General features: G+C 33.3%; 3 protein-coding genes across 3 annotated transcripts; 2 read left to right on the top strand and 1 right to left on the bottom strand.

Moving 5' to 3' along the window:
- Positions 1-2,961: 2,961 nt before the first annotated feature.
- On the bottom strand, positions 2,962-88,854 carry Vps13B (vacuolar protein sorting 13B). The gene is made up of 44 exons (XM_072536729.1): positions 88,701-88,854; positions 88,542-88,647; positions 88,224-88,401; positions 86,593-86,677; positions 84,205-84,386; positions 83,729-83,939; positions 82,284-82,423; positions 82,060-82,226; positions 78,501-78,735; positions 76,913-77,147; positions 74,810-74,910; positions 70,994-71,208; positions 67,726-68,209; positions 67,330-67,558; positions 66,035-66,225; positions 64,407-64,697; positions 63,529-63,960; positions 60,514-60,931; positions 60,061-60,329; positions 56,853-57,191; positions 54,006-55,162; positions 52,050-52,220; positions 49,473-49,793; positions 47,048-47,203; positions 43,242-43,511; positions 42,344-43,066; positions 33,988-34,375; positions 32,672-32,933; positions 32,409-32,616; positions 27,354-27,518; positions 20,531-20,746; positions 19,245-19,390; positions 17,893-18,164; positions 17,525-17,719; positions 17,215-17,357; positions 17,029-17,103; positions 13,665-14,051; positions 13,370-13,607; positions 8,415-8,575; positions 7,002-7,195; positions 6,574-6,725; positions 5,079-5,296; positions 4,832-5,018; positions 2,962-3,648 (listed from the first exon to the last, which is right to left on the bottom strand). The coding sequence occupies exons 2-44, from the start codon at positions 88,626-88,628 to the stop codon at positions 3,020-3,022; spliced, it is 11,523 nt and encodes a 3,840-aa protein (XP_072392830.1). The 5' UTR covers positions 88,629-88,647; positions 88,701-88,854; the 3' UTR covers positions 2,962-3,019.
- LOC140444972 (ankyrin repeat, SAM and basic leucine zipper domain-containing protein 1-like) lies at positions 9,100-10,997 on the top strand. The gene has a single exon (XM_072536730.1). It carries the CDS (start codon positions 9,227-9,229, stop codon positions 10,613-10,615), a length of 1,389 nt encoding a protein of 462 aa, XP_072392831.1. The 5' UTR covers positions 9,100-9,226; the 3' UTR covers positions 10,616-10,997.
- A 362-nt stretch (positions 88,855-89,216) lies between the features above and the next one.
- LOC140446179 (negative elongation factor A-like) lies at positions 89,217-99,563 on the top strand. The gene is made up of 7 exons (XM_072538715.1): positions 89,217-89,431; positions 89,724-89,978; positions 93,001-93,181; positions 94,859-95,041; positions 95,140-95,298; positions 96,042-96,445; positions 98,924-99,563. Exons 1-7 carry the CDS (start codon positions 89,222-89,224, stop codon positions 99,242-99,244), a joined length of 1,713 nt encoding a protein of 570 aa, XP_072394816.1. The 5' UTR covers positions 89,217-89,221; the 3' UTR covers positions 99,245-99,563.
- Positions 99,564-108,805: the final 9,242 nt, after the last annotated feature.

Below are 108,805 nucleotides of genomic sequence, written 5' to 3' on the forward strand. Positions count from 1 at the left end.
AATTTTTTAGTTTCTTTTCTAATTTCTTTCACTCCCATGGTCTTTATTACTTTTTGTACCCATTCTGTATTCGATGTGAAACATTTATTGGAAGTAGGGTCGTCATGTTCCTTCGCCATGTACATGTGTATACTGCGTGTGCCACTCTATAATATATTCATCTATAATACAGTATACTTAAGCGTTCAATGCTTATAGATACAGTTTATTCGTTGTAATGTTCATATTTTACTAACTTTTAGAAAAAGAATTTCCGACATTGTGTTAAATCATCAGCTTAGTTCGAGTTGAAAAACTCTTTTATTCGTAATTAGAGATTTAATATGTATTATGTATAGACTCATTATCGGCTGGGTGAGACCAACTCCTCTGGATAAATTCTATCAAGCTTCAGGGCTCTCGAATCCTGACTCTCGTAGGACGGTCCACGAATTCAGTTAGAGATCCAAAAAATCCTTCGACAACTGCCAGACCCTTTTGGCCACGAACCGTATCCTGGCAGATTAAAATTGACAAGCGCTTCCTTAGCATCTTGCTAAACGAACCACCAGCCCACTAACACAAACTCCACTAAGCGGGATTTAAAGCGACTGATCACATTGCTCATGCTGAACCGCTTAAAAAATGGCGTAGCACCGACCAAGTTAAACAATATCAAATGAGGTCTGCTGAACAGAAATAAATGACGAAAAGTGTGCCTTCGGACCAATAGAGAAAATGGAAAATTTACTAGCCTGCAAAACCATTCGCTTAGATGTATACTCGACAACTTATAGACGGCAACCAACTAGCATTACAGGGCTCAGAAACTATAGTTTTTCAAACGCGAAAAAGTAAGTCTGCGTTAATGTGTCTGCTCATTTGCGCGAAGCAAAGAGTCGTCATGTAGTTATTTAAATGAATGAAAACCTATGAAAACCAGATGGTATTTTTAAATATAAAGAAATATGTTAACTTAAGATACTAATGTATCGTGTATCAACCCGATCGTAATGGAGAACGAGAACATGGTAAAGCAGACGAACAAGTGCCGCCTAACTTAATAAAAAAGAGGGTATTGCACTCGGGGGAGTGTCGACAGAAGTGAAAACTTCTTAAATTACGTTGAAATTATAAGTATTAATTTTATTTGTTTTTTCTATCTCAGTATACTCGTTATTATTTGGGATTCTTCCCATTAATTTGCTATGTCACATTGGATCAGTTGTTTATTTTGTACTCAGCCAGGTTCCATCTTTAACTCAATAAATCAAAATTTGTCTTATAGTAATTCTTTTTTCATCCATAGTGCTCTATGATATCTCGTATGTAACTATACATTCATTAATAACGAAGATACTGTCTAATGCCCTTTTGATAGGTGCCTTGTTTATTTTTAATCTTAACATATTGGTTATATCCCTCCCTTTTATTTGCTATGTCGCATGTTAGGATTAGATCAATAGTCAATTTTGTACTCAGCCAGAGGCCTTCTTTAAAATAAATCAAAATTTGTCTTATAGTAAATTTATTTTCATCAATAGTGACCTATGATACCTTGTATGTAACTATACGTTCACTTATAACGAAGATGATGTGTAGTGCCCTCTTGGTAGTCGCCTTGTTTGTTGTTTAATCTTAATATCATAATTGACCTTTTGGAAGTGCGCCTTTTTTGTTTTTTTCTGCCATTGTACTAGTTACTTTCTCCCCTTTCCAACGAGACCTCATACGTCACGATACGTCTAGCCGTTTTCGAGCTGTGGGACTTTGCGACAAATTTGCGGAGCGATGACGGTCGCAACAATCCGTCGCGTATTCAATGCTTTTTCCCCATCCAAAAAATTGCACAATTTAAAAGAAAGAAGTTTTCACTTAAAAAATCAAACAGAAATAACCTTTAATTAGATATAAATCGCATAGAGTAACAGAAAGATACTAGGAAAAATAAAATGGAAAGGGAAACAGATAGTAACATATCAAGGGAAACAGATAGTAATGTATGTGTAATGAGATAATGGAAATCTGAAAAACAACAAGATTTATTGATGTCATCAGCTGAACTAAAAAGAGGCGATGTATAATAACGAACATACACACAGAGCATTACCCAAAAAGCACATATTTATATAAGCAATTACATTATGACGAGGAGTGTATAACTGTGTAATTTTGCCTCGAGTTACCTCCTCCGGTCCGGGCTCCTCCGGCCTGACGCACTCATTTAGTAGCGTATCTGCGAAACGCTAGTGACTGCCCAATGTTATGTCAGTTTATATCTACTATTCAGAAAAATTAGCGCTTGCCACTGCTTCATTACACGATTTACTTCAGAAAAGTCATACATATTTTAACAGATCGTGCTACCCGTATATGTAATCAGTTTATTTGAACATTTGGGGAAGAGTTGAAACATCTAGAAAAGCCTTAAGACAAAACAGTTGCTTTAAGAAATATGTTATATGCCACTATAAACCGTTGCAGGCTTGTAGTGACCAATACGAACACACTCTCATAAAACAACCACCAAATTGTATTCGAATAAAAACACGTACCAAGTCAAAAATCAAAATACGGTCCATGGATGTTCAGTGAAGCAATGGAAATTAAAAACACCCGATTAGCTTTAATGGTTAAGAACAGGGTCTACATATGTACATGATGTGGCTACCAACACCACGGAATACAAAATCTCTCCCCAAACGCACCAAAAATTCCAATATCGGTTCGGACCAAACGACCACTCCAGGGGGCCACACGAAGGCATACTTAAGGAAAATTATTGTCTCAGCCCGCTTCCACATCATCTTTGATGTCTACCGCAGTTGCACACTAAACATCAGTAGTAACAAACAATACAATGTACCATTGCATTTACTGTTTCACTATAATTGGCTTTTGCTGTGTACGTGCCAAGTATTACCACCACTGCGGTTGCTAACATTGTATCATACAGAATCCTTTATAAATAAAACAAATAAAGAAAACAATAAACATTTATTCCATAAACACTTTCAGTTCATTTAGTTAATTAAAAAAATTATAAAATTGTAAAATTATAGTTTTGCCGTTGTTGTTTGGCAAGATTTAACAAACAGAGAAAATAGTTTCTACTTTGTAGGTTTACATAATATGTCAATACTGTTGATTCCACAGAAACGTCAACTTCGCTACTAGGACCTGGTGAAGAAAGAGGTGACACATCGAAATTCGATTGGTCTGGTAAATCACTAACTTCCGGTAGGTGAAGCACGCCCACTGTATTTTTTACATATTCAGCAACTCTTGCTCGGCTAACCGGATCCATTTCTACACTTTCTTCCTCCATAGTTGGCGTTTTAAGAGGAGGATTTAACTTAAATATTAACAACGTTGGATCATTGCTGGGACAAACAGTCAAATCTGAAAGATTTATAACACGTTGGGTTGAGTCTGTCTCCAAATTAACCACGATTAGGCTTTCCAGGGTAAGAATCAGAGCTATAGCTTCATACTGGGCGTTAGAAATGCTCGTGGCCTCTGTGACATACAATAAATGTGATGGAGTCAACGCTTGGATATTCTTCCAACTGTATTTTAAAAGAGAATTGGCATTTTGATTAATTTTATCTATTGACGGACTATTCCTTGGTTCGGGAAGTGATGTCCAGCCAGCACCTTGCAGCAGACCTTAAAATAATATTAATTATTATCACGTTTAATTATCATTAAAATATTAAATTTATAATCTACTAAAGTACTTTGGACAATTTATTTAGGACAACATTATTTAGGACAGACTTTTCCCATCTCTAGTGTAAGGAATATACGTGTGTAAATTCTGCTCCATAATAATTTCAATTTTTGGTTATTGTGAGTTGATAATTTTGCGTTGCGTAGTACAATATGTACTACGAAATATAAATAAAGGAATTCTCAGAAGAGGTGGTCAAATAATTGCATATGCAGACGATATTGTTATTATTGCAAAGAACAGGAAAATAATGAAAGAAATGCTAGAAGAAATAAGAGAGAAAGTGGAAGTAATGGCATAAGATTAAATCAAGAAAAGACAAAAATATTAAGATTAGGGAAAAAGCCAATTTTTATATAGCTTAATAAAGCTTGTAATAAGCCAAATAAATTATTATTTTTATATTTTTGCAAACATTATTTTATTTTGCAAACAAAAGATTACTTAAAAGCAAAACACTGACTAAGAAAACTAAGATGAATATTTATAACACCATAATAAGGCCAATATTATTATATGCAGGAGAAACAATGACGATGGTTAAAAAAGATGAAGAAGACTTAAGAATAGCGGAGAGAAAGATTATGAGAACCATACTGGGACCAATCGTGACTAAAATAAAGCAATACAGAGTTAGATGGTTACGTCACATTTGGCGAGCAGGAGATGAGTCAGTCACATACGCATTGATAGAATGGAATCCAGGAGGGAGAAAGAGAATGGGAAGACCAAGATCTAAGTGGCTAATTTGAAGAAGATCTCCAAAGGGCAGGAGTCAGAGAATGGAGAGGAAAATCTAGAGACAGGAAAAAATGGATGGATATTGTCAAGAAGATAACAGATAACAAAGGGACTGATCCATTCAAGTAATAGGATCTAGAAAGCATTCGCGGTTTAACCCCACGCCGGGGTGTATAGCCATTATATATATATATATATATATATATATATATATATATATATATATATAAATATATAAATATATATATATATATATATATATATATATATATAAATATATAAATATATATATATATATATATATTCACAATTTTTCGTAACAATAAGTACTTTTCTAATTACCTACTGCTATTATTGAAACGGCAAGATTATAAATACCTTGTCCTGTTAGTGCTACAAGCTCTGCAGCTCCACTTAAAGGCTTCGTAACCATCCCAACAAGACCCAAACCTACGCCTGTAACCAAAGATCTCGGAGAAGCTCCATCTGACATCATTGATTGAAGGGGATGGTGCGATACACCTCCTATTGCTCCTAGCAAGCTGATACCTAACCCAGTTAAACCCTAAAAAGATATCAATAATTATTAAATTACCAGGATAAGTTTTTTTTTAACAAAACGTACCTGTAAAAATCCTTGAGCTAGACCTTGAGGTCTCATTCGCCTCTCTTCTTCTTTTCTTCGCACATGTTCTTCGTCTAGCGTTAACCGATCTAGATTTCTAGCTACGCTAGAAGCCATTTTCGTAACTGATTGTAATGTACCAGCAGTTATATGTCTCATCAACGAAGCAGAACCCTGCGTAATACCTCTTAGAAAAGCCATTGGTCCGACAACCAAACCTGAAAGATAAAAATTTCTATTTTAAATAACTGAATCACCTATTTTTAATTTTCAACCCTTTTTTGGTCCTAGCCTTTTGATATACACTACAATTCTATACTTATATACTACAATCAGCGGTCGTAAGGGTGGAAGATAGTGAGACAAACTAAGTAGAAATTTAAAGAGGAGTCAAACAGGGATGTGTGCTGTCATCACAATTATTTAATGTGTACTCCCAACTAATATTTCAGGAGGCTCTAAGGGAAAAAAACTGAAGGTGTAAGGATTGGAGGGAGCATCATTATTAACATAAGATTTGCAGACGATACCGCAATCATGGCAGAAAATACAGACGATTTACAAAAGCTTGTAGAAATTATTAATATAGAAAGCAAAAAGATATGACTAACGATGAATATAGATAAAACCAAATACGTGGTGATCTCGAAAACTCCAGTTGACAACATACATCTGACATTGAAAGGTAAATCGTTAGAGAGTGTCGACAAAATGACTCGGAGCAATTATAAACTCACAGTTAGATCAAGATGAAGAGATAAAGCTCAGAATTGAAATAGCTCGAAAAGGATTTATAAAATACAAGGTAATGTGTACAAATAAGAAATTGAGTATGGCTATCAGATTGAAATTCGTCGAATGTTATGTATGGTCGCAACTATTAGAACAAACAACAACTTAGGCAAATATATTAAAAACAACAAGAGCCAAAATAAAAAGCACTTACACATTGGTGTATACAAACTTGAATGTCGCGACTACCCAAAAACTTACATCGGTCAAACTGGTAGAAATTTTAATAAACGAATAGCAGAACATAAAAGGGCTTTCAATAATAGAAAAACATATTCTACATACGCACTTCACCTTCTAGATCATAATCATTCTTTTAATGACAAATTCTTCACTCAAAATAAAGGCCTTAAGCTGTCCTTGTTAGAATCTATGGAATTTAACAAATTAAAAAACACAGATTTAATTCTGAATGACCAACTTGAGACAAACAGTTCTCGCCTCCTCAACCTATTTCCTTAAAGACTATAAATTGTAAACACATCCAAAAATAGATCACTTGAGAAAGGCACTCTGCCGAAACAGCTGCAGTGATAAAATATTATAATAAATTTTGCGGAAGTTTTGAAAACCAAGGTTTCAGTGTTTTATTGTTATATAAAATGAATTTCCATCAAGTAACGCTCGAATTTATCACTTATAATTCACTATATTTGCTCTTTTGTCATCTACGTTTAAAAATTTTAAACAAATATGAACTTACCTCTGTAAGGCAAACTGACAAAATCTCGTAAGCCCGTTCCCATTGCTCTAGCCAGACCACCAGGACTACCAATAAGTTCTAAAGAGCTCACTACCCATCCAGCACCGAATATTGCTCCAGAAAGATAGTGCATGGTCATCGCATGACCCAATCTACAAATGTAAGTAACCTATGAATAATAGTATAAAGTATGAAGGAAGAATAATACAGAAAATATGTTTTATGAAATAAATACAACAATATCCAAATTTGAGTCTGTAATCAAAGATCTAGGAGAAGTCACATTTGGCATCACTGATTGAACTAAATATACAAATAGCCAAGACGTATATAGTACGTATAGATAGAAATCTAAGAGTAATTAAAAAAACAACTCACAACAAAGAAATTATTAATATACTGTACTTAACATCAAAATAAATAAATACCTGTAGGGTGTGGTGAAAACCCTCTTTCTTTCGAATTTTCCAAACTGTAACGGCGATTGGTCTAATGCTATATACATTTTTATAGATGAATGTATAGACAATAGGAGAGATATTGGAGCTATGTTTAAATTTCTTACTGTTAAAGGCCTCGCTAGTATCGCACACTGCCAACTAACAATCTCTGGTACACTTACCTAAAATAAATATTAATTACCTAGTTAATTAACTTATTTTGAATCGTATTTTAAAATTAGTTAAATATTTTAGATTTTCTTGTAAAAGAGTAAAGATATTTTATAAAGCAATATTCCTTGCATGTACGTTTAGAGGGGGAACATCTAGCGATATATCTGAGGCAGCAGTGGATCACGATCTTATTGGAACCGGGATTCTTACAAAGCGAGTATTTGCATTTTTTGCAACTCATTGACTGGTTTGTTCTGCCAAACCAGTGCAGCATACGTAATTATGACGTAATAGCACGAGATCCCACTGCAAGATTACTACGTTCATAACGTAGTTATTCAAACTAATGGCGGTACCACACTTCGCTATTTGTTGTTCGTTATACGCCATATTCGGCTGCATAAGACGAAGTGTGGAGGGTACATTCGTCAATTATTTGCTTTATTCGAACGCATAAGCAAATATGCGAATAGCAAAGACGTCTATTCAACCTTTTGTCGGTTTTTTGACACACTTCAAAGAACGCGAATGAGCCGAATTTTTGCCGAATGTATGTGTCGACTGCCCACACTTCGCTCGCACCGGTGGTTGTCTCGCTGTTATCTTAACCTAACTTTATTGCAATTCTCGATATTATTGAACCATTAATTCGACAAATTTGTGTGTTTATATATAACGATTGTAGCTATTCCGCTTTGATTTGTGGTGTACCTACTGTGAAATGAAGTGGAGAAATGAAAATGAAAAGGGAATCAGATTTCTGGATCTAAGTAAAAATAAGTTGCAGCGACCGTCAATACGTCCACATCCATTTTGGTTCTACAAAACACGCATGGCGCATATATTTGCATGTTTGACCTACCGGCACAAGTATTTGTTATTCTCTGACTAATAACAAATATTTGGACGAATACAACGAAGCCGCATACCAAATAACACACAGCGAAGTGGGCTGCTGCCATTTTGAATTGTGAATGCGTGTGAAAATAATTAATATATAAGTCACCAATAAAAATTGGGGACTACTTTTTTCTTTGTGCTCTGGTGCATTTTTAAAAATAAATTTCCTTTTTCCTTTCCAATCTCTTACTTTTATCTTACAACTTACAATATTATTATGTATATAAAATAATTTGGTATCTAATATAATTTATTTCTAAGCCAAACTAAAATAATGTTTATAATACCATCTTATTTCTATTAATAGTTCTTAATAACATTACTTACCGACCCAGCAGTACCATTTAGTTTTAACGGTATTTTTTTATCGGGCCACATAATTAATTTTGTTGGTATGAAAACGTAAAAATACTCCATCAATCTCGTCAAATATCCATCTTCCACGAAACATGAGATTGGATTAATAACAATCTGTAACGACTTCACTCCTAAAACAACTTTTGATTAGTTATATCCTGCTATAAGTTGAATATAATATAAATAATTTATTGGATTTTTAGATATATCTATAAGAATTTGTATACTACATATTTATTTGCAAATGTACAAGTAGTTAACTTAAAATATCAGTGCTTTTTATGTGCTTAGTAGAGATGAACCTTCAGTTTAAAGACAGCTCAACATAAAAATTCTATAAAACAGATATTTGCCTTTTATTAAATTGTTGAATGATATATTCTATTTCACCTATAAAATGGTTGGAATTTTAAACGTTAGTCCATTCTCACACTGTAAAATGAACAGAAAGTTGCCTACATTTGGCGAAACTCATCAGCGTAAAATAAAAGTCATTTATTATAACAGAAAACATGTATGCAAAATGTAAAGTATATTCTATAACTAAAAATAAAAAAAAAACTTCACAATATAAAAATATTCACTGATTTCTGTATACGTTTTAATGACAGTAGACAGATTGTTTTTGTTCAGTAGGTCAGATGTATCCTACAGATTGACACGCAGACATTTTTGTTAATTAAACTAACCAAACTCTCCAGGAATAATAATAAAAGCCGTAGTAAACAAAGATACAAGTTGAATTATCAATCGATTGATTTTTTGATACAGTACATTTAAAAATGGCATATATTTTGCGCCCTGATGATTCAGAAAGCGATTTCTCAGACGATGATTACGTTACCTACGAAGATAAAAACCTTAAACAAAATTCTCACGAGCCAAAAATCCTTACAGAAAGGGAGAAAAAAGAGGAACAAAAACGACAGTTATACTATTTAATTTGCCGCGGTGAATGCGAGAGTGTTGTACAGATACTACAGGATGGATTGGATGTTAATATAGTTTTAGATAACAGTTGGACTCCGCTTTTGATAGCTGTCTCTAGTGGTAATGCAGAGTTAGCCGAAACCTTATTAAATCTAGGGGCTGATCCAAATTCATTTAGAGATGGCTGCACTGCTCTTATGTTAGCATGTAATTGTCCTAGAGAAACATCTCCATATACAGAATCTCTAAAAATTGTAAAACTTTTGGTAGAAAAAGGGGCCAATGTTAAAGCAACCAATAGAAAAAAGATGACTGCTTTAATGTTTGCAGCTGATGCAGGAAATCTACCAGTTGTGAAGTATATTTTACCTCTTTCTGATAAAGATGCCCAAGATAATCAAAAATGGAATGTGTTACTCTGGGCTGTGAATGGTAATAGTGTCGACTTGGTACAATTTTTGTTAGAAGAAGGTTTTGAGTATATGGTTTCTGATATAAGAAATAATAGTCCTTTAGATATAGCTAAAAATAATGGTTTTACAGATATTATTAATTTGTTTCCACAAGAAACTGATTATGAAATATTAAATATAATTGATAACAATATGTTGTCATTTGAAGAAATTTTTAAGAAATCAAGATTAAATAATGATAGGCAACCTGATTTCTTCATTGAAATTTGTAACATATTGTGTGGCCTTAAAAGTGAAAACCTGATAAAACATTTTGCTGATAAAAACATAAATTTAAAGCAATTCTTAAGTATGAATAATTCTGAACTTGAAGATATTGGAATTAAGATGCCCTATCAAAGATATAGAATTTTATCAGGACTACACAAGTTTCACAAACATCCATATCATCCAAAATCTATGCATATTGTACCCCTCAATGAAACTTACAGCAACTTAGATGTTGGAGTACAACTGTTATCCGCCATCAAACAGATTACTGTTATGGAAGCTGGATTGGAATATATAATAAAGAACTGTGATATTGAAGATATGTCAGAAAAGGAACTCGAGACTCTAGGAAGGAATTTAAATAGTATCAAAAAGAATATCAGACAGTATAGTAGGTTTACTAAGAAACTTAGCGATAAGACTAAAATGTGGGATAGACAGAGAGCACCTGCAGATTTAATAACTAAAAGTTCATATATGCGGAAATGGCCATGGAGAAAAATATTCTTTTCAGTATCTATTGTATCACTACTGGTTTTATATGGATTAAAGAAATGAAGTTTTGTGCAAATTACTGTGTAATAATATTGTAGACTTTAAATATATTTTTGTACTAGCTTTGTAATATAAAAATCTGGTTTTTTGTATTGATTTTGAAATTTGTTAACCATATTCTGAAACTATTGACATTTATTGTGTTGAAATTTTATATAGTTGATAGAGAGACCCAATTTTGTTGACAATGTATTGAAAATTACCAGTGAAATATATCAATTTAAGAATTATCTTTCAATACTCTTTAATGCAAGTAGATTTTAATACAGAAAAAATTTTAATTAGCAAATCAATAAAAAAACATTCAATATATTTTTAGTGGAGGAACCAAAAGTAAAACAATGAGAAATAAAAAAAGGGAAAATAACATACTACCAAAATAATAAACATATTAACTATCTGTTCGTGGTGAGCCCTCAATTCATTCACGAGCAGTTACTAGTACTTTACAGTACTTTAATGACACCACTTAACTGGTCCCCAAGACTGTGAGTGCAGAAAACTTGATTATGCGCAGTGAACTAGAACATTTGAATGAAAAAACAAACATGGCACTTAAGGAGTGCTGACAGAAGTGAATACTTCTTATAGCATGTTATTACTAGGTGCAGCCTAATGAAATTTTATGTCTGCTTATTACTGATTTGTTAATATTTTTTATAATAACACTACACATTTAATTTAAAATTTTAAAATCAGTTTTTTAATTTTAGTAGAATTTAATTATTTCATTTTGATTATCATTATATTCTAAAAAGCATGAATAATTGGAGGATATATTTGTAAATACTTATCTAGTGACTATAAACTTTAATTATAATTATATATAATTATAAATATTAAGCTTTTTAATAGTACGCAAAAAATTGAAAAAAATTGCATTTTTTACACTAAATTCTTAATAATTAAAAAAGCCGCTGAAATCTCTGTAGAAAACAGATGCCTACAATAAATAAAAAAAATCAGATTCCTGGATTTGTCACAGTTCCGACCAGGGTCCTTTTTTGCTTATTTCTCTGCACTATCATGTTATAAATACAATATAACATAACTGGTTCAAAACCCCGCATTTTTCCATGAATGCTTGAGGTTAAAATTATCGTAGTCAGAGACACCACTCTTTTGGTTATTCTCAGAGCTTTGCGATAATCGTCCCACTCACCCGAGATCTTTTGGCGAAATTAAATTTTCATCTGAATTCCATCCTTTGATTTTGCAATGCTGTTGTTCCACCAGAGACTTTCCTGATGGAATTCATTACTATCTCCAGACAATTTTCTTCGAACGCCAACATGACAAACTTGTGAAATTGTTCAGCAGCCATGTCTAGTTCTATTATATGCCTTATCGTCCCTTTAATCCTGCCTAATAGTCCAGGATATGACGGTACACATAGTAAAAAACCTCTGAATTTTTTTTATATCAACAGTTTTTCCGATAAAATCTAAATTTTTGGAGTTATTTGCTTTTTTGATATGTAATTTGTGAACTTTCAGTCACAAATAGCTCCAAAAATATTAACTTTTCGAAAACACTCTAAAAAATATTTTTGTCTTAAAATTCACTGTTCTAACAGCCATGGTTTTTTTTTGATAAATTTTTGGCGGCAACCACCCTCAGAGGACATATTGGCATTGGGTAGATTTTGATCGTTAAGCTATTTTCTACCTACTGTCAAGATTTCAAGCAAATTCATGTATATAAAATGGTTTGTTTATAAAACAGTCTGTTTTACGAGGGTTACGATAAGTTGATTTGATAGGCTCATTAGCTGTCATTTGAAAACATGTATCGATGGTGTTAACAAGACACTTTATCTAATACTGTCATTTTTAATGGATCTAGCCGCATGACTCGTGGCCATTCTTTTATCAATTACCTCCTTTCTTATCCTTACTGTCGTTAAATCGTAAATTTTACATCTCTTTTCGAGAGAGAACGATTTCCGAAGTGGAAATTGAAACGTCAATAAACGCAGTACTTTAACCTTTAATTGTGGCTTATTCCCATTTAAATAGTAATTACTTTAAAAATGTCATAAGAAAATAGCTTCAGAACAATACGTTTGTTATCATTCTACATCACAGTGTTTATATCGATTTCATAAATCAAGGTAATTTATTTTGCGGAAAATACTCTTATTTCTTCGGTTATTTCACTATCCCTCGGCAGTTCATGCCACTATTTGTAATATGTATTTATAGCAGCAGTTGGTGTGGATGGTTATTGTTTTTCGACTGTTTTGATAATTGCAACATCATCTAACAATAATGTTGAAGAAGCTACCAGCTGGTTGATCAATTTTGCTGATATCCAGTGACAAATTTATAGCCTGTATGAATATTATTTCAGCTTCATTCATTGCTTGAGTGCATTCATTGGTTTGAGTATTATACTTTAAGTACATATTGATCTTTCTATGAACAAAGGATAAAAACAAACATCAAGTAGGGAATGATATATGATGATAAAGCAAGACCGTCTGGAAATGGTCTGGCATTTTCATTTCTAAAATAAAATTCACATTATTTTTTCACTCCAAACATATTGCATTACTCAAATAAGATTTCAAGTGTGAGTTATCTAAGACTAAAAATCAAATAAGTACAGTCGTCTGATGGTCTAGCCTGTTAAAGGGTTCAACTCATCGTAAAATCACGAAATTTCAAATATTAGGATACACCAAAAAATTTAGAAGTCAATAAACCCAAATAATTCAAATCCATTAAAAAATCGATTAAGGGAGGTTTTACTTACCAGTAGTGTTGCTCATTACATATTTATCCCTCCATGTTTCTAATGCTAAATCAACTATTAACAAAGCATCCTCCTCCGAATTTTGCAATAAATTTTCTATAGGAATGTTTAGAGAAGGCATTTTGTTTGACTCTTTCACATCTTGTCCAACCAATAAAACGGGAAAGTCGTAGGACTCTCTAGAATATAACTGATTGTCAAACTGAACAGCAGAAACTGAGAATTTTACTTTCATTTTCTGGAAAAAGGTTTAAAGAATATCATTAAGAAACGGTTTTTGAATCAAATAGTTTACCTCAGTCTGAGTGGCACAAACTACAATATTATCACAGATGAGACTAGCCACTTCCCACCTTTCTGTCCCTTCTATCTTGAGGTCCGAAATAAATATCACAGAAAACGATTTAATAAAAGCATTCAATTTCATACAATTCCATGTTTCTTTCATAGGTAGTGTGTTAACTAAGAGGGATTTAGTTTTAGGCGATAATAGGCCAAGACTTGAACCCGATGATCGTCGTTTTGATTTTGTAGATTCATCTGAAGAACCATACTCACTGCAAGAAGAGTTTTGTCTTGTCTTTATAGATGATCGTCGTCGAGCACCTGATTGTATAGCAGTGTCGGATAAGAAACGAGGTACCTCTTCCCGAGAGTACAATTTTGGCAGTTGAAGAGTTTCCTGAAAAAACGTGAAAATATAAATAAAATAGAGTTTATGTGGTCACAGAAAGTAATCTTCTCATCGAAAATAACACCCAAAACCCGAATAGAAGAAACATAATTCAGTGGCTAATTATTAATAGTATAGCTTGTTCCAATTCTATTGACTTTACGAGAAAAACATAAAACAACATTTTTTTACATTTAAGTGGAGTTTGTTCTGATTGCACCAATTTTGTAGTCGGTCTAAGTCATCTTGTAGCAAAGCTTGATCTTTTAAGCTATCTATAACTTTCCAAAATTTCAAGTCATCTGCCAACATGAGACATTTGCTATTTAGGAAACAGGAAATGACGTCGTTAACGAAGATATTAAAAAGTAGTGGAGAAATGTGGCCTCCTTGAGGAACTCCAGATGTTACTGAGATACTGTCAGACAGATGACAACCTATCTTGACTCTTTGACTTCTCCCAGATATAGAGTTTTTAATCCATTCAACAAACCTGACATGAAAGTCTACATTAATTAATTTGCCCAAAAGTATTTGGTGATCAACACAATCAAATGCTTTGGAAAAAATCTGTGTATATTGCATCTACCTGTTTACGGTCTTCCGTATGAGATAATATATCAGATCGATCGCAAACCAAGTTTGTTGCAGTGGATTTTTTGCTATGAAAAACCATGTTGTGATTGAGATATTAAGCCTTTACATAAACAAGAAAGTTGCTTTGCTATAAGACAGTCGAAGAGCTTAGGGATTGCACATTGTATACAAATGCTACGATAATTTTCAATATTGTCTTTGTGACCATTTTTAAATATAGGAACAACATAACTTTCTTTCCTAGAAGAAGGAAACGGTTTCCAGAGATCTATTAAACAATATAACAAATGGTATTACAAGGGTACAGGCACACTTTTTTAATAAAAAAATTAGGCACTCCATCTAGATCAGCAGTAAGCTTATTGGGCAGCTCATTTATGCTATTAAAAATATCAGTCATGCTAATCTTAGACGGACAAATATTTGTACTAAAGTTGCTATTTAATGGATGGATAAGTACGTAAAGGTTGTTATTATTTGGTGAATGCAGATTTTGGAAGAAGTTCATAAATAAATTAGCTATGTCTTGACCATTTGTTGCAGATTGGACTTGATAAAATAAGGAGTTAGGTAGGTTATGATTTAGGTAGGTTAGATCGCTTATCATTGATGTACTTCCAAAATGATTTTGGATCATTTTTTAGACCAGTATCTATACCTTTAATATGGTTGCTGAAGCAAATTACAGACCGTTGTTTACATTCAGCTCTTATATTAACATAAATATAGTGAGCATTTTTTTCTCCAGAGTCAGTCTTCTAAGATCAGCAGAGAACCACTTGGAAAAAGTTGAAGTTCTATATTTCTTCAATGGCACAAAGTAAACAATTCCTATAGAGAGAACTTCATAGAATAATTTTGTAGCAACATCAATATCATTAACCATACATACCTGCCAGTCTATGGAAGCAAGGAAGTTGTTAAGCGCAATGCAATCGCCATTCCAAAAATCATAAAACAACTCATCATAAACCAATTTATTTCTATTTGTTTCTTTCACGTCGAGGTTTAAGCAACATTAATAACCCACATGATGGATTCTAGGATCTACAAGGGGATCACTTGCTTTTAAGATATTTAGCTCCCTAACATTAGAAAAAACTAAATCCAAAAATACATTAGGATTATTGGGAATATTATTATGTTGATACAATTTTAAAAAACCAAAGACTTGAGCAATATTCACAGCTGGATCACCTGCAGGACAATGCACCATTACAGCAAACTCATCATTCTCCCATGATGCATTGGGAAGATTGTAATCACCAAAAACATAGATATCCTGTGCTGAGTATTGCAGAACATTTTTCACAGTTTGACAATACCAGTTGTATACTTCGCGAGGTGATTGTGAAGGTGTGTAAACACCAGCGACCACAAACTTGGACTTTATTAACTATTACTATTAATTCAAGATCCCAGACTAGTTTTTACTTAGATTCCGCTGATATAGTACTTTTCTGGGCAGATTTTGGTACACACCAACACACCAAAGAACATTCATGATACCCACAAGAGTTGGGCATTTCTTTGATGATTTTATTGAAACCTTTCTGTAACTTTTACCTGCGAGATTTTTGTCATATCTTATTACAAAATAGGTTCTATCATCGTTTCTTATAGAGTGTACAACAGTACAACAGTCAAGCTTATCGCATCTGTTGACCAGAATCTTGATATTCATTATAAGAACAATAATTGCAGAGTCACATTTTTGCCACATATTATTTAAGACTTTGAACAAACAATTTTTAAAATTCGCAAGCTACATTGACAATGCTGCTAAAGCACCATATCACGAAGCAGATGCACGAGAAACTTGGGAAAGAGAAACGACGAACCCTGTTGTTCCAAAAAAGTTCTTTAAGAACGATTAAAAGAAGTCCTCATCGCCAATGGACACAGAAACATTTCTATTTCAGTCATCAGACGAGGCAATCATGGAAATGCTCCTATGGGTGCATCTATATTAAGCTACACAATACAAGACTAAAACTTTGTGTGCTACACGAGCTGGTCTTTACCACAATCAACAGAAAAATCATCCTTTACTTCAGCAAAGTCTTCTCGAAATCATAAACTATTGCGTTACCTTGAAATAACTTGGAATCTATTGGAACCAATAGAATTGCCTTACGTTGAGAGGCAATGGCGAGGCATCAGGTAGATTCTTTGGCATTACGAAGTCATTGTAAAACGTTTGAGAACGGTTCTATTGGGTGAACTGTACAACAAATGTAAAAATATATTGCCGAAAATGCCAATTCTGCGCAGCGTACAATGGTCTAGTTGGTAAAAAAGGCAACCATAAAACAGTATAAGTTGGTAGTCGCATTGAAATCTGATATTTGTTCAGCAGTGTATATACAATAATAAAATATTCACTTACCGAATGTTTTTCTCCTACACCTTCACTCTCGCGCAAGCTGAGTCGTACACGAATATCACTGGCACTAATTTCCATCTAAGAATAAAAAAATACAATTTTAATTACATTAAATACATATAATAAATAATATATCATATCTTATAATAAATTTATATCATAGTATTGTTAACTAAAAGACTTTATTACCTCACTAGCAGACTCCAGTATCAAAAATGTTGTACAAGCTGTATTTACAACTGTTATTTGAATATCTCCGTAGAAAGGTATTCTTAGGTACTGCTCGTATTCGTGTGTTAAGCTAAAGTTTGTGGACCACTGAAAATCATTATCTGAAAATAAAAACAATATTTACCAGGTACTAAAGACAATTAGGATCAACACTGAATAATAAAATATTGCTTATGTACATTTACGAATAATCTCAAAAAATATTAATAAACCATGTTTTAATGTATGAATTAACATTTAACGCATTGAAATTATATCGTTTACTTACTAATATCCGGCTCAATAGCGAGTGCTATCTTTTCCGAAAACTGATATTGTGGCAATTCGGGAAATTTCTCAGAAATATTAGGCATATTGTAATACTGGTCTTGATGTGGACCTATCTTAGAGAACCATCGGAAATTTTGAACTTCATCAACCACCTCCCCTTCTTTCAATGATTGGCCGCAATAGAAAGTAGTACCTGTAGAACAACATTGTATTAATATGATAATTATGTGTGAGTCGCTCTATATTACCAAAGGAATATTGTATTTATATGGGATTTAACCACAATTAATTGTAATGACAATTACAGTTTACATTTGTTTCGATTTCCAAGCCCGAAATCGTTGTCAATTGGTAAACATCACTTACCTGTTCTATTTGATATAAGTACTTGAGGCCTAGTATCATTATGTAACGACAAAAAAAGCTGTCCTTTGTGCTCTTGACAAGTCAAAACAAATGCCAGTGGATGTGATGCCGAGGTAACGCAAAATGCTTTTCTTAGAAATGGTTTATCGACTCTAATTGGGCATGACCAGCCCACATCTGCACTTAAACAAAATGAGAAATAAAGAGCATATTCATTGAAACCAGATAGATTGATGGGAGTATGCCATTTTATCACAGAAACTCCTGAGTTGCTAAAAAAAAAGAAAAATTAAAATATTTTACAAAATCTTACTATAACATTAATATTCGCAACTAAGTTGGCTGGTTCTAACCGTTGGACGAAATTGTGCTTTTTTCGACCAGAGGGAAAATGTATGCCCCTTTAAAGTGATATCCATAGCAGCAAGGTCTGTTTTTGTTGTAAGTGTTTTACACCCAACTGGGTTGGTTAAATATAAATATTGCCTGCATTAGTTAAATTATATAGTTCTTTTCACAGTGCACTATTAATCTGTGCATTTGTCTGAGGATTGGTCTGATATTTTAAGATTATCTTTTGAGGTTATGATGTCTGCTTCCAGTATTAAAAACTGTGGTGAATGTTCACTGGATTTGGGTCAAGATGAGAAACAAACAATTGCTTGTTATAGCCGTAAAACTAAATTTCATCTGATAAAAAGATCGAAGAGCTGCATATAGGAACGCATTTAAAATTGTTCTAACATTTATACAGAAAATAATTGTTAAGTTGGAAGAAGACATAAGAATACTAAAGAATAAGATTATGTCTCTGGAAGGCAATAACACTAAAAATACCATAGACAAAAGTATATTAACATAGACTGAGCAGTCTGTAGAGCTAAGTCTGTTTCTCTGCCTTATATCAAGTAAGTATAGCAGCGTCTCTTTTGGTGAGAGAGAGAAAGAGAGAGTGAAGAGTTATAAAGCGTTAGAAAGGTACAGATTGAACAACCGCAAGAGATCTTGTTGTCAGTATGCGCGCCCGGTATGCTCGGTCTATGTTACTATATACGTTCATGAAAAATATATCCAGTGCTGTTTACTGTGTAGTCTAGCAATGCATAGAAAGATCTCATAATCTTATAATTTACAATATTCCTGAATACAACTCAACCAATCTCTTTTTTTAAATAAATATTTATTTCGGTAATATGTAATGTTTGCCTCAAATATTTTTATTTTATCTTGTTCTACATTTAATTTCTCTTATGTTTATACCTCTTAACTTATATCTAAACAGTAGTAAAACACTTTTTTATTAACATGGGATGTACTTAGTATTAAATCTGAGCAATAAGTTATGATCTTACCTCTTGTTCAAATATGGTGCTAGAGTAAAACTGTAAGGCTCAGCATTATCTGGAAAATCATAAATATTTTCACCCTCTGGTACCGCCAAACATATGACTTGCAACTGTGTTGCCGTGTGATTTGACAAAACGTGTGTAGATGAAACCTAAAAAAAAATGTTAATTCTATATGAAGCTGATTCTAGTATTTTGATATTATTTCGTTTACTTTTTGAAACAAAATTCCATCTATTTTTAATTTTTTTCTATTAAAAGATATATATTTCAACAAATGCCAACAATATATAAAGAAAAATTTACGGACTCTATAAAAATGATCATAATTCAGTAACATTCGTTAAATGATCATATATTGAACAAATCATTTTCTTTTAACATAATAAAAGCATATAAGTTATAGATTTATAGAAAAATATTTATAAACAGTATAAAGAGAATAAGAACAGAACAGAAATTATTAACACCATCAAGAGTGAATAATTTAAGGTACATTGCCATTACGCGAGGAGATAAATATCTACGTGTAAATATAATCCAGGAAAAAGATCAAGTGTCGGATCAAAAAAGGTAGGCACCCTTTGTTAGTAGTTTCTATGTCAACCGATTTGACAGTTGACTTTTCTGACCTCGATCTTATGGGTAAATAGCCACATTTTGAGTGAAATTCTGAGAGGTAATGTACCCCGGATTGATATCAAATTCTGATCTTTCTGTACTTATGTAGTTAATTATAAATGCTATCAAATAGTGAATTGATGATTCCTTTTTTTATATTTATGTTGTGGTTTGAGTAATAATTTAAATATGTGTTGGTGTTGGTTAGTTTTCTGTAGACTTTAGTTACAATATTGACATTTCGATTGATATTTCTTGCAAACACATTATAATGTTATGTACAAAAAACATCAATTTACAATGCAATTACTAAAAAAAAATTTTTCATATCATAATTGAATGGTGGTCTTTTTCAAGACCCATCACATACTATTATCTTTTTCAATTCAATAAATTAATATTGATTTCATTTTATGAAATGTACTTTCCCCAATGATAATTAACAATGTTTTCCCTATCAGATGTCAACTTTAACATGTTCACTTAAAAATATAATTATTGCATATTTACGGCTTTTAGCATACCTTTAGAAAAAAAGCGATGTTTTAGTATTTTAATATGTAGTTAAAAATAAAGCGTTAGACACAACTAAAGTGAGTGTTTTAGTGAAAAATATAACAGTACTTATTAGAGAAGCAAAATAGAGAAAATGTAAAATTGATTTTACTTACTTTTAATAACCTCATTTCGTTTGTAACTGAACTTGATATGGATATACTGCAAATATGACTATCACACTTTATCGACGTTTTAATACATCCATTTTGAGGCACTGAACCGGTAATTTTGGGCATGTAAAAAGCTTGACTCCAATCTGACTTCGATAATTGTAGTGGTTCTGAATAATACCAAGAAGTGCCCATATAAACACCAAGATTGAAGTTTTCCTAATGCACATTAAATAGTATTAATACTATTATTATATTACCCACAGTAAATTATATAAGTTAAGTTTGAGTATGGAATCTGTCTTACATTTAAGACGGCTCTTTTTAGTAAGAAAGTTCATTCTTATGATAATAATCAAACTAAAGTATTGCAAAAAAATATATAACATACATATATATTTATACATGTTTCTAATTTATTTGACAAATGACATTATAAAAATTCTCAAATATTAGCGGTGGCATATCATAACGATTTTTATTATTTAAAAATTCCATTTAAACTACATTCTTTCAATTTGATTTCAATATCTTTGCTTTCAATGTGAACGTTTGCTTCTCTATTAACAAAAGAATAATTTTTGACTACCAAGATACAGTAATGTCTGGTTTAAAATCTGCGATGCCTGCTTTAAAAAGTTCCTGTAATCATTTATAAAAAACAGCCTTGTCAAAATCTTGGAAAATCAACTAAAGTTGCAAGAAAACATACTTATTTCATTTTTTTCTTTCATTAGTATGTTTGGTACCATTTTAAAGCTGATTTTTTGCTAACGAGACGACCTTAAAAGGGTCAGAAATCAATTGGCCAGGTAGAAGTGATGGAACTGTCACACGTAAGCAAAGTTTAAAATACAATTTGGATCTTGAAGTATGCTTTTTGGAATCGAAGCAAAAACCTTTACCAAAATTCATCCTGTTGTACTTTCTATAATAAGCTACCCCAATAGAAACCTATATTTCATGTCCGCTAGATGTCTTTTTAACTATCACTTTCAAAAAAGTAAGTTATATATAAAATTCTATAAAAGCTTCAACGTCCCTTCAAAATACATCCAACTAATGTAGCAACGATACACTCAACAAGAGCAAAACTATCCGCATATAGAATGAACTTGCTGAAATCTTTCAAATAGTCAAAGGGTTGCTGGTACTGGTAACAAGGACTGCCTCAGACACTGTTTGGTGTCTGAGCCAGTCTGATGTCTGATCTGTATTCGCTCCGTGCGTGACTGACGCGACACCTACCGCCTTCATCTGACAGTTTTGGACCTACCAATTTTCAGGTTAAACATATGACATATGTTTGACATTGTTAAATACAGGCGAAATTGACAATTATTAATAATTAACTTTTTAATTATATTTTTTCAGTTTATGTACAAAATAAATGTAGTATTAAAAACTGGGTTTCTCAAAATTCATCATAATATATCTTTGTAACCCCAAACGGAAAAGAAAGGGAAAAATCTAGTAGTGGCAAATCAAGTTTTTCACGTGAAAGAGCATATAATTAAAAACAGTAATAGTAAAAGTTATGATATAAAAGCTAAAGTCATCAGGCACTCTGCAGTTAGCTTGAAGCCTTATAAAATATCATTTAAGGTAAATTATTTAAATATTTCCTATTTCAATTGCATAAAAATGAGGTTATGTGATATTTACTTTTTCATATTATTAACACGGATCCATCTTTTTCTTTTCTCTAATTTATATGTAATCTTTGGGAACCTATAAAAACTACACTTACTATTTTTGCTATTATTAGCACAATTAAATACGCAACATGTATTTGCACACATTTTTAATAAAATTTATGCGTAAAAAGATTCCAATTTTTTCATATTTCGCCGCTACGCACGCTGGCATCGTTTCAAGGTACCCCTACCATGGTCACGCACGGAGCGAATATGAGACCCTTAACATACGTCGGTAGCACCACATTTATAATGCCTTTAACCGCCTTATGGCATCTTCTGTGGGACATCAGCTTTCTACTCTTACACTTCGAAGAGGATACTAAAGACGTAACATCTGAGAATTCTTCATCATCAGAGAATCCAATGTTGATCACACTATAAACCAGAGGGCCAGAATAATATGCAAATGCTTGAAACGTACTCCAGTCCATGACTTATACCCATTCTTCGAAATTGCTCCCCCAAAAATCAGAAGGAAAGTGATTTCTGAGATTGAGAAGAAGCTAGAGAGTGATCCACGCCATCCCATTTTTGGCCAGCGAAGGCATTCGTCAAGGTTGAAATCTCGTAGGAGCTTCATGAGTACCACGCCTCCAATCGAAACCACCGCTGAACGACGTCCCCTACAACTTTGGAGAGAAGCGTACAGGCCATCAATTACCCTTACACTACATAGAAGTATCAAAATAGACAAAGAACCTGGACGTCACGGTGTAGGTGAAACTTAAAAATGCAAAATCCTGAACATCTATTGGTTTGCATAGACTTGACCCAAGCACGCATTCATCTTGACGTAATGGTAGCTAATGACAGTGCTATCCAAGTGGCAAAAGATTGGCTGGCAATGTCAAATTTAAAGAAGTAATTCGGACACAGATCGAAACAGATGGAAAATTATGAGGGCGATCTATGTCCAGCAGTGGACAACCGAAAATTGGATGATGAATCCGGACACGAAAAGTAAAGTAGAGAATCAACATCAGAAAATCTTCCTCCGTTAAAAAAGCCCCTGGCTTTTATTTCGTAGCTGTGACTCCAGGTATCCTTAATAATACAGCTCAGGCAGCATATTTTCTGCTCTCTTTCTAACGGTGTATCGTTTATTGTAGTTTGGATGTTTATTTTGGTATTTTCACTAATGATTATTATTTTTGTCTTCTTGCAGTTTAGTTTTGTGCTGTACTTGTAACATGTTTCTACAACATTATCCATCATTCTTTGGACCCCTGCGCACTATCTACTAGAAATACAGTGTCGACTGCATATCTAATATTGTTTATAAGCTTGCCATTTACTGTAATACCATCTTCTGATTCGTCCAGGGCTTCTCTAAAGATGTTTTCAGAGTATATGTTAAACAGTGCTGGTGACAGCAATCCTGTCGAAGTCCTTTTCCGACTTGGACATTTATATTTGTGATGTATATTTTTCAGTACATTAAAGCAAGTTTCACCGTTCTTGCAAATTTAGACAAGTTAATATGGGAATTAATAATATTATGTTAATAAACTTAAAATTTTAATATAAAGTTTCATTTATAAATATATTTTTTAATTTCCACGTTATAGTTAAATGTAAAAAAAGTATATAATACTAAATATACAGTGTAGGTAAAAGTTTATGGTCGGTATGGTAAAATTTAACAGAATATCTAACGCAGATATAAAATCATATTTTCAGCAAACAGACAAAGATAACAATCATATTTCCCCTTGGTCTCCCCTCCATATTTCTTATTGCTGCTCATTGCCCAGTAGTAAGACGATTAGTTCCGATCTGAGATATACATATCTCTGGTTCCTATCCTAAGAAACTAGAGGTGGGTCGTTGACATTTTTATCGGAACCGTTTTTCGTAAACTGTAACTAGTTGATTGTTTATCAGTAGTTTCAAATAAGCGAGTACACAAAAAACATATTGGCTATTATATCGAAAGAAACTAACGAAGGATATATTTATTATAACTTAAAAAATAAATTAAACAATACAAATAGTACTTACATTTACATGACACATTATTAAATCGCGAATCGTCTAAATTGACATTTAAAAACATACGTTTTTCCACTTTTCTTGTTGTTTCTTCTTTTGTTTAAAATTAAACCAGATTTTGAACATGTGTTCACAATGAACAGATTTTGTTACAATACTACAATATTTTATGAATATAGTGGTTAAGTTAGGATATACATGGCGATGGTTTTTCCACCACTGTAATGGACAGTTCCAATCACCGTTCGAAATTTTTTGTGGGTAATATTATCAGACAAATACATGTCGACTTCTTTTATATCTCTAGATACAGGTGTATGTTTAGATGAGTCATGTCTAATAAATTCATCAAAAATACACCATGGACTTAAGTCATCTTTATCAGTTTCTTTTTCTTGTACTGGTTGATTTTCACTAGTACAATCTTCTTTTTCTTTTTTTATAGAAGTAACCAGCTTCTTAACTCTTTCTTTTGTTTTTTATAACTAGGTATTCTGATTAATGAATGAGTTTCGATTAACGATTGATCTGCATTTTCGATTTCAAATCTTTATTGATAGTTCGTCAAAGGATTTATTTATTGTAAATATTCAATTATGAATTATTTTTCTTAGTCAAAATTATTGACCTAGTATAAGAATAATATTTTATTTTCAAAAAATGCGCATTTGTAGAAGATGCAGCTTTTATGGTCCACTTTCTGAATATTGCAATGATTGAAACTTCTCCTGACGCATTTCTGTCCGTTTCGACTACTTCTACTACAAGTACTGACATACTGCCACCGCGACCCAAGCGTCAAAAGGTGATGGATACTTCCATTAATAAAAATATTAGTTTAGAACAAAAGAAACAAATAGATATGGATTTAATAAACCTATGCAAAGACTCATTTCATCCGTTTTCCATAGTTGAAGAACGAGCTTTTAAAAAGTTTGCAGGGTGGATTCCTGGATATAAACCACCAACAAGAAAAACTTGTTCATTACGTCAGGCTCATTACTTCAGGAATGTTATACCAAAACTAAGCAAATTATTAGATCACAAGTTGTTAAAGAAGTAGAAAATATCTGTATTACTACTGACCTTTGGACATATGGAGTAACTGAGAGTTACATCGCATTAACAGGACAATATTTAACCGAAAATTTAGAATTTAAAACGATTTTATTAGGCTGCTGCCATTTTTCTGGAAACCATAATTCAGAAAAGATCGCTTTTAAAATTAGTGAAATTATTTCACTAATTTCAAATTTTAGTTTCTAAAAAAACACATTTCAAAAAAAGTACCTTATCTTTTGAAAGGCTTTTAAAGTATCAATTACAACATAACAAAGTTCCCAAACGGCCAATCCAAGACGTGGAAACTAGGTAGAACTTCACCTATTACATGTTAAAAAGAATGACCGAGTTAGAAGAGGCAATCCGTTCCACTTTTGTATTAGTTAATACAGACTTAGACTTGGGCAAAATCTAAATAATGAAGACTGGATTATTTGTTTTCAATTTTCCCAAATTTTACGGCCTTAAGAAATAACAAGTACAATGAGTGGCCAAAAATACTTGAAGGGTAGTTCAGTGATTGTTATGGTACGCTGCCTTCAAGAATCTTGCAATAAAATTTTAGCAAACGGTAACCTTACATCCATAGTATCCGACGTAGTACAATTACTAATATCGGCTTTAGCAAAAAGTATTGTAAATGTGAACACATGTTCAAAATCTGGTTTTAATTTTAAATTAAAGAAGAACACGGTTAACAAGAAGTAAAGTAGAAAAACTTACGTTTTTAAATGTCAATTTAGACGATTCGCGATTTAATAATAACGTGTAATGTAAATGTAAGTACGATTTACTATTTGTATTGTTTAGTTTATTTTTCAAGTTATAATAAATATATCCTTGATTAGTTTCTTTCACTTCAATAAATATACACATAAACGATAATAGCCATTATGTTTGTTTATGTAGGTACTCTCTTACTTGAAACTACTGTTAAACAATCATAGTTATTGTTTACGAAAATCGGTTTAGTTGCGTTAAGAGCGTAGGCGCAAAATTTCAGGCCAATGCTTTTTAAATGTATTCATTTTTTTCGAATCCTGAGAAAACTAACAAATATTTTTAAAAAATTTAAACGCAGAATGAAAGGTGACATTATTGCCGAGGGCCGAAATAAACAAAAAGTTTTTTTGAATGAGATACTTAAAATTCAAAATCACACTAAATTTTGTCTTTTTTCGCCCCTGTAACTTATTAAAATAAACATTATAGAAGTTTTCAGAGACTTTCGGCCCTCGGTAATAATGTATTCTTTCATTCTGCGTTTAAATTTTTCAAAAATATTTATTAGCTTTCTCCAGATTCGAAAAAAAAAAGAATGCCCACCTCTACTCGTTCGTTACCTGTGTTCGTACTTTGATTCGGTGCTTTGACTACGCGACATGAGACGTTGCCAAATAATTTCGTATGTTATTTATGATTATTTATTATTATTTATACTTATTTTGATGTTTAGATTTTTAATTCGGAAATCGTACTGAAAATACGAAACATTAATAAATTTTATTTACATAAAACGATTTCCGAAGTGGAAATCAAAATATTAAATTAAACTTATTGTAAAGAAAAATTGTGGCAAATTTAAAATAAAAAACAGTAAGCTGCCATTTAAATCAATTCGCCCAAATTTGATTATCTTAGAACGTTGTTAAAATGCTAAAAAGACAACAGGTCAATAAAACCAATAAGTTTGGCAACGTTGAACTTCTCCTCTTTTCTTAGTTCCACTAATGCTATTTCGACGATATAATGGGCTGACCTAATATACCTCTCTCTTTTTAAATAGGTGTTTCTCACTCCATCTCACATAAGGTACATACCGACCATAAACTTTTACCTACACTGTATATATATATATATATATATATATATATATATATATATATATAATATTACCAATCTTTAATATTAACAAAATAGATTATGTCTGGCTTTTAGAGAAAACTTTTTATAAAGATAATATTTCCCGTTATTGATATATAATTTATTATTTATGGTATTTCTTTGGTATATGTATATTAGGGACACTTTAAAATATATTTTAATGCTTAATTAACTATCCTTTAATTTACCTCCAATTTTGGTGGTGCTACTATTCCGTGATGAGGTATTCTACACAACTCAACTCCACTGAGCATCAATGAAATTGGTATACCCAGAGTATTGACTGTAAGACACCACGGCAACAATTCAAGAAGCAATGAACATGAGTAGGGGCACGCCTTTTGGTATTTGACCTAAAAAAATAAAAACAAACTTCTTAACATGAAAAAAAAAATATATATATATATTGAGAGTTACCGATCTCCCATAATTTATTTATTAATATCAATGCTAAAAAGAAGGTATCACTTCAGATTTCTGATCTCTAGTATTTCTAAATATATACTTATACTGAACTTTAAGGTCATTTATTGATGAGCAGTTCATTGAATGTACCTACCAGGTGTGCCAAATATTTCGCGAAATTTACATCGGTTAAAAAACTGAAAACACGTGTTCAATTCTTTAAAAAAATCTATCGAAAGACACCAAACACGATACCCACATCCAGCTCCTGGTGGCAGGGATGAGGGGCAACTTTAAAATCTTAAATAGGAACCCCCATTTTTTATGGCAGATTTGGATTCCTTATGAAAAAGTAAGTAACTTTTATTCGTGATATTTTTTTGAATTAGTGATAAATGGCGCTATAATCGGAAAAATACGATTTATCCTGATACCCCAGGAAAATTATAGAAACGGTCTAATATTTCCAGAAATGCCAATGTAAATTTTGCGAAATATTCGACCGTCTCGCTTCTTTTGACACCCTATACAGTGTGTAAAAGCCAAATGGAATAAATTCATTATTTAGGTTACTGTACATATTTATAAAAAATCCCGAAACACGTCAAATTTAAATTATAACTTGACATTCTTTAACGTGAAAATGCAACCCCTACCTTCAACCCCCTTAGAATGACAGGTACAACCCCCAATTTTTAAAATAGGAAGTATAGGCTTGTGATATATCGTTTGAAAGGTCTTTTCATTCTCCATTCAAAAATGTTGTCGCTTTCAAGTTTATTAAGATTAATTAAGATAAAATAAATTAAAATCATGTGGTTACCGAAATTCGCTAAAATATACTCAAAACTTATTTCCCGTTTAGGTCTTGATTAATGAGAAAGTGAACAAAAACCATAGCAATGTGGTTTTTAGATGGTAACCATTAAAAAGCTTTAAAGAATTTCCGTGGCAACGTTATTTTAACACGCATTAGTAAATTGTTTTATTTAAGTTGTCAGTATTTTAATTTAAGTAAAAAGTTCGTTCAGTTCAATTCTGAAAAATGGTTAGATTAACGGAAATGCATAAAATAACAGTTTTACAAATGATTGGTTACGGAGATAACACCCGAACACAACAGGAAGTAACTCGCCTATTTCATGAGAAATTTCCTAATTTACAGCCTATATCCCAAGGAACAATAAGTAAAATAGAGAAGCAGTTTCGCGAGTTTGGTTATGTAAGGCAGATAAAAAAAGCAGCTGCCAATGCACTGAGTGATGAACTCAAATTAGATGTGTTGCTTGAGTTTCAGGAAAATCCACATACATCGAGTAGACAGGCATCCACTACATTCAATGCTAGCCATACATCGATAGTAAACATATTAAAAGAAAATAAATTGCATCACTATGATAAGATGATACCTACTCAGGAGCTCATGGAAGACGATTTTGATAGGAGAACTTTTTTTTGTGAGCAAATGATGGACATGTTGGATAACAATATTATCCAATTAGAAGACGTTATGTTTTCTGATGAGTGTACTTTTTCACTTAACGGTCATGCTAATCGGCAAAATGGCCGCTACTGAGCCACGGAAAATCCTCACTGGATGAGAGAAGAACACACTCAATACCCTCAAAAGGTTAATGTTTGGGCAGGGATTGTAGGAAACAATATCATTGGTCCCTTTTTAATTGAGGGCAACTTGAATGGCAACAATTATTTGGCACTACTTCAAAATTATGTCATTCCAACGTTGGCAAATTTATATCCTGATCCAGGAAATCCTCAAGTTCCAGCGAATACGATATGGTTTCAGCAGGATGGAGCACCACCACATTACCAACTTAATGTCCGGCAGTACCTCGATACAATATTTCCCAATCGGTGGATAGGGAGGCGAGGATCGATTGAATGGCCAGCGCGATCACCTGATCTGACATTATTAGATTTCTTTTTATGGGGATATGTAAAGAGCCATGTGTACAAAACTAAACCTTCTGATTTAAATGACTTAAAAGAACGAATAACGCTTGCGACTAGGTCGATCACGCCTGTTATGTTAAATAATGTTAGAAGACAGTTTTATTTGAGATTAGGATGTTGCCAAGACGTTCGCGGTGAACATTTTGAACATCTACTTCATTAACATTCATAGTTCTTTTTCGTGTTCTACATTTTATTACGTTTTGCATTACATTTTAGTTTTTGATTGTATTGTAGCGAATTTCGGTAACCACATGATTTTAATTTATTTTATCTTAATTAATCTTTAATAAACTTGAAAGCGACAACATTTTTGAATGGAGAATGAAAAGACCTTTCAAACGATATATCACAAGCCTATACTTCCTATTTTAAAAATTGGGGGTTGTACCTGTCATTCTAAGGGGGTTGAAGGTAGGGGTTGCATTTTCACGTTAAAGAATGTCAAGTTATAATTTAAATTTGACGTGTTTCGGGATTTTTTATAAATATGTACAGTAACCTAAATAATGAATTTATTCCATTTGGCTTTTACACACTGTATATTGATCATTAGTTCTTCATTCATCATAGATTCACCAAGATAAATCTTGAACTAAGGTTTTACCTCCATTTCATCATATTTTTTTCAGCAAAACGGATCTTCCTGGCATCCTCATGTACACCATCCCTCCATCTCAACCCAACCTCTTTAGAGTGTTCCATAATCCGTAATTCTTCAGAGGAGCTACTTAAGATTTTTATTTTTTGCATGAAACATGACATTGTTAGCTTTATAAATTGACAGAAATTCCGAAGTACTGCTTTATATTATGTTCTTTAAGATGACGCTATCATATGCTGCTTTGAAATCTACACACAGATGAAAGATGCCGTTATCAAATTCCTTGGTTTTTTTGAACGATCTGTCTTAATACGCAGATCTGTTCCACTGTGAATCGTCTACATCTAAATCAAATATCTCAGTATAAAAAAACACGAAGTCAATATATTTTTTTATCAATCTTCTGTTGCTGTTGATCAACATCATTATCTTCATCATCATATAGCCCTACAACCTGGATGACTGCATAACTTTTTTCCAAAAGGACGTCAACATCGCTATTTGTAAAATATATGCCTTTCAGTCTGAACTTTTAAGCACCGATGATGACTTTGAATTCTCGAGATGCACCACTAGATCGGACTACGATAGTTATAGAGCAGGTTTCTCATTCGGGAGATCTAATTACAGAATAATAGAAGAAATATGACGTTCCACATTAGCAGTGGGATTCCAATTAATGGTACCTACTGTGAGAGTCATCATCATCATCATTGGTGCTACAGCCCTATAAAAGAGCCTCGACCTTCCCAAGTCTATTACGCCAGTCAGTTCTATCCATTGCCAACTGTTGCCAGTTTGCTGCGCCTATTTGTCTACCATCCTCATCTACACCATCCCTCCATCTGAGTTTTGGTCTACCCCTTTTTCTACTTCCCACAGGTTGTGACATAAGGATTCTTCTAGGAGGGTTGTTCTGCTGTGATCTTGCCAGATGTCCTGCCCATCTTAGTCTTCCTATTTTTATAAAGGATACTACGTCTTTACCACCAAATATATGTTTATATCTGTGATCTATCTCGTAGTTGTACCTCCTTCTCCAAACACCATTTTCACAGATGCCACCAAATATTCTTCTCAGGATCCTTCGTTCAAATATAAGCAGGAGATTTTCATCTGCCTTGGAAATGGTCCATGCCTCAGACCCATATGTCAACACTGGCTGTATAAGGGTTTTGTATATGGTTATTTTTGTTTTTTGGCTTAAGTTTCTGCTTCTCATATGTCTACTCAGTCCAAAATAGCATTTGTTTGCTAGGATTATTCTTCGCTTGATTTCTTCAGTCATGACGTTCTCCTTGGTGATCAGGGAGCCCAAGTATGTGAATTTGTCCACCACTTCAAAGGTAGAATTATCAACCGTGAGTTGGTGGCCGATGTTTCTGGCTCTATTGTTGGGTGTTGATGCCATTATCTTAGTTTTATTTTCATTTACTTGCAGGCCCATATTTTTTGAGGCGTGTGACAAGGTGGTATACATTTCTTCTAGCTTGCGTGTTGTGCGGGCAACTAGATCAACATCATCTGCATATGCCAAAATTTGGGATGATTTATTAAAAATGTTTCCTCTGCTGTCTATTTGGGCATCCCTGACCGCCTTTTCCAAAGCTATGTTGAAAAGGAGACACGCCAGCGCATCTCCCTGTCGCAACCCAACATGCGTTTCAAATGCCTGTGATTGTTCGCCCTGTATTTGGACTTTGCAAACAACTTTACGCATTGTAGCCTTAACCAATCTTATCAGTTTATCGGGGATGTGGAATTCATCCATGGCTTCATACAATTTATTTCTTAGGACACTATCATAGGCCGATTTAAAATCTACGAAAAGATGGTATGTGTCGATATTAAATTCATTGGTTTTTTCCAGTATTTGCCTTAGCACAAAGATCTGGTCTGTTGTTGATCGACCAGGCCTAAAACCACTTTGATATTCGCCAAGAAGCTCCTCTGAATATTCACTCAGGCGACCATATAAAATACTCGAAAATATTTTGTATGCTGTATTAAGGAGGGTTATTCCCCTATAGTTTCTACATTCTAACTCACCTACTGTGAGAGTATCCTTGAATAATTTATTAATTTTTTCTATATATGATAGTTCATTAAAAGTGACAGTTCGAATAAATTCGTTGAATCGGTCAAATACAGTAGAAACTTAGCAAAAAATGCATTAAACTTGTGAATAACATAAAGAAATTAATTTACCAAACCTATAATTTGTTGCTATTTATAAATAAAATAAATTTAAACAGTTTACCTGGACATGTGTCAGAGGTTGATCGTCAACTATCCAATCGATCTCATCCAACTCATCTCCAAAATATGGCCAAGATTTTTTATTAAAATTGCTCAGAACTGTCAAAATTTCTTCTATGTCCTCCCTCTCTGGGCGTTTGAAAAACTTATGCTGATCGACGTTGCTGTAGTTCAGTGGAATGTAAGAATTCGATGTTGCTTCATTATTGCTAAAAGTCCGCATTACTAAAATAGTTACTACATAAATAAAATAAAAATACTTACTCGATTTTAAAAGTTAATTGGTGGGGATGATCTATGGTACCGGGACAGTACAGTTGCTGTATCTGGCCTCTACCACAAACGGTCGAGTCTATATGGACGTTTAATGTTGGTGTTTCTATGTGTACCTGAGAATCTACCGGAAGATTTGATTTCACCGTGAACAACGGCCAGAGAACAGCCAAAATCCTTTTTGTATTATTGATTTCTTGTGTTATAATCCGGCACCAAATGCTAAGGAATTGTCCACGCTCTTGTAGGGGTACTGAAAATTGTAAAATGTAATTTATTACCTGTAAAAATCGATTGTATCAGGTTCTATTTGTAGGAATTGATGAAGTAAAGTCAGAATCTCAGATAATGAGCTTGTCATTGAAGAATCTTCTGGCAGTTGTTTAAGGAGTCAGCAGACCTAGCATTCGTACCCAAAATAATAAAACAACACAATAGTATTTCTTATTTCGTGTGATTATGAATTAAAAGAAATAACCAGAGGCAGAGATCTTTGGAGACGGCCAATACACATCACGATGACCACTACACTCCATCCGGGGGTCAGGATTGAAGGGACAGATAATTATAAATCAAGACGTAAACAGATATGTTAATCAGAAGACTTAAAACATAGTACAGCCCCATGGCATGATGAAGTAACTTCACAAAGATGGGAGTACTGAAATACTTTTTTATAGAGCAGATTTCAAAAAGGAGACAGTACCATGCATAATATAACCCATCATAAAGGATTGACACCTGACTTACCCCCCCCCTATTCTTTTAAACAACTATATGACCACTATTATAATCTGCTTTAAATATTTTTTAATTAAACTCTATTTAACGCCTGATACAATTATACTAAATAAAAAACTATTATTTTAATGTTTTATATTATAATATACTCTTCTTGTGCATCTTTTATGGCTTCAACATATAAAATGGTGATGTCTTGGGTTCGAATTTAAGTTTTGCCCCTTCATAATCGATCGTCAGATTATTCTTCAACGGCTGGATCCCCGATGGACACGATAATATCTCGCAGTTTAGTTTTGCTTCTTCATGTTTATCACCAAAGACTCTTTCACCGATTTTTTGAAAGATTACCAGAAGATACTCTGATATCACTTCGTTCTGGGTATGCGTTTTCTTCATATTCGTCAACAGAGGCTCCTTCAATGTTTATGTTTATGAACGTTATACTTCGTCTCATAGCACCATAATCTTCCTACGCCTTTTTTATAGAGTATTTCTTCTAATAAATTAAGAAATGGAACAAGAAAGTAGTATATAGTAGAAAATAATATATTTTTCAAACTTACCTTTTACCAACCAAGGCTGACTTCCAGTATGATGTTCTTTCAACGGTATGTCCCCGGTCCACGCTGACTCCAAGCCATAAAATCGCAACCTCAAGAAATATTTCTTTTTATTGTTGATAAATATCGATGGTGTGTTATTATGAGATGGTATCAAGATTGTGGAAGAATTTTTGAATTCGATATCTCGCTTTTCTTTGACTGATTCGACCACCTTCATCTCGAAATGTTCCAGGAGCATATTAGATACTATTAATTGACCGAATATAGTTATTTTCTTCTGTGTTGCCGAAAGCGACTGTATGCATACAAAAATAGAGATGTTACGTTCGGTACTAAATTGAATTACCTCCATTCCGTCCTCTATAAGTGAGAACGACCTTGACCAAACCTAAAAATCGAGTTCAATATCAAAATGAGTTTATGAAAAGTCTTCTTAGAAAGTCTTATTGTCCAAAAAATGTATTAACACCAGAAATGACAGCAAAGGTATAGGATATGGTTTGGGAAGATCGTCAATTAATTCAGATGGATTTAGTAGAAGCTCTGCGAATCTTATTAGGTAATGTGATTAATATGTTTAGCTAAAGTTTTTAGTTTCGAAAAGCTGTGTGCATAAATTGGTAGCATTCATTACCAATAGAAAAAACATCCAAATGCGATTTTTTCAGGACTCCTGAACATTTTAGAAAAGATAAAAATAATGTTCAATTATTGTTTATAAAACTTGGGTATATTAGCAAACCCTGAATCAAAATAAAAAGCTAAAGACTGATGTTAAACCGATATTTCGGTTTCTAAGAAAGTTAGGGTTCAGAAATCGGTCAAGAAAATGTTTTGGGATCCAAACAGAGCATGCAATGACTACATTTTCAATAGGGCAAATATTTCACTCTATTTTACAAGAAGACAGCTCGAAGTAACATGGAAGAAGCTCTTGCCAGAACTGATTCACAAAAGGCCTTTCATTAAGCAAGCTAAATATTCTAATCTTCAGCAGTTGTTCAACTATTTACCTCCAATTGAACATGGGTTTTGCATAAATCTGTAACATGATGGTCAACAAGATGGAGAACGGGCAAAGTTAGAAGAGGCTGAACAAGGAAAAGACCAAATTGACGATTTGGATCACAATTACGACGCTGATGTTAATGATCATAAACCAATGCTGTATTATATCACTGTGAAGAATAAATTTGTACTTAAACTTTATGATCTCTTTACATTTTTTGCCTTTATGTTGCACTTCTTAGAAGTAAAAGGGCGCAAGTGCTGCTTAGAAACCTAAAAATTGCTCAAAAGTGAGTGATGTCAAAAAAATGATTTTTTTGTTACAAATAATATTAATAATATCTACCGTTACTAAGCTGGAAAAACTAGCATTAAAAATTCATAATTATAATGAAGGCTCAATTTTAAAAATGACGTTCACTCAAAATTTGCTTTTTGTTACGTATACCCCTCTATTTCTAGGGCCCTCAAATATATAGGTTTATAATTATATTATTATTTTGCTAACTTGGGCAGATACTGGACTAATGGCGCTTTTAAATGGGAGGGGGATGTGGGACAAGTGAGCCATTGACATGAATAATATTAAATATAATAAACTACGGGTGTCGCTATTTTCTAAACAATTTCTATCTATTTTCTAAACAGGCAAATTTTCCACCATCATATTGTGCAATGTCGTTTTAAAGTCGGGCCGTCAAATAGATAGCATTTCAAGGACGCGTAATCAGGAAGGGTCCTATAGGAAGAAAATATATTGTATCATCTTTTCGACTTCTAACAGCAATTATTTCGATAAACTCTTGAAAATTCGCCTACAAAAATTACTAAAACAACATCTACCATAATTGATTATATTGTCACCTCTGTGAGATTTCTCACCCCTTGATGTATATATATCAAGGGGTTCGCTCAACCGTTTCCATATCTCTCTGTTGTTCCATTCTCCATCGTTTAGTCCTCTCTTACTCATGGCGTCGTCTACTTCGTTCCTCCAGGATTTTCGGGGTCGTCCTCTTTTCCTCCTTCCTATGGGGCTCCATTCGGTTATTCTCTTTATCCATCTGCTGTGGCTAGTTCTTCTTACATGTCCATACCACTTTAGTCTTTTTTGTTCTATATATGTTAGTATGTCTGTTTCTATTGATGTTGTTTGCTTTATTTCGTCATTACTTCTCCTATCCATTCTTGTTACTCTGCAGCATCTTCGCAGGCATTCCATCTCTGTTGCTACTATCTTACTGCTGTTTCTCTTATTTATGATCCAATTTTCAGCCCCATATGTCATAATACTTGGCACTAATGTTTTATAAATCTGCGTTTTTGTCTTCATATTTAGGTGTCTATCCCACCATACTGAGTTAAGTTGTCGGATTGCTGTTCTTGTTTGTCCTAATCTTTGTGTAATTTCTTCCTCTGTTGTTGCCTTTTTCGTGATTATAAACCCCAGGTATTTGAATTTATCCTTTCCTTTGATTGTTACGTTGTCATCAATGTGTAGATCTTTTATGCCTTCTTCACTTGTAGATAGGTACTCTGTTTTCGCGAGGTTAATATCTAGGCCAGCCTTGGTATATTCTTCTTGTAGTTTCTTCATCATGTAGCTGAGGTCGTCTTGGTCTTGTGCAATCACTACCTGATCGTCTGCAAAGCTTAACGTATATAGGTATTCATTCCGTACCGGTACTCCCATGCCTTCGCATTTTCTTTTCCATGTAGTCAAGGCTTTTTCTAAGTATATTTTGAATAGGGTTGGAGATGTGGAACAACCCTGCAGGAGCCCTTTTGTTGTGGTGAAGTCTCCTATGATTCTTGTTCCCATTTTAATGGACACTTTATTTTCTTTATACAGAGCTTTTGTAGCTTCTATGAGTTCCGTCTGTATTTCTAATTTGTACATTGCCTCCCATAGTTCTGACCTTGGTACAGAGTCATACGCCTTTCTCAGGTCCACAAATGCCAAGTGTATATCTCTATTTTTTGCTTTTTTCTTTTCCAACAGTTGTTCCAGTGTGTATATGTGGTCTATGCATGATCTTCCTGCCGTGAAGCCTGCCCGATCCTCTCCGATTTTGCCTTTTATCGCTTGCTCTATCTTTTCTCGCAGTATCTTCCCATATAATCTTCCTATTGATGATATTACGCTTATTCCTCTGTAGTTTTCGCATCGTTTGATGTAAGCCCCTTGATGTAAGCTCTACAATTATTAATGCAGGACTATCTGATCATGAAGCAGTATATATCAAGTTTAACACTCTTAACAAACCATCCTCGAAAACCCAACGTTTAGGTAGGATTTTTTCCGCTCAGAACTTTCGTAAATTCCAAAACTTGTGCTTGACTTCTGGGTGGCACTTTCGCTCAGTGGACGGGGACTATAATTTCAGTGATTTTTATAAAGGCTTGTCTGTATTTTCAATAAGGCATTTCCTTTAATTACAATTAAGTCAAAACATCACAAACCCTGGACTACCAAAGGTATCCGCATATCAGCCAAGAATATGAGTTCACTACTGTACATCAAGAAATTTACTACCAACGTCTTTGTCACTGAATATATCTCCAAGTATAGAGGAACCTATCTAAAACTTATCAAAACAGCTTAAAAATGTACTACGAGAATCGTCTGGGAAGCTCTAAAGATGTTGCAAGGGAAACTTGGTCCATAATAAACGATCTTCGAAATTAAACTAACATATCTCAAACATTTTTGCTTCCATACCCTGAAAATCTAAATGAATATTTCGTTAATGTGAGTAAAAATATAACATCAACTATTTTGCCACAACAAGATCCTATTTCCTATCTTCCCAATTCAAAAAAGGTCTCGAATTCATTCTTTATAATACCAGTTGATAAATCTGAACCGATCCAAATAATTAGTAGTAACAAAAGCAAATCTTCCTGTATGCATATGTAGTATCTTATATATAATCTTCCTGTATGAAAGATGGACTATCCATAAAAAATTTCTTAAATCTCCTAAAAAATGTGTTGGAAGTCCTGGTCTCACTAATTAATGATTCTTTTGAAAAAGGTATAATTTCAGAGTGCCTAAAGACAGCCACTATTATTCCTCTTCATAAGGGTGGTGATAAATCGAATGTCTGCAACTATATTGCCTTTCTGCGGGTCCTATTGAAAATTATTGAGAGACTTATGACTGACTTATGTCCTTTCTCGTTGAAAACAACATTTTATCACAAAGCCAGTTCGGCTTTTTATCTAACAAATGTACCAGTGACTTTGTTTTCTGTACTACATGAGGTCTATCAAGCTCTAAACAATAATATTTACACTGCTACTCTTTTATAAGACTATGCCAAAACTTTTGATTGTGTAAATCACGACATTTTGATAAAAAAACTAAATTTCTATCGAATTCGAGGTATTTCTTTGAATTGGTTCCAATCTTACTTGAGAAATACGAAACAACTAGTTAGAGCAAATGATACTGACTCTAGTCACAAAAGCATTGTATTTGGAGTACCACAAGGTTCAGTATTGGGTCCTCTACTTTTCCTTATTTTTATAAATGACATCACTAACTTAAAAATCGATGGAAAAATTTTTCTTTCCTCTGATGATACCAGTATCACCTGGAGGAACTCTAATATTGCAACTATTATGCAACTATAACTTCTGATCTACTTAAAACAAAAACCTGGTCCGATTCTAACTTAAAATTTCTTACTCTCTTTTAACGTGGATAAGACAGTAGCATTATCCTATAAAGGAGCTCTTCAACCCTTGCTTCTTAATAACAGCCAGATCAGTATCGTTAGTTCTGTAAAATTTCTTGGTATTTTTATAGACAGCAACCTTGAACGGTCCCTTCATATCGATCTGTTAAGTAAGAAACTAGCCTCAGCCTGCTATGCAATAAGATCTGTTCCGAAGGAAATCAATTTAGCATCTTCCATAATAACATATTTTTCTTTGTTTGAGTCTCATCTTCGATGTGGTCTTCCTTTTTGGGTCCTAGTACAGCTGCCCAATCTGATGTTATTTTTAAAATACAAAACAGAGCAATACGGTAACTTTTTGGGCTCAGTAAAATAACAAATTGCAGAAGCTACTTCAAAAATCACGGGATCTTAACTCTTCCCTCTTTATATATTTTAGAAACTGTTTGCTTAATTCGTAAACACCTACATGTTCTTCCAGCAAGACCTAATCATCACTACTCCACCAGAAATTCAACCTTTAATGTGTATTTACCGATCCCATCCACTGAGTTAGTAAAATCTATATTACCTTCAGCAAAAAAATTATACAACGATCTCCCTTTGCAACTTAAATCTACAACTTCTTTCCTTAAGTTCCGTAAAATAACAAAAGCCTATCTATCTGAAAGAGCATATTATTCAAGAGTTTCTTAACGAATAAATAAAACGAAACGAAATCACGAAAGTGATGTTTTATATAATATAAAACATAACTTTCATTTAACAAACAATTACATAATACCGTATGCCTATTTCATTTGTTAATACCTCCCCCTTCAAGAACTTCCCCGCTAATTATCAAACATATACAATAAAATAGATGATCACCCATCACCAGCAATACAGGATAGTTTGACTTGACCATTAAACCTCATTATGCTTCCTTACCATACCTTCAAGAACGTCTTTCTGGAGATATCAGATATATCCTAAAAAGATCTGTTGAGAATACCCACATTTCTTTTAAAGTCCTGAACAATCTAGGACAATGTTTAACCAATTCAAAAGATTGCATCAACTACATGGATCGTAGTGGTGTTTACAAATTACAGTGCTCTGATTGTGATGCTACATATATAGGTAGAACCTGTAGATCACTAACTTCCCGTTCCCTAGAACACACTAAAAAAGAGAACACTTCCACCTTCTCACAACATCTTGCACAACATAAACATACCCTCAACATACCAGAAGACGTCTCTTTGTTACATAATATACCTCAAAAATTTTTTCTAAAATTAGATCTATATGAAGACTTGGAAATAGTCAAAGAAAAGCAAAGAAGCCCCAACTGCGTTAATCGCCATGTATCTTTCAACCGTGACTTTCAACCCTTACACCGACAACTCTTCTCATAACCTTCACTTCTCAAATTCGCCTCATCTTCTTTATCTGATCTTCCTCTATAAACGTCAACACCTTAATCCTTTTCAACAATTGTTGCTTTTAAACAACCATTCTCTTTAAACTATTGTCACAACCCTCCCTCCAAAAATTTTTCCGCCCCTATTGTTAACTTCATAACCTACCATATCTATCATACCTCACTATTTCATCATTTTTACAATCTTCACGTTTACATCATATTCCTGTCCATTCTTTTTTCTTTTGCTAGTTCTCTGTCATTTCATATATCTACCATCCACTCATTAGTTCTAAACTCAGTAACCATTTAAACACAACCCAACAATTCATCAGAATTCACTATTTCCCACTTTACCAAAACCCTTAATCAACCATTGCTCAGCTCTCTTAGTCAACAAATTAGTACAGCACATTCATATATAAAATTTCAGGCTTTTATGTACCGAATTTATTACAACCAAAATATATTTTGTTCAGGGTGCTAGATGCTTTAAGCATGAAGGACCTCTATTATCTCTAATTTGTTGATTAACTCATTTATTTTCCTTTAACCCCCTCTCCTTTATTCTTTAGTCATTTCCTTTACTTTTATTCTTATCAAGTCTCTGAGGAGCTCAGCCTTTTCAATTTTAAATTAACTCCATATGTTATAACTTTAATTCCTTCAGCCGGAAGATTTTTAATCCCTTTTCTCAATCTATTGGACTCACTTATATTAAACCTTTTTACCATACCAGCAATATTAAACAATTTCATTTAAATACGAAGTCTTACATTAGCTACAAATATATTCTATTCAATTTTCCTTGTCCTAGATGTGAGCAACTTAAAAGGACAATTCCATATATTTAAGCTAATTTGTCACAAATTACACTTTTTAGACCATACTCCATACGACAAAGAGTAACATAAGCTGCCTAATGCATACGTCATTCTCTTACATATGACCTTTAACAACATCAGTAATTTTACATCTTTTATATCCAATATTAAATAATTAAAAAAAATTTTAAATCCCAACACCTGGATTGCTGTTATCATTTTAACATCAAGTTTTGAATCTTTTGGCTGTAGTAATGCTATGTTTAACTAATATTGTTTCATGGTACACTGACATTTTGTTTTTGACACCGTTCATGGGTATCTTGTCAATCAGTTACCAGCTGAAGTCCGTTTGAAGAGGTTTACTCTCCGGACACTGGAACTCACTTAAAGCATGGGTGTATGTTACCTGAAGTAAAATTTAATTAAAATATTAAACATCAAATAATATTATCAACAACATGTACTATCTTTGGTAACATAATATATTTTAAAGGGTTTTTACCCAAATATTTTGGTGGCTCAGGCATGGTAACCTGTAAGTATAACCATTTTGCTTTTTAACCTTAGTCAGAATTTTAAACCACGTTTGCTTTAATTAAATGGTCTATACTTATTTTAGGTATTTTAACCTGATGATGGAACTGTTGTTCCGAAAACGTTCGTGTTTTTAATGTAGCCCTTTTAAGGGTTTTTATAAAATATACCCATATACAAAGATTAACCTCTTTTTGTGATACGTGGTATACAGCCAGCTGCAGGAATTATTTTCCTTGTGGATTTAGTTAGAACTATGTTTCACGAATCATTAATTAATAATTCTTGTACCGGAATGTAAGTAGTATTTTGGTTATTTACTAATTTATTTCAATTCAATAGATTATCGTATACCAATTTGTGGGCTTTTACTTTATCTGCTTTATCGATCTTATTCATATTAATAATCACAGACATGTAATATTGGCATAATTACTGTAATTGTTATCTTTATAAGACAGCACCCTAATGTGGGCTTTGTAATTTCAGCATTTAATTTACCTGGTACCGTTAGACCTGAAGATGCTTAGCAAAGTGTAGTAAGCGAAACCGGTCGTTTTGGTGGTAAAATTAAATTGATTGTGAGTAAGTCTTATTTTATTTCTTTTTACCTATTTATTATTTTTTTCTGGTTCTTTTCTTTTAATTGTCTGCGTAATGTAATTTTCTTAAGGAAAAATACTCTAAGGTAAGGACTTAGTTAAATTGGGAAATACAAAAAATAATAAAAAGTAAAAAATAATTACAAAGCACAAAAACGATTGACATAAAATGCCAACAATTACGAAATCAACAATTAAATATCATATCAAAAATATAATCAGTAGTTATAGTTCCTTCCAACATTAATTTGTAACTAATAATTTAAGATAAACTATTATTTTGGAAAATCTTACCCAGTCATTCTCCTCTAAGGCAATCCTCAATTTCTGCTTCTTCTTCTGAGATCTCCAAGAATATAAATGGAACTGTCTGGACGTCAAAAGGATATCTTCGTCAGTACAAGTTTGCCCGAATCGTATGCTACTGATGGTATCGTTACAAACGATAATCCTAGTCATTACAATAAAATCTTTCTCTTTATCCGGACTGGTGTACGTTTGATCCCAAACTTGAGCAGCAACAGCCAAACTGTGAGCTATATTAGGCCCAAATTTTACTTGAATTGGCTTAGAAATAAGGTTCAAACTAACATCCTCTGAAACTGTAGTCTCTATTTTACAAGTAAATGGTTCAATAAGAGGTTGCTCTGTTAAAAAGTTATAATCGAGAACGTTGCATTTGACAGCGGTACTGAGCTCTAAGGACATCGTGTCTCTATCCCAATTTAAGAAATATCCCGTCATATTATACCAGCTTAATGTTAAAAATCTTTGATTTTCCGGGAACATGTAGTCAGGAGAGAAATTCTTCAACCAAGTAGGTAATTTCATCGTGTTATATCTGTCGAAATAATTGTATAATGACACGTCTATTCTCGTTACGTACATGGCTGCTGTTAAGCTGGGTATCAGAGATTTATTAAAATAAGAATCAATTCGCATACACGCCGCTAGAGCTCTGGGGGATATTAAGATACTGCTTTTTTGTTCTTCGTTATAGTTAACCATTGTAATAACCTAAAACATAAATAGAAATTGATATACACTGCTGAACATAACAAACAACAAAACAACACTTGATATTTCATTTGAAGTACAAGGAGTGAAAGAGGACAGAAACAAATAGAAAGAAGTTTGTTATATTTAAGTAATAAATGATACACAAAATTCACAATGCACATAATTCACCTACCACTCTCCATGTTGAAGCTACAATCGGTTGTGGGTTTCCACCGGGTAATGTCAGATGGCACACTTCACTTTCTGATAAGAAAAACTGAGCGAACGGTAAATATGCGTTTCTGCATTCCGACCAATATTCTAAATGACATAAAACTTGGAGGTCATCATGAGATCCGAGTGTTCTCTTATAAGGTACCGGAAATACCCTAACTTTTGTTAAAGCTCGAGGCTGAGGATAACGCCATGCCATTGCAGATATGGATTTGTTCCAGAACATTACCTAAAAATATTAATATTTATTATTTTTACACATACATTTCCAGAAAATAAAAAAATATATATTAATCTGAGACTAATAGAAAAAATTATAATAAAATACACCTACTCATAATTCGTACAATGTGAAAAGATCTTATTATTTAGGTTTCAATCAATTTCTACCACGCAGGAATAGCATACTTTACTCATTTTCTAAAATAGCAATGCTGATGGATCAAAATGACTTCTTGATAAACCCTTTTTTTTTTCGTCTTTATAGAGGGGGGTCTGGAATCTACAAAAGACTTCTTGATAAACCTGATAGTAAGAAAAAGCTTTTGGTAGATCCATTGGGCACAGTAGAAGAGAAAGACTAAGAACAAGATTCCTTGATAACATCGACGAAGAGATAAGAAACTGAAAACATGCGCTTGGTGGAGGAAAGCGATCGATAGGGAAGACCGGGGGATAATCTTGAGGTGGCTAGCACCCACATAGAGCTATAAAGTCAGAATGATGATGTCATTCATGATGATGAGGGAAAACGAAGTATTGGGAGAAGACGCATCTCCTGGCTCAACAATCTGAGAAAGTGGCATAATTGCAGTTCCGTCGACTTATTCAGAGCTGCAATCTCAAAACTGAAAATAGCTGTGATGATTACCAACCTCCTTAGAGGAGACGGTACCTAAAGAAGAAGATGATGTCATTACCGTCCTTACTATTGTTTTGTATAAACAATTTATTCCAGACGTATCAGTAAAAAAAGATCGAATATCATTTTAACAGTTAAAGTTAGTAAATTTGTGTTTGCAGAGCTAGTTCGCGTCCGTAGTAGAATACTACACGTGCATCCTGGGTAACGCTATGACACATTGCAAACAATGCCGGTAAACGTTATCAGAAGACAAATTAACAATAATACAAATGGCCCTTCTCAGGACCCAACGACTAGAAAACTCAGACCTATGATCCGAATTTGTCACTTACATGTAGAAAGCATAAGAGCCTATTCAAAGAGCCAGTTCTTCTTCTTCAGCCTTAAGTAATCCAACTTTGGACATAGGCCCCCCCCAAATCAATCCAGTGTCTTCTATTTTGCGCCACTTGCTTCCAATTGTGTCCTCCGATCTTCTTAATGTCATCAGCCCATCTCATTTGTGGTCTTCCTCTGCCTCTATTTCCTAACCATGGCCTCCACTGTTGTATTTCGTGGTTCCATCTCTTATCCTTTAGTCGGGCATTGTGTCCTGCGAAGCTCCATTTTAATTTGACAGCATGCTGCCAAAGAGCCAGTACTTATCAAAATTTCTAAAAGATAACGACATCGACCTGGTGGCTCTACACTCTCTACAGGAAACACACTGCGAAACGGAAGAACAACTGCGAAAAAAGGGGAAAAACACCTGGCTTCTGACTATTGGGTGCCACGTACCATCGATCATACGGCACAGCAACGTATGTTAAACAAACCATAGAAAACGCCGTCCTTGTTTCCACGTGTACTAATGATGAAATTCATAATGTTGTTGTAAAAATTGGAAGCATCACCGTTACTAACACCTACAAACCACCAGCTATATCCTAGCCAGTTCTAGTCATCCACACACATCCGCACCTTCTGCGGAACTGGTCAAGACTCTAGGCTGGATACCCCCTACCATCAGAAATTACAAAAGATTCGTTGGAGCCTTAATAAGCACGGCCAAAAAGCATATACCAAGAGTATACATTCCTGGTTGTTCTTATAACAGCAAGGAACTGTAGAAAATTGACGGAAACTGTTGAAACTCTTAATTTTCAAACATCAAGTAGGCAAGCATGGACACTACTAAGAAAATTAGGAAGCGGAACTCCCATAACAAGGAACAAAACACCAATTAACCCAAACACTATTGCCTCACATCTGGTATCGACATCTAGGGTCCCGAAAGACAAGCTACACACAATCAAGGTAAAACGAGAGCTCAAAACTTTAAAATTCCAATCTACAGAAACCGAATACTCCCACCCTTTCACTTGCGAGGAAGTCACTATAACTCTCAAGGATATAAAGCCAGGTAAAGCTCCAGGTTTTGACAATATTCATCCCGAATTCTTAATTAAGAGCGGCAAATACGCGAGAGAATAGATGACCCAGTTTTTCACAGACATTATGAAGACCGGTATCATACCACAGGAACTCAAACGCTCGAAGGTCATTGTTATATTAAAACCAGGGAAACCAAATGATAACAACCCTAAGAACTACAGACCAATAGCTCTACTATTGGCGACGTTCAAGCTACCAGAACGACTTATCTACAACAGAATTAGTCCAAAGGTACATAAATCAATACCGGTTGATCAGACAGGTTTCCGACCGAAAATAAGCTGCGCAGATCGGGTTCTTTCACTTACCACATTTATTGAGGCAAGGTTCCAGAGAAAACTTAAAACTGCAGTCGCATTCATAGATCTAACAGCGGCCTAGGATACAGTCTGGAGAGAAGGCATAATATACAAGCTCCTCTATATAATCTCCTGTAAATCCACCGCTCGAATAATCAACAGCATGCTAGCCGACCGAACGATTCAAGTAGTCATGGGAACCGACATCAGCACCCCAAGAAAACTGAAGAATGGACTGCCTTAGGGATCTGTCCTAGATCCTCTTCTATTTAGCCTGTTCATCGCTGATATACCAAAAACCAGATCAAGCAAGTTTTGTTACGCCGATGACTGCGTCCTTGAAACAAGTGTAAGTCATTTGAAGAAATAGAAGAAATCCTCACGGCGGACTTACACACAGTGGGAACGTATTTCCGTAAATGGATGCGCCAACCAAATGCTACCAAAACAGAGGTTTCCAGTTTCCACCTAAATAATAAGCTTGCAGGAAGAACACTCAACATCCAATTCGAAAACACCATACTCGCCTACAATAAAACACCAAAGAACCTTGGGGTGACTCTTGACAGAACCCTATCTTTCAAGGAACATCTGTCAAAAATAGCGGAAAAACTTAAATCCAGAAACAAAATCATCGGCTTCCACCTTGCGATGTGAACAACAAAATAGCAGCTCACCCTGCATCACACAAAAACCACCAGGTTTTGACTTACCACACAACACATGGACTATGCTGAACCGAATCAGAAGCCAACACGGCAGATACGGCTACATAATGCACAAATGGGGTAAACGACCATCCCCACTCTGTGACTGCGGACAACCACAAACCAACTGTCACATTACAGAACAGTGTCCCACAAGATCCTATCATGGCAGGCCAGAAGATTTCCTAATGGCGTCTTCAGAGTTGATAGACTATACAAATAAGTTAGATGTTCGTTTGTAAACATTTGTATTATGTTTTATACAAAATATATGTAAATTTAAATGTAAATGTGTCAAGTGTCATACGATAAATAAATAAAAATGTGTTTGTAATAACCTTGAAAGTATATGATACTTTTGTAAATAAAACACCTGAAAATCAATAAAATATTACTTTTAGTTATATTTAATTCAAAAAACTCAAAATTGAAAAAAGACAATATTAAAACCTATAATTACCTGATAGGGTAAGGGTAGCTCCTCGGTTTTATCAGAATTAGCGTCAACAAACTGGAAAGCACCTGCTCTTAGATCATCCTTATAGTGTTGATCTTTATCAAATCCTTTTCCGGAGATATTTTCCACAATTACAGGTTTAGGAGCAGAATTACTTTCCTAAAAAAGATTTAAACCTCATATACACCATAACAAAAGATCATTAAAACCTGTGTAAAATACCTGTGTCTAATGAGTTAGAGTTACATCAGCGAGGGAAGATTAATATATAGTTAGTTTCACCCGAAGACACCGAGAAATCTTGTAACGTTATAAACCTCACATCTTTGTTATTTTTATTTAAATAAATATTTCATTCCAATTTCTTTTTACTAAATCCCAATTTAACAAAGGAACAGGATAGAGAATGGAAAACAAAGAAATAAAAATACTCTGTTACGCAGACGATGCAATATTGATAGCCCAAGATGAAGATAGTCTGTAAAGACTGGTCCACAGATTTAACATAAGAACAAAAGAATTTAATATGACAAGCTCATCTCAGAAAACTAAAACAATAGTAACCAGCAAAGAACTAACCAGATGTAAAATAGAAATTGATGGCATCAGTATTGAACAAGTAATGGAAATAAAATACCTTGGAATTACACTGTCCAGTTATGGATACCTGGACAAAGAAGTGAGAGATCAGGTACAAAAAGCAAATAGACTGTCAGGATGCCTTAATAACACTATATGGCGAAACAGACACATTAACACTGAGATGAAGTCAAGAATTTATAAAGCCACTGTAAGACCAATAATGACATATGCCGCAGAAACAAGACCCAACACAGCCACAACTCAAAGGCTACTGGAAACGGCAGAGATGAGAGTACTGAGAAAAATTACAGGAAATACGCTGAAAGATTGAAAGAGAAGTGATGACATTAGAAGAAAATGTAACATAAATACATAAGCAGAATGGGGGAGACCTGTGTCGTCAAAATAGCAAGAGATAAGTCACCAATCGACAGAAGTATCGAACGACCGCGCAAAAGATGGAGTGACAACCTTTCATAGAGGTATTAATCCGCCAATGAACAAGCAGAATTGCTTATAAAGGGGAGAAAGAAGAAGATTCGCCCTGGTCTATAGTTAGATTGTTACAGTGTTACGAAGTCGTCTTTTGAGAACGTGTTGGTGAATAATTTCGCCAAGTACGCCAAGGACGAGGATTATTTTAAGAATGAAAATCGCTCGACATGTTTATCTCAATATACAACTATAAGTAGGTAGTAGGCTCAAGTGCTTCGGGAATGAACATTACCATTACGACCATTATTCAGACGAGTCCCAGTTTGATCTACAGAGTGATAGTCGACGGGAAAGGACTGCATGTGACAAGGCAGAACGAAACGACCGACTTATACCACAGAAGTCGTTTCTTATCAATTGCAATCAGTAATTTTTTGGAATGATATAATGTACGGTCCCATACGGAGTCCCTAAACAACAATAACACCCTATATACACTGTTTTTAAGACGACCAGGTAGTATTAGCGCCGAGCCACAATGACCTGGATGTGGTCTGGAAGTCCGCAAAGGGAAGACAAAAAATGTATATAGAAGACGACGAAAACGTAGTAGTTGAAGATGGGAGGAAAAGTTGAAGGTTGTCCAGAATATAAGTACCTAGACCTACAGGTAACTAAATCAGAACACTTAACAACGCCATAAAAGAAAGAAATACGAAGAGCAGACATTCCATCTCTATACTTAAAGTATTTTTTGCGACATAAAAATTTCAAAAGAAAATAAAAAATGATCTATAACTCCATTTTAAGCGTATGGTAAAATAACATGTCTACATTGAAGTATGGCAGATCAAAGATAGAACAGAAAAGATAATTAAAACTACAGAGATGGATTTCTGGAGAAGAACAGCAAGAAGATTGAGAATAGAAAAAGTGACAACCAAAAGAATTAGATGATAACAAAACTAAATAACTAATTTGGTACGACCACGTAAAACGCATGAACGAGGGAAGACTACCAAAACAGATTTTGGAATTTGTAACGCAGCCAAAACAAAATATTTGCGAAAACGTGCCAGGAGTTCCTAACCATCAGCCTTATGAATCATGCACTTAGATTTTTCTTAAAATCATATATGCAGGGATTTACAAGAAATTTAAATCGTATCTCGTGGCTAAAAAACCATCGACAATGGTTTGGAGTGACCTCCACTGAACTATTTCGAATATCAGTCAACAAAAACTTGATAGCCAACATCCGGACTGGATAAGGCACTGAAGAAGAAGAAGAAGGGACAAAAAGAGTAAAACAAAACTTAGTTTAAAAATTAATTTGATTACTTCTAAAAAATATCTAAATGGGCTACGACTTTAGGAGATTGGGGTAATACTATTTTGAATTATAACTTACCTTGATTGGCAAAGTTGCAATGAACTCATTTATTTCTTTAACTACAATTTCGATGCATCTAATTTGCTCGGGACTAACATCTAACATAATACAATCACTTTCAATGCTCACTTGGATCTGAGGATCACTATCCTGACTCTGCCACGATTCCCAAAACATTGAAACATCCACCGAGGTGGACCAAGGATTGAGTAACAGCTTTTTATACAGACCGTTAATAATCGAAATTGTCACACACTGGAGATTGGTTTTTACTGTTATTTTATCGGGACGCGTTGACAAAGTAAGATTAGTCGATAGTTTTTCCATGCCTAAGTGTATCTGAAATATAAAATATTAAAAATTAAAAATCAACTGTAACATAAAATGGGTATGTACTATAAATGCACAAACAATATTCAAGTCTTCTTTAATAAAAGCCTAACATGCTGTGAGTTTTCTAGAGTTCTATTAATTTTCGTCGCAATATTCTTATTCATCTTTAATATGTCCACATCACACTACTTCATCTTCTCTCTGTTGAGTCTCGAAAGAGTATAGTGCCAGCAAGTTTGCATCGTCCTTCTCCATCATTCTCTGTCTTGGATTACTAGAGAAGCTTCGTGTTGTAGCATTTTCGTTTTACCCCGTATACATTAAAACACCGAAAAAGATTCTTAATATTTTTGCGTCTCTAAGATTGGTAACATTTTTAAGTCTGTTTATAATAATTATAATTGCTCTTTCGATTGATCTGGATTCTGCCTAGATATTTACGCTGGAAATAAACAATAATATTTCCGCTGATGCGGACAAGAAAATGATTTTTGAGGAAAATGGCACTCCTCGATGGACTGACCGAGAGAGCAGTCGATTTTATTGTTGAAATCATGAAGAATTTTGTCATCGGGAATTCGATAGTGTAGCGGTCAAAGGAGAACAAATTGGGTTCTGAACGAAGAAACATCATTCTCGTAGTGTTTCAAAATCGGCAGTTTGGCTTAATTAGATGCGTTTTCGTCAAAAGAAGGTGATTTAAGCTCAAAATGCCATGTGACAGTCTTTGTATAGTGAGTTAATTAATGACCGGCTTGTTGGAAACTGTTTTCTTTGTCAAGGAATTTGATAATAGCATCCTGAAAGCTAAGTAAGCGGTTTTAAGTGGAATATAAGTAGCCGAGTTTTGAAGAATCACAATTTTTTTAGCAGAGAAAAACTTTCTTTCTAAGGAGCAAGAGGATTTTTTAAACGGCGTCCTAATTTTAAATAGTTTAGACTTGTTTAGTGTTTCCCAGGATATCTCTGTAAGTATTTTTTTGAATTCTTTTTCGTAGTTAGTTCCCCGAGTTTCCCCAAATAATGGAATCCTTATCCACGACCTTGCTCTCCAACCAAAAACGAGTAGCCGTTCGCAAACGTTTCAATTTTTTTGCTTATCCTATCTCTAAGCCCAGTAATTGATCAGTCCCCACTTTTAGCCCCCTATAAGCAAATTATAATTGTTACAACTTCAAAACTGTTTTGAATCTGAGTGAATAGATTCTTCAATGTTGGAGATATAAGATCTGTAGCATTGATGTGTAAATGTTTTGCATTGTGTTCTAAGATCTGAAAATAAGGTATAATCAGCTGCTGGTTGAGTATGTATTTTTGAACAACACTGGCTCTCTGTTCACTTGCACAAATATTTGAGCAGTTCTCCTCCAAGTGGAAAATAACACGACAGCTATCACATCTACGAACTTTCTCCATTTTCTCCACGAAGATTTCATTTTCACAATATAACCTCAAAAATTTTGATTCAGAAAAAATGAAGTCCGAACAATAATATTTGCAAAACAACAACTTTGACCCAAAGATCTTTATCAGTCTTCACTTTTTTGTATGAAAATAGTTACTATTAATCGCTTATTTTAGTCTAATTACGGAAATTAATCACAAGCATAGCAAACACGTGATCAATTTTGAGGTTAGGTATATGTTTGAGAATATTATCGGTTATAACGGCTCAGTTATGTTTTCTCTTGTTTAACTAAGACTTTTCAAGTAGTAATATAGTATGGTAGCTATTTGGCAAAAGTATACACTTTTCTTTTTTGTCGATGAGTTTAGATTTTTAGTGAATGGTATGCAGATTTTTAATGAACGACTCACTGTTCACTATTTTCTTTCGGAACTCACTAAAATTTGTTTACCTTCCAATTGTAAACTAAACTGAAGCATGTTTCTGAAGTTAGAAACACATTAAAATATCTAAATAAATATAAGTGCTTTCTGGAACCCTCAACTTTAACATCCTAATATATAAGTTTGAATAATGTAAACTAAATTGTAACCTATAACTTTTAACGGGTTTTTACCTAGATATTTAGTGGCTCAAAACATGTACACGTAGTAAGTATTAACCACATTTTGTATTAACCTTGGTCAAAATTTAAACTTCATGTTCGTTTTAATTAAAGTGGTTATATACTTTGTAGGACACTGATGATGGAATATGGATTCCGAAAACGTTTTGTCTTCATGGCATAGCCCGATTGGGTTTTTTAATTAGTAATTTAAACAGTAATACTAGAAAAAATATAATTTATAAACTACCTCATAGCCTGCTTCAGACTTGATTGAAAATAACAGCTGCTTAAAATCAACATTAACAACATTAATACCCCATGGTATATTGGCTATTATATTTGTCGATTCCGAAGATTTCTCGACACTTCTAGGAATTAAAATTGTGTCTGATTTATTTCCATTAAGGGCATCTAAAACCTAAAAATAATATTGTCACAAAAACACATTTTAAAAAATGAATAAGTTGAAAAAAAAAAGCCAAATAAACTTAAAAACACTCAAAATTAACAATACATTAACATTTAATAATATAAAATTATTAATAACAAGAAATAAAAAAAGAAAATTTTCTTTTTGCTGATTCACCCATTTTTTTTGTAGAAAACAAAAGACATGGCCAACAATACAATCTATTTTTCTTGCAATCACATAACCAAGAATTTTCGCTGTACCAACTAAATTTAAAATATTGAACTGATTTTAAATTAACTTTGATCAGATAAAAGGCATATATCGAGCACAGTTTAATTTAATCTTGCCCAAGTACTTTCGATCCCTAGATCATCTTCAGGGGCATTTCGTCAATTGCGGCCTATCCGGCAAGAACAAGATGTCATAAACATATAAATGTACATCACACTACACTACAAATGGACAAACAAACACTTTAAAATTATTTAAGAAAGGCTACATTGCTTGCAGAAGCCGGAGACAGAATCTGTCTTTCAGAACTGTCCGTCTGACAGAATCATTCTGTCTCCGGCTTCTGCAAGCAATGTAGCCTTTCTTAAATAATTTTAAAGTGTTTGTTTGTCCATTTGTAGTGTAGTGTGATGTACATTTATATGTTTATGACATCTTGTTCTTGCCGGATAGGCCGCAATTGACGAAATGCCCCTGAAGATGATCTAGGGATCGAAAGTGCTTGGGCAAGATTAAATTAAACTGTGCTCGATATATGCCTTTTATCTGATCAAAGTTCATTTATTCGAGCATTCAACCTTATATTTATTGATTTTAAATTGTTTAAATAGGTGTTGGTCTTCCATTTTCAATAATCTCCTTTTTTTCTTCAAAATTATACAAGGAGAATGACTTTTCAAGCAGTTGATCGACTACGCAGCGACACTCATCTATGTTTAATTGCACGCACACTGTATAATAGGTGCTAACTCTCTAAAATGGTAAAAAGCCTACTAATATCCAGAGTGCGCCCTGGATGATGAATGATCTGGATACCTCTGTAAGATGCAACTCTCCTTTTTAATATACAACCTTAGTTTAACCTTTACTAAGATGTAAATTGGAGCTGGAAGGTCAGATAATAGAACAAGTGATGGAGTTTAAATATCTAGGCATCACATTATCTAGCTACGGAAAACTCGAAACCGAAGTGGAAGGTCAAGTAAATAGAGCAAACAGAGCCGCAGGCTGCCTAAATGAAACAATATGGAGAAATAAAAATATCGGGAAAGAAACGAAAGGCAGAATTTACAAAACAGTCATCAGACCAATAATGACAGAAACAAGACCTGACACAGAGAGGACAAAAAGGATGTTAGAAAGAGCAGAGATGAAACATGTAGAAAAATTATGGTGCAATAATATGCAAGGTGAACATCAAGAACTGGGTAAGAAATAAAAGAGTAGAATGGAAAGAAGCCGAATGACAACAAATAGAGTGGTAAAGACGGCAAGAGACGGTTCCCCAATAGAAAGACGATCAGTAGGAAGACCACGAAAACGATGGAACGACAACTTACTGGAGGGACATTGAAAAACAGACAGAGTCATGTCTATATAAAAAGAAGAAGAAGAATATATAACCGTACTGTCAACCATTAAGAAATGCAGTATAAAAAGACTGAAGGTTAACAACTGAGAAAGAAAGACAAATATTTATAGACAAAAATCGGAGAGATTCTCTATAATAGTAATAAAAAAATAAGAATTATTCAATACTTCATTATTAATTGTTCATACCTGATCTTTAACAGTTAATAAGTATCCCCACTTGGTTGTCGAACACAAAATCTTCGTAGGCTTCGATATTGAAATGTTCAGAGCAGCGTTTTTACCGAGACCTTTAGAAAACTTAGCGGTGAAGAATGCAGGATATATTCCGGTATTACAATCAGGAATACCACATTTGGTCTCCAAAAGATTCACTGGAAAATCGTCTTCGGAAGGAATGTGGTTAACGGGTAGGTATTCTGGTCCACTCGATTTTAAATTAAGATCAAAGCAAGTTATTTGAACGCCTCTAGTTAACTGCTTTTTATTCATAAATATGTTTGGCTGGCTTATGCAGAAGTAAACCAAAGGCGTGTATTTATTATAATTATTTTCATTCTCCGCTTTACCTTCTTCTTCTGCCTCATAGCCGGATGCATTGATATCTATTTTCAAAGATTTTTTCCTTTTGTTTTTTGCTCTAAGGGAACCGGTTGTAGGTAAGATAACTTGGTAAAGAGCTAGAGATATTTTACCGGCTGTGAGCAGAATATCGAAAGGAATTAACTGATTTGAATTCAAAGTATTGCTGGGCTTAGGTGGAGTATACTTTTCGCTTTCGCTTAAAGTTTTTAAGATTCTAGAGGAGGACAATATGCTTTTATTGTCCAACGTGTCGATGCCAGAATCCCTGCATACATCATTGGCTTCAATTTCTTCTTCGTAAAACGTCTCGTCGTAGGACCTGGTATACGGTAGAGTCAATTTCATTCTGACAAAGTGTTTGTCTATAATTAGCGGTTCCATAGAAGCTTGAAACTCGTTAAGCAACGCAGAAATTAATTTAATTTGATGTAATGATAAATTAATAATTATATCACTAACAAAATTGATTTCTATCGAATGTCCACACACAAGTGTCGTTTCTTTGTAAATCATAGCAGGCGCAAGTATTAGAGAAATGTCGAATTTTTCTGTAAGATACCAAAGATTTAGACTAGGATGTGGAAAATTGGATTGGCCTTGTTCTAAATTATTCCATTCTAACGCTGGATTTTCACTTAAGCCTTTCAACGTTGAAGTGAAATTTGAAGGGGAAAGTACTGAATCTATGTCTTCCCACGCACCAGTACATACTGAGATTCCTATTAGGTCTAGCTGGTATTGTCTATCTTCTACGTCACTTCCTAAAAACGAAAAATAGTGTTTTACTTAATATACTCTGTGCAAAATACATACGAAAATTAATAACACTAGAAGCCACAGATTACACCCTTTAGGAGGATACCAGAAGATTGTTACGACCAAACAACATATACCACCTATCAAAACTAGTAACTGATATTGCGCAAACACTGATAACGAAAAAGCAAATTTATTTCTTTAAAACCTGGAAACTACCATCACTCCATTTCCTTTTGAGTTACAACCAGAAACAAAGCTATAGATATTTGGACTGCCCATACCAGATGTCTCCACCTATCAAACCTTTTAGAAAAACCGAAATTGTTGACTCAATCCTAATAAAAAGAAAGCTTTTGGTTATGAGCTGATTATTGCATTGTCTTGTCAATTACAACAAAATGCAATTCTCTTGTTAACACAAGTGTACATCGTTATATTAAGATTAGGTTATTTTCATTCACAATGGAAAGTTGCTAAAGTTATATAAATCCATAAAATAGACAAACCCTTAGAATCTGTAACTTCATAGACTCATTAGATTATTACCACGTATTGCTAAAATTCTTAAGAAATTAATAATAAAGAAATTGAATTATTTCCTAGAAGAAAACTGTTTAGTTCCTGACTACCAATTTGATCTTTGGTCGACAAAAACCCGGCAGTCTTTTTGGACATCAAACAAGCTTTTGATAAAGTGTGGTATACAAAATGGCGAATCACAGTTAATTAAAGTAAATCCAACCACGTCAGACAAGCCCAAAATATCTCGGTATTCATCTTGATAGACGACTTATAGAGAAACCACATCTTCAATGAACGAAAACAACATGGATTAAGATTATGACACCTTTACTGGCTGCTTGGAAAAATATCCGAACTATTATTAGAAAATAAACTATAATATATAATAGTCTCCCGTTTTATACCGCTGTCGCGGCTTTGGGAGTATAGCAGGGTAGTCTGCTATATCTAGGGCCTACGGTATACAAGGAAGGTAACATGGCCAGTGCTACGCTTCAACCGTCTATTATTACCCCTGGTTTTACCCAAGGTACTCATTTTTATTCAGGCTGAGTCGACCTGGGGCCTATAGACATTTTTAAAATGTCTAGATGTTCTTGCCGGCGGTGGGATTCGAACCCCGGACCACCGGCTTGCGAGGCAAGTATCCTACCGCTTGCGCTACGCAGGCCCTTTAGAAAATAAACTATCGGTGTATTAAATAATTCTAAAACCCGTCTGGACCTATGTCATTCAACTGTGGGGATGTGCAAGCGAATTCAATATTGAAATCCTGTCGAGGTTCCAATCGAATGTCTTTAGACATATTGCTAATGCAGCATACTACGGCCCTAGCTAAGTCATACATCGTGATCTTGTCCGATCCGTCAAAGACGAATTCGAAATGAATAACACGGAGTTTATGAAATTCCTCGTACATAGGTCAAACCAATCGCAGAATCCAAAATAGGATTTATGAACATATAAAAATGTACGATTAAAAATCTTCCCTTATTATCGGATTGACTGCTTTCAGAAATCATAGACTCTATACATGAATGCATCCTATAGAAAAGAATCAGTTTCTAACTTTAAGTGGGAACATCTCCTAAGATAAACAAAGGGAGACACTATAGATCTGAAATGTTACAATATAATTTCACCCTTTGAACATAATATACTTTAGCTTACCTGGAATGCTCAAAATTCTAGCATGTGCTGCTTGTTCGTAAATATCTGGCCTCAATGGTGATCTGCAAATAGGGTTTACAGCCGAAGGACTTACGCAAATTTTCTGTACTTGAAATAGTAGTACGTCGTGTAACGAATGTTTACATTCGAGTTCTACCGAAGGTATGATTATTCTAATGTCTTGGCACTCCAGATATGCCAAAGGTAAATTTTGATTGTTGATATCTAAGAGAGAGGCGGATGGATCGGAAACTTTTGTTTCCTTATGGGCAGGTATTTCTAGAAGAGGTACTATAACCATGTAGAAACTGCGTAGTGTTTTTGGCGATATCACAAAATCTACAACAAAAGAGAATAAGTATTTTTCAGTAATATTCTGTTATAATATAAACAAACTGTTCAAATTGAGAACTGATTTAAAAAAATAAAAGGAAGTAGGAAGAAAGGGGTTTGTATACTGAAGTTAGCATAGAGGCTCCGACTTTGATGGCCATTTTGGCATGTTTTCCCAGCTGATGTTACAGAAATATTCCTTTTCACTAATGTAGTTCTTCCATGCCGAATACTATGTCTTCATTTTCTCAGTATTTAGACAATGTATCACATTTATGAGTTATTTTTAACTGCTTGCTTATTGCATTAATATTTATGATTCTAATTGTCAAGGTAGACTGAAGTAAAAACATTTGATGATGGCATTACCATAACGAAAATACCCATACCAGTCTTCTTCTTAAAGTGCCCTCTCCTCAATGGAGGTTGGCTACTACAATTTTAAAATCTTCTCTATCTTCAGCTGTTCTTATTAGCTGTTGAAAATTTAGCCCTGTCCATTGTCGGATGTTTCTGAGCCACGATAGTCTTTTCCTTCCTAGGCCTCTCTTTCCCTCGATTTTTCCTTTCACTATAAGTTGGGCATATTGGTACTTATTATTTCTTAGTATGTGGCCTAGGTATGATGTTTTTCTAACTTTTACTGTGTTAAAAAGTTCTCTTTCCTTGCCTATTCTATGCAGCACTTCTTCGTTTGAGGTATATGAAATTTTGAGCATTCTCCGGTAGATCCACATTTCAAAGGCCTCCAATTTATTTACGGTTGATGTTTTTAGGGTCCACGTTTCAACTGCATATAGAAGAGTCGACCAGACGTAGCATTTTGATAAACGTAGTCGAATTTCGAGTTTTATTCGAGAATCACAAAGCGATTAAAGTGATGTACCATACCAGTACATCACTTTAATCAACTCTTCTTAATGCCATGTCCTAGAAGGTCTTCAACTAATGGTCTGATCTTCATTTTATCTATTGCTGCTCGAAATAACGATGTGGTGCTAACTCCAAATCGTTGAGAAAAATTATTTAGCAACGATATTTCAGTATCTTCTGTTTCAAGAACATTTGGCTCCAATTTTGCTTTCTATTATTAGCAACAATATTCTTTGTACACTATTTTGTGTAGTACGAAAATTACAGGAAACTATTTTAATTGACTATAATATCAACCAAAATATCAAGCAAAATAGCTGAATGTACTACTTGAATTCACGAGATTATTGACGATATACAGTAAGCACAAGTCATAAATTGGCAATATTGCCAAGATATTCACTTATATTAAAGGAAATAACAGGAAAGTAGATGTCACTAAATAGCTTATCCCTCTTGTGGTTCAGACTTAAAACAATTTAGTTGATTTTTTTTAAGTAAATTTTATATTTTGTTGATCAATAATTTTCGTCGCCCGATAAGAGATGGCGCTAGAAGTTCGTTGCTTTATTTTTCTAAAGGTGGCGCTACTAATTGATGAACGTGTGAAGTTTCACGTAGATCTGTACATTCATTTGTATATATATTTAAAGTTGGGTTTCATCGTATTTTTTACAATGGAAAAAATTAAATCGTGCAGTGATTTCAAGAACGATTTTTACAAAAAAATTTTACCTTCGAGTAGAACAGATGAAAAATGGGTTGCTGAATTTAAACGTGGATGTAAACAGAATGAACCAAGTCCGCTCATAAGTACCGCCACTGATCGAACACAAACTACGTACCGTTTTGTGCTTCTTGATTATGTTAAGAAGTTATATTTTTTTATCAATAGATCTTTTCATCATGTGACGATCGCATGCGCATTCGACATATTGAAACAACAGTTATAGTTTCGTACAGTTTTGATCAACAATTGGGAACGCAGTATGAATTGAATCACACACAAACCACAATTGAATCAATCGTTAGAAAAAATCGCTGATGATGCTTCATTTATTTATAATTGCGTTGAAACTCATAATTCTACGCAATTAAAAAGGTAGCTCAAATGTCATGGACGTCCATAAAAAGGAAAAAGAAGTCGGCTTATTGAGAGGTTAGGCGTCATTACTTGTTTACTATAAAAATAGCAATATTTTTTTATTCTAATTAATGTCAATCGATTTTCATTACTAGTCGAAATGTATTAATTAACAGAAATATTATTATCAATAAAATAGATCATTTAATATTTTAAAGCTTAAAATGACAAATGCATGTATTGAATAGTATTTAATACACATAAAATATTGTAGGCATTTATAAAATAGTATGTACTATCTTTAAATAATTTATAGTGGGTATCACTCTTACATCTCGATAACGACACTGCTTCATTGTTCCTTTTCGTACAGATATAAAAATAATCGATTACAAAAAGTATCTGATAATTGAGACACTTTTTTCTTTATTCTAGTATTTCTTTTTTTAATAACTATACTTTCTTTAGTATTGTTTTATCTTAATTGTGTGTTCACAGGTACTTCACTGTTATTTATATTATTAACCTAACCTAACATGATTGTTTACAACAAACAGTAAGAAAAAATAGTTAATACTAACGCTCTAACGCATGCGCACAAAAAAATTCTGATGAAAAGGCCTATGCAACGCACCCCCCCACACAGTTTATGTGTAAAAGCAAAAAATATCGCAAAAATCAGTGAACTAAAGTATGAATTGTTGCAACATCCACCCTGTCTATAATACCAGGTTCTCCAATAAAGCCGTGTAATTATATTTTCACAATCTTCCGGATTCTCAATTCAGGAATGGCATTCATATATAAAAAGATTATTGTAAGCAATGTATTAAAGTTCATGGAAATTATATTGAAAATCTTGTATTATCGAAAGACAAAATTTGTTGAATAACTTTTGTACCTAATAAAAAACGTTACCTATAGGTTGTATATTTACAACTATTTCAGTAATGTAACGACTCTGTGACAGCAGTTGTGGATTTAAAGATTCTCCTCTTTTCGGTTCTTTATGATGACGTTTTTGTACAGCTCCCCATAAAGTGTGCGTGTGTTGGCAGCTTGCTCTGGTTATTGTAACACTTATAAAACCGTTATCTTCATGCCGTTGAGTAGCAGCGACATCTTCCCTTAACCGCATGACTATACCCGAAAATGGTCCGGGTTGCCAGTCTGAAGTTGGTGTTAACCTAAAAAGTAAAAACATTGTGAATGTTGCTCCAAAATGCTCTAGTGTATAGTTAGCATACAACATAAAAAACCACTCTAAATGCTACTTAAGAAAATGAATACCCAACTGGTATGTAATTCCACATAACTAATTTCTATGAATTGAATGAATGAATATTTTAATCGAACAAACTTCCGACTTACCTTTTATAATGTTGAATCGATACCGACCCAATTTTGCTCTTGAGTTTTAAATACACACTTTGAAAATCTAACGAACTAACAATATCTTCTGCATCTACGACAAGCTTCAAACGAGGCTGTGTCGGTTTCAGGTTGTCGCTTAAGTCTTTGTATTCGCTAGATAATAATTCTATAGTAAATCTAGTAATTGTCCACTGAACCCAAGCCGTTAGTCTAGCGGTCTCATCGGTAGTTTCTTGTTGGGATAACGTCGCAATAGGTGGGGTTCTGTCACTAGTCGAATCAAGCGTATTTTCTTTTAATATGGTTGGAGACATAGTTGAACTCTTACTAAGGACAGGTGGTAAAGCGTCTGGAGTTTTCGGAACAACATTCGGCGCCGTTTCAGGCATAAGGTTGCTAGCTACTTCCATGAGACCTACAAAGTATTAACAAGTATAATTTTTATATCAAAATATATTTCATAAACAAATATTTGGTACTACGAATAGAAACATTGAAAAACTTTTCTGTAACTCCATAGACACTGGTTTGTTGATATATTATTATACAGATAACGACATTGTTTTGTTGACCATAGGAATTAAGATTTATTGCAATCCCATCTCTAGAGTATATTTATTATAATGCTCTAAAACTAATTTTTTGGTTATTTTTTAGCCTTAATAGCAATACAAATAAATAAGTAAGTAAATAAGTAATATGCTTTATTGTAACCGAAAAGTGTACAAATTTTATGGACAAAGCTTCTAACAATAAGACAAGAAAGAAGACAAAAAATCAGAATAAGAATCGTTTGTACTTTTAAATAAAAAAAAAAACAATAAAATTCTTTCAAACTTGTAGGCGCAAAATTTCGGGCCAATGCTTTTTAAATGCATTCATTTTTTTCGAATTCCGAGAAAACTAACAAATATTTTTAAAAAATTTAAACGCAGAATAAAAGATTACATTATTACCGAGGGCCGAAAGTCCCTTAGAATAAACAAAAAAATTTTTTGAATGAGCTATTTGAAATTAAAAATCACACTAAATTTTCTCTTCTTTTTCATCCTTGTAACTTATTAAAATAAACATTATAGAAGTTTTCAGGGACTTTCGGCCCTCAGTAATAATGTATTCTTTCATTCTGCGTTTAAATTTTTCAAAAATACTTATTAGTTTTTTCAGGATTCGAAAAAAATGAATGCATTTGAAAAGCATTGGCCCAAAATTTTGCGCCTACGCTCTTAAACATAAAAAATACTACCTAATTAAGAACCTACAAACTTCGTAAAATGTACCTAACAAAAAATAAAAATTAGGAAAGCAGATTAATGAATTAAGGGCTCAAATATTCCACCTCCTTGTGCTAAACAGTAACCAAATCTGTCATACAGATTTCTCCTCATATTTTGGAGTAGGGCTGGTGTAATGCTTGGAGAGAAATGAAGTATTTTTGCCCTTAATTCGACTAGGTTTGTGGCCCTTTCAAACTGATGCCTATAAATGTTTTCTTTGAGAAAACCCCAAAGAAATCGTTAGGCGCTAAGTCTAACTATTAAATGGCCCGCTATCTAGCGGGCCATTTAATTGTACCATCAGTCATTGATGCAAAGTAACAATGATGCAAATCACAATGTTACTCTAATTGATACTCCTGCGAGATATGGTAAACTACCTTTTGTACAAAATCTATCTAGATCACTTATTAGTTTATTTGGTGAATTCAATATAAAAATATCTACTTATAACCAAAGAACGCGTAACTTGTTTTACACCAGATTAAAAGATTCTACTCCTACCTTACAACGTTCTAAAGTAATATATGACATCCCATGTGCATGTGGCTTAGGTTATATTGGTCAGACTGGCCAACTATTAAGCAAAAGATTGGCCCTTCATAAAAGTGATTGCAAACTCAAATCACAATCTACAAGTATTAGTATTCACGTTAATAACAAAGACCACAGAGTCCTCTATAATGACTCATTCATTTTAGATGCATCTAATAGAGATTTTCAACAAAAAATCCTTGAGATGTGTTACATTTATAATGCGAAAAATGCCATCAATCACAAGAAGGATGTGGATAATTTAAGTTCCATCTACACCTTCCTGCTTAAACAAAATATTTCAGGAATTAAAAAATTGTCGCCCAGATATATGAGTGATATAGGTTAGATTTTTTAACTATTTTAATTTACCAATTTTAATTATTTTATTTACTTGTATCGTGTTTTTGTCATTCTGAAATTCTAATGTTACTTAAGTATTTGTTTTTAACATTTTAGATAATATTTGTCATTTTTACATTTCAAATTATCCCACTACTTCAAACAAAACACCGCCGTAAATTGTTAATTACTTTTAGATTGTTTTAAACAACCTGTAAGATTTCAATTTAATTGTGGTTAGGTTTTATGTAAATAGATCGATCTTAATTTAATAAAAATACATTGTGAACTATGGATACTTCTCATCATGTATCTAAAAAAATGTTAAGTATATATACAGATAACACTTTCTTTGTTTTCCACCCAAGTCACTGAGTTTTTTGCTATAATTTGGGTAAGTGTTTTATTATTTGTATACTTAGTTTCCACCTGTTTATTGTTTGTTCTCGTGTTTATTTGTAGTTGACTCTGATGATGTTAATAATTATTGACGGAAGCTTAGACTATTAATTAAAAAGCACACCTAACGAAGCATCCGAGTTTTATTTTGCTTCCTCACGGATAAAAGGGTATCTCCCAGCATTATCCCCTTTTCACTATATATATATATATATATATATATATATATATATATATATATATATATATATATATATATATATATATATGCAAAAAGTTTTTATTTTTAAGCTAATTGGTATATCGTTATCATTAAATACATTTTTGGACCTTTCTTCCGCAAATTTCACGTTTCACACTAGCTTGTCCCTATCTATCTATATTTTAAGTCCGAAAGAAATATGATATAAGCTTATCTACATTGATTTTTGTAATACTGAATGTCTTTGATTTGACTTACCATATAGAATACTCGCAAAAAGGTACACCTGAACTTCAGAGGTAGAAATAACAATCGGAGTCATATCTATATGAACACAAACACCAATACATCCAATTTCCGGTTTAGACGTGTCTAAGTTTGCATCACATTCAGGTTTATTTGGCTTTGTAGAGAGTCCAACGGTTGCATTCAAAGAAACAGGTTTCAAAAATGTCAACTTTTCACCGAATTGAATAGTGTAACAGCTCATGTCCGATATAGACATTGTCCAGGGAAAACTTGATTTCTCAGAAGTCCATATTGTATCTGGTAGAGTCACTGGAAGTGTATTCAAGTATTTTTTTATACTCTGTCGATGAGCGCTACGAATGTTTGCTAAAGGTAATGTTATTATCAAGATATCCGGTGGTTGTTCTTTGTTGACAGCTGATTCAACGGCCTCTTGAATACCTATAAAATAAAATATATACAATGAGTAAACCAATAACTTTTAACATTGATAAGACACAATTTCAACTATTTTAACATTGTCAGTAATAATTGACAATGTTGTCAGTATTAACTCCATACATATTTAAATGTTGAACAAGTGTTATATTAAGAGTGGCAATGATTATGTGATATAGTTGATTTAACATGAATCCAGGAATTTTTTGGTAATTTGGCAACAATGTCAACTTAGATCCCTAACCTAAATAATGACGTGCATTGGGATTTATACTGTACCAACTGTACTTACCTTGAGATCAGATTATTAAGAATGGCAATGATTATGTGATATAGTTGATTTAACATGAATTCAGGAATTTTTTGGTAATTTGGCAACAATGTCAACTTAGATCTCTAACGTAAATAATGACGTGCATTGGGATTTATACTGTACCAACTGTACTTACCTTGAGATCCGATCGCAGATAGTGACCCCAACGGAAAATAAATAGTACACTGTGAAATATCTCCACACAGAAACACTCCCTTCCAAACATCGAACCACTTCTTCAGAAAATTATATATCTTTTCTTGGATATCTACAGTTTCTTCTCTGGTCACTTGTACTTTCTGCGGAATATACAAATGTTCTCGGTCAGAACTGCTATGTACGGATTCTATTTGACTAGATACCTTACGAGGAGTTTCTGCAACGCTACTACTAACATCGGAAACATTTTTGGTTTTGGGACCACATTCTAAAAGATAAAAAGCGTCATTTTAATTATTATTAGTAGTAAGGATATCTTGGAAGAAAAGAAGTAAGAAAATAATGTTGAAAAGACAAATACAAATAATAGTAACACAAACTTAGGAGCTGCTCCACCTTGATGAAGGTTAAGCCATGTAAACTGCTGTATGTAATGTAAAGTAAAGACGAATTATCCCGTGTCCAAATTCGGCATGACAGTTGCATGTGTGAAAAGAGCTGTCACGAATAGTCTACTGCTGGTACTAGACCACACCTCCTTTTCTATTAGACCTCATACCTGCACTGTGGGCTTTGTAGTACCAATCCTTATTTTTCCTCTACTTGTGGAACCAGAATAAACAACATCAATAAAAATCCCAAAACTACCAAAAAGGGATGTTCAGCAGACTAATGAAACATTACCAGTTCTCAAAATATCAGGACAGAAATAAATATTAGAGGATGAACGAAACTAGAGAACATGGGGGAAGCATGGTACTGATGCTAGTAAGATAATCATACAGAAAATTTCCAACTACTTTTCGAGAGAATTAATTACAAAAAAGAACAAAGCTGCAACTTTCTCGTCAAAAGATTATGGTAGTAAAAGTTGTAAAACCACTCTGATGGGGATCAAGACAGCAGTGATCTTCAAGAATTACAAAGTGGTGGCCAAGAATGAAACATGCTCTACAGAAGATGTCCCAATAAAACTTCTTACCAATAGTGTGCTGGAAAGAAATAAAAAGTGAGGTTTTGAAGTGATATTAGCACATCTTGGAAAATGAAATAAACGCCTCAAAGTAAAAAGCAGGAAGCGCTCCAGTCTGAGGCCATTCTTGGCCTCTATTTTCCATCATCCGGGCCGTACGTGGCTCGATGATATACTACGTAAGAGACTCTGTCGAACAGAGTGCTAGGTAGAATTGTGCAGGGTACCCCTGCGTTCTGTGTAACCAGAAAAATCTTTAACTCTTCAAAAGAAAGTTAATTATTTTATCCAGAGCATAGGAATTCTTGGTGGAGTTTAATGAAAGGACAGTACTTGGTACAAATGTTTCAGGACAAACTGCACAAACAATTACTGTCTCTCCTGAGTGAAGAAGAAAAAGAAACACATGGAAAAAAGAAATGAAGAAAATAGAAGTATGTACTGGAACAATATGGGGAGGATATAAATGAGAAAAACACAAGGTATTATTAAAATCAAAATCTAATAGGAAAAACGTCCAAAAAGACGACTAGCTCGTAGACAATGAAATAGAAGGAGTAGAACATTTTAAATAAAAAAGTGACAAGAATAAAAGAGTAATACATGAAATGTTTATTAGTCATATTACTTACCAAATATATTTAGGGTATGTCCAAACTGCTTAGGAGTATACAATAACCATTTACAAAGTAAAGGGTCTATACAAACACGAATTTCTTGTAGATTAAACAGGATAATTGGAGGATGCTGTTGATTCTCGGGACCTATCGGATACTGGATGGTCGCAGTGAATAAGGGGGCATATGAAGGTTCTCCTGAAGGTCTGCAATAGAAGATTTAATCCAATTATTAAACTATATTAACCGAAACACATGCTAAATAAAAACATATACAGAGTAAGTAAATGAAAACATTCCACCATGACATTTGGCAATATTCACTACATTTGAACAATACAGACATCTATTATTTGCCAACCCATCATTAGACAGATACTTCGATGGAATATTCATCAATTTAATATTTTTCTTTCCCCATTAACTCCATTTTTGTGAAAAAGAGTATCAATTTATTGAAAGTTTTATAGCTTTTAAAAATTAAATGCAACGCCTATGTTTCGCTAATGTGTCAAATATTTTCCATCACATCAAAAACTACATTCAAAAGAATTTTGGAATAAAAATAGGCAGTTTTATTTGATGTAACGGAAATAAAATACACTAAATTAGGAGAATTTATAACCCATAAATAGTTAACTTAGTGGTCGTAAGTAATTGGAGAATAGTAGTCAGTTTGCATTTTCAAAAAATATAAAATATAAATTTTTGTATAAAAAAAATACATATTGAATTACAGCACCGTTAAACACTACCAAGACGTCCAATCGTCCAAATCATTACTTTTTACTAACCTAATTTTTTAACACAGGCGATGCATTTAATTTTTAAGAGGGGTAAAACTATCAATAAACTAAAATTTATTTACAAAAATGGAGTTATCAAGCAAAATAATCATGGATGCTCGAATACTTTATCGAAGTATCCATATATACCATCCAAGGCGGTACTGCAGAAGCTTCATATTATGTTCTGCATATTTTTAAAATTTAAATAATATTTTTAAAATTGAATAAAGTAATTTTATTATTTATTTATTTTTTAAATTTTAAGAACAGCTATTTTGTGACGCTACCCGTAACGACGCCATCTTGTGGCGCTAGTTCCGTGACGCTCGCCTCAGCATTTTACTGTAATTGAAAGACAGGTTTTGATAAATGACATATGTATAGTTAAAAGGTATACCATTTAGTATAAAAATCGACGTGTTTTAGCATTTTCACAAAATTTAATGAATATTGCCAATTATCAGGATGAACTGTTTTCAATGGCTTCTATTTCAGCTGAAATACACGCGCTCTACTACTTACCCTTTCTGTATGACTTCTTCTCCTTCTTGTGTCGATTTAGGTTCTGGACCAGAGATAAATAAAACTTGTTGAATATCATTGGAAAAAGAAAAGTCATCTACTTTTTTATGTATTGGTTCCAAAATAAAGCCTTTTATGGAACCTAGGCTCACATCCATGGAAACAGTCGAGTTTGTGTTTACCTTTTTAAAACGAATTGCTTCAATGCATAATTCCATAAATGGTAGCCCTAAAATATGTGGAAAAATTAATTAAACCTTTATTTATAAAACTAAAAATAAGATTCTTCTTGACTCGAAACGAAAAAACGAAAAATATCTTGTTTTTTTAATAGATAATTATATCACATTATGTGGTTTTGAAAAGATATGGAAATATATAGTAAACAATACTTACCTTGATCTTTAGAAGCATCTATTAAAATTGAAGAATTATTCATAAGCTTAATCGCACCTTCCGCGTCCATTTTCAGCATCTTCCCCAAAATATATGTCACCACCATCATTTTAGCATTCGTACCATTCAAAGTAATACTCTCTGACTCGAACGTAGCCTCGGAATGCGTGATATCCGGATTCGTCCAATACTGCGGCTTGTTAATACTTTTAGTTGTGTAAGATAGACTAGATGGCGTTAAAATCGTGGTGTGTTTATTTGGGTTGATTATTAACCGGCTGCAAAGTCCAACCACTTTAATATTCTTGCGCGAATAACATGCTTCGAAAAATTGCCGAGGGGGATCTGGTAATTGACATGTTGTATGGACGAGACGATTAACGTACATTGGGTAGGTAAGACTAATATCGAAAAATTGACACTCTATGGTTAGTTTAGGTAAAGGAAGAACCTTTGAAGTAATTGGTGCGGATTGTGTTCCTTTCTAAAACATAGTTAATGTATTAAACTAAGTAATAATAAAACCGCATTCTTTACACATATATTATTAAAGATATTTTTCATTTTTAGCATTATTTTTAATTTTCGCAATACAGTGGTACCTCGACATATGAGTTTAATTCGTTCCGTATTCACCTGCTGATCCATGCTGATCCATTTAGATAAACGAGACATCCGACTAATAGCAAATATGTACTACAATCAGAAAGCAGTAGTGAGAGTAGAGAATAATACCACTGAAGAAATTGAAATAAAGCGAGGTGTGAGACAAGGGTGTATACTGTCACCAACCCTGTTTAATCTCTATTCCGAAGACGTAATGAATAGAACACTCTCTGAGCAATCCGTAGGTATTAAAATAAATGGTGTTAGATTAAACAATCTGAGATTTGCCGACGACACTGTTCTGATCGCAGAAACACTTGAAGAGCTACAGACATTGGTGAATAAGATAGCAGACTGCAGCGAAGAATATGGACTATCTTTGAATATAAAGAAAACTAAATTTATGGTAATATCGAAATCAACACAAAATGTCCAAAATTTATATTTACACAATGAAATTATCGATCGAGTTAGCAAATACAAATATTTAGGCACTTTTATAAATGAAGACAACGATAGCTCAACAGAAATCAAAATAAGAATAGAAAAAGCCAGATCCATATTCACTAAAATAAAGAGAGTGTTCTGCGGAAGAGATTTGAGCCTTGAAATGAAACTTCGCCTGATGAGATGTTACGTACTTTCTGTGCTGTTCTACGGAATGGAGTCATGGACGTTGAAAAAGATTGATACCAAAAAATTAGAGGCATTTGAACTGTGGATGTATCGCAGAATCCTGAGAATATCATGGACCGAGAGAGTCACAAATGTCGAAGTCTTGAGAAGAATTAATAAAGAAAAGGAAATCATATTTACGATCAAAAAACGAAAACTGCAATACTTGGGACACATTACAAGAGGCGAAAGATATGAACTGCTTCGAATAATTATGTAAGGGAAAATAGCAGGAAAAAGGTCCATAGGAAGAAGACGAAACTTCTGGCTAAAGAATCTACGGGAATGGTATAGCTGTACCAGCAACGAATTGTTTCGGTCAGCAGTTTCGAAAATACGTATAGCCCTGATGATCGCCAACCTTCGGAACGAATATGGCACTTGAAGAAGAAAGAAGCTGATCCATGGGCTCCAGGATAGGAGTGGTGTTAGGTGGTAGGTAGAGAACATAATCATCATCGGGATTTGGTGGGTGAGCAGGGGCATTGTCGAGGACGACAAGGACTTACATGAGTAGGTTGTTTTCCTGTAGATATTTTTTAACAGAAGGGCCAAACACCACGTTTATCCACTCCACAATGAATTTCCTGGTGACTCACGCCTTCAGATTTGCCCTCCACATAACTTGCAATTTTTCTTTTAAAATCGTATGTGACTTAAAGGTTCTGGGATTTTCTGAACGGTATACTAGCAGACGCGTGAGTTTGCAGTCGCCACTTGTGCTACGCATTGACGCTATTGGCGCAAAGTGCTACAGTTAATAGATCCTTCATGGATTTGTTACCTGGCATCGTCTTCTCTTCTGCCGTTATATAAACGGTGTAAACCCTATTCACATTGCAAATTCCCAACATAAACAGCCTGATACGCACGTGTTCTGACGGTATTCGCCTTCTCATTCGCCAAAGGGCTATTATAAATATGATTTATCGCCTTCAGCGAGCATGATTGTCATTTTACAGATCCAAACTGCTCAGTCTGATTATATTCAAATTTTAGTGTGTTGGTTTATGTATTTTGTTATATAAGTTAATAAATTTTGTGTTTTGTAACGTTATTTTTGAGTTATTTACTGGTCGTGTTATTTTTTATAGCGTATAGAGTAAGTTTTATAGTGTATGTATAGTGCAAGCATGGTATTTAAATGCCAAAAAACCCGACGACTGTAAACCAACCCTTCTCAAAGTGCATTAAAAAGATAACCTCAACATCGCTACATATAATGCTCAGTCACTCCCTAGATAACCCTTTGAATTACATATAAACATAAAGAAAACCAACATGATAATAATCACTCAACACTCTGCACTGGAAAAAATAAGAGGATAATGCGGATGAACAACGAAAAAGTAGAACAGTTTTTACAGTTTAAGTACCTATGATGATGATAGTGTGTTTGGCATGGAAACTAGATCATTTGCCCAGATTTTTGAATGGTTTCTGTTGTATTTAAGTACCTAGGTTTATTAATAATAAATGGGACTGTGAGAATGAGGTTAAAATTTGGATCAATGTGGTTCTACTTAGAAAATTAATGCTTCAACAAAACATGTTCTAAGACGTACGGTTACAGATAATTAAATAGCTGGCTTGTATTGCTATATGGAACAAAAACCTGAACACTATAGATAAAAACGTTCAACCGTAATAAAGCATTCGAGATTTGGATTATTAAAAATTTCAGTAAGGAGGATGTGCTCAACAAGGAGCTATTGGGAAAAGTTATTGGTTAACTCCAGTGTACTGGAAGTGGTATAATGCTTTCGCCACATTTTTCTCTGATTTTTTGGACAAAATGGAAATATCTCTATTAGACAACCATATTTTATAAAACGGTTTATATGTTACACGATAGTTTTAAGTCTAGGACTACATCTCTAAGGTATTTCTTATCAATCAGATATTATGACCATATAAGAATACGTATTTTTGTATAAAGAAATAGCTAAAGTAAAATATTACAATTAAACTACATATAGGTACTAACCTTTCGTTTTCTATAAAGCATGCCTTTGATCGGTTGAAAGTACGGATGATCCATAAGTTCGAGTTCGATAATAGGTGCGAAAAACGTAATTCTCATGCTTCTACTAGGAATAAATTCATTCAGAGCATCGAAATCTTCTTCGGAAGGAGGTTGAAGTTCTTGGAAACTTTTGTCGGGCTTCGGTACGGCATACGGTGGATAGTCGTAATATGAAGCTGCAAGTAAAATATTAACAATACATTTCAGATACGTTTATTATTTTAGAATGTTGTTTGAGTGTGTCCAATGAGCAGGCAGAAATATTATTTGGATTAGTAAATAAGTAGAAGAATTATATTAGAAGAGCAATATTCCTTGTTCAATTTGAAAGAAGAATATGAAGCAGAAAGAGCTTTGTAAGTTTCAATTTAAATCTTGCAATTATTAGCTGATTATAGTGTGACATAGCAGCTCTAGGATAAGCTTTAATTAATCTTGGAGAATTTTTGCATATTGTTGTTATTGAGAAAATCAACTTGATTTCTTAAAATATCGTCGTTTTCTGCTATGTATATTGGTCCTCCAAAAAGTAAAGAACGTTTTGGCATAAAAAATTAAAAACAAATATATCAATCAACACAAAACTTTATTTACAAAGTTACAGTACCTTAGACTATTTTTCAATGTAGTTGCCTTGGTTGTCAAGGCATTTATTGTATCGTGAAATCCGTTTTTCGATGCCAGTGTTGTAGTCTTCCACCACCAAACATCTAAGCCATGATATCACTTCATTTATGAGCTCTTCGTCATTTCCAAATTCCTCTCCACCTAAGAATTCCTTCAGTTCCGACAGAATTGTCGTGAATCAAAAACATCTTCGTCGACAACATGCCACGTCGTTTAATCTGTATTGCATCTTCTTGTCTGGGTCCTCGGCAGCGTAGCCTTCGTATGTGAGTGTCCATACCGGCTTGCTTGCCGAAGTTAATACCACAGACGCAGATGACCATCTCGTTCGATGGTTGTGGAATTAACTGGATGAGTAGGAAACAATAACTTACTCACCACTCAGAAATTTGGAATCTACGCTAATTCTACACCCTAAGCTCCCAAGAATCTGGAAGGGTGTACAGTCTTGTAAGAGTTCGAAACCTGAAACGATAGCAACTGCACTGGTGTGCGACTTAAGAGTTCCGAAGTAAGGAACAAATGCTCGAATATGGCACACACTTCCAAGCATATACACCCTGTACAAATTCACCAAATCAGAGTACGTGCTCTAAAAAGTGCCCGTATTTCTGATCCAATGAATATGGTTTCCCACCTCTACCAACGAGAAGGTTTGTACTAGGACGATTTTTGTGGTAAGGTGAAACACCACGTTCACTCAGAAGCAAATAAAACTGAAGGAAGCCCACTACAGATTTGGAAAACTCAAGTCACGCTAATACTTCAGCCAATTACGCCTGGCGAACGACGGGCGAAGCAATACCACTTTGCAGTTGCCATCCGTTTTCTTGTGTTGAGATTCATATTTTCTTTTTTGGGTTTAGAGCCAATGGAGGCTATGATATATCGTTTATATGCAATAATTACATATACTTCATCTAATTTACTTACCGTTGCACGTCATCCGCATCATAGCCCGTGAGGTCACATGATACCAACACGAAATATTTAGGCGGTAGGTGTGTTCATTTTTAGAATCACTTTGCCGAGTACACTGGCATTACAGCCACTAGACATATTTTATTATATACGGGTAGAAATAATATTTAAAGATTTCTATTAATGTTAACTTAAAGAAATACACAATAGTATGTTTCATTTAATTTGTATAAATGTATTATAAAGCGTTTTTATGAAGAACATTTGTTCGGAACACACTGTAACTGTAATCGAACGAAGGTGATATTTTGGCATAAATTGGTAACACTTATTTGACAGTTGCGGTGTTAACACTTTTTGTACTTGATTATTTTGAATTTTAAAGTGAATACCTCTTGTTTTATATTTTTACCTATTTAACAAAATCTGTTCTTTTTAGAACAAAATTAGTGTGTTTTATTTCAAAAATGTCACGTAAGAATTTAAATAGTCGTTGTAAAGAGATGGTAGCTTCTTTGATTCATGATTTTGAACAGGAACGTGATAATAACGGCCCCATTCTACTCTTGACTGCTGTTAGAGAAGTATGTAAGTGTATGTTTTGTATATTATTGTAGATGCTTAAAATATACATTCTTGTTTTAGCGTGTAGCTGCAGCTTTAAATTTACATATTTCAACTGTGAGTTCTATTTCTCAGGCCGTAAAAACTGATACACTTCTATCACAAGTATACAAGCGGCTCAAATTGTTTTTAACAAGATTATTTTTTAACTCTTGTTTTATTTCTATTTATTTACATTAAATATTAATTTATACGAAGACGGTTGCGTTTCGATTTAACTTCACATTTAACTTCAAATATTAATTTGTTTTGTTGTATAATCCACTTTTGCAATAATTATGTTACCTATTTGATTTAAAATGGATTCAGGATTTTTTTATACTTTGGCAAATATGTCAACTTCAATCTCTGTCAATGATAATGACGTGCAACGGTAAGTAAATTAGATGGACTGTAGTGTAATTATACTCTAATATAACTCTAATTTTAATACATTTATGTAAACAATTTTCAAATCGGTATGTATAATTTTCTTGTATTAGACACGAATTAGTTATTCTATTAAAACAGGAACAAATTGAACTTCTGGATTAAAGTAAAACTACCAAACCCAATTGACCGTTTTATTAACACTTCTTCTTCTTTCTTTTTATATTTTATAAAAACTAAAACTTAATTCACTTCCTTTTCCAATTTTTGCATTGAGATCCCGATAATTAGTATCTTGGTTTGGTTGTGTCCAATATATATATATATATATATATATATATATATATATATATATATATATATATATATATATATATATATATATATATACCCGGTATTTTTAGACGTCACGCCCTTCCGGTAGGGATCTATGGAGGAGTATCACCGAGCCGCAAGCCCTTATCTCTTGCCGTACTGCTCCACCATAGGCCGATCAGACACCAGCATATTCTAGTCTAAGCCGCAGATTCATATAGAATTTTAAACTGCTGCGTTAGACTTTTTGTTTTTCTGTACACCGAGCTGGGGACCGAACCCACGTCCACTGAACCACTCGCAGTGAAGCGAATGAGAAGCCGGCCGCCCAGCCCGCTTGGCTATCTGACCGACGGTTGTGTCTAATGCTTGTTCTAATTCACTGTATAACTGTTCCAGTTCTTCTTAATCGATATCTGAAGTAAGACCATAACCTTAAACTATATTTATTACTGATTGAACTGTTTCTAATATTATTGTCATACTGTTTATCTGAGATTAGTAGGAACCCGGTTACATATTTTTGGATGTATTTATCAAATAGTATTGCTACATCTTTCCATTGCTTCTAGCTATTATTACGAGAGCAATATATTTTTGCCATACTAATCCTATACTATATGCTAATTCAGTGGCGCACCTAGTATTTTCCTGTGAGGGGGGGGGTTTGGTTGGGCACCGAAATTTTTTTTATGCTACCTCCATTTTGAGTCCTTAAAATTTGTGAGTAACAGTGTCGGAGTAGTGCCCTGGGGGGGTTTAACCCCCAAAACCTCCCCTGGGTGCGCCACTGTGCTAATTGCTATACTAATTAGTATTAGTATAAGTATTACTAATCATAATAATTCAATACGCTATAGTCTGATGATTCATAGAAAGTATTTGATTACAGTATACGAAAGAGAATGAAATGATAATTACCTGCAACTTGTAGTGAACTAAGTCGATGGAAAAATCCGGAGCATAATCTCAATTTGAAAGGTCCCAAACACAACCTCATGCTTGAATTTTCCACAAAATTGCTATAAAAAGATAACGAATAATATGATTCGTTTAATTATTTGATTTAATTTACCTAAATCGTTTAATGGAAAGAAAAGAAAAAACTTAAAAAAAAAACAGTTTAATAGCACCTTGGAAGACCGGTTTTGAGCAAGTGATGTGGTCCGAGGTAAGCATACTATACGCATAATTAGGCTAACACAGTGTTATGCGGATGTGGATGTTATGCGACGTACATGAACAAATTTATTTATTTATAAAACAACACACCATCCACATCACATGACATAATTTTTTTACATCATATTATCAACATTGACCCAAGAACTATTCCCACTATCGATCCGAACACTATATTTCCCATAAACACTGTCTTGATCCATGATACAAAAAATAACTTATTGTTCTTTGTTTCGTGATCTTGACCTAATTAAGCGTATATTAGTGTACGAGCCCCTTCCCATATCAGTTGGCCCACCTATGCAATTTAAGTCGATTAACATAAACAAATTATACTCTGCATGTTTTCTCTCTACCATTACGGTTTTTTATTTATTTTCAACAATAAAAATATTTCACTAAACCCTGGCTATGGAAAAATGACATCAAAATAATAATATTGTTACGATAAATATCATGGCCTAAAATAACTGTAAATATATTATGACTAATTCTGTTTTTGTTGTAGAAATTTCGGCGAAGGATCTAGACACCAGACTGTTTTTTTTTGGTCCCGCTTGGAAGTATCGAGTCGTGGAAATGACTCATCATAGGCCTTTCGCCAAAACAGCAGTCTATTCGATGTGTTTCGAGAAACAGCTGTTTTCATTCTCGAATAGCAGGACTTTATATTTATAGAGGAATTTTGTTATGAAGGAGGGTCAGTTAATTTTGAAGACGCGCTCGCGATTTTAATTGTTACGTTCGTCCAGATAAATTATGTATTATTAGTTAAATAAATTAATATAAATTATCGTGCTTTTTAATAAATTAAAGTAGGAACAATATAATAAATTAGTAAAGACATTATAAATTAAATAAAGACATAGCAGTTAAATAAATTCGCTACAATATTGTCAGTTAATGTCTAATGTATTTTGTAGTATTGTAAAGCTTTTTGCCGTTTGTGGATTATACAATGGGTCGAGGTAAAGTTATCGATGAGAAAATGTGTTCAATCATTATTAGATTTTTTAATTCTGGAAAATCCAATTCGGAAATCGCGAATATACGTACAAACTACAGGTTCGGTCGTCACAAAACCTAGAAATGTACGAAAAAGTAAAATAACCGAAGCAGATTGTAGAGCATTACGACGCATTATAGTGAAAAATCGACGAGCAAATTATATGGAGTTAAGCTTTTTATGGAGTGACGTTATTGGAAGACACGTTTCTAGATCAACATGTCACCGAGAGGCCCACAAATTTGAATTTGTGGCGCGAAATGAAAAAAGCTTTGAGAAAACATCCTGTCAGGTCCTTCAACTAATTGAAGGACAAATTGCAAGAAATATGGGATTCGTTTACATTAGAATTTTGTCTGAACTTGGTAAAAACTATGCCTCGAATAATTGTGGATGTCATTAAAAATAAAAAGGATGTAACTCAGTGGTAAACTTTCACATTTTTTTTTTGGTTTTTTGGTAATATTACATATTCTATGCGTTTTTTTTTAATTTATTATTATTCTGTTTAATCAATAGTTTTAATTACATTATAAAATATTTTCTATAATCAGGAAATTCAAAAAAATGTTGTTCGCTGCATTAAAACTTCTAAAATTTACGCTGTTCTTTTATTTTTGTTCTCTAAAATTTAATTTTCTTATTAATCTAACGTTGGGCCAACTGGTAGTGACTAAATAACCTTATCGGGGACTTGACGATGCGCAGAAAATTCTAATGCTCTAAATGGACCATCCAAGCTATTATCAAACTGATTAAGAGTAAGTCGTTTCTTTTCTTTATATTAACCTACTCGTAAAAGGCTAACATGTGAAAACAATTAATTATTTATTTACCTAAACTCGAAATCGCTTCCCATCTCTGATAATATTTCGCTGGAGGTATCGTTAGGCATATCCATTTGGTACAAGTAATCGAAGGCGAATGCAGGAGTACGTTCTAACAAAACTGATTCTGTATACATCGACATATGATAGTCCCAAGAGGTGTTGTATTGTCTCTTTTTTCCTTTATTTTCTACAGCCTCGACATCAAATAATGAATCACTTTTGTGTGTGTTAGTTTCAGAACCTAAAATGTGAATATTAATATTATTAGTAAATTGATAATATTGTTACGATAAATATGACTCATGTCTAAACTGTAAACATGTTTTTCTAATATTTAATATATATAGAGGATTTTATTTGAAAACGAGTTAGTCTGAATATGTAGTTGTATCGAGTTTGAATAATTGTAACGCGGAAATTTAGTATATAAATTAGAATCGTGTAAATAGTGCCAGTGTAAATAAATTATTGTAAGACTTTATATAAATTAAATAAAGACTCTAATAAACTAAGTGTTAGAACATTTTATAATAAATAAAGTTAATAAATTAGATTTATAATAATACTTCAATATTATTCGATTATACTTGATTTAATAAATATGTTCGGTTTGTGAGGTTTTTATTTATGGTAAGGCTGACTTTCTCAGAAGATCAGCATAAAAAGCCAGATTATAAAAGGTTAGAAATGAAGACTCCAGAAGAATTCTTGGAAGGGAAAGAACTTGACAAAGAAAATATACGGCAGAAACATTTATTCATACGGTACGGAGATCTCTCATCATCACCTAGCTCAAATATAAGGAGTTGCCAACACTCTCATCACATTACGATTAAATGATGACTCCAAAAGACAACAAGAACTGACAAAAATAAAGCACATTCCCACACATAATGGCTATAAGAACAACACCATACATAAAGTGTTAGATTAGTCCAGCTGAAGGTTTCAGACAATATTAATTTAATAAAGTTTTATATCAAAACAGTATTAAATAATTAAAAATTTTTTTCCGTCGACCGTCCATTTATGATCAATTTTAACACCCTCAAAATCATTGATTAATGACCCCTATTAATGAATGATTTTCTATTAATGAACGATTTCATTATAGGCAACACAACATACATATACCTATTTATAGTCCCACTTAAAAATTATTTAAAATGAAGTAGCCGCTGTAAGTACTGTCTGTCATTGTATGTCATTATTTATCGTTAAGTAAATAAAAATTTAAACTAAGATATAAGATATTTTTATTTCTGAAAAGTACAGCCGACGGAAAAGTTTTGTAACGAACTCGTGAATTAAAATGGCGATTAACAATCTCGAACATTAACGCGCTCGCTTCGCTCACGCGTTAAAATATCTCAATTGTTAATCGCTCTTATTAATACACTTGTTGGTTAAATAACTATTAAGGATATGTAACTACTTGTCTTAAAAGATTTAAACGTTGCTGTTACTAATCATCAATATCAATATTTGACATAATTAATTAAATTGAAAACGTACGTTAATGTCTACATTCTCACGAAAGAACCAGAGATATCTTGATCAAAGATTAATAAAATTATTAATCAATTTTACTTACCTATTTTTAAATAGTTGATTTGACTGGTTTCATCTGGAATTTCAATTAGTGAACAACTGCATGGCCCCATCGGTAAAAGTATTGCTTGACTCACCCCTCCCATTGCGTTGAACCATTTTAAACCATGAATTATAGTTTCGCAGTACATTCCTTGTAATTGGAGGCTTAACATTGGAGTGTAGCGTAGTTTTTTATGATTGTAATAGCTTGTACGTTCTGAAGTTGTCTCTGAAACCTAAAATAATCATTATATATAAAATTATATGGTCTGACATTCAAATGCATTAACTTTAAAGAAACACACAGTTAGAATGCAGTGCAGATAAGATAGACAATGTATTTCTTATGAAAGAACTGCCGACCACGTTGCCGGTTTGTCCCAAGCGGCGCATCAGGACAGGATTTAAGAATAATAGTACTGCCTATGGTTGTATAAAAGACTGTCATTATTGTTTTAACTAAAGCATGATTCAATCATCGATGCACAAATAAGAGAGTTACATTGTCGAACTAAACAATAACATGAAGAAAAATACTATAAATAAAGTAAAATATATCAAAAACTCATTGTCGATCGCTTATCTATATTTATCAATTTTCAATAGCTTCCATTGTAAACACATTCTTTGGGAAATCATGATAAAGTCATTAGGAGAAGCGAAACAGTTTTAATCCCCATTGTCCATGTAAAGCAAACATGTCTCTTTGTCGATTTGGGTACTGGCCATTAGACCAAAAGCTTGTTGGCAAAAACTATGAAAGGTCAATTCTATTTCATTTTCGCAAGCGAATCATGGAGCCGTTGCCAGTATCTGTCGTGAATTTCAAACGGTATGACTCGTAATGTGCAAGTAAAACGTGTGGCGTTAAATGTATTGAACTTTCATCTGAACTTAAATTGTGAGTTTGACTATTACTGTGGAAAAAGTTTCGGTGTGAGTGTTCTCAAATTTATGACATATGCGAAGAGGCCCAGCAAGGCGAACTGAAACCGGTATAAAAAAGGAAGAAAAAGAGTTTGCAGTCCAATTCACGTGAGAATACTTACGATGAGGGAGTGAAATCTCGAATAAAGAAAATTGTCCATGTTTTTTTTTGGAAAACATACCACCAATCGTCGACAGCATAATGAACAGAGTTAAGGATGATGAGGACCTACCAGCTTTTTCAAAAACCACATTTCGTAGGCTACTAAATGACATGGGTTTTGAATATGGTAAAAGAGGTCGAGATTCGATAATGATAGAAAGAAAAGATATCGTATCCTGGAGACACCTCAGACAAGTACCTCAGACAAATAAAAACTTTAAGGAAGAAGGTACTGAAGGAAGAGATACTGAAAATACTGTACCGGGTAGCTGGATTCGCATCACCAGACGACCGTAGATGCGAATCACAATATGTGGAGTTCAGGTAAACTTTCGATGAAAGGCACCAATTATACAGGTTTGACAAACCGCCAGGAATCAGCCGACTTAAATCAAGGAAAAGGTTTATGAGAAATGTCAGCGTCGAACCACCCGAACTGTTCCCCCTACATCCAAAACGACCTAATGGAATGAACCCGGACTGGAGAACCTGGCGGACACTCAATCGCATACGCACAGGTGTTGCCCCTGTAAAACAGAACCTCATTAAATGGGGCATCAAGACAGACAGCGACGCACTTTGTGAATGTGGGGAAATACATAACGTGGAGCACCTGGGAGTATGCAGACTTGCCCCATCACAGTGCACCCTCGATGATTTATGGCTCGCAAATACAAAGGGTGTAGACGTAGCCCGATATTGGGCAGAAAAACTGTAGTCGGATTTAGACACGAAAAAGTAAGTGAGGAAGAAGGATAATGTAAACCTTTATAGATCTTTCATGAACAACATCATGTAACGTAACTCTGCCTGGGAGAGATATTGGGGATTAAAACAGAAATAAGAATTCCAGGTGCAAGTTTGTTCACCTTGCGGTACTCAGGTGTTTTGAACAACACAACGGTGAGCTTTGGGACGTGGGTCCATTGATCTAGCATGGCGTATATTTAGATAAAAAATTGGAAATTAAAACGTACCAATGGAAATAACAGAATTTGTACACAAAGAAAGGGGGAAAATAAAGGGAGACACCTTGTCCTTTTTCGAGAGATGAAAACTCGACACTATGAGAAGATTCGATTTAAGAAAGGTTCTAAAAGAATGGCAAATATGCTAAAACTCTAAAGAAAAACGAGAAACAAAAACACTTACTTTATATGGTCGCTTTACATTCCTATCAGAATTATCTTATTATTTCCCAAAAAGAAAGGAAGATTATGAGAGAGTAATAAGTAAATAGTTTTTACTAATTAACAATTTTTATTTCTTACATGGTGAAAAGTTTAGCCAAGTAAAAGTTAATATAGAAATACGAACATATTAACAAAATATGCATAACCCAAACAATGTAAATAGCAAAATCAAAAATGTACATTAAAACAAATCAGGTATTAAACAAATATTTCTAGAATTATATGGAATACCTTTATAACTGAGTAGAAGTGTGAATTTAATTTTAAATTAAATAATACTCAAATTAAATGGTAAAAATAAACAAAAATGTCATGGCATTGTCTCAGTTATCAGCATATAATGATATGTAGGTATGATAACTCAGTTTTACTGATTATCCAGTAAAATATACCTACAAATATAGCTAAACAAAAAGTACAGTAATTATCCTTTGATTACTGGAGTACTGAACATACAAAATTTTGGGTTGTCCATAAAAACAAAGGTTATTCTTAAATACAAAAAGATTGAGGGACATAACCTACACAAAAAAATAAAGCACTGCACTGCACTCAATACATATGGAACAAAAATTTAAAATATCTCCTACCTTCGTTCACCATTAGAAATTATTCAGCCTGGTTTTTCTGTTTTGTCAGATTTGGAATTAAGGAAAAAAAACTTTAAAAGAATACTGCTTATTTTCATTTAATCGACATGACACTCACTTTAAACACTTAATTTCATTTCTGCACAGCTGCTAAATTGCATCTTGTTAAATGAGACTATGAGTAAGTACATTTAACTGGGTACTTGTATTACTTAACTCTGATATTATTTTTCTCTTTTTTTATGTGCAAAGTACTAAATTGCGGCGATTTACCAACCTCCCTTTTTGAACTCCCAAGTTGAAGTCGACCTTTTCTTTCGGCCGCTCAAAGTCATGTAAAAATTTATTCTTCCACGAAAAACTTGGACAAAAATATTGCTACAAGAGATTGTCATAATATCATCACAGCACTAAAGTCACATAGCCGAGCTAAGCAAACAAAATTTAGTTAACCACCTATATGGATTCAGGGACATACCGGAGTGGACAAAATAGAATTGACGACGAATTAGTCAAGAGATGTGCAAAAACAGATAACAAAAGATTCAAAAATTGGTAATACACGGAATGATACAACCAAAAGTATTTCCAAGGAAATAGAACGATAGAAGATTTAAAGATCGCATTAATTAAAACAAAACAAAATACGAATTTAAAGTTAATAACTAGTTTCATTTTAAAACCTACCTTAAATGTAATAGAAAGATTATCAACAAATATTCCGAAATGTAAAGTGTGGCCTTTATGATCCTGAAGATATTTCTCATCCCAATCTTCATCCCACGGGGCTGGCAAAACAGAAGAAACATACGACCATGCCCAGCCGGTCCAACCCAAAGAACTGTCTTGTATATCTAAAATTTGAAAATTATTTAGAAAACGGTAAACACAGAAAAAAATATTTTACATACCTCTGGCATCTTGAGAAGAAATTGAAGCGTCTGTAGTACTATCTCTTTCAGGTTTTAGTTGTTTCTGTTGTAGGGCATATAATAACAGCAATAGCCGCATAAACATTGGCACCTGTTGTTCAGTCATACTAAATTCCATGCTAAAAATATGTTAAATAGTAAAATAATGTTGAATTATTGGAATGTTCGGATTACTGGATTGTATATAAAAATTCGTAATAAATAAAATTAAGCATTTCATAAAGGGATTAGCTACAATACTTAAAAAGTTAATTCTCCTTCCTAATGAGTTTGGCTAATACAATCCTGACAGCCATAAGATTTGTCTCAATATTCACGTAATAATTCTCGAATGAAAGAAGGCTCTGGGAAGAACAATATCTTTATTTTTTCTTGAACTTTAAGAACATCTAGTTTCTTAAATATCTGCAATTTCTACCCGATATTGTTCCAATTGTTTACCAGTTCCTGCAATTTGCCTGTTTTCAGTAACATTCTCACATTCCAATTTTGTATATATTTCTTTCTTTCTCTTTTTGTTTTGCTAGTTTTCTTATTTACTTTGTCTTGATATTCATAAACCCTCCTTCATAGTCCATTTTATTTACCTTGTTCTTTGTATTGCTTAATTTTTACAATTTTGCCATATATTTCTCGCTTTTGATATTCTCGCATTTCTTCTCCATTGTGTTTTAATGTTTCTCTTACATTTTTTCAAGTTGTTTTTATGCCATATATTAACTATTGACATTAACTGAAAATTATCATTAAAATAAAAAAAAACATATTTTGATCATATTGATATGGAGTCATAGAATATCCTAATTTCCCAAAAACATGTCATAACGATTCCATAATGTTGTCCGAGGTCAAATTTCTTAACTTTAATACCATCTTTGAGTTATAAGCTCTCATTCCACACCTCATTTGTCATTCTATGAGGTTGGAGGAGTTGTGTTTACAGACATACAATCTATGGACATACAGGCATGAAACCGGAAGTATTTGTCATGCGCGTCGAATAATATAACGCTTGTACTATTTCAGCGACTTCAAAACAGTATTTCAGTTGCACCTCTGAAACCGGAAGTATGAGATCAAATTTTAGTGCCACCTTTGAGTAATAAGCTATCATTCGATACCTTGGGAAGAAAAGCACAAATTGTGAACACAAAAGAATTAATAGGTGCCAGAAAAACAGCACTGCACAAAGAAAACAAATAGGAACCAATGACATCAGATATAAAACAATAAAAATCGAGCCCCATAGATAAAATGCTGATTCAGGAGAAACTAAGTAGTGGAAGCCATATTTGTATCTACATATACTAATTTTCAACAGATTGAAAATAAACATAATGATGTTATATTTATTTTTATTCCCTACTATTAAAAATTTCACAAACAATCCTCATATTATCAATTATACTATAGAAATTACATACCTATTACAGTATATATCTAGACGAGTAGTAGAAGCAATGCTAGCAGTTGCGGAATGATATTTTTTGAGCAAATGCATTGTCATTGAGCACTTATATAGCATGGGTTCTTGGTAAACTTCAATTTTGCCAGACGCATTCCTCTTATCCAGACATAAAGTCAAGTCATTTATTGTTATGACCTTTCTGATTATAACTTCAGCAGGAGAAACATCTATAAAAGAAATAAGTTGCATTTAATAATTTATTGAGAGATAAACAAATTTTTCTTTTGCTGTTTACTTTGTAATTTTTATTCTAATTAAGGCACCAAATGGAGAAACTATAGCCTATAGACTTATAAAATTAACTGTATCAAATATTGCAAATATACAAAAATATATCAGCTCTACCAGTGAGCTACAGAGGTGGTCGTTTATTTATATACCCTAATCACATATACCTATGTGTTTACATTTAAGTAACAGCAGAGTACTTACCTATATACGAAGGTTCCCATTTGTCATTAGCAGACTCAAATTTTAAATGTTTGACATTCATTGATAAAACTATATCTTCTTCTACATACTTCAATATTAAATTGTTACAATAAATTCGAATGTTACTGACTATTTTATTTATTAATAATTGCACATAACCCTGTGGCGCTTCCATTTCTTTCCTAAAAAATGTATATTTGTATTGTAAATGCATATTTGATATTCATTCTGGATACATCTTAACAGTGCAAGTAGAAAATTATATCTGAGCATAGACAGTGATGTATTATTTATAGTAAATTTTCTGGAGAAACAAGCAAAAAACAAGTAAAAAAAGGAGTATGAAGAGATCATAGTTATGATGGAACAGAAACATTTAGAAATATATGTAGATTCATAAATCGAAAAAAATATATAACTATCTTGAAGGAGGGACACTTGGGCAAAAAAATCAGGTAAAAAAATTATAAAAATCGGTTGCCTGTAAAGTCGGTTTTACGGGCGAAGATTTTACGTGACAACGTCTTTTTCTCGGTAGAATATTTATTGATATGAATATTATTAAATTGCACAATAGGAACAAGGAATTGAATGAAAATAAGAATTGCACAAATTTTAACTATAGAAATATATTTTGTTTACTAAAACATTGTACATGTAAACTTAAACTTAACTAATTTCTATTTGAGTGATTTTGTTGAGGATAGGACGATGATAGGAGAAATATGAAATGAAAGGAAGTGTTTCTGCTGTAATGTGTCTTGAACGCCAAGAACGCTCGAGAAAGACAGAGACACAAGCACGCACCGATAATTCTCTAGTGCTGCGCGCGCAGCGGACCGATCATGTTTGAGTGGGAGAGAGACGCAAGGCATTCGCCGGTCCGGCGGGCCTCTCTCTCGTTCGGTGACTCATCGTAACAGACGTGAGCGGGCGTTACACTTTTTCATGAATGACTCCGAGCCACAACCTAATTTAAGACGTTGTCACGTCAAGAAACATAAAAGTTATGGAGTGCAAACACACTTAGTGATGTCTTCTCAGTTTCTACATAGATCTAATGTGTAATGGGTTAGGGTGGTATTCTAGTTTTTGACATAGATAATGGGACAATAGATAAAAATATGAAAGAGAAATCATTATAAGATCAGTATGGTGCAAAAACAATGCTAGAGGTAATACAAGAAATATTTATTCATTCTGCAATTAATTTCTTAATCTTTTGGGTGAATAAATGCATTTTCTAGACAAAAATGGTTTATGGTCTCCACAAATCTATATAAAAACATAAATTCATAAGTTGATGCTTAGAAATTATTGAAAAAATAAATATGTAGTTTTGTAGATTGTACATTTCAAATATATTTCTGTCATCTAAAACTAGTTACTGAGTAATAAAAGAGGCTGAAAAAATATTTAAGACAAGACAACAGAATGAAATCACAAAACTCGATTAAATTTGTCAATGAAGGGCTATCGCAAGCACAGCAAATGACAATTATGATTAGATTGACGCTGGTTGCACAAAAGACATATTTTGCCTCGAGTCACCTGACTTCCCCTACTGAAAAAATGATTGGAAGCTCGGCATTCATTACAGGGAAGAATTTAAAAGTTTGTGGTACAAAAATTTATATTTTCTTATAGGCCCTATGTTAATCGGTAGATGGTTGTTCCCAAGTAATTTGTAGCGAAAAAATAAAAATTCAAATTGTGTGTTGGGAGTTTATCACAAATGCGTAATTTTTGAGGTTTCCCGCAAGAATTTTTTAAAACATATGGCAAAATATGCAAGAAAAGAGAAAATATGGTTTGTCTGCTGTGAATGGTACTATCTTTTCCAGTTTTCTCAGAAACTAAAGATGCCGGCAAAAAGTACCAAACTGCTGAATGTTCCATGCACCGTTTCTATCGATGTTCTCTTCGCAGGTAACCTTCTGGAACTTGGTATTATCGTGTTGATTCGGTAGCCGTTCCTCCTCTACCACTCTCAAAAAAATTTGTACCGCTTATTAAAACCTGCTGAGACAACCTTTGATTATTATTATTATTGGCAAACTGTTTTGTTAGCAATATCAGTGTGAATTGTAAGCGATAATTATTAATGTAATTAGAATTTGTGATATTTGTAATTTAGTAAGTTTTGGAGTTAAAAAAAAAGTTAGTTAAATCACATTTGCTTCACTTAATCTCTGAATCCAAAGAAAAATGTAACAATATTATTCTTAAATATTAAGAAAATATGCAAGATAGCTTTAAGCAATCAAATTTTAAGATTTTCATAGAAAAAAAGTCTTATTAGCATACCTACTAAACAACTTAGTAAAGCATACACATGAATTTTCTTTTAAATAAGGTTAAATAAGGTTAATAATGTTAGTTCATTACCCATGTCCCGTTTTCTTTTCTCTTCCAGATCCTGTGGGATCTACTCTTCCTCTTGTTTCTTTTCCTTTTAAATTTAAAATGCATTCTGAAATATAAAAAAATGCCAATGAGAAAATTGTAATGATTAATATGGTTCATTTTGTTGTGATTCTGATATTGTAATTGTGTTTGGGTGGTTCTGAACTGTTTCACCCTGGCATTTCATTTTTTGATTTTGCTTTTTTTGAATGGGCTGTTATAAGGTAATATCTTCTGTGTTTGAAATTATGGCAGGATTATGCTGAATACAACAAGTTTTCTAAGAAATTTTATAGAGTAAATCATGTATTGTTAATTTAGAAGATTTATAATGGAATGACAAATTGACTGCTTAGTTTTCATAGTAATGGACAGACATAGTAAAATTTTTACAGCTCTGGTGTCCCCCAAAGGTGTACATTGTTTCCCTTTGTTATTTAAGTTACCAATATCAGAAATCATCTAAAGAATTGTGAGTTTTTAATGTTTTATGATCTTAAATTGTTTTTAATAGTGATTAATGAGCATGTCCAGTTACTTCAAATTGGTTTTTTAACTGATGTGATTAAAATTTGTATGATTATGATTTACATACTAGTAAGTGTTTGCAGATCTCATGTCATAGGATGAATTAAATATTTTTACTCCATTAATGGACAGTACTTGAAAATCAACGAAGGGGTAAAATATTTTAGAAGTCTTTGACTGAAAATTAAATTTTTCTCATCATATTGATTAGTTAGCTGTAAGAGTTTATGTAAATATTGGGTTTTATGCATTAAGATCAGTGTATGTTAAACTTGTTCGATTTGATGATGACTAATCATGACTATTTTGTGACATTTAAAAAATGGATATTGTGTGAAAAAGAGAAGATCTATGCTTGATATTTAAATTAAAATTGATATTGTTATTTTGTAGCCATTTACTTTCCAAAATAAAATTTGTTGTTACAAAAAGCTATCTAGGCAAACTAATTTATTCATTCTTTGCTTCTTCATATTTACATAGATGAATTATTACACTTAAAAACTACAAGAAATAATAAACCTGGGACTACAGGCTTAATTATAACATTTGATGTTGAAAATATACAGATCTTAGGAGTCCAATTATATTAAAATGTGTATATTAGAGATGACACATACTAAAAAGCAATCAACCTGCATATATAATTAGACTGATATCAAAGAGCTCTCCAATATATATTATAATTTTACTAATTAATTTTATTATAACAACATTCACTACTACATTAGCAAAACATACATCTTGCATGGAAATCACACTGTTCCTCCACCATTTTAGTTGTAGATAGTAACTAGTGTAATAGTTATATATTGTTAGTATAGTCATAAGTTCTTATATTCAATAAAGTGTTCATTGATAATCGCAATTCAATATTTGGACAACAATAAAGTGTTGTATTAATTCTAAACCAAAAAACAGGAAATTCAAACAAAAATATTTTACTCAGGGAATAACTGACCTAACTCAAGAGTAATGGGCAGCAAAAAATATATGAAGCGAATTGTTACAAAAAAAATTGCTTTCAACATAAGTGAATAAAAATTAGATAGCTAGATAAAAGTTTAGAATATGCAAACTATTACCTATGGTATTTATTGTAATAGTGATTGGTTCTGAAGCTAATTTTGTCCATGGCACATGTATAAGAAGTTCTCTAATACTACCAGAGACAAAACTAAATGGCAGCTGAAGTTCTTGTTCCAAAACTTGTAAATTTAATTCTAAGTTATTGAAAGACACATCTCCACCCCATAACGATACCTAAAAAATAATAATGATATATTATTTTGGTTGTTTCGTTAAATCATAGATTTTAAAATAAATTTTTGATTATTACTAATAAAATAAATTGATGAAAATATTTACTATTTTTTATTTATGTAATATATTTATATATTTACCTGAGAATCTTCTAATTTAAAATTATTTATATATCTATTGACGTAGCTCAATAAAATTGGTGTAATGTAGGATTCTATCTTAAACATTTTAAACTATCAGGGGGATCTGAAAATTATTTAGATTAATAGTATGTCTCATGTAAATATTTTAAAACTCACCCTGTGTTCATATTTATTTTTATTTAGTTTATTTTGTATTGCATGAGGTGACAAGTGATGGAATTAAGGTGTTCAAATTAAGTTTTGTTGGCATATTTTTGCATCATTTAATTGATAACAAAAACATTTGATTTGAAACGTCGAATTTGCAGGATTGTCTGTCAAATAAAACATTTAAAAAATATAAGTTCCCATTATTTCAAACTGAACACAGTTGCCGAGTTTTGAACTACGAAACTTTGAAATACTGCAAAAGACATTAAAGGTCTTTTTAACCACATTTTAAGATAATGATAGGAAATTTTTTTAAAACCTGTATTATATATTTTATAACTCTATTCCATATAAATTTATTCGTCCTTTACTTTTCATAGAAAATATGCCTAGATATGCAAGTTTTCTCTAAAGTTTATTGTTTTTTGAAGATACTGGCAATGATGTGCGCAGTAACTCGTACGCCTATAAAATTAAATGTTGGCTAAACTGTTGACGGATGAGGGAAGAAATGTCAGTAATCTAAAATGGCGAATGTACGTGACAGTGATACTTCTTTATGGCTTCATAATAAACTTGGAATTTCGAATGATTCTTGGACAGGAGGTTCAATATGTTCACAATTAAACGCCGAAGTATTGAGAAATATAAAAGACTGCTTTCCAGATTTGCAAACCCAAGTCAAACTGAAGTTATTACTAAGTTTTTTTCACATCCCGCGCAGAAATTTGGAAGAGGTATGTTTATATCATTTTCAAAACAAAAACAAATTGCAGTCATGTTAAATATATTATTTATTTAAATAATTACTGAATTTAAAAATTAAGAAATAATATAGATGTATTCGTTCTCATTCCAATTATAGAATTTAAACAGGATGAGTAGGTTTGGAGAAAAAAATTATTTAAGTTATAAACCTACAAATTTAATAATATAAATACTATGTAATCAGTTTATAATCTGATTTTCTTCAACAGCTTTATATTTATTTTATCATTTTTATATATTTATATTTATTGGTTGTTATAGTGGAAGGCAGAACTTGATCAAATTTTGGAGGTAGCTGTGGGAGATTCTGAATTGTGGGTGGCAATGTTAGCAGACGCATTAAGAACATATCCCTCTTCTGGGTCTCTAAATACAGAAATCTCAGATATAGATGAAGTGAGACCCATTTTTAATGATTTAGTAAGTGATTTGCGTAAACTTGTACGCAAGCAGAATGACCATAACATGTTACCCATGGAGTGTCACTATTTGAATAAGGCAGCATTGGTATCAGTTGTAAGTAGAGACCTATTTTTATTTATTTATTTAATACACAGGATAACAACATTAACAGTTTAAATTACAATATACAATGTCACAGTTAGGATTCAAGACATATAATTACTTATAATATAAAGTCAATAGTAAAAATCTTACATACTAAAAAAACAAACAAAATATAACAAGAACAAAATTCAACAATCCCAATATACATATCACAAAGCAAGAGATCTTTTTAACTGAGTTAAAGTTATAATGAAAATATCAAAATCATGAACATTTAATAGCCCCATGTATCTATCCAATGGGTTGTGAATACCATAGGTTGTTCTGTGGAAAGGAATATTGAAAACGTTGTGGTAACATAGAGCTTGATGGGGAACATTAAAGTTAATCTAGCTTAACAGGTTTGGACAATCAATAAATCTATGTATGATCTATGATCTTATATATAAATGTAGCTCCTGACATATCATGACGGTTCTTGAGTGAGTGTAAAGATAATTGTTGTTTGATACAGGAATAATTATGATTTTCAATAGTAGTGTGGATGTGGTAAACAGAATATCTCAAAAATTTATACTGGACTCTTTCTATGGTATCAATATTGTTCTGAAAATAGGGTAACCAAATAACTGAACAGTATTCCAAAATAGTTCTAACTAAGCAACAATATACTAATCTTATTGAATTAATGGAGAAATACTCGCAGTTCCTAGTAACGAAACCAAGAAGTTTGGATGCTTTATTGAAATAGAGTTTATGTGGTCACAGAAAGTAAGCTTCTCATCTAAAATAACATCCAAATCCTGAATAGAAGAAACATAGTTCAGTGGTTGATTATTAATAGTGTAGCTTGTTCCAATTCTATTGACTTTACGAGAGAAACATATAAAACAACATTTTTTTACATTTAAGTGGAGTTTGTTCTGATTGCATTAATTTTATAGTTAGTCTAAGTCATCTTATAGCAAGGCTTGATCTTTTAAACTATCTATAACTTTCCAAAATTTTAAGTCATCTGCCAACATTAGACATTTGCTATTTAGGAAACAGGAAGTGATGTCATTAACAAAGATATTAAAAAGAAGTGGAGAAGTGTGGCCTCCTTGAGGAACTCCAGATGTTACTGTGATACTGTCAGATAGATGACAACCTATCTTGACTATTTGACTTCTCCCAGATGTTTTTAATCCATTCAACAAACCTGAGATGAAAACCTACATTAATTAATTTGCCCAAAAGTATTTGGTGATCTACTAGATCAAATGCTTTGGAAAAATCTTACATTGCATCTACCTGTTTACAGTCTTCTATATGAGATAATACATCAGATTGATAGCAAACCAAGTAAGTTGCAGTGGATTTTTTGCTAGGAAAACCATGTTGTGATTGAGATATTAAGCCTTTGCATAACCAAAAAAGTTGCTTTGCTATAACACTGTCAAAGAGCTTAGGGATTGCAGATTGTATACAAATACTACGATAATTTTCAATATTCTCTTTCTGACCATTTTTAAATATAGGAACAACATAACTTTTTGTCCATAAAGAAGGAAACAAAGAGGTTTCCAGAGATCTATTAAACAATATAACAAATGTTATTACAAGGGTACAAATACACTTTTTTAATAAAAAATTAGGTACTCCATCTGGACCAGCAGTAAGCTTATTGGGCAGCTTTTTTATGCCATTAAAAATATAGATCATGGTAATCTTAGAAGGATAGGTATTTGTACTAAAGTTGCTATTTAATGGATGGATAGGTATGTTAAAGGTTGTTGTTATTTGGTGAATACACAGTTTGGAAGAAGTTCATAAATAAATTAGCTATGTCTTGACCATTTGTTGCAGATTGGACTTGATAAAATAAGGAGTTAGGTAGGTTATGCCTAGATTGCTTATCATTGATGTACTTCCAAAATGATTTTGGATAATTTCTTAGGCCAGTATCTATACTTTCAATATAGTTGCTGAAGCAAATTTCAGACAATTGTTTACATTCAGCTCTTAGGTGGAAAAATCTAATATAGTCATCATTAATATGATTATTAACATAAATATAGTGAGCATATTTTTTCTCCAGAGTCAGTCTTCTAAGATCAGTAGAGAACCACTTCGGAAAAGTTAAAGTTCTATATTTCTTGAATGGCTCAAAGTAAGCAATTCCTATAGAGAGAACTTCATAGAATAATTTTGTAGCAACTTCAACATCATTAACCATGCATACCTGCCAGTCTATGGAAGCAAGGGAGTTGTTAAGTGCAATGTAATCACCATTCCGAAAATCATAAAATAACTCATCATAAACCAACTTATTTTTATTTGTTTCTTTCACATCGAGGTTTAAGCAACATTCATAACCCACATGATGGATACTAGGATTTACAAGGGGATCACTTGCTTTTAAGATATTAAGCTCCCTAACATTTTAACTAAAATATTATAAAAATGTCATTTATAAGATTTTTCAGGAAAAAATATAATTTATAAAGGTGTAAGATTACAATATAATAAATATTTAGTTTTAAATTTAGTGAAATAATTACTATCTGGGGTTTCTCAAAGCTTCCACCTAGGATTTTAGATTTGAATGCTTGTGTAGAAGTGGCTAATCTACCAACTGAAGGAAGGTTTATTACATGGACTGCTCTTATTAAGAGTTTTTTTTTGGTGGCTCTATATTATTTCAAATATGTTGTGATTTCAGATATTTAGTTAAGATATCTAAAAAATATTTCTAGATTTTCAAGTAATTTTGAAAAGTGGAGATACGAAAAATATCACATATTTAACTTGATTATTACAAAATGTGCTCATTCTCTATATAGTTTGTAACAAATGCACAGTTCATGTGATGGGGTTTAGGGAATAGTTAATTAAAAATCGTATTTATCTTAAAAAATTATCAAAAATGAAAAATGTATATAAAGAAATATATGTATATATAGAAAAACATTGACTGCTGTATTATAAATGAGTCAAATTTTATATAAAAATCCACATCAGTTATACATTCATTTTGGTTTTTTGTTAGGTTGGTCATAAACTGGAACCTCTGAAACATTTCACAATCAAGAAAAAGCCTAAATCAGCATTGCTTAGAGCAGATTTACTTCAGAAATCTATAGATGCAGCCTCAAATATGAACAAGAAATCAAGTGCACCTGTTATACCAGTTAGGTCAAGGGGCATGCCAAGGAAGATGACAGATACAAGTAAGTTTTGTAAATTGATCCAATTTTTTTGAGGTCATTTTCAGTTGTGGTACATGCCTTTAATATTCTGATCCTCTGAACCAGTGGCGCACCAAGAATTTTCCTGAGAGGTTGGAGGTTTGGTTGGGCACCGAAATGTTTTTTTTATACCTCTATTTTGAGTCCTTAAAATTTGGGTTTTAGTTTAATTTAAAGTACTAAAGATAGCAGTGCCAAAGATTCAGGTATCTGTTATCCTGCCTACCAACTAAAACCACCCTCTCCAACTTGTGCACAGTTAACTGTCGCATGTACCATACTCCTAAAGTGGGATGCCCACTGATGACATTTTTGGAACACTTCCTTCTCTTATCTAGATCTTATGTCTGTCGTTGGTCCGGTTGGTGTTTCTCATATCCTTCTTTCTTTTTAATTACTGTTGTATTACGGATCTAATTATGAACACTATTCCATCCCTCCTTACTTCCTGTCATCTTTACGATCATCACTATACATTCGTTTTCTCTCCACTGTACATCTATTTCACTCCAGCATTGTGTGAGTAACAGTGTTGGAATATTCGCAGTATAGGCATTATCTGTATCTGTCTTTCTGAACCTATGAAGATACACCCTAAAACAGACAATCTACCCAGTCCCTTGGGCTCGGGATCAGCATCTTGGTCCTTTTACTTTATTACTTTATATGCACTTGGGGGGTGGTTTATATACCCCAAAACCCCACCCTGGGGATATATCCAGTAAAGTAAGTAAGTTCAGTAAGCTCTGAAGATATATCAGGTAAAAAAGAAGAAATTTTTGAATATGAAGTCAATTAAAAAATGAATTAAAAATTAAATATGCTAAAACTCACTTAAATCACAAAACTGAATAAAGAAAGTCAAACTGAGCATAGGAAATACAAATAATCTTAGCTTGTTCAGCATTTGGTAAACTTTCCTATGAACTGATGATGAGTAAGAACTACCTTCAGTATCTAAAAACAAGTGTTTTTCACATATATTATATGCAAATACTGAATATCAAATCATCAGAAAGAAAAAGTTAGTAAAAAAAACAGAGTTAAAGATGTTCCAACTCAAATAGCAAAACTTAAATCCAGATTTTCTGGACATACCTTGAGACATGACAGATGGAACAAAATTGTACATTGGAGACCATGGAATTACAAATGACGAAAAGGAAGACCACATCTTGGATGGTCAGATGACATACAATATGCTGGACTGAAATGTATGCAAATATCCCAGGAGAGAGATGTTTGTCGCTGATAAGACAGAAGAGTTAGATTGAAATGTCAAAGCCTTTATTGTGAATATATTAGAATATATTATAATTTATTATTTGCTGTTTTGAGAACTTTCCTATAGTTTATTTTGAGCTATGTCTCTGTTTCTTTATCACTATATTTTTTAAAAACTATATTTGCTGTGTATGTTATGCCCAGAATTTTTCCCAAATGGTCTTTGCTGGTATTTTGAATTCCTACTTTTTGGATGGTTGGAAGTTGGAGAAACAGTTGGAAAGTATATGGGGCTTAATGAAGATTGTCTTAAAATAAAAAAAATTAGAAAAAAACCAGTTTTATACCTTTTTCTGAGGACTTATTGAACAATCCCCCTAACAACTCTTTTATTCTCAACTCTCAACAACTCAATTAAATCATGTTTTGTTTTAGCTCCTTTAAAAGGAATTCCAAGCAGAGTACCAACTTCAGGATTTAGGTCAGCATTAAGTAGTAATACTAATCGACCGCCTTTAAGAGGTCCAGCTGGAAGAAAAGAAGGTGGTGTCAAGCTATTGGACATTGCTGACCAGCCATTAGGGTACGCTGCAGCTAAGAAAAGAAAGAAATTGCAAGGTATAGTGTTTTGTCATATTATAATCTGACTAATACTGTGACACAGTCAATCACATATTCTTAATCTTGAATGTCACTAATCTTAATTATCATTTTAGAAATGGAAGATGCAAAGAAGGCAACAGAAAATGCAGCATTACAAAGCCCTCCTCAAGCTCCCACTACCCCTGGTACTGCAACTCCAGATTATGCAGCTGGTTTGGCTCCTGCTCCAACATATGCTCCTCCAACACCTCAGCCTACAACACCATCTGCAGGTATGTTTTGTCAATAATAATCTTTTATCAACGAATATAAATATTTAACAAAAACATTTAACTTTTAACAAAAAAAGTGTTCTCGATTCAGACAGTGTCTGAAGTTTTGTTCAGACATTGACGTTCAACATGGTTGATAGAGAAGCTGGTAATCAATTTTTGCGAAGTTCATAAAAAAATTTCTCGTAAATAATTTCGGCAAATGTAAGTTTACATAAAAGTATAGTCACTTTTAATTAATTAGTATTACAATATTGTAAAAAAATTTAATTATTTTGAGTCTGTTGTTTATTTTAACACAAACAACTGAATAATGAAACTTAATGTATACAATTGAAATCTGTTATTTATAACTGTTCTAAAACAAAACAAGTTTGAACTTCAGAGACATCAGAGAGAATTGTTTGGCGCAATTTTCTCTCCTTCAGGGCAAAATTGGTTATCTTATGATTGAAGCAAAATATAAATCAAATGGTTTGGCTTTAGTGAAATTAAAGTATGGTTAATAAAGCAACAAATATTAACTGCTATTCTAAAAATGCTAAAAACCTTGATCCTATTATTTTAAAAGCAGTGCCTGATGAAGCTAATTATTCAATAATCAATTGATTTATTTAATTCTTATAGACTTTGTTATTTAAACAATATAAATTATGTAAATGATTCATCATTGATAAGGGAAACCGAATTTATATAAAAAATAATTTTTATTCCTTGGATTTCATTTAGTTTACTGTTTACAGTATCTACTGCTCCAACAACGTCGATACCTCAACCTACGATTCAGCCTCCTCCTACGCCCGCAGTTCTAACTCCGGTAATATCAACACCCACAGCTCAACAGATCTCACCTCCCACTCCGGCCCCAATTCCTACACCTCAACCAGTGGCGGTCACACAACAATTCATTCAAACACTGCGGCCTGTACCTCCTCTACTGGCAACAACACCCAGTGGTCAAAGAACGATCATATCTACAGAACAGGTCCAACAGGTTCAGCAACAGGTGCAAGCCCAACAGATCATCGGCACTCCCGTTGTGGTCACTCAGCGGCCGATTCAGCAACCTCAACAGACTGTAACTCATATCAGAATTCATCCCCAACCAACATCGAATGTGTTACAAAGAAGAGGTCTTGCCCTTACAGTAAGTGTAATTATGTATAAATGGACCATTTATATTAGAATTATTACAAAATTTAATAACATTATTCATTCTTAGATTAGATTAACAGTTAAAAATTCCCAACAAAATATCATAAAAAATAACACAGATCTTTCTCTAAATTTATCAATTTTGGAATTAAAGAAGTTAATTTGCTTTCCTTATCTAATTCCTTTAGATACTAAGCGACAAAGTTGTTCATTTGCTCCAAAATTGTTATAATCAAAAGCTACAAACAATATGGAAGACTGCCTTTTCTGGGTGGAGGCTTCAAGTCAAATAGTGCTAACAACCTAACAACAAAAATACATATCAGTATTAATGTTCTTGCTTTTAAAGTAGGTATACAAGGAAACACAGCTCCTAAGACTCATATTCATATTCCTCGCTGCGATAGCCTGATGTAAAAACTGCAATTCTTAAAAACTTATTGTGGACTCTTTCCAATCAATGAGCATAGGAACTACAAAAGCCACATAGGCTATAAAGAAATCTTCTTCTTAACGTGCCCCATCCCTAAGGACATTGGCGATCATCATGCCCCATTTCACTCTATCTGCAGCCGTTCTGAAAAGTTCTATTAACGTTTTCCCACTCCATTGTCTCAGATTCTTCAGCCAGGACGTGCGTCTTCTCACCGGTCCTCTTTTGCCTTCCAGCTTCCCTTGTATGACCAGGAACATAAAGGAATATAACAATGATATTCCAGAATTGACTGAAAAAAACTTAACACCTTCATGGTCTTAGAAGAAATTTGATTAATGTGACTTAAAAATGAGAGTTTCAACGAGGACAAAACCAAGTATTTGCTTGTTACTAAGGATCCTATACAAGTAGGTTACAAGTAGAACATATGGACTGGATATAAACACCAACAAAACCAAGCTAATGATCATCAGCAAGGAAAATATAACTGGAGCTAATCTGTATGTGAACCAAATGAGAATTGAACGTGTCTCACAGTACAACTACTTGCGAACTATAATCAATGAGTCATGGGACAATAGCCAAGAGATTAAATGTCGCATCGGAAAGGCAAGGAGAAAGTGCATTCTTGACTATGAGCTATGTGTTTAAGAGCCATGACCTCACCCTAGAAACAAAAATAAGGCTCCTTAAACGTTACGTGTACTCAGTGCTTCTGTACGGAGTAGAAACGTGGACATTGAAGGCGGAAACTCAAAACTTCAGGCTTTTGAGCTATAGTTATACAGAAGGATCCTGAAGATACCATAGACCGACAAAGTCACCAATGAAGAAGTACTACGGAGGATGAACACAACCACGGATTTGGTCAACATCGTGAAGGCCGTAAGCTGCAGTACTTGGGACATATAATGAGAAATCAAGGCAGATATGAGCTACTCCAATGCATTTTGCAAGGTAAAATTGGAGGGAAAGGGCCCCAGGATGAAGAAGAATATTCTGGCTTGCTAACCTGAGAGCGTGGTATAGAAAGCTCAACACAGCTATTTCATATAACAACCAACAAAGTCAGCATAGCCATAATAGGAAACGGGGAACAGGAAACTGTCTTTGGAAGCCATATCTTTGAATGTGTTGACAGCTTCATATCACTTGGCTCTCTGGTGACTACTACCAAGAAAACAAGCGAAGAAATTAAAAGATGAATACACTTTACAAATAGAACATACTATGGATTCCAAAAACAATTCCAAACAAGAAACATCCAGCAAATAACTAAAATTATTATATTCAAAACATTACCGAGGCTGGTTCAAAAACATGGACTTTAACTTACTTGTAAACTATCATAGAGAAAACCAAAACAAACAAAATACATCAAGGTTTGTTAAAATAGACCGACAAGATCCAGAGATAATTGTCAGCCAGTTTTAAAAATATAGTTTTTTTCAAAATCTTTTTTTTTTTTCGGATCTACTAGTCGGTTGAATTGAGCCAAAAAAACCCAAGACAAAGATTTAATGTATAAATGAATTTTCAATCGAGAAATGCCTTTTTATAGATGAACAGTAACTCCTTCTATTTTTAAGTACAGCTGATATGACAGAAGTCAAAGACTAGTCAGCTGACAGATATACTTTTTCGACTGAAGTGTGGCATAAAAATTTACATATGTTCTACCATCTCATAGTACATAATGGGGTCTGAATAAAAGAATTATAATATTAAGTGAAAATCAAAATTGAAATAAAATAATTATTAAAAGAAAAATAACAAACATGTGACCTTTATAATGTTACAAAGTTTTTAAAAGTCCAAGACAAACTTTGTGTCATCATATAACTGATTCAATAAAATCAATTTTTTGCTCTTAAATAATTTTTGCTAAGTTAGTTACAATAGTATGGTTGTCATGTTGTGGCCTTAAGTGATATGTTTTGTATGATCACTACACAAATGGCATTTATTTAATAGACAATTAGGTTTTATCGAGTGCCACTTAAATTTCTTGCTTATATCTTTTACTTCTTTCAGAGAGAACAAATGTTGGAAGCCCAAGACATGTTCCGCACTGCCAACAAGGTCACTCGACCAGAAAAAGCTCTCATCCTCGGATTCATGGCTGGCTCCAGGGACAACCCTTGCCCGCATCTTGGCAACATAGTCACTATAAAGCTTTCAGAAGATCAAGAAAACGTGTTGCAACCGGACGATACGTACCTTACAATGCTTGTGGAGACGCATTTCCAGATGAACTACAACAATGGAGAGTGGAAGAGGATAAAAAAATACAGACACGTGGAAAATATGGTGGAACAGATTCCGCAAAATGCTCCAACAGCTGCTTTGGTTTGACAGAATGTTGTTGGATAGTAGTAGTCTGGTTAGAAGAGAGATGGTGTTTAGAGATTTATAGAGTATGTCTGTATGTATGCTAAACAAATAAATCCAAGATAATCCAGGAGGAAAGGTTACAATATGAGTATAGTACAGATACAACAGTATCATCTCGTCGTTGGAAAATGGTCCAGCATTGGTTGTATCTTTAAATTACACAAGGAAACTAAGTTCCTGTAGTTGGCTGTATACCATATATTAAAAAAAATTTCAATAAAATCCTTTATAAAAAGGTATATAAAAAACCCAGTTGGGCTATGTTAAATTGACAAAACGTTTTCTGAATAAGTATTCCATCATCAGTGTCAGGTTAATACATGAATGTAGCCACTAAATATGGGGGTAAAAACCCTTTAAAAATTACTAAATGAAATTTAGTTTACATTATGTCTAGTTTAAAAATAAGATGGTAGAGTTACCGTTGGATTGGTAACATGGCGACATATGACTCTACATTAAGTTGCAAGTCCTGAGACGGTATGACTTGCAACTTAATGTAGAGTCATATGTCGCCATGTTACCAATCCAACGGTAACTTTACCATCTTATTTTTAAACTAGACATAATGTAAACTAAATTTCATTTAGTAATTTTTAAAGGGTTTTTACCCCCATATTTAGTGGCTACATTCATGTATTAACCTGACACTGATGATGGAATACTTATTCCGAAAACGTTTTGTCAATTTAACATAGCCCAACTGGGTTTTTTATATACCTTTTTATAAAGGATTTTATTGAAAATTTTTTTAATATCTTTAAATAGTACATTATAAATTGATTTTTTAATTGCATGTACAGGGTTTTCTCAACTTAATTAAATAGTCTAAAAGGATGGTATTTTAAGCGATATTCAAAATGGAATTTAAACAAAAAGAATTTTTACATTGTTTTCGAATCTACATTGACCAAGACATTAAAATACGAACAATAATAATTGACCAATGTGTGGCCAGACTAGAGTATTCATCAGTGCCTATTCCGTAATCATCATTTTGAATGCAGAGCCGTTTGGATTCATAGATCTTATTCGGCATATTAAACATTACATTCTTTTATGGGTGAGATAAATTGGGCTACATCTGGGAATACTCAATATGTTGAATATTTTTCTCTGAAATTTTATTTTTACAGGAATTTGTATCATATTATGAATTAATTACCTATTATTTAACGAGTTATGAGTTATTGTTAATTTATGTGATACATTAGATGTAGAAGGTATATTTCGCAACTCTACTTCACAAATAATTGAAGAAGGTGACTTATTTTCATAGCCACCATCCCAGTTGTACATGTTACATGTACATGTACAGTTATGAAAAAAAATTATTTGACTATAGGCATTAAGACAACGCAACGAACTGAAAAAGGTTATATAGACTTGTATGTCCGAGAGAATAACATGTAACCACATGTCTGTGATAGAGCCGTAAACCACTATAAGCAGTCATGTCTGTACATTGTTGCCGAAAGTTTATTTTTTAGTTGGTCTGGGGAAATATTTCAACGATGTGATTACAAGATTACGTTTGACAACTTTTCGGGTGTTATGCTTTGAAAGGCCTGAATGATTTTTTGACGTAATTCGTCTAAAATTTCCGGCACATTCATGATCATGTCTGTAAATTTGTTGCTTCACATAAACCCATACAAAAAAGTCCAAAGGTGCAAGATCAGGAGAGCGAGGTGGCATTTTTGTGGTACCTTTTGTATTAATAACTCTGAAAAAGTAATGTTTAAAAAATCTAACACCTCCCGTGCATTGTGAGCTGGACAGCCGTCTTGCTGCAAGCAAATTTCATCCATATTAATAGGTAATGCTCGAACTGCTGGAATTATGTGATTTCTCAGGAGATCTAGGTATTTACGACGACACAAAGCACCCACAATGAAAAAAGGGTTAATTACGTTGTCACCTAAAATTCCAGCCCAGACGTTGACTTTTTGACGGTATTGTGTTTTGTAAGGAACACTTATGTGCCTATTTTCTGTAGAGTACCCTACGGTAACAGATGGATTGTGATGGTCAGTTAAACAAAAAGAAGACTTATCTGTAAACAAGATTTTTTTCATGAAATATTCGTCACAATTAGTGCGTTCCATCATGCCCTCACAAAACACCATCCGAGTGTTTTTTGCAATTTGTAGTATTGGTTCTTGTTTCTTTTTAAAATATTTCGTTCAGTTTTTGCATTAATACCAGTTTCTCTTGAAATTAGGGTGTTTTTACAAGAAAAATTGATTTCAGCTAGACTACATGTGACAATTTCACGCTGTTCCCGTTCTTCATTAATTGCACGAGCTGGTTGATTTTCATCCTCATCACTCTCCGAGCATTTTCTACAATTCTTGACACAACCAGTTTTTTTCAAATGTGTTCAGCTGTGAAGGTTACCATTTTCCTAACTTGAAATATCAATTTCTTTATTCTTTTTTTTTTGCGAATAAAACCAGAATTATTACTAATACAAAAATAAACGTATATTTGACGTTTCCGTTATCAAAACTGAATGTCACTTTAACAAAACTAGAATTCAATTGGTCGAGAAAAGACCGAAGAGAAACTAGAATTATATTCGGTCTCTCTCTGTTAACAGAACAACCTCATACTGTTCTTTTCGCACTAATTATGCGTGCTACATGCAGTTTTGAGATTACCACAACTCAACAGATTATATATTTATATATATATATATATATATATATATATATATATATATATATATATATAAACCTAGAGCTAAGATTAATACTATTACAGAAATTAATATTAAACTCACTAGTCTTCCGGGTTGAACCGCGTCGATTATCATTGCGCCGAGCTTTCGACATCCTCTTCGATGTCTTCTTCAAGGCTTCCGAGGTCTCAGTCTCCCGAGCCCTCAGACACTACTACACTGATCACTAATCAAAGCGTTACTGGTGCTGGGAATAGAGGACGGGTCATTTATACCGTCGATGGCTTGGGTGGAATTTGGCGTGGGGATTGGCGCGGGGGTTGGCGCGAACATTTCTGACAGTAGGATTTTGATTGACGGGTGGAGCGGACGATATTTTCTTTATGAGAGGTCTCCAAGTTGAAGGTAACCGTATGCCGTCATCTCGTTTATTGAGACAATTTGGCCTTTTTTTTTCAATTTTTATGGCTTCTCGGATAATTCTTGGTTTATAGAAGCGGATGGGGGCTATGGTTCTGGAGTTTTCAAAATCAATTTTGTGACCTGTATGAAGATGGTGTTGATCTAGAGCTGAAATTGAGTCGCAATTGCGAACAGAAATGGAATGTTCATAAATCCTATTTTGGATTCTACGATTTGTTTGGCCTATATAGGATCGGTAATGTAATTCATTATGTGTGAAAAGAAAATACAAATACAACCCTTAAAACATGCGTAGCCCTATCTCGTTCTTAACGTGAAACGTTCTATAGGATTTGTTACTGCCAAAATAAAAAAAATTATAAACATATTATAAATTGTATTAAGAAAATTTTAAACAAGTTAGGATTTGTATATAGTATTCTGTAGTAATGGCTAAAATCCCAACCAGCGTTATTTTTACTGTACAGATTGTTCTAATTAATTTTTTTAATATATTAACATTGAACATAAACGTAAAAGATTTGTGCTAGGTCATGTTCGCCATTCTTTCCTATTTATGCTAACGAATCAACGATGTGGATGCGCCCACGACTTTCTGAGGCCTTATATGTTTATGAGAACCTTCTTCAGTTTAAGAGAAAGAAATGTGCAGTGTTACAAAGTTCTTCTTTCGTAGTTTATGATTTACTTTTTTTTATTGAAACAATGTATAAATCTTTAGATGAAAATTAAATCGCGGAGAGAGTAGCTGTGGCTGTAACCTCACAATAGACAGGTATAATTGTTTAATGGGATTGGGAAACCACAAAAAACCGATCCCTCCCTGTCCGTAGCAAAGCTCGAAGTGAGCTATTTATTACTTCTAGCGGTAAAAAAGTGGAGTTGCCTCCAGGATATTAATGTATTCATCAGGGAGTTCGTTGCTGGCTAGAGTAGCAATTTTGTGGGTAGGAATGGGAGTTTCCGTTTAGGGTGTCTGATGAATACATTGCCGAAAGATGGGCAGGTAGTTTTAATGATATTTTGGCCACGGATGGTTTTGATTGTATAACTCCTGCTCAGAGAGGAGAGCCTCTCATTGATGGGTTGGATATTCGACAGTGGATGTATGAGGGCGGAGGGGTAGTCGTGCCGTTTGTAGTTTACTCTATGCAGGATTCTCCGTTCCAATCACAGCAAATGTTGTGTAAGGCGGTGATTGAACATACCGAGGTACTCTATCTGGTTACGGAGCTGGAGTCGATCGCCCCAGATCGACTCACAGAAAGAGAATTAATTGTCTTTTATTAGGATTAAGTGTTACTCTCCATCTCCCGCACCACCTGTGATACAGGTCAAGGTGATTTTGAGCAAAATCCAGTTTTGGTATGTGTTTACACTTTATAGTCTTTAACTGAATAAGTTGAGGAGGGGAGAACAGTTTGTCTCAAGTTGGTCATTCAGAATTATGTCTGTATTTTTTAATTGGTTGATTTCGATAGATTCTAATAAAGGTAGCTTAAAGCCTTTATTTTGAATGTGAACAATTTGAAATTCGTCGTTGAAAGAATGATTATGTTCTAGAATGTGAACGTAAAATCTGTTTTTCTATTATTGAAAGACTTTTTATGTTCTGCTATACGTTTGATAAAAGTTCTACCAGTTTGACCAGCAGCTGTAGTGATAATTTAAAATAAATTTTATGGAAGTGTTGAAAACAAAAGTTTTCAGTGTTTTATTGTTAGATAAAATGAATTTCCATTGAGTAACGGTCGAATCGATCGCTGAATATTTAGTTATTTCTTCAAATTTCAGGAGTTACAGACTACTATTCTCATATTGTGGATCTGAGGAATTGAATATGATTCTGAAATTATTTTCTTGTGGATTTTTATATTAACTACTGTTTTTAATGGGAATAAAGCACATTTAATTAAAAACTCAAACTAATATTGGACGTTTTGATGATTTCAACGTTGAAAATCGTTCTCAAAATACAAATTAAACGAATTATTTTGTTTTCTTACTTGGAAGAAGAATTTTTTTTTGTTTTATCTACCTTGCTCAGAATGATAACGCAGACATATACATTCTAAAGTAGATTACTTTAAAATGGTATTATCTTTTGAGGTGTATTAATGTAACGAATTTACTAGAGGATTTAGATATATTTAAAACAAAAATTTTAGTTATTTTTTCGGGGATTTTGCTTTTGATTTTTAATTTTAACAGTGTCCTTAGGTTTTAAAAGATTTATTGTTTGAAGTAGACGGATAATTTTCGAGTTTTTAAGTAGGCCCATTGTTTTATTTGAAAGGTGGTTTTTATTTGTCCAGGAATCGTCTACCTATCTTCGTTTGTTGATGTGGATTTTCATCGCTCATGTTGTTTTAAGGGCGTTATGTTCTCACCACTTGCTGGAGAAGACCTGCGAAAGCAATGTCTGTCAAACATACTTTTTCGGGCAGTCTTTTTTTTCTGTGGATTCTTTGTAAACTCATTACTTTCCTTCGAATAAATAATTACCACTCAACTATGCTTATTGACTGTATTGCTATGTATTGACATTATTATTAATATTGAAAGTTGTTCTTCTTCTTCTTCCTCTTTATAAGCAATTCTGCTTGTTCATTGGCGGCTTAATACCTCTATGGAAGGTTGTTACTCCATCTTTTTGCGCGGTCGTCCGATATTTCTTCTGCCGATTGGTGACTTATCTCTTGCTATTTTGATGACACGGGTCTCCTCCATTCTGCTTATGTGGTTATTCCATTCTTTTTTTCTATTTTGTGTCCATTTATCTATACACTGTACGTTACATTTTCTTCTAATATCTTCACTTCTCTTTCGATCTCTCAGCGTATTTCCTGTAATTCTTCTCAATACTCTCATCTCTGCCGTTTCCAGTAGCCTTTGCGTTGTGGCTGTGTTGGGTCTTGTTTCTGAGGCATATGTCGTTATTGGGCTTACACTGGCTTTATAAATTCTTGACTTCATCTCAGTGTTAATGTATCTGTTTCACCATATAATGTTATTAAGGTATCCTGCCAGTCTATTTGCTTTTTGTACTTGATCTCTCACTTCTTTGTCCAGGTCTCCATAGCTAGACAGTGTAATTCCCAGGTATTAAATTCTTTTGCTCTTATGTTAAATCTGTGGACCAGTCTTTGCAGACTATCTTCATCTTGTGCTATCAATATTGCGTCGTCTGCGTAACAGAGTATTTTGATTTCTTTGTTTCCCATTCTGTATCCTCTTCCTTTGTTAATGCTTTTGATGACTTTATCCATAATCAAATTGAAGAGCATGAGGCTCAATGAATCAGCTTATCTTATTCCGCTGCCTATTTCTTAAAGGTTCTGTAAGTTGTCTATCTATTCTGACTTCTATTTTGTTGTTTTGGTAGATGTTTCCGATAATTTTTATAATATTTTTAGGCAAAGTTGTTCTTGGCATGGAGTATTGCATCCAGAAAGTAGAACGTTTAAATTTCTTTGAGAGCTCATTAAAATATACCAAAAGATCGTTTTCCGAATATGAATTCGTTTTATTGACCTTTTTGTTAATGAATAAACAAATTATATGCAATATTATACTTTTCCTTGGCTATACGAATTAACACAGATAGCATTAGTAGCTTCTAAAATATTATGTTAGTTCCAATTCATTTTCAGTATCTTTCATCATAATTCAGCTTTTAAAACGCACTTATCTAAACACATATGCGACGTTTGTCTTTTTAGTTTTGCGTATAGCCGCTTAGAGGGCGCCACCAATAAAACCTACCGACACAAATGTAACTTCAATCTTTTGTTGGCATAAATCGAGAGTTTCATTGGGATACAACAAGTCTTGTAGATACAGTGAATTTTTTAAATTAGCAAGTCGGTCGAAAATGAATCTTAGCTGAGTACATTTTCAAGCAATATTTTTTACAAGCAAGTCTCAGCGACGAATCCATGCCAGGTCCACCCAAAACAGCAGTCACACAGCAAAACATTGATGCGGTTCGTCAGCTAATTAAGGATGATCGCCGTGTAACATACCGGGAGATAGAGGCATCTTTGGGCATTTCTAAGACCTACATCCAAAAGATTCTACATGAAGAACTGGGTATTACTAAGTTGCTTTCCGGTTCGATCTCTCATTTGCTCACAGAAGAGCTCACAGAAAAGTGGTTCGCATCAATTGGTCTCGAAAAACAATAACGTTCAACAAAGGAAGCGATGTTAGTGACGATGAATCTTGGATTTACTTCTACGAACCGGAAAAAAACGCCAATCCGCTGTGTGGGTGTTTCACGATTGAAAAAAACCAACAAAAGTGATCCATTCTGGAAGTGTGTCAAAAAAAATGGTCGCAACTTTTGTGTTAAAATCTGGTCATGTGACAAACATTGCTTTAGAAGATCGAAGAACGGTTACTTCTGATTGGTATATAACCGTTTGTTTACCAGAAGTGATAGCGAAACTTCGACAAAGCAACACACACCGACGAATCATCCTACGCACTGCCCAAAAGACAATAAAGTTTTTGGAGCTTCAAAACATCGAATTGTTAAACTATCCACCGTATAGCCCCGATTTAAGTCCCAGCGACTTCTTCACGTTCCCAAAGATCAAGCATTAAATGCGTGTGCAGCGATTCCATTCGCCAGAAGATTGGTTTGGTTTGAACGTATGCAAAAGTGTATCGATCTTGGTGGGACATATTTTGAAAAGCAATGAAGTACTTTAAGTCTATATATTTTTTTGTCTTTATGGCTATATGCAAAACAAAAAAGACAATCCTCCTATAATTGTTTCGTTTCTCCTAATTTTCTTATCGACGATAAATTATCTAAGCTGTCGGTATATTGACGGTAAGTTCTTTTAAATAAAAAAATCGTTATTACATTACTTACAATAACATAACAAACTAGGTAAATTACATTTATATTTTTTTTAATTGATTTAAATATTTAGTAAGGGATGATAATTTAATTTCACATTAATCTGACAGATAATTTTATTTTAGTTATTGAATATTCTTTTTTTGCCTATACATCGTAAAAGAATCATGTCAGCTTCATTATAGTATAGGCGGCGATATGATGTATTATAAAATACACGAGTTGTATATGGCCTACGTTTAGGTGTAAAAAGTCGGAATTCTAAGAACTGAACATATAGAATTTTTCATATAAAAATGATTGCACGTCATTCAAGATTTACGACGTCAAAGCCCCACAGCGTTGCCAAAACATCAGAATAGTTAGTGAGGAATTTTTAAAATGTCAACTATTTGTCAAACTGTTATATTAACAGTAAATACACTTAGTTTATAACTACTGCAACACACTAAAATACATAAGAAAACATTTTAATACAAAATTATATATTCTAAATTTTAAACTTACCTCTATTTAGAGCATTAATAGTAAAGACGTCCCTCCATTATTTCTTGTTCAAAATAATCTATCGTATATGAAAGCTTATCAGCTTTCTACAGACTATTTAGTTGTTTTGACATAGCGCAATCACAATCCACAACAATAATTAGTTTTTAAAGCTATTAATCTAAATTTAATATGTATTTATAAATAAAATTTATTAATATATAATATATTATGATCAAATTGTGTAAGAAATCAAAACATAAACAAAATTCTTACTCTAAAAAAGCGGCAACATTTTAAACAATTTTGCCACACGCTGAACTGTCATTGAAATTTGAAGTATTCCCGTATCAGTTGCGTACAATTGTCTAATCTATTTAATTAAAATTATTATTTTGTGGAATATTAGAGTTAAAGAGTTAATTCATAAAATTTATATTATTAATGATAACAAATGGTTTTGGTTATTTAATCAATATAATTCTAAAATTCTCAATATAATGATAAAATTTTGCTGATTATTATATCATGTTGACGCCTATGACAGATCGAGTAGTTCCGTATGGGTTTCGTATTATTAGCTGTGTTAGGAAAATTTGAACTCTACAGTTGACGTTCTGGAAATTTTAAATATAAGTGACGTCACTTTATATAAATTGTGACGTGCAACGTTTTTACTTTGAAAAATGGTATATACGGCTTAAATCTATTTTTTTGCTTGTATTCTGCAATGGTGTCATGGCACCTAATTTACGAAGGAGTCAGTAATACAATAGGTTCTGCGAATTGAGGAACAGCTGGTAAACAAGTTTGAATAGTATTCTAAATTTTATTATTTTTTAATTTAATATTCAATTAAATAGAAAATAATAAACCAGATCGTTTAATCAGACCTAAAATTTGACCAGACATTTAAAGGTTATATTTTGTTTTAATTTCGATAAAATATATTTGGGGCCAGTTGATATTTGAATATTTATTAAAAAATTAAAAATAATTTTTCAAAATTTTATTTTTTACTGGTACTTTAAACCATAGCAAGTATTGTTATACGCCTGGT

Source organism: Diabrotica undecimpunctata, chromosome 7 (assembly GCF_040954645.1).
Source record: "Diabrotica undecimpunctata isolate CICGRU chromosome 7, icDiaUnde3, whole genome shotgun sequence".
Taxonomy (NCBI): domain Eukaryota; kingdom Metazoa; phylum Arthropoda; class Insecta; order Coleoptera; family Chrysomelidae; genus Diabrotica; species Diabrotica undecimpunctata.

Coding starts and splice junctions, on each gene's coding strand:
- LOC140444972 (XM_072536730.1), top strand. CDS start 9,227: ATGGCATATATTTTGCGCCCTGATGATTCAGAAAGCGATTTCTCAGAC.
- LOC140446179 (XM_072538715.1), top strand. CDS start 89,222: ATGGCGAATGTACGTGACAGTGATACTTCTTTATGGCTTCATAATAAA. Junction 93,182..94,858: donor AAGGAAGATGACAGATACAA/GTAAGTTTTGTA, acceptor GTTTTGTTTTAG/CTCCTTTAAAAGGAATTCCA. Junction 96,446..98,923: donor GAAGAGGTCTTGCCCTTACA/GTAAGTGTAATT, acceptor TACTTCTTTCAG/AGAGAACAAATGTTGGAAGC.
- Vps13B (XM_072536729.1), bottom strand. CDS start 88,628: ATGTTTAAGATAGAATCCTACATTACACCAATTTTATTGAGCTACGTC. Junction 77,148..78,500: donor AATCAACTATTTAAAAATAG/GTAAGTAAAATT, acceptor TTCACATTTTAG/GTTCTGAAACTAACACACAC. Junction 18,165..19,244: donor GCACCATATTTGAACAAGAG/GTAAGATCATAA, acceptor CTTTTTTTTTAG/CAACTCAGGAGTTTCTGTGA.